The sequence below is a fragment of the Gigantopelta aegis genome, chromosome 6 (genome assembly GCF_016097555.1).
Source record: "Gigantopelta aegis isolate Gae_Host chromosome 6, Gae_host_genome, whole genome shotgun sequence".
NCBI lineage: Eukaryota > Metazoa > Mollusca > Gastropoda > Neomphalida > Peltospiridae > Gigantopelta > Gigantopelta aegis.
The window spans coordinates 78,338,974-78,457,374 of record NC_054704.1 but is presented as its reverse complement, the minus strand read 5'-3'; the positions used below and the strand labels follow the sequence as shown (position 1 = coordinate 78,457,374).

The window sequence follows — 118,401 nt, the reverse complement described above, 5'->3', positions numbered from 1 at the left end:
ATATTAAACCCTGTATAATAAAGACATTAAACTTTAGACACAAGATGGTGACAGTTTATCTTACACTGGTAGCTTAATTATTTTGTTAATTGGTTTTGTGTGAAAATGAAAATAATGAAAAAAAAGAGTATTATTCTATTATCTGTATTATTTATTTTATTTTGTAGAATAATGGAAACTGTTTAGTTTGCCAATGATTTGTTTATTAAATGACTGTACAGTACTGTATATATGTTACATCACTGCTTAAATGTTTCATTTAACTTGTGAGAATAAATAATGAATAATTCACTAGCGGCATGTCTTGTCATACAAAATTTATGAGTCCGGTGGAAGTATTGCTTTATAAATTTTGTATAATACCGATTCATGTAACAATAATCTCAAACCAGCCTCGGTGGCATCATGGTAGGCCATCGGTCTACAGGCTGGTAGGTACTGGGTTCGGATCCCAGTCGAGGCATGGGATTTTTAATCCTGATGCCGACTCCAAACCCTGAGTGAGTATTCCACAAGGCTCAATCAGTAGGTTTAAACCACTTAAACCGACCAGTGATCCATAACTGGTTCAACAAAGGCCATACTTTGTGCTAATCTGCCTGTGGGAAGTGCAAATAAAAGATCCCTTGCTGCTAATCGGAAGAGTAACCCATACAGTGGCGATAGCGGGTTTCCTCTCAAAATCTGTGTGGTCCTTAACCATATGTCTGACGCCATATAACCATAAATAAAATGTGTTGAGTGCATCGTTAAATAAAACATTTCTTTCTTTCTTTCAATAATCTCAATATATATGTAGTACTGTAAAAAAAATTAGACCATGTAAATAATGTATCTTGAATTCTATTTGCATGCATGTCATATTACATCGACAGTCGTAATAAAAACAACATTTCTTAGATCTAACAATTCCAGTTTTAGAATTGTTTCCTGTTTTCCACCACTCATCTCTGTCAACAGCTTCAAAATAAATCTCTGACCATTTATTTCATTTAAAAAAAAATTCCATGCATTGTACTGTGAGAAAATTCTTAATGCTACATTGTGCTTGTCCTGGGAAAATTGTGCATTTTAGCTCTTGTTAATGAATCATTCCTATTTGTAACTGTTACAGTTGAAATAATAATGACTGAAATGTGATATTAATAAACGAAGTATTTTTGTGTTGCTTATATGTAAACTTTGTGTTGTGTCTTTGTTTTATCTTGAATATTATCTTACTAATTCCCTGTCTATTCCTTGCAAGAGATTATTGTATTTACAAAGCATTTCTTGAATCTGGTGGGCGAGTTGGAATGTCCAGGTTGGGAAATGTAACAGCAATAGGCAGAATCTGAACATTACATTTATACTAATAAGATTATGGAGATTAAAAATATTTACAAAGCTTATGTGTCTATTAATACATGGTACCAAAATATACTCTGTCAAAAAAGAAACGCATAGGCGAAATATTCATGGAATTATCTCTTTAATACAAAGTGGCATAATTTTGTTATTTATGATCGTATTGCAGTCAAATTTGACGTGTGTGTGACAATGTTCTTGCTATGGACTGATGGCAGCGGAGGCATTTTTGTCACCAAACAGCGTCGCACGAGGGTGCTGAAATCAGTACCTTGTGTGGCCACCAGCAGCAGCAATCGCTGCCAACATATGGTCTCCTAGCCCGTAAACCAGCTTCTCGAAGTCCGTTCCAAATGGTTTGTGCAGACATCCTTTTCAAACCAGGTATACGTCCAGCCGTGTTCGTTGCTGTGGCAGTTCAGTGACGGAAGTGCAGAACCCGGATATAGCGATCTTATGCTGCAGTTGTTATATGAGGTCTTCCACTTATGGGCTGGTCTTCAGTTGATTGAAACTGCTAGTACCTGTCCCAGAGACGTGAAATGGTGCTCTGATGGACGTTCAGGTGGTGTGTGACTGCTGACTGCGATTCACTTAACTGGAGGTGGCTAATTGCAATGTTTCGATTCGGCAGGCTTAGTCTTGGCATCTTGTAACTCGTCTACATCGAAATGGAAATGAAGCATCATTGCGAGCATTGCAGCTTTAAATACCCATCACTACCCCAATCTTTTTTCCGAGTTTCATGTGCATTTGCCAAAATCTGACCATTTCATGCCAATTTCCTGCAATTATCGCACAACGTGTTAAAGTTGTTTTAGGGTGCATTTGGGCATGCTGTCCCATTCCAGGAACATTAGCATAGTCATTCAGCAACATTGTACAAAAAAAACTATATTTTGTAAAATCAAACACTTCTTCTTTCCCTATCACCTATGCGTTTCTTTTTTGACAGAGTATATGTTGCAGTATTTGAAGTCCATATTTAGGTTACACATGTTGCATGTGCAAATTAGTAAAGATACATGTTCCATTAGATGGAAAAATTACACTGGTGTTTCAAATTTCTCTTTATGGTGCAAATAAGAGTGGGATGAATTTGTATGGCAAAACGGGCAGATTAGGATTTTGAGAAGGGGGTTAACATATATGCATGCTTGCAGATCCACAACTTACAAAGACCAGTTATACCAAGCACACTTGAGAATGTTATATTCTACTGTGTGCAAAGACTGAAACTAATGTGATTGTTTTATATGCTTGTCTTTGAAGGGTCATGGTATACATATAGCATTGTATTTTCTTGTCTTAGGCATACCTTTAACAATTCATATAGTTTCACTATGACATACTTTCCTGCACATTAATTGAAGGAAACTATTGTCTGAGCCATATCTTCCTTAGGATCATCAAACCTTTGAAATACAACTTGAGTTGGCAGTGTCATCATTATTAGGTCACTACTTATTGCAGATGGAAATCCTTGCTTGTGCTGTATCTTTCTTAAGGATTCATATAAGATCATCAAACATGCATGCTAGTACCTTACATCATTTCCATTGTTTTAAATAACTGACCTTCTATCACTGGTAAATCACATAATTGGTTTAAATTCTGGCCGTGGTAGGAAAGTCTTCTTCAGCTTTTGAAGAAGCCAAGGTTTACATTCATTAAATGTGTGTGCTTCACTATCAAACTCCTGGCAGGCATGTCACATTGTTTTTATTGGTCAGCAAATGAAACTAATTTATTTTTAGTGGAAAAAAAAAATCAATATTAGGAGTTGGGGGATAGGGCTTGTATACTCTGGGTTATAAAAGCAATTTACTGGTTTGTGCAATTTTTATCTTCAATTTAGAATAAAGCAACTTCATTCTATTAAAAATGTTAATGAATTGGGAAGAAGAATAATATTTTTACAACAGTCACATGTGCAAGGTCAATAGTATACACCTAAATCGGTCTGTTCTACTTTTACTACACATACTCTTTTTGACAACATCCTCATCCAAAGAATATTGTAATGTATATATTCATATCTACATAAATTGCTTTCCAGTTATTGCCTGCTATCAATCTCCTTCTCACAGAATTGTGTGAACAAATAGGTTGGAACTTCTGAAAGCCTTAAGCATCTGATTTAATTTTTAATGTAGCCAAGAGCTAGGTCTATCATAGTTTCTGACCATTAATATTCCGTCGTCCTTTAGACAAACAGTCTAATCTATTTGACCAATTTTTGGCGGTGCTCCGAAAAAGACTGAGGAATATATTCTAGTCTACCAACCAACCATGGCTACGGTTGAAAGCGAAACAAAACCAGGTGCGTCAAGTGACAACGAGGATGAGGTATTGTAATTATTTTTTTGACTGATCTTTGTTACTAGTAGCAAGTTCAAGTAACGTCTTATAGTAAAATTACAAATTTTAATATATAAATTAAACTGAGTTGACATATTTATCGTAGAACTTTGTCTCGAAGTGTGTGATCAGATAACTGACTGAGTCTGGCAGCGTTGTGTTGAATGAAACGAAAACAGCGACACCGTAACTGCAGTATCGACATTAAAAGTCTGACTTGGTACACACGTCGCGATGTTTGGATGCAAGTTTCCCAAGTTTAGTGTTAGAGACTGATCAACAGTTTACTTTTTTTAACGTCATAACTAGAGCAAATTGATTTATTAATCATTGGCTATTGGATGTCAAACATTTGGTAATTCTGAGAGGAAAACAGCTCTCTTTTTTCCATTAGTAGCAAGATAACTTATATCCAACATACAGGATAACACATGCCATGGCATCATACAACCGTGTATCGGCACATCCGGTGATTCGGCGCACTTGGTATTTTGCTCAAGTATGTTTAGGAAGTTGTTATGTTCTCGGTGTTTTTAACGAATTAAAGTTCAATTCCATTTTCAATGTTTAATCAAGTATCAACATATTTATTGTTAAGGGTACAATTAATGTTTTTTTTATAGAACTATCAATAATTATATATAATTTCAAAATAAATCATTCACCTGCTTTCGTGTATATAAACGTGAAGTAGGTCAGCCTTATTGATATTAAGAATGTTAAAACCAGTCTAAAAACATCTTTCCCGCATTTTAAAAATTACAGTAACAATTTTTTTTTGGTTATTTTTATTTAAACTCAAACGGAAAACCCAGACAAATGCAAACAAAACAAAAGTTTTACACCTTAATTGACAGTCATTCCAGTTCACAATTGTCACATTGTTACCAAAAAACAAATAATAATAAAAGCGAAATAAGATCCACATGTGTGCACTATCTACCCAAGAAAAGAATCCATGTAGGCATCTTAGCCATGCATGGCAATGAACATGTATGCATCTGTAGTACTGTGCCACTCAAGAAAATGATTCCGAAACTGATCACAAGATGGGTCATGTGCGATTGTTCATTTTTATAGTAATATTTTTTAACAAGACAAAAAAGTAGCCTACTAAAATAATCCTGGGACAATAGTGTAGCATTTATGGGCTTCAAAGTGAGGTCATAGGCGGTTTATAAATAGAGAGGTCACCAACCCACATATACTGCGCCGAATCACCGGACATTCAAATCGTTTTGGATACAAAGGGGGTGTCTACATTTATGGAAAATTTTAAAATGTTTATTTACTACAGACATAAAACAATTTATAGTGTATCTCAGATTATGCACTGCTTCATTGGTAAGAGACATATTTTATTAAGTATTTCACAATGTTCACATAGAAAATGGTCTTTGAATGCTTAGGTGCGCTGATACACCGGAAAGCACTGTATACCATCAACATCCCAAACTGCATTCGGCTAACGACAAAAACATGAATACGATACTTACTTCAGTTATGGTACATATTCCAACGAGTTAATGGAAAAAATCTGCAACATGGACATAAAACTAATCCATTCAAGTAAAAAAAAAGGTGTAACACCATCTGGTAAACAGGAAAGTGTGTTAGTTTCTAACTGCGTTAAGACATATGGCAAATAATCTTCCCACACATGCCCGTTTGGTCTTTTTCAGTTTCAGTTTCTGAAACACTAGCTTTGTGATTAAAAATCCCATTTCCAATATGTGAAATTTGAACCTAGTACCTACCAGCCTTATTAAAGCCCATAGCATAACCACCACACCACGGATAAAATTGTTTTTCATTGTGATTGTCTAGTCAGATTCAAAGGACAATGATGAATGGTATTGTTGGTTTGCATAATGTATTTCTATACATGCAGAGATTATGTTGGTAGTCAACACCTCTATTTAATATCCATAAATAAAATTATTTTCCAAAATAAAATGTTCTTCCTACCTATCTACCTACCTATATTTTCCCAGCATGTAATAGGAAACAACTTTTTTCCCCTGGCCTAAACGTTTAAACAGTTGTGTTGTGGTGTTCATGTCAATAGAAACTGGTTAAAGGTTTTTTTGTGTGTTTTTTTTTATCCTACTCTATATAAATAAAGATAAATATCTGGCTTTTGTCCATTCCCCCAACTAAAGATTGTGACCCCCACTTCAGATACTGTTCCTATAGGGCTGATATTTGGACAGTTGGTAGTGTGACATTTGAAACATCTTGATACTTTTCTGCATTTATACATTTTTTATTCTTTGTTTAGCTTATTATTATATATATACATTGTAACTAAAGTAGGGTTTAAGCTGAAGTATATTTTTTTTTTAGATTTAGGAAGTTTGGTAAGAAAATTTGTAACTAGATTCAAATTTTAATTATGGTAGCCAAACTGGCAGGCACCTTTTTTCAAATGACCTAGTAACATGTATCTATAGGAAATAAGGAGCTCAGTGGTAAAGCACTCGCTTGATGCACTTGGTGAGCCCATTGGGAAATTTCTCATTCCAGCCAGTGCATATAAAAGATCTGTTGCTACTAGTGGATAAATGTAGCAGGTTTCTTTCTAAGACTACAGTAAAGCACACTAAGAATGAACACACTTACCAGGGTTAGATCTTAACGGTAGTCCGGTAGTCTGAGACTACCTGAAAATTAACAGGACTACCAGAAGCTGCAAACATGTAGTCCGTTGTACCACCTGGAATTTTAAAATTTATTTAGCACAAATGAAACGTTTTGTGAATCTATTCTGACCTGTTTCAAACAGCAGAAACAGAGGTTTGTTCAGAAAACATTTGTATCGCATTTAACTTGACTGGTCCCCCATCATATCACATTCATTTACAGTATGCGATGCATTTTTAAATTTTTTAACTGTTACCACATCCTGACTAAACTGAGCATTCGCGAGTTACACATTTTGTAGTCGATGCAGTCTTCTGCCAAAATACAATCATCTTGAATTTGGAACATAATGGGATTCCTCGCACATTTTCAACTGTTATTCACTCTTTTGCAATAACGTAATGGTAAGTAATTTACAGGGCCGGTGGGGGTTGGAGGTGGGGGGCTTGTAAAGATTTTATATCAAATATATATACAAGTGCAGATCTAGGTGTGTAAAAAAAAAAGACATCTGATTTGAGGAGAAGAAACGTCCCTAATAATCTAATAATATCAGGGCCACTGAGCAATGTAATAGGCGTACTAATCATTTTAGTTTAATTCCCAATCTGTGCTTGGACTGATATCTGTTATAATTCATCAATCATTCAATCAATGTTATGTCAAAATAACAAACTGTAGCGTTATTTTAACTTAAATTATTACAAAATATGGACCGCCTGAAACTTCAAGGGGCTATCTGAAATGAAAGCCAGGTAGTCCTGTTAACACCCTGAAAAAATGGTGAAGATCTAACCCTGCTTACAACAAACTACTGCATGCAACAAACTGATAGAAAAGTCCTGTTTTTGCATGCTATATATTATTAATGAATTTTAATGTACAGAATGAACTATACTCAAAGGCAAAAGTTATTGTGACATGGATTATTTGGAATAATAAATTTGTGAATGGATTTATGGATGTAAACCAGAGAAAATGTGCATGAAACAGCTCAAAGAAATGCAACCAAGCAGTTGTTGCAGTGATTGCATGCTTTGTGAAAGAAACATGGAATATTCAGGAGAAATGCTGTCAAGTGTTTACCATAAAAAGCCAGACATTCAATCGTAAATCACTGCCACTCTGTGCAGCCTTCAGAAGTCCAGAAGTCAGAAAAACACCATTAGTGAACTGTTTGATGCAATTTCATCATGCCACACCTCTGTGAAAATGACAGATAGGGAGTCATAGGGATGCTTGAATCAGGGACCTCGCAAGCGTGACGTCACACGTCAATTCAGCGTCCACAGAAACACCATATGGCACTTACGGCAACAATATCAACAAAACATCCAGGTCAGGGACCGTCCCCGTAGCAGCCGACCACCTGTGACAACCCCTCGGCAAGACACATGGATCTGAAACAGATTCCATCCAGCAATCCTCACAGCCCGTACCATCCCTTTCTCTAGGGTTTATTGGCCTCAATGAGACGACGGTGCCAGGCCTGTATCAATGCTCAAGGTGACACGCTTGCTACTGACTGTGTGAACTTCACTCTGGACCCCCTCTAATGATGTGGCTCATTTGCATATGGCAGGTGCGCCCTTTTCATGGACTATTGCTCATTTCCAACCTTCTGACATTTCTCTTTCCATGTTATAACATTTCATACATGGCAGTAAAAACTTATCATCAATTATCTAAAGTTGTCTTTTGTGTGTCACAATAACTTTTGCCTTTTAGTATATGTATAACAAATTAACTTTTAAAACAAACCAAATATTTTGTCCCAAATTGTGAATTTCATTTTAAATTAGTGTGTATACAACAAACCGAACATAAATAACATGTTACTAAAAGCAAAAATGCAGTGCAGCAAATACGACGACACAAAACAGATTGAAGAATGCTTGTTTTTACTCAGTAGAGTGGTGTCAAGGGATAAAGTTATGGAACAATTGACAGAATGTTTTCACTGCACAATACAGGCCGAGATGACAAGTGACATTATTAAAGCATGCAACAAAAAAGAATAATACCAATTTCCAACTTAACGGCAATTAGCATGGCTTATCGTGACCTCATCATATATTGTCAAATGTTTTGCAAAGGTTACAAAGGTTTAGAAGTACCATTTCTTGTGACAATCAACAAAGTCCAAATGACGTTGATGACAACATGAGCACTATTATTAGCTACACTTTAAAAAATATAGAATAAACTGCCAACCCCAGTTTCATATGTTATCATCTGAACAATTAAGGGATTATATTTGCTAAGGAGCCGACAAAGTATTGTCAAGTGAAATTACCATAATGAAAGACATTGCGGCAGTTTTGCAAGTCACGAGGCCACTGCTAAATAAGCAGATAAAAACAAATTACAATAAAAAAAAAAAAAATATGATTAAATGAACTTTTGATTTGAAGTTCTATTATGTATTCTTTATGTTTATTGTTGACAATAAATTGTGTTACAATTTGTGTATGCTATATGTAAGGTGTTTTAAATCAGAAAAATCCAATATGGCCGACTTTGGAAATAAAAACTACCAACTTCTTCAAATGTGTACAACGAACTACCACTATAACGAACTAATTATCATAGTCCCTTGCAGTTCGTTATAAGAATATTTTTCCCGTATATGTAAAAATTACCAAATGTTTGACATCCAAGAGCAGATGATTAATAAATTAATGTGCTCTAGTGGTGTCGTTAAACAAAAACAAACTAACTTTAAATGATAGGAAATAAAGAAATTGTTGTACAAATACATTATTATTTTGATACTTTTGAATGTCAGTTTGTTTAAATATTTTACATACTTCTAGAGCTGGGTGGTATTGAAATTTCAGGATTGGTATCAGTATATTTTGTGTGATTTACTTCGTATTCAGTATGGTATTTGGTATTGACACAATACCGATATCGAGCGGTATTGTTGGTATACTTGGCTTTAAATACATACCCAAGTTAAGTCTCGCCTGCTAATTTCATCTAAATAAAATTAAATTCCATAAATTTTTCTGTTCTTTTCAGCTATTTTGCGTTCTTCGGATATCTTGTTAGTGCTTTACTAAATGGCGGGAAACATTTTTCAACACTGAAATTGTCAGTATTTTGATATTTGCTAGGTACGGTAAATTGGTATTGACAGAATACCGATACCGAACAGTATATATGATATACCACCCAGCTCGACATACTTCTTAATTGTTGATTTATTCTTAATGTACGGTATGTAAATTTTCAGCTACTTCTGTGTATGTGTGGATAAATGCAGTGCATGTATTTGTTTTGTAGGATTTTAAAGATGCCATGGAATTTGTCTTGTGGTAAGTTGATTATTGTTTTGCATAATCTTTAAAATAAAAATTACTTGACTGACCTTGGTGATGTGAAAATCTTAATAATCTTGACTTGACATAACAAAAAAAAAAAAGAAATGTTTTATTTAATGACGCACTCAACACATTTTATTTATGGCTATATGGCGTCAGACATATGGTTAAGAACCACACAGATTTTGAGAGGAAACCCGCTGTCGCCACTACATGTGCTACTCTTTCCGATTAGCAGTAAGGGATCTTTTATTTGCGCTTCCCACAGGCAGGATAGCACAAACCATGGCCTTTGTTGAACCAGTTATGGATCACTGGTCGGTGCAAGTGGTTTACACCTACCCATTGAGCCTTGCGGAGCACTCACTCAGGGTTTGGAGTCAGTATCTGGATTAAAAATCCCATGCCTCAGCTGGGATCCGAACCCAGTACCTAACAGCCTGTAGACTGATGGCCTTGACATAACAATGTCCCGTCCTAAACATCATACACATATAATTAATTGTATTACTATTAGACATCACACACATATATAATTGATAGTATTAATTACACATCATACACACATAATTACTTGTATTAGATATCACACACAAATATATAATTGAATGTACAGTAAAGTACATTTATAACAAACTGCTTCATAGAATGAACTGATTGTAAAGTGACGTTTTTATCTCCCTATATATTAATAACCAACTTATGCAACAAACTACTGCTATAATGAACTAACTATCATGGTTGGTCCCTTGCAGTTTGTTATAAGAGTACTTTACAGTATTAGAAATCATACGCATTGTTAATTGTCTTAGACGTCACATTGATAATTGTATTACATATCACACACACATTATTAATTATATTGGACATCACACATACATAATTATTTGTATAACTTGCACATAATAATCTGCATTGAAACATTGCTGATTATTTATAATGACTTAAATAGTGTAGTCATTGCTTAATAAAGTCGCATCATGACTGGCATATGAAAGGCCGTGGTTTGTTTGACATCCAATAGCCGATCATTAAAAAATCGATGTTCTCTAGAGGTGTCGTAAAACAAAACAAACTGCAATGTTTAAGATGTTACCGACTAAAAGAGAAAAAAATATTTTTCTGCATAAAATATTAGTGGCTGTATATTAAACATGCTTCTGATCGTTCTGCTATTTGTACTAGGTGAAACATCATTTTATTTCCTAAAATATATTTTTTCGTACGTATGAAATTATTTGAAGACAAAATCCAAGATGGGCTTCTTACAAATATTAAAACGACCAGAAACACATTAAATATACAGACACTGATACTAGTATTCTAAACAAGAAAATATATTTAATATGTAAGTTTAATCATAGAAATATTTTATTTTTCGGAAAAATCTTACAATGCAGCAAACACAGGAATGTCCCTTTCAATCTCATTTTCAATACAGGGTAAAAGATAATGCAGTAGAAACAGACTAAATGTAGAACTGCCGGTGCTTTAGTAAACTAGTCAGAGTGGCAGTCCTCTTTGTAGCGATGCAAGATGGATGGAATAAACTTTGTGGTGATACAAGAGGAGTGAAATTCCCAGCAAATGATTTCTTCGGGAGTGGCTGTTCTAGACAGAGATCCATGGAAGCATCCACTGTTTTGCCAAATGCCTATTACACTCTGCTTTATGCAGAAATACGGCCCTGATCATGTATTATGGTTGTGTCATTCAGATTGCCTTGGATGTTCGATCAATTGCCGTAAAACTTGAATCACAAAAAAAAGAGTTAACCCATGCAGTTTGATGGTAATTTATAAAGAATTTTTGTTTAAATTTACACTGTACTTTTACCCCCAATAAAATGTTATTTGAGACGGTATGTGTTTAAAACTTAATAAATTAATATGTTTTAATATGAATTTTATCTTTATTCTTTGTGTTGGCGCTGTCAAAATATAGAATATGTTCTAGGTCTTCTGCTGCCAGATCTATAGTTTGCACCAACATAGATGTGGCGTATTTTGTCACATTCGATTCAGTTTCAGTTGTTTCTTTTTTAACTAGTACCATACTCGCCAGACACTAAAATCGATGGTCACCCAATGGACTACCTTTGTAAAATTCTTAGTCGCCCTTAGCCAATAACGGTCGCAACCGTGCGAGTGCTAATTTTCAACCCTGCCTTGGTACTAATGGAAAAATGTAGCAGGTTTCCTGTCTTAAGACTACATGTCAAAATTACAACATTGTTTGAGATTCAGTAGCTGATTATTAATAAATCAATGTGCTCTAGTGGTGTCGGGAAATAAAACAAAACAAAACTTTCAACTAAAATGGTGGTGTTGTTTTTTGGTGTTTTTTGTTTAGTGCTAACCAACATAAAATAGTTTTTCACACTTAATTTGTTTTTCTCTTTTTATTATTTAAAAAAAAAATTATGGGTAAAATTACAGACAACTAACACACACTAACATACGACTAAGTGCTATTTTTTTTGTCGGATAATGCTAACTATACCAGTATTGTATTTAGTTCTGTGTTAAGTTTTTGCATGTAGCACCACATCTTACAAACTGTAAATCCTAGATCAGTGAAACGTGGGTCAGACATGTAGTTCATCTGTGGATGTTCTTATCAGTGCATGCTAAAAAAAAAACCCCATAAAAAAATAATTAATTAAAAAAAAAAATCAACAACTACATGTAAATTACTTGTAATCATGAATTTGACATAACAAAACAACGTGTGTGTGTCACTCTGTGTGTGTGTGTCGGTGTGTGTGTGTCACTGTGTGTGTGTGTCGGTGTGTGTGTGTCACTGTGTGTGTGTGTGTCACTGTGTGTGTGTGTGTCACTGTGTGTGTGTGTGTGTGTTTGTATGTGTCACTGTGTGTGTTCACAGGTGAATATCCTAGGGTCGACTAGGGTGCTACATCCCAGAATTTCAAAGTTCCATAAAATATCTAGAATGTAGTAGAGAATACAATGAAGTTATTTAGTGTTTGTGTATAGGTAGTATTACCTATAATATAATGTACTTAATATATTATCGAAAAGTATAGGTGCCCTTTTAAAATATTGCACCCCATCCTGAGTACAGTAGGTGTTCTTTTTAAACATTACACCCTATCCACCCCTGTGTTTGTATGTTTACACTAAACCAGTTTAAACATTTAATTCCCATAGGTTTCAAAAGTGGGGGGAAAGGGTGAGACACACAAATCCTCTAACTTTCAAAATAAAGCATTCCCAGTTGAAAATCAAATTAATGTATAACTGCCCGTCCCCAAGTTGCTGTCATCTTCCGATGCCTGTATAAAACAACCCTAAAAATAGTATGAATGATTGACTGAGGAAATCATTTAATATGTACAAGATAAAGAAACATTCCTTGTAAATAATTAAAGATCCAAGATTGAGAATCTGGAAACATGCAGCAATAACTTATTTATTTAACTGATAATAGCAGTTTCAAAAATTTAATAGAGTGCTTGCTAGAGATGCACGATATAACTGATATACTGCGATATAAAATTTTAACAATATGTACAGCAATATTTTCCTAGTGTACCAGTATTTTGCGCTTATTTATTTTGTATGTGTGTTAGTCAGATGTTTTATATTTTCAGACAAAAACTACCAGTTTAAGCAAAGAAACGATAGCTTCACTTGTTTGGAACGATTCTTGACAGACCACTTATCATTTTATAAAGATATACAAAATGTACATGAAATTAAACTACTTTATAAATTACAATAATTGAGAATTGGTCTTTGCAATATATCGTGGTATGTAATGCAGTTCAGGTTCCTGTATAGCAGTAGGTCACAATATGAAAATTTTGGCAATACCCATCACTAGTACTTGCTCTGTGTAATTTGTGGCAATACCCATCACTAGTACTTGCTCTGTGTAATTTGTGGGACAGGACGTAGCCCAGTAATGAAGTGTTTGCCTGATTTGCAGTTAGTCTAAAACTGATTGCCGTCTGTGGGTTCATTAGGCTATATCTTGTTCCAGCCAGTGATATATCAAAGGCCATCGTATGTATTATCCTGTCTAATCCTGCTAATCAGAAGGAGTAACCCATTGTGCGGTGGCAACAGGTTTCTTCTCACATTATCCATGCATCATTATCTCAGTATTTCAAAGGGCGGGATGTAACCCAGTGGTAAAGTGCTCGCTTGATGCATGGTTGGTTTAGGATAGATCCCGTTGGTGGGCCCATTGGATTATTTCTTCTAGCCAGTGCTCCACGACTGGTATATCAAAGTCCATGACATGTGCTATCCTGTCTGTGGGATGGTGCATATAAAAGATCCATTGTTACTAATTTAAAAAATGCTGCAGATGTCAAAATTACCAAATGTTTGACATCCAATAGCTGATGATTAATAAATCAAAGTTGTCAAGTTGTATCGTTATCCCTCCAACCCCCCCCCCCCCCCCCCCCCCAAAACCCCCCCCAAAACAAAAAAAAAACAACAACAAAAGAACAAATCCAGTATTAAATTTTTTGTGGGAAACACTTTTTTGGTTGCCATTTTTTCATTGTAACCCATCACAAACTGTTTTTAAGTAATAATGGTATTTGTGGAAGATTTCTAAATACGGGTTGATGGGCAGATGATATCATAACTCATGTTTTATGATGACTGACGTCATAACTTACGGGTTTTTTAATTTGTTGAATTACTTATTTCTCAAGATGTAGTATTTTTAGGTGAAGGGTTTATGAATGGTTCTAGAATAAACAAACCTTAGTTTACAAATGTTTTAATACTCTAATTAAATGACCAAGAAAAACAAGTAAACATGATTGTATGGTTTAAATAAGGCAATTCCAACCCGTGAAGCAAAATGATTTTGAAAAGGCCTCAGTAAACCTTGGACCACACAAATATATATGTTTCCCCTTGAGTTGGAATTGCCTTATCTATACCTCACAATGGTGATAGAGTCTATTAGTATTCACCAGATGGAACAGCACTTTATGATAACAAATCCTGTTTCATGCAGATATCTAACCAACCGTGGGCATATAGGCTGCTCTACTGAAAGTTGAGGGCACTTAAGCTTTGACCTTTCTGGTCCTGGATGGAAGAGCTGGCATGAGTCAGAACTTGCAGCCATGACGCCCATGACGTGTGCGCTATAATAGCTTGCTATGAACGTGCACATTAAAGCTTTGACCGTGTAAGATTAAAGCTGTGACCTTGTAAGATGTGGGCGGAATTTAGCTCAGTTTTGAGTGCTCGCTTGAGGTGCTTGCATCGCAGGATCAAAACACCTCGGTGGATCCATTCAGCTGATTGTTTTTTTTCTCATTCCAACCAGTGCACCACAACTGCACAAAGGCTGTGGTATGTGTTTTCCAGTCTATGGGAAAGTGCATATAAAAGATCCCTTGCTGCATTAGAAAAAATGTAGCGGGTTGCCTCTGTTGACTACGAGTCAGAATTACCAAATGTTTGACATCCAATAGCCGCTGATTAATTAATCAGTGTGCTCTATAGTGGTGTTGTTAAAGAAAACAAACTAACTTTAACTTGTAAGATGCTGTAAGTAATCCCATACTTGTGTTTCATCAGTATATTTCTTTATAAATACTAGATTTATCCATTTAGGGACTATAGACCCCTCAACTGATTGGGTTTTTTTCTCGTTCCAACCAGTGCACCACAACTGGTCAAAGTAAAGTTTGGTTTGTTTAACGACAACACTAGAGCACATTGATTCATTAATCATCAGCTATTGGATGTCAAACATTTGGTAATTTTGACATATAGTCATCAGAGGAAACCCGCTACATTTTTTCTAAGGCAGCAAGGGATCTTTTATATGCACTTTCCCCCAGACAGGATAGCACATACCACTGCCTTTGATATACCAGTCATGGTGCATTGGCTGGAACGAGAAATAGCCCAATGGGCCCACCGACGGGGATCGATCCCAAACACAACTGGACAAAGGCTGTGGTATGTGCTTTCCTGTCTGTGGGAAAATGCATATAAAAGATTGATTAGTAAAAATGTAGTGGGTTTCCTCAGATGAATCCTACATGTCAGACTTACCAAATGTTTGATATCCAGTAGCATATGATTAATTAATCAATGTGCTCTGGTGGTGTTGTTAAACTAAATAAACTTTAACTTACTTTTAGTGACTATGGAATGGATATTTTTACTATAAAACCCCTACATAGACACACTGATACATGATAGACCAGTATCAGTGTTTCTTTTATTAGTATTGTTCAGTCATGTTAATGTTCTCATGGTGTATGGCTATCTTATTCACTTGGAAGATTTATGTTTTAAATCCTAGACTATTGCACAGTGCATGATGTTACATAAATATGTCTTAAAACATTGACAGTAGCGAATGTTTATAACTTTAAAGTGAAATGTAGAACAGGGGATAATATTTTAAAATCTTAGGTAACCGGAAGTCAGTTCACGCGAGTTATACTTGGGTAACCAATTGTTCGGGTACGTGAATATAGTTCTCATAACCGATGAGTTCGATTACCTAATCCTAAGACACTTGAACTACGGTTCTGTGCTACAATGGTAGTTCAAATTTATTTAAAAACATAAACTGACTTTCACTTTCATTACTGATATAAGGTACTTTTAATTTTATAATGTAATTGTTTACAACGTCAATGATTGACAGTTCTCGTGATTTTAAAGTTGCATAACCAACACGGGAACAGAACAACGGTTCTCATGAAATGTTATGCCCTGTAGAACTAAGTATAATATTAATAATGAAACAAGGATTTTTAAAATGAAATACAGTCCATTCAAAAAGGTTCTTGATGATAAAGTACCATTCATGACAGACTTTATTGACATGTAATCTCGGAGCTAGCTTTGGGTGAGCAGAACATTTTACCAAATGATCTATTAAACTTCAAAAATGGCAGAAATCCAGAATTTTTTGCAACAAAATATCAATCATGGACATGTAGTAATTTTGCCCTGTTAAAATCAAAATCACCAGTTTAAAATTCACAATTGGCAAATGGCAGAGCTAGTCCTGAATCTGATTGGTCGTTCTCGACTTGTTTCAGTGCCTTTTTGTTAGATGCTGTTCTCCATTTCCTTAATTTACTTGCAGCTCTGTTTTACACAAAAGGTGTTACCTGAACCATTAAACGTGATTCTATGTCTCACGGGATATTTATTTGCTGCTGGAATTGGACCCAAAACACCCACTTCATAGATTTCCTAAGCAGTAACTAATAACAAATTGCAGTTGATTTGTTTGAGCATTAACATCTTGCAGAGGAAAAGAGAAGCCTATTAACTGTGAAACTATATTGTAATAGAATATTAGAATAGGAGATAACATTCATCATTTTCGCACCATTACTGGTATATCAAAGGCCGTGATATGTACTACCCTGTCTGTGGGATGGTGCATATAAAAGATCCCTTGCTGTTAATCGAAAAGAGTAGCCCTTGAAGTGGCGACAGCGGGTTTCCTCTGTCAATATCTGTGTGGTTTTTAACCATATATCTGATGCCATATAACCGTAAATAAAATGTGTTGAGTGCGTCATTAAATAAAACATTTCATTCTTCTTTTTCATGTTTATGAGATAATACTTCATGCATTATTGATGTTGACTATATCTTTTATACACTAACCAAGATGTATCCATTTAGAACTACTGAAGGTTTAAGTATGTTCATTATGAATACACATTCTGGCGTGGATCAGGATTTTTTAACGGGGGGGGGGGGGGGGGGGAGCACAAACCCTGTTGTTTTTAAAAAATAATAATTTAAATGTCCATGACAGGTGGATTGGATAATGTATATTTTGTATATTATTTGACCAAACCTAGGGGGCCTCACTTGAATCCACACCTGACATTCTTGGTAAACAGCTCATCAGTACAGAGTTCTCAAAGACACTCTGACTAATGAAATGAACACTATCAAACTAAGTACTCTGTGACATACATTTTGTTAAGTTAATGTAACTTTCAAGTGTAAATGCACTGTAAATACTTTGTGATTGCAACTTGGAAAATTTGTTCAACTTCATTTAAATCAGGTGTTTGAGGACATGTATGAAATAGAATACTATACTCATGTCTGTTATAATATTGTATCATTCATGTGCATTCATTGTATTATCCACTTACCATTTATTCTGCATCCATCCCAGTGTAAATTTGTCATGAGCCAATCTGATAACCATAACTCTGATTTCTTTTCGTGTTCAGTGTATCTTGGTTCATACTTACATGGAACAAACACAAATGTTAAAGCTTTGTTTTGTTTTAACGACACAACTAGGGCACATTAATTTATTAATCAGTGGCTATTGGGTGTCATTTTGGTAATTTGGTAATTTTGACATGGTCTTGGAGAGGAAACCCGCTACATTTTTCCATTAGTAGCAAAGGATCTTTTATATGCACCATCCACAGACAGGATAGCACATACCATGCCCTTTGGTATACCAGTCATATTTCAATGGAGGGAACAGAAAAATAGCCCAATGAGCTCACCAATGGGGATCGATCTTATACCGACTGTGCATCAAGCGAGCACTTTCCCACTGGGCTACATCCCACCCCTTGCATGAACAAGAAAATGTAAGTGGTCAAGATTTACTTGAACCATTAATGAGAAATCAGGCCTGGGTTCTGAATGAATGTTTAACAACCTAATTCTTTGGTCCCTCCATTAAGATTTAATAGAGTATGCACCTCCAAAACTCGATGTGTGTGGAATGATCAAACTGTCGTTGCCGATAGAATTTTGTATTGTCAATCATGTCAATCAAGCGAAGCATGCCTGTCTCAGGTGGCCGTCGAGGATTAAGGTGATAATTACAGAATAATAGATCGCCGACTAAGCGGAACGAAATGATCCCGTGTTTGGTAGTCAGTGTACATCCGTGGTGGAGAACCTTGCTACGTAATAAATAATTACAGATACAGTCTGGTTAACTTCAAAGAGCATTTGTAATAATTGTTAGCACTGTTTGTTTTTACTCTCGAAGGCATGAATCGTGTCAAACTTGAGCTTTTCTATTTATGTATCAGTTATGTCAATCAAATACCAGTCATTTAGTTATGTTAAAAATTGATACATCATAGATGAGCAATCTGGGAAAGGACCCGATAACGTGGGGTTTGCCAGATTGGTTTTAAGAAGTTCTGCTTTTTGTCATCCAAGCAATCTTGTGTAGGACCCAGAAATGGGGGTGGGGGCTAGATTGGAGAAAGAAAGTAGAGGTGCGAAGCGTAAATAATTTTGTGTAAAACAAATGTACTTATAGTGTTATTCAGCATTCAGTGTTTTATTTGTTAGTTACGTTCCGCCATGTTTTGACACCTGTAAAATACGCCAACGTTACTTTCTGTTATTTATATATGTATGTAAATGCCTTCTTTTTTTTCTGTCAATAAATACATGTATCCTATATCCCCAAGCATATGTTTCAAATTCATATGGGTTATCGTTTTTGTTTTATTTACTTTTACAATATACGCAAAATGAATGTACCACAGGTGTCGAAGATGCCAACAGCTGGGATGGGGTGGGGTGAGATGGGGTGGTGTGGTGTGAGGTGACTGATATATTAATTCGCCTTTCAACTTGGGATGCAGAGTTCAGAAGTAGGCAGCGAAGTGCACGCTTCTTGCAATATTAAGCGAAATCAACCAGCTGCAATGCAGTTTCTAATTTGAACTCTTATATATTAATTTCGAAAACTTGAACTCCTTGAAACTCGAACTATTTCCTTGTCCCCTTCAAGATCGAGTTATCGAAGTTTTACTGTATATATAGATATATAGATATAGATATAGGGGCGATTCGAATATGAACTGTTTTGTCGATATTTTCTCTGGACATTTTTGTGAATAGCCTGATATTGCATTGTTCATTCGAACCACCACCCTCCCTCCCCATTATGGGAAAGAAAGGAATGGATGATTAGGGAGAAATAAAAAGATGGACAGATGGACGGAGGAACGAACTGACAGACAGACAGACAGGCAGATAGGATAGATAGATGGATGGACGGATGGACGGGTTGATGGGTTGATGAATTGATAGATAGATCCTACCGGTACTGTACAACAATGAATATTGTAAATTAATTTTCGCTTTCATATGCCAATCGTAAAGCACTGGTTGACCAAAGAAAGGGAGAGGGGGAAGGGAGAAAGACAAAGAGAGAAAGAAGAAGAAAAAACCTCTTCGTCACCGCACATAAAACATTACTGAAGTGTCATATGAGTCTTTACGTCAATCCACAAACAGTCCGGGGTGAATATTAAACAATACCACCAGAATGCCAGGTATCCGACGAACCTGGAACAAAATACGACCATACGGACTAAGAACACATGAAGTCTTTATTTTCTTAATATATATATATATATATCAGCTATTGGGTACCGCACAAATAAATTTTTCAAATGTGTTAATTTCTGTATTTATTCATATATACATGAATAATTTATAGAGATTGGTCCACTATGTATCTGGAATTTGCAGACAGTAATTAATATGTCGCATTCTGTTCATGCAGTCCTGACCGAAGTCTATGAAGCAGACTAGCAATAGAGCTATCGATCTGTGTTTTATGTTGCTAGCATGTTTCCACATTAGTAGTGTTCTGTGCATCTTATCACTAACCGTCACTGGTGGATCTCAGCAAGATCTATGTCTTAAAAATGTCTGCAATTAATACAGGTAATTATTCCTTGATCAGAAAGGCGGAAGTAGTTTGTGCTGAAGTAGATGGAAGAATTTTGCTGTGCCATTTCTCAATTTACAATTAATGTTCCCGATATTTGGAATCGTGCATAGATCAATACTGTCTTAAACTATATGTTGGGAAATGAGCAGTCACGGTTGAGGCTTACCACAACGAAGCTAATTTAATCATCCAACTGGTGCATTCATTGCAGGCACCCAGGGATGGTGTTCCATACTGTCATAATATTTTCTGGTAGTAGGTCTGGATGTAAGCTTATCCAGACTCTTGTAGTTTCAATATTTCGGTTTTACACATAAGTATGATATATTTAATTTACTAAGCTACAAAAGAGAAATATCACATGGTGCATTGCAGTTAAAGTTTTATATATTAGTGCAGGCATTGAAACCTAACAGTTATACAGTGAAACTCCTCTAAACTGGACACCCTCGGGACCAAATAAAAAGTCTGGTTTTAAGAGGTATCGAGTTTAGAGAGGTTCTCTTATGTACATATATTTAAAAAGGCTCCTCAAAAAATGTTTGGTTTTGAGGGAATTCCGGTTTACAGAAGGTCCGGTTTTGAGAGGTTTCACTGTATCAGAATTGCGCAGTATTGATCATTTTGTAATTCATAGATGATTGATTACCATCTAGATAAAAACAATGGACTTGAATACTACAAGCTATGCTCATGACTGGTGCTACCCTTAGTATCAATGGAAGGAAGGAAGGAAATGGTTTATTTAACAGCGCACTCAACACATTTTATTTATGGTTATATGGCGTTGGACATATGGTTAAGGACCACACAGATATTGAGGGAGGAAACCCGCTGTCGCCACTTCATGGGCTACTCTTTTCGATTAGCAGCAAGGGATCTTTTATGTGCACCATCCCATAGATAGGATAGCACATACCACAGCCTTTGATGTACCAGTCGTGGTGCACTGGCTGGAGCGAGAAATAGCCCAATTGAGCCCACTGACGGGGATCGATCTCAAACCGACCATGCATCAAGCGAGTGCTTTACTACTGGTCTACATCTTGTCCCTAGTATCAGTAAGTCCCATCTCTAAACATTCAATTCAATTTTGTTCACATCAGCATGATTGGTGGCCTACATGTATTTGACAATGGATATAAATACAAAGCTATAACATACCTGTTTATCATAACTTACTGTTGATCATCTCTAAACATTGTGTTACAGTACTTAGAAACTTAATGAATTTTTGAAATGTTGACAACTGTTTTTGCTTATAAAAACTTAGTCTTATTGTTAATTATCAGAATTGCAGGACATTCAAACAAACATCTGATATTGATAACTGTTTTGACTGATTGATGAGTGCATTCCATGATAGTTATTGAAATAATTATTAGACATGGTCTTATGCAAATACATAGAACTGTACAATATAAACATGAAATCAGATAGAGATGAGGCTTAAGACTGTTAGTTTTAGTTCTTTACTAGTAAAAAGTAAAGTTTGTCTTATTTAACGATGCCTCTAGACCACATTGATTTTTATCTTATCATCAGCTATTGGACGTCAAATTATGGTCATTCTGACATATTTCTTTAGAGGAAACACATTGCCGCCACATATTATTCTGATAAGGGGTCTTTTATATGCACTTTTCCACAGACAGGACGGCACATACCATGGCCTTTGATGAACCAGTTCTTTACTAGTAAGTCCAACAGGAGGGGACTATATGGGTTTTTTGTTTTATCTGTCTACAGACTATAGTTGTTTTTTGTTTTTTTTTCAATTCCTCAAGATGAGCTGAAATTTTGTGTTCAGCTTTATTATTATGTATAGTTACAGATCACGTTTGACTTTTGTGGGGATTTGTCCAGTTATGGCTCTTGAACTTAGGAAATATCAGTGTTCGAGATTAAAAATTTGGGGCAGTATCCCAGTTAGATACTAACATTTCAAAATCTGGTATCTCACCTGAGAATTTAGTATCCCAATTAAATGAAATTCATAAATAACATCGTAACAAACTTGGTTGACACTGTTCTCATTCCCAGTCTATTGCAACGCCGCAATCGCGGAATTTGTGAAATTGCCAATCAAATGGAATCTATTTTTGAATAATGCTAACATAAATTAATATTTAGCAGTAATTTATAAGTGATTCTGACATTATTAATGATAATCCTACCTGTATCAATTTTCTGCAGATGTGGAATCAATATCTCAAATAAAATTTAAAGTAGGAAACATCCAACAAAAACAATAGCATTAGCATTAGACTAGGTATGAGTTGGGGGAGATATTGTTATGGCATAGCATTAGACTGGGTACGAGCTTGAAAATATTATTACTTAACTTCACCAGTAAATGACGACTTTCATTGTTTAGCGAAAAATAAAAATGCAGGATTAAAAAAAACCCAACATATTATGGTATCCTGGTGGGATACTGGGTTCTTGAAGTCTGGTATCCAAAATTAAATTCTGGTATCCCCGGGATATCGGGATACCGTTAATCTCGAACACTTAATATAAAAATTTACTGATTTAACAGTACTCACAGAATGCTTGTTAAATCTAGGTGTATTAATTAAATTTTGTTTGGAGTCTGCTAAAATTTTAAAAGGGCCTATTAAAAACCCTCATTATGTTTTACAGCTTCCTATTAAATAATGTAATTAATCTGTAATATAGTCAGAACATTTTACTATGGTAAAACCACTTGTTCAAGGGGCAATATTTCAAAATCTACGGTTTACTACCTAAAGTCGAGTCACATGATTACAAAGGTAACCAATTGTTCAATATTTGTATAACCTAATCAGTTATAGCTGGCAGTTGACATGAATTTAAAATTGTGAAACTGACATGCAAACAGAAGAGTAGTTTGTGTGAAGTTAAATAGCGGATTAAATTTATTAGTTGCTGGCTTATTTTAACAAGTCTGGACTCCCAAACCATTATTCTACTATAGTGAAACTTCACTATTGTGGTCATTTGTGGAACTTAATAAATTTCGGTCTTATTGGTGGGGTGGTCTTAATAACGAATTATCAGTATTCAAGATAATGACAGGTAAATATTGACTCAGTTGTCGTCAACAATATTGCAACAGATAAATTTAATAGACCTATGATGACAGTGCATTGGTGTTTAACCTGAACTGCCAGAATAATCGAGTGTCAAGCCTATTTCAGTTATTTGTGAGCTTGGGTCCATTATTTTTCTGAATTATTACACAATTGAGATAACAACTGTCTGGACAAATAACACCTTCTCAACGTTTTATGGCATCCACGGCCCCAAAGGTAATGGAAACGTGTGACTTCTGGCTCACATGACTGATTGCGAGTAACCACCGCATCTGTGAAAAATAAAGGACCGGTACTAGAATGGTATGCCATTTGCTTTTATAAAAAACGTGTTACTCTTTGTAGCTGCTACTTTTAAAAATAGTATTGTGTGCAATTTATACAATAAAAAGACTTTACCGTACATTCCTAGAAATTAACTGTGACAATCTTAATTATTTGTAGACCAATTATTTGCTAGTATGGAAGTCATGCTATCGTCTTTTTAGCTGACTATTTAATTACTTGTTTAAGCAACACATGTAATTAAATTTAACTCCAGAAAAATTGCATACACATCTCAGGGTTTAATTTGTATAGTGTTTTATTTGTTTATAAAAAGTAGTGACCCCCCTCCCCAGGCGTTTGATCAGGGTACGGCCCAGAGCTTGTAATGAGGGATAGCTCGAGGCTGTTAATGGATATGATGTATGGAGAGGTCTTAATATAGGCATTCCCTGTTGACCGATCCATAACCAACATACTGTTGTATTTTGGTAATAAATACTGTTTAAACTAATCTGTCTAACAGTGTATTTTTATGTAAACTAAATTGTACAATGCTGTCAGCTTAAATTGAAGGAAGAAACTTAGTCTTGAATGTCTATTCTAAATACTTATGTCTTAAAATACTGTTGAGACCACAGCATTAAATAAAGGATAATAAACAAGTTACCAGTTATTAAATTTATGTCCTAAGTGAAAATTATTTCACGAGGGACATAAATTTGATAATATCTGGTACCAAATTTGTTATTCTATTTATTACCTCAGCTATTTTGTCTCTCTAAAAGCCTTTATTTCCACACATATGCACGTACGTGTATAGAATTGATGTAAACCACTTTTCGCACTGTTCTGAGTATTGCTATAACTTTGTAATTTAATCACATTCATGGTAGCCCAGTGGTACAGCACTTGCTTGATGCATGGTCGGTGTAGGATCGATCCCCGTCGGTGGGCCCATTGAGCTATTTCTCGTTCCACGACTGGTATATCAAAGGCTGTGGTATGTACTACCCTGTCTGTGGGATGGTGCATATAAAAGATCCCTTTCTTTCTTTTCTAATTACGTTCATAGATAATTTTCGAAAACAGAAGTTCTCTTTATTCTGCTAAAAAAAACTAACAAATTGCATTAAAATTACATTTTGTTATAAATTTAACACCCAAAACAGAGAGCTGTAAACGCAAACTCTTTAAACTACATGACATCATTTTGTGTCTTTGCCAAATCGTGATGACATCATATTTAGTACCGATAAGGTCATTGGTTTGTAAGCATTAAATCATCCATTGTTTGTTAGACCAATGCAGAATATTTCTCACTGAGAAAATATGGAAAATATTTTCCCTGTTATGAGTGACCGCTGGGGTAATAATTATATATATTTCATGGTGGAATGTGTATACCATTTAATTATATTTTGGTAATAAATACTGTTTAAAGCAGTTGGTCTAACTGTATTTTTATGTAAACTACATGGATATTATAGAATGCAGTCATTTTAAATTGAAGGTCGGGATATAGCCCAGTGGTAAAGCGCTCACCTGATGCACAGTTGGTCTGGGATCGATTCCTATTGCTAGGCTCTTTGGGCTACTTCTCGTTTCAGCCAGTATACCACAACTGCCATGGTATGTGTTGTCCTGACTGGGATGGTGCATATATAAAAGATCCCTAGCAGCTAATGGAAAAATTTAGCAGGTTTCCTCTTTAAGACTAGTCACTACATGTCAAAATTACCAAATGTTTGACACCCAATAGCTGATGGTTAATAAATGAATCTGCTCTAGTGGTGTTGTTAAACAAAACAAACTTCATCTTAAATTGAAGGAAGAAAATTAATCTCATACTTAAGTCTTAAAATACTCCTGTGACTGCAGCATTAATTATATATTTCATGGTTGATTGTGTTTTTCTTACAGGATTTGTTTGTCCTATCATTGTATATATACCTAGAAATCTATTATTGTGACAGTGCGTGGTAAATCTGCCATTGTGAAGTCATGTGGAAATTACCCAAGCTCATGCTATCTTGCTTGCAACTTATTATTGATTTAGTTGTCCTCAATTTTTATAATTAGATAAATAGTATGTGGAAACTGAAGAATACTGGTCAGTTTACAATGACTCTTGTGTACCAATTACATCAGTTATGAGTGACTACAGGCTTACGGGCTCCTTTTGTTATTTGGTTGATTAATATTGCTGGATTTGTTCATGACTGACTTGTTCTGTAATGTCAATAAACCAGGAATATTCATTTTGTGTCATTGTTTAGAGGGTTGTAAAATATTTCAATATTTTTATAGTTACCATATCTGGTTTATTGGTCATGTGGGATTTGTTGTTTTGGCAGATGCTGAGATAACGGTAGAGATGGAAATGTTTGTAACTATACAATGAAAGAAATATACTGATGGAAAGAAATAAAGGATCACACAGATAACAACAAGAAATAATGACTGCATCAAAAATCAATTCATATTGTCAGACGTTGACTGGGAACATATAGGCAGCATATTCAACACTACAGACATTCAATCCCACATTACAACTTGGTATGAAATACAGACATTACTACACTAGTAGTGAATTAAATTTGGTCTACAATTCGATGTGTTCCCTTATTTCTTTCCATCAGGATATTTGTTCAGTGACACTTCAGCACATTTTAATCTACAGGGGTGGATCTAGGATTTTAACAAGGGAGGGGTAACATCTATGCATGCTTGCAGATCCACTGAGTGGCGTGTGTTTGTGAAAATTAAAAACAATAAAATTTAAAGTGCATTTTTGTTTTACTTGGCTGCTAAATGGGGGTTTAAACTATCTATGATTTTAATTAAAAGTAAAGTTTGTTTTATTTAACGACGCCGCTAGAGCACATTGATTTTTTATCTTATCAATGATTTTAATTAAGGCTATTTAGTATCTGACATTAGATTATTTTGACACTTGGTCAAAAGAAAGAGTAAACCTGCAGCTACCACACAAGCTACAGGCCTTCAGATTTCACGGTAACAATAGTTTCTGGTACTGTGTCAGTAAAATCATGGAACCGAAATTTTGTTTCCCATGATTATTATATTGAGTACAACTATTCAACAAAAATAATATAAACAGTTTCCGATGGTTTTCCATGATCACAAGGCACGGAACCGAAAAAGTTTTTTCCATGAAATTTGAAATACTATGGCCTACTCCTTTTAAAAACAGCAAGGGAATCCTGAGTCTATTGTGATTTATTACACTTCAAGCAATTGCTCTACCACGGACGTTCTTTGTGCTGGTGTGAAGTTATACATTCATTCATTCATTCATTCATTCATTCATTCATTCATACTTTCATACATTCATTCATTCCCAAAATGATTACAAGTTCTGTTCTAGAATAAGATTGTGAAAAGGTGTATCTTAAGGATATTTCTAAAACAGTATGTTTTATATCCCTTAAAAAGTGAATAATTATGGACCGTCCCTTAGAGGATAAGCAGACATCCAAGGAGTGAGTGCTAGGGGTGTCCCTCCCCCTCCGAACTTTGAAGTGTTTAAGGGATGAATTTATTTCATTACAAATTTTTTATACTGGAGATGTACGTCTTGTTTGACTTGGTGTTTGTGAGGTCCATGATTGCCATAAATTTGACACTCCATGGGACCAAGTAATAAGTTCTGTTTTAATGGGTATCCAGTATAAAGAGGTTATATGTGTTCTGTACTGATATTTAAAAATGGACCATAAAAAATTCCAGTTTACAGAGTGTCCAGTTTTGAGGGTTTTACTGTAATATGTGCATTATATATATATGTTAGTGTATATTTTAAACAATCTCTAATTGACCTCAGTGTCATTTGTATTATGTAGGTGAATAAGTCTCTTGACAAATGAAAAGTAATCTAAATCCTAACATGTATTAATATTGTATATTGTTTACTAGTAGTAGTATGTAAGCTCTTGATTGCGGTATTCTGTGCAATGACTGACAGAATAAGTTCATTAATTTATCATCTGTATACATATAACATTTAAATTGGATTTTACATCCTGTTCTTGGTGTCCTGAAGCCAATATTAATAGCAAAGCAGAGCTGTTTTCCCTGCACACTGGATTGCTGATTGCTGGAAGTTGTATCTAAAGTGTCATAACTGTTAGATAGAATTCTGTATCCTGTTACAATATATTGATGTCAATAAGTCAGCAACAAACCAGATCAGTTGCTACTGACATAACACTTTTAGCATACATAGTGTTATTTTTTTCTATACACTGTGATTTGCTGAAAGTTATTTAGTCTGTGACGATAGATTTTCTTCTTTTTATGACGATAGAATTTTACATGTCTTATAACTTGTCATTAACGAGGATGTTTTGGTGGCTTCAGTTAGTTGAGATGCGAGTTGGTGCCTGTGGCTGGTAGGAGGCTACTGAATCAATACTTGCCTTACTTCACTTGTATATCTTATCATGGAGGCAGGTCAGCCTTCACCACGCCATGTGAAGTTTGAGGATGTTGGCACAGGAGACGAGAAAACATGGTACGCTATATATTTACCTGATTTAGATAGACCTTTATCACTAATATCTTGTTCTCGTTTGTTGTTTTCACGGAAATCAGGTTATGTAAATGCATGGTGGTTTTTGTTTTGTTTCTTTGAAAGTTTTCATGTTATGTTATATAAACTGGTTTCCAAGTATAAGTATTTATACCTATAGTATAGTCCTTCCCATAGGGAATGGCTTTTTTATTACTATAGAATTTACTATAAGTTATTTATTTCTGAGCGCATGGTTTTCTAAATTGCACACAAAACTGTACTTTTTTGTTATTTCTAAAACACTTTTACTTTACTTTTTACGTCAAACCAAACTGAAATTATTTACCAAAAAATATTTTTTATAGAGGATGGGATGGACTATAGTTTTTTTCACAGCCATACTTTCAATACCTTGTTTAGGATTCATGTTATAACAAGGCCTTTGAAAATTGCAAGAATGATAATTTTGTTTGCATATCACTTGTGCAAGTGGTGTTTTGGATGACTCAGTTTTCACTTATGCTTTAAATTTAGGACATTATTTACATGATGGGTTATGCAAAAATGAAATGGGTTGTATCTAAGTTTGTTTTGTGTAATCCATAAATTGCCTATGTAAATTTGAAATTCTCAAAGGCCTATAATATGTTTTATAATGCAGTCTTAAGTAGCTTGGTCTTTAGTGGCCAGTATGGAGATGACATACATGTATTTTAATTAAAAAAAATTTGTATTGATGTTAATATTGGACAATACAAAAAGAAAGAAATGTTTTATTTAACAATGCACTCAACACATTTTATTTATGGTTATATGACGTCAGACATATGGTTAAGGACCACACAGATATTGGAAGAGGAAACTCGCTGTCGCCACTTCATGGGCTACTCTTTTTATATGCACCATCCCACAGACAGAATAGTACATACCACAGCCTTTGATATACCAGTCGTGGTGCACTGGCTGGGATGAGAAATAGCCCAATGGGCCCACCAACGGGGATCGATCCCAGACCAACCGTGCATTGAGAGAGCGCTTTACCACTGGGCTATGTCCCACCCCTATTGGACAATACAGTGATCTTCATAGAGTTCATTTACATGTGTGTTATTGAAGGCTACAACTGAAATGAAATTAACTGCTGACCAGTCATGGGTTCCTTCTGTGAGAAGCAAATTAATTTAACCATCTGGCCATTTCTTAACGTAAGAAAATCACTTTCTAGATGGGCAACGTGAGTAACTTGAGGAATTATAACATGAAGGTGCCTTCATTTATTATTTAGCCATGTATTCAAAATCATTCCATATTTAGCGATATCTGCATGGTTAGCTAACATGGTCATAGTTGAACTGTACATGCCTTGTTATAATCTAATATACAACAAAAGAAATGCGAGGTGCAAAGTAATAAAATACAAGAACATTTAAAATATTGCAATTTTGTGATTTTAGGCTAACAAACATTTGATAAAAGGTTTCTGTTTTAATTTGTATCATATATGACAAGTTACACTGGAGATTATGTGCAGGGTCTTTGTATTTACAAACAGAAAAACCAGTATTAATGTTGGTCAAATTGTATTGTAGCAAAATTGAGTGGGAGGGTGGGAATTGACAAAAAAGTGACATAATTTTATCTCGGGGGGGGGGGGGGGGGGGGAGTGGTATATGAAGAAGGTGGGGGAGGTAGGGAATTAAAAAATGATAGATTTTATATTAAGTTGTCCTATTACAGATTATTATTATTTTTAAAAATCTAGTACATGTATTTATTATCAAAGGAACAAACGCCCCCTCCCCCTGAAAACCCAATATTAACCTTTTCATGTCTGTGCTAGAATGACGTCATAGACTAAGCCTTTACATGATGTTAAATTAATAGCGAAATACAGAGTGTCACAATGTCCAAGACATAATTAAATTGATGGCACATCACGCTATGGAAGGGTTAATGGTGGTCAAATTACATCGCAGCAGCAGTAAACGTGAAATAATTTCATAGAAGCTACAAAATGGGTGAGGGATCGGAATATATAAGTGACAGATTTTGCATTATGTTATTGTTGAACAGCTTCCAAACAGTTCATAAAGCTGACAGGACGAAATGGTTGAACTTTCAGTGGATATAATCATAAATATAAATTAAACTGAAATGATGAAATGCAGATCACATTTCAGGATCACTGGAACTAATTAGGATTAAAGATGAGCTGAGAGCCAGTCTAAAATACAACTGGAAATCTTGATATAATACAACTAGTAGCGCTGGATCTCCATGGAGACATGGTAACAGGAGACCCAGTAATAGTCTGCATAGGATATGACAGAATATCATCAGCCAACACAGAAGAACGCTGGCTGGAGTTAAGTTTAGAAATGCATAAGTTGAGAGGACTTAGGTGAAAGCGAAAACGTGTGTGAATTGTAATACTATAATACTTGCTGTTAGTTATTGAGAACACAAGGTATATATAGCAGATTCAAAGTTTGTTATGTTTAACGACACCACTAGAGCACACTGATTAATTAATCACCAGCTATTGGATGTCAAACATTTGGTCATTGTGAGATGTATTCAGAGGAAACCTGCTACATTTTTCCAATAGCAAGGGATTTTTATATGCATTTTCCCCACCAACAGGACATCACATACCACAGCCTTTGATATACTGGGCATGGTACACTGATTGGGATGGGAAAAAATAGTTGATTAAGTTATTGTCCATCAATGTTGCCAATTGTATTAATTATGAAGTTAACCTTTAACACATGGGGGGTGGGGGTGGGTGGGGGTGGGACGTAGCTCAGTGGTACAGGGCTCACCTGATGCGCAATCGATCTAGGATCGATTCCCGTCGATGGGCCCATTGGGCTATTTCTCGTTCCACAACTGGTGTAACAAAGGCCATGGTATGTGCTGTCCTATCTGGGATGGTGCATGTAAAGGAACCCTTGCTGCTAATCAAAAAGAGTAGCCCATGAAGTGGTGATAGCAGGTGTCCTCTTTCAATATCTGTGCCAGATAACCATAAATAAAATGTTTTGAGAGCATTGTCAAATAAAATATTTCCTTTCTTGATCACATTGGGTGTAGAGAAAGGTAGTGTAATTCGGGTGTGTTAATTAGTAGGCAGCAGACAGAGAGTTTTAGTGGTAACTGCACTTTTCACGATTACAGTTCTACACCTCACTGCCTTTATGTTCCTATAGGTAGCAGTATAATATATCAAATAGCAACTCACAACGGTCAAAGTTTTGAATTGCACCTAATGTTGAATCAGGGTTTTATTTTGAAATTTGACTTGACATCCATGGCTTTGACTTTGGGAATTTTAGCGTTGTTTTTTAAAAAAAGAGGGAATTTTCAGTTTCATTTAAAAAACATCTTAGTAAGCCTTGTTAGAATCGAAAAGACTAATACTATACATATGCTTGTATTTATTCAAATTAATATCTAGTCTTATGTATTGTTTTCAAACTATGCCTTTATATAATAATAAAAAAAATAGAATTATTTACATTGATTGGGAATTTTTTACTCCAAAATTGGGAATAAAAAACAACATAGCTGTTAAGGAATGGTCGGGAATGGTGCTAATTATCAGAGTGTAGAAACATAGGTAATAAAACCTTGTGAATGTTGCATTAAATAAGACCACCCTTTCCATTGATGAGATATGTAACAGAACTTGTTGTCATAAAATCTTTCATCTGGCCAATAAATTCCAGTAATTTAATAGCCAGCATCAGTGAATGTTTCAGCTGCTGTTGTGCTTAAAACGTATGTAGGATCCTACTAAAATTAGGATGACACTTAAATGTGTGTGGGATCCTACTAAAATTAGGATTGACACTTAAATGTGTGGGATCCTACTAAAATTAGGATGACACTTAAATGTGTGGGATCCTACTAAAATTAGGATGACACTTAAGTGTGTGGGATCCTACTAAAATTAGGATTGACACTTAAATGTGTGGGATCCTACTAAAATTAGGATGACACTTAAATGTGTGGGATCCTACTAAAATTAGGATGACACTTAAATGTGTGGGATCCTACTAAAATTAGGATTGACATTTAAACGTGTGGGATCCTACTAAAATTAGGATTGACACTTAAATGTGTGGGATCCTACTAAAATTAGGATGACACTTAAATGTGTGGGATCCTACTAAAATTAGGATGACACTTAAATGTGTGGGATCCTACTAAAATTAGGATGACACTTAAATGTGTGTTGGATCCTACTAAAATTAGGATGACACTTAAATGTGTGGGATCCTACTAAAATTAGGATGACACTTAAATGTGTGGGATCCTACTAAAATTAGGATGACACTTAAATGTGTGGGATCCTACTAAAATTAGGATGACACTTAAATGTGTGGGATCCTACTAAAATTAGGATGACACTTAAATGTGTGGGATCCTACTAAAATTAGGATTGACATTTAAACGTGTGGGATCCTACTAAAATTAGGATGACACTTAAATGTGTGGGATCCTACTAAAATTAGGATGACACTTAAATGTGTGGGATCCTACTAAAATTAGGATGACACTTAAATGTGTGGGATCCTACTAAAATTAGGATTGACATTTAAACGTGTGGGATCCTACTAAAATTAGGATGACACTTAAATGTGTGGGATCCTACTAAAATTAGGATGACACTTAAATGTGTGTTGGATCCTACTAAAATTAGGATGACACTTAAATGTGTGGGATCCTACTAAAATTAGGATGACACTTAAATGTGTGGGATCCTACTAAAATTAGGATTGACACTTAAATGTGTGGGATCCTACTAAAATTAGGATGACACTTAAATGTGTGGGATCCTACTAAAATTAGGATTGACATTTAAACGTGTGGGATCCTACTAAAATTAGGATGACACTTAAATGTGTGGGATCCTACTAAAATTAGGATGACACTTAAATGTGTGTTGGATCCTACTAAAATTAGGATGACACTTAAATGTGTGGGATCCTACTAAAATTAGGATGACACTTAAATGTGTGGGATCCTACTAAAATTAGGATTGACATTTAAACGTGTGGGATCCTACTAAAATTAGGATGACACTTAAATGTGTGGGATCCTACTAAAATTAGGATGACACTTAAATGTGTGTTGGATCCTACTAAAATTAGGATGACACTTAAATGTGTGGGATCCTACTAAAATTAGGATGACACTTAAATGTGTGGGATCCTACTAAAATTAGGATGACACTTAAATGTGTGGGATCCTACTAAAATTAGGATGACACTTAAATGTGTGTGGGATCCTACTAAAATTAGGATGACACTTAAATGTGTGGGATCCTGCTAAAATTAGGATGACACTTTTAGTGTGGAATTAGTACAGTCGAAGACACTTTCCATTATGTTTAAAACTAACAACGTAACCCATTGTTGAAGAGTTGTATATGTTGATTGAAACACTGTGTGTGGCACTTTCACCCACAATTTGTCATCTACAGGATTTTGGTGGTACATGCCTAATAATTTCAGTTGGACTCTTAGATCAAAGTTACAGAAGCAAAAAATACCCTAGGAATCATTTACAAAGATGTTCGAATTAAAGAAAAGAAACAAATAATAATAAACCACGAGAGAAGCAGTAACTATGGACTTGAATTACTGCTGACTCTTTTATCTCCTGCCATGAAAATGAATTTGATATTGAAACACTAACTGCTTATTTACTGGCAAAAACTGCTGAGTTTCTAAATGACCTTCACTGAGTCAACTGACACGAATGTCTATAATCAATTGAACCAGAAGAAAATATTCCTTGGTTAAACTTGCCCGAGGCAGATTCTGTGATAAGTGCTGGGTTTATACATCATATACTGGCTTCAACCTAGAGAGAGTTTTTAACAGCGTATTTGAGGTATATGGCCAATACTCTGGCTTTTCTCTCACCATCCATTAATAAGCCATTTGTGGACAAAGTGCCCAGATAGCTGTCATTTGTACCCTGGACTTTAAGTGGATATAAATATAAAAATAAAAATTACTAAATATTAACAACATAAAATGATTGTGCTTTCCAAGACCAGATCAAATGGAATGAAGTAAAAAGTAAAATGTAAAAGAATATACTCAACTGTTAATAGCTGCCAAGCTATTTTTGTACAGTGTTTAGTTGAAAAGAGGAGAGCAAACATGTCGGCCATTAAAAACCACTTAAGAAAGTGACATTTGGAATCAGCATGGTGCAGTATAACCAGTTCAAATAAATGTCCATTAACGAGTCCCTTTGACAGTGGTACTCTTCAGCAATTACTTCATGAGATATTCTACATGTTTTTACAGGCAGTGAATTTAGCAGGATTCCATATTTAAAAAATCTGAGATTTTAGGTTACAAATGTAAGAATTATGAGATGGAATCTCAAAATACCAAGATTACATCATATTTATAAATTTGATGGTATCCTTAAAAAAAAATTCTTAAATTTATTGCATGTTATATGTCATACTCCTATTAGGTTTTGATGTAATGTTTTTTAGTATTTGGTACAGGTGCATCTTTGCATGGGGCAGAAGGTGTGTGTGCGTGTGCGTGTGCGTGTGTCTTTGTGTTCACCTACTGTTTTGTTTAGAATACTTGTTTACACTAAGGCTTGAGGATCCATCATCTCAAGTACAGTTTACCCACCCCTCCCCTCCCAATATCTGAATAATATATTCCACCAATGGAACTGGTAGTGAACATGTTTTAATTTTTTTTATTTGTTACAAGTGCAGAGTTTTATTTAAAAGGAAGAAATGTTTTATTTAATCATGCACTCCACACATTTCTTTTTACAATAATTACGGTTATACGGCATTGGACATATGGTTCAAGACAACACAGATGAGAAAAGAAACCTGCTGCTGCCATGCAGTGGGTTACTCTTTCTGATTAGCAGTAAGGAATCATGATGGTACATACCATGGCCTTTGTTAACAACAGTTGTGGAGCACTGTCTTGAACGAGAAATAGCCCAGTGGACTCCCCAATGAAAATCGAACCTAGACCAACCTTGCATCAAGCGAGATCTTTACCACTGTCCCATCCCAAGAATGCATCATGTGCTAAGTGGACATTCATTAGAACTGTTATTAGTGTTAAATTTCAAGTGAATCGTGTGATGCTGTGAATATCTGTTTTATAACATTTACTGAATAATGTCATTTGTGGCTAACAAAATATTAACAATTTGATTTGTTTTGTTTGTTAATTCACACTTTTTAATTTGAACTTACTGCTCTAGTGTTAAAAAATACATTTAATACAAAATGTACTGTATATACATTTGGGCAGTCAATAAATTTGACAATATACACAATATACAGCAAGTTTTATATTGCATGATAGCATGTGTGATGTTTGATTTACTGGTACTTGTCTGTGAGTGTACATAGATAGGTGTCTTTTGTTCAGTAGCTATTGTTACTACAGCTGCCACAATTACATACAGTCATGTAATGCTGTGTCATATCATCAGACAATCTGCCAGTTCTCTCTGGGGAGAATGTTATCGTGGTTTGTGAACAGAAGCTCTGTGAATGAAAGACATAAAAGTACAGAATTGATTCAACTACAACAATAACCATTAATGCTAAATCTTGTAATCAGTTTTATCAAAATAGATTATAGTTCAAATTACATGTAGCCAACATATCTTATGTTTTTTGTGTTTTTTTTGTGTTATTTTGTTTTGTGTTTTTTATTATTATTATTTTTTATATTAAAATATTTTACCAGTTATTTACAGCTTTAGACAGTAAAATATATTTGTTTTATCATCATTTACCTCATTAGTAGGGCAGTGCAGTAATTGTTGTCAGTAAAATCACAGGGTAACACAACCAACCTGAAAGGCATCAAGCCACTATTCATGAATAATGGAAAAAAGAAGGAAATGTTTTATTCAACGACGCACTCGACACATTTTATTTATGGTTATATGGCATCAGACATATGGTTAAGGACCACACATATATTGAGAGAGGAAACCCACTGTTGCCACTTCATGGGCTACTCTTTTCAATTAGCAGCAAGGGATCTTTTATATGCACCATCCCACAGGCAGGGTAGTACATACCACGGCCTTTGATATACCAGTCGTGGTGCACTGGCTGGAACGAGAAATGGCCGCCCACCGATGGGAATCGATCCCAGACCGACCGCCCTCATGAATAATGGAAGCAAACTAGATGCAATTTTTTATTGTGTTTTGTAAACCTCCACCACCTAAACCTAAAATGAGCTCCACAGCGAGTGTATTAAAGGGACACTTCTATGCACTGCCATAAGTTGAAATAACATTTTGAAAGCATCATGGCAAATGCGCATCGTGTCTGACAAAGCAATTGTTATGAATGGTGCAAACCTGTTATTGCTTGCATTTTATAAGTGGGCTTTGAAACTAAAATACAAATGATTTATAAAAATATCCACAGAGCATAGTTTTGATGATTAGAAGTGCAGTGAAATTTGTCTATTCCGGACCCTGAAAAAACAGAACCCTGTCAAAAGCAGCATGGTCATGATTCTAAATTCTAAAACGTGACCCTCTAAACACTGGATCCTGTCTAAATGAGGTAAATATTAGATCCCCGATGTGATTCAGTTTAGACAGATATCAAAGGCTGTGGTATGTGCTATCCTGTCTGTGGATTGGTGCATATACAAGATCCCTTACTACTAATGAAAAAAATATAGGTTTCCTCTCTATGACTGTGTTAAAATGACCATATGTTTGACATCCAACAGTTGATGATTAACAAATCAATGTGCTCTAGTGGTGTCGTTAAACAAAACAAACTTCTTCTTCAGTGTAAATGCATTTCACTGTACATGTATTTGTGTATGATGTTTTCAGTTTGAGATTTCTTTACAGTGAACCAGTTCAACTGGATTTGGAATCCTCCTTAAAAGACTGCCAGCGTGCTCTGACGTTGTTCTTTAACAATAAATTTGGAGAAGCCAGGGAATGTCTGAAGCCATAGTAAGTCTTTACATTTCACGGCAGAGATATGGTAATGTTGTGTACATATGGAAGGTGTATTCAAAATGAAATCATATGAAGTGACTTCTCATGATATTTGAACTGGGCAAAACAGATCTTTTTTTCTTTCTAGATTTATATTTTTTTGGTCCCCTTATGCACTTACGAGTACCGTAAAGAAACTACATGAATTATTTACCAACTTCATAAAATGGTCCATTTCTCATAGCAACAGTGTTATTAGTAGTATATTTTGCTTCGTTAACATATCTATTTATTTATTGTGTTTTAACACTGGATAAGAAGAATAACTGATTAATTTTATTATGAGCTCAGTGTTCGATATCACTTTATGCATTTAATGTACATGTGGAGTGATAAATATTACCACAATTCTATATTTTATTTAATAATTGCTGAATTTGGGTTATGATTTGCATGTAGTTATTTATTAGTTTCCCATAGGTTCAACTGGAGGGTACTATAGGTTTCGTCTCTGTCCTTCTGTCAACCGGCCTCGGTGGCGTCGTGGCAGGCCATCGGTCTACAGGCTGGTAGGTACTGGGTTCGGATCCCAGTCGAGGCATGGGATTTTTAATCCAGATACCGACTCCAAACCCTGAGTGAGTGCTCCGAAAGGCTCAATGGGTAGGTGTAAACCACTTGCACCGACCAGTGATCCATAACTGGTTCAACAAAGGCCATGGTTTGTGCTATCCTGCCTGTGGGAAGCGCAAATAAAAGATCCCTTGCTGCCTGTCGTAAAGAAGAGTAGCCTATGTGGCGACAGCGGGTTTCCTCTAAAAAACAGTGTCAGAATGACCATATGTTTGACGTCCAATAGCCGATGATAAGATTAAAAATCAATGTGCTCTAGTGGCGTCGTTAAATAAAACAAACTTTACTGTCCTTCTGTCTGTCCGTCCGTCTGTCTGTCTCACATATATATGTGCTTTTGTGAGCTTTTTTTTCACAGTGGCAAAAGATATTGAGCTGAAATTCTGTATAAAGCTTTATTGTGTACTTATAGATCAAGTTTGACTTTCATATTGATTTGCTAAGTTTTCACAGAGTTACAGCCCTTAAACTTAGGAGATATTAAATTTGTGGTGGGCCTGTAGTACTCTCAGAATGCTTGTTTATTTTTGGTTTTTGGTTTTATTTTTAGGACTCATATTCAGGACTAGCTCTGGCAGTTGCAAAATTTGTCAATTGCGAATTTTAAAAACAATTGGCAAATTTTATTTTAAGTTGGCGAAATAAGTTTGCTATATTTTATTAGAAAATAACTGAGTTTCTGCCATTTTTGAAGTTTAATACATAATTTGGCAAAACTTTATGTTCACCCAGAGCTAGCCCTGCATGATATTGTGTTTATACAGTGATAAGGATGATGTTTATACAGTGATAAGGATGTTGTTTATACAGTGATAAGGATGTTGTTTATACAGTGATAAGGATGATGTTTATACAGTGATAAGGATGATGTTTATACAGTGATAAGGATGTTGTTTATACAGTGATAAGGATGATGTTTATACAGTGATAAGGATGATGTTTATACAGTGATAAGGATGATGTTTATACAGTGATAAGGATGATGTTTATACAGTGATAAGGATGATGTTTATACAGTGATAAGGATGATGTTTATACAGTGATAAGGATGTTGTTTATACAGTGATAAGGATGATGTTTATACAGTGATAAGGATGATGTTTATACAGTGATAAGGATGATGTTTATACAGTGATAAGGATGATGTTTATACAGTGATAAGGATGATGTTTATACAGTGATAAGGATGATGTTTATACAGTGATAAGGATGATGTTTATACAGTGATAAGGATGATGTTTATACAGTGATAAGGATGATGTTTATACAGTGATAAGGATGATGTTTATACAGTGATAAGGATGATGTTTATACAGTGATAAGGATGTTGTTTATACAGTGATAAGGATGATGTTTATACAGTGATAAGGATGATGTTTATACAGTGATAAGGATGATGTTTATACAGTGATAAGGATGATGTTTATACAGTGATAAGGATGATGTTTATACAGTGATAAGGATGATGTTTATACAGTGATAAGGATGATGTTTATACAGTGATAAGGATGTTGTTTATACAGTGATAAGGATGATGTTTATACAGTGATAAGGATGTTGTTTATACAGTGATAAGGATGATGTTTATACAGTGATAAGGATGTTGTTTATACAGTGATAAGGATGATGTTTATACAGTGATAAGGATGATGTTTATACAGTGATAAGGATGATGTTTATACAGTGATAAGGATGATGTTTATACAGTGATAATGATGATGTTTATACAGTGATAATGATGTTGTTTATACAGTGATAAGGATGATGTTTATACAGTGATAAGGATGTTGTTTATACAGTGATAAGGATGATGTTTATACAGTGATAAGGATGATGTTTATACAGTGATAAGGATGATGTTTATACAGTGATAAGGATGATGTTTATACAGTGATAAGGATGTTGTTTATACAGTGATAAGGATGATGTTTATACAGTGATAAGAATGATGTTTATACAGTGATAAGGATGATGTTTGAACACATCGTGAACCATTTTATTTTTAAAGAAACGTGTAATATTCCACATAATAGAGGTGTGTAATATGTTTTTATTTAATTTTTCTTTCTAGTTCAGAATCAAGCATGTATCATGCTCTTGGGTATGGAACTATTCTGTACATACAGGCTGTTATGACTTTCGACATGGTATGTATTTATTATTAGTAATTGTTTTATTTTAGCCTAAAATGTCTCTTAAAAAAATATACATTAATGTCAGGATAGATGACACAAATAGATTAAAAATTTTTTTTTAATTGATTTAACAAATATTTATGCATTAATTAGTTTGTAAAGTGCTATGGTACAATGCAATATCAGTTTTAAAGAACAAATAAAATGAATATATTTTAATGTCATGTCAAACCACCAAAATTTCATTTAAAGGATTCTTTATGTAAAAGTGGGATTAACAGATAATATTTTAATTTATTGAAAAAAGTCAGTAATGTGAAGTTTTTATAACAAATATTAACCTGATATCTCATCTAAATGAATCCCCCCCCCCCCCCTCCCCTTGATAACCCATACTCTATAGCTGTATATAATAAAGGTTATTGTTATTGCCCAAGCTCCAGTATTATTCATAGTTGGACTGTTAGTATGAGTTGAATATTTGGTTTTGTGAGTTTTCCGTTATTATTATCAGCAATGATGATGCTATTTATCATTTCAGAAAGACATAGAAGCTGCCATCCAAGTGATGAAGAAATCTGTGATAGTCTGCAACCGATTCAGAAAGAAGTCTTCTTTATTTAGTGCAGTCACAAAAACAAATTACAATGATTTTTCTGAAGGTGAGAACACAAAAACACACTGTGAAACATTTAACAAACATACACAATATTGTCTGTAAGGCTAAAACAGATATTTTTAGCATTGATGATTATAGAGTAAGATAAGTAGAAACTATACTCTTGTACCATACCATATGAAGGTGCCAAAAAATGGTTGGGGTGACACACACACACACACACACACACACACACACACACACACACACACACACACACACACACACACACACACACACACACACACACACACACATATATATATAAATACATGTAAAAATATATAAAAACCTTCGGTGCTGCTACACCCCCGCTTTTTATATATTACTAAAGCCGCTGCTTATGAAAATATACCATTTCATGTTTTTGTACATCTTTGTAGATCGTATAACGTATATGTAATCTGACTCATGAATGGAAACATTATATGAATGAAAGTGAAGTTCCGGCCATGGCAAGCAAGCAACCAAACATCGTGATTTTGAAGCCAGCCAATCAGTGGCTTGAGAAGCAATCTGCACACTGTGCAGAGATCGAAAAAATATTACCCTGTATATTTGAGCCCATATGGGTAATAAATTAAAATCTCCCCACCCACCCTATGTGATCAGTTTAACTACATATTTCTTACAAATATTTGTCTTGACTACTTTTCAAGATTTTGATTTCTGTAGTATTCAGACTGAGCTTGTTTTCTCTTTTTCAGTTGAACTCCATGCAGAATTGTGCTATGCAGAATGTTTGTTGATCCGAGCCTTGTTGACGTTTATACAGGACGAAAACCTCATTAGTTTTGTTAAAGGAGGATTGAAGATACGGGAGTGTTACAAAATATACAAGTAAATATGTCACTGTTTTCTCCTTTTTGCAAGTATCATGATGGTTTTTGTCCAGATTGTGGATAGACGTGTTGAGTGGCAAGAAATGACAATTGCTTATTAGATAATAATTTAGTTTTGGTAAAAATATGTTGCTTATTAGACTATTATTTTGGAAAGAAAGGTCAGCTGTCTGTCAGACTGTGTTTTTGATCTGTGGGTTGTAGGTTGATAATAGACTTCAGGGTGTACCTCCTTATCTTTCAAAGAACATGTTGAAGGTTGTTTTAAGATAAGTAGCAGACCTCGACATTAACAAAATTGAAGGAGTGATTAATTGTTCCCTAACTTAGATTATGAAAGCCATTTGAAATATTACAATAAGTTCACATGTTAGGGAAGTGATGGGGAGGGAGGGCGATAACTGCCCTGGCTGAGACAGTAATAAATGACAAGATCTGAAAGTAGGAAGCTGTATACACTGAATGCAGTGATGTTTATAATTTTAATCATGAAAAGTGACCAGTGGTGGTTATAAATAGAAATTAATCATGGCAATTTTAGGAGTCAGTTTACATAAAACAATATATTTTCTAATATTTGTCTAGTTGTATCAACTTTATTTATTATTATTTTTATTTATTTTTATTTATTTTTATTACTGTTGGGGTTTTTTAATTAATTTTTTTAAGGTTTGTCTAAATATAATAATTGTTTTGCTTATATGTTTTGGCTGTGGTACATAATATGAGTTTGTTTATGACTGTTTTTCAGGGAATGTGATAAGATGCTCAAAACGCGGAAATGGAGTTGTGGCGATCATAGGATCCATTTTGAAAGTGGGGTCAAGATGGGGGTTGGGGCATTTAACTTGGTTAGTACATCATACATTCTCATATTTATTCTCATATTTATTCTCACATGCTATTGTATTGACAATAACCGAATTTGAAAATATAGCAAGTCCTTCACGAAACACAAAACATTTATCAGTTACTCTAATTATAAGCTGAGGACGGGACGTAGCCCAGTGGTAAAGCGCTGATTGTACAAATTATTTAATATATAGATATTTTGGGATTCCATCTCATAATCTTATACTTCCAACCCAAAATTTGGGTTTTCAAAAGCACAAAATCCTGCTACATTTGCAGCCAAATTATGGCATTAATTCATAGAACCACTGTCAGCTGTGATGAGATTTGTCACATTGATATATTTTAATAAATTTGTTTACAAACTTTTATTATATATTGTTTAATATTATTTATTTTTCTATTACAGATGATTTCTTTGTTGCCAAGTAAAATAATGAAACTTCTAGAATTTGTTGGATTTTCAGGAAATAAAGTAAGTAGAATTGTTTGTTATACATTACCCTTTACACAATGGAAAATTGTTGCCATTGGTTGTCTGAAAGAATGTTTAAACCAATTTGTTTTGTATATGTGTGTATGGGTGTTCAATTAGGTGAAAGGTCAGGTTAAATATTCATAAAATAAAACACAAAATCAATGTTTTCTTCAATGTGCTTTATATCTTAACCCTTTCATATTATAATGGTGCATAGTGACCCATTAATTTAATTATGCTGTGGATTTGATACTGTGCATCGCACTGACATCACGGAAAGGTATTTTGTTGTTTCAGAAATTTGGTTTGTCCGAACTTCATAAAGGGAGTGAAGTACCGACAAGTCTTAGGGGACCTCTGTGTTCTATCATACTGGTTGCATATCACACTGTTGTCACATTTGTGTTAGGTAAGTTCCTGGCTATTATAGTTTTATCTGCATTTTTAGTGAGTTTCTATTGTATTAGATATGGTGAACACTGTCTTAACTGTCCTTATTCAAATACTTGGAAATCAGCCACTTTCTCTCTCCAGATTTTTTTATTTAGTTAGTTCATATTATTGATCAGGTTGATATAGCTTTGTAATTTTGCAAAATAAATAATTTACCGTATATGCAAATATTTTCGCGGCTAAAATAATTCGCGATTGGACATTCATTTTACGTTTTCGTGAGGAATTATTTTCGCGACTGTATCCCCCGATAATAAAATCAAAATTACCCATATTTCATTTACTCTTTTCAATGACGATTTCACGCACACACTTGGACATGTTCCCCATGCTGTCAGCGAGATGTCAATATTGTATACCGGCCTCGGTGGCGTCGTGGCAGGCCATCGGTCTACAGGCTGGTAGGTACTGGGTTCGGATCCCAGTCGAGGCATGGGATTTTTAATCCAGATACCAACTCCAAACCCTAAGTGAGTGCTCCGCAAGGCTCAATGGGTAGGTGTAAACCACTTGCACCCACCAGTGATCCATAAATGGTTCAACAAAGGCCATGGTTTGTGCTATCCTGCCTGTGGGAAGCGCAAATAAAAGATCCCTTGCTGCTGATTGGAAGAGTAGTCCATGTAGTGGCGACAGCGGGTTTCCTCTCAAAATCTGTGTGGTCCTTAACCATATGTCTGATGCCATATAACCGTAAATAAAATGTGTTGAGTGTGTTGTTAAATAAAACATTCTTTCTTTCTTTCAATATTGTATGTACGTCTAATAAGACATGTTATCGATGGAACATACATATGCGATACAGAAAATTGAAAAACTCAAATATCAGAAGAAATAACTTTTAATTATTGGTGGTAGCTTACCCACAAACTTCCATTCAAGGTTACAAAGAAAACAAACAAAACTGAGATTACATAACAACAGACTTACACCCAACTGTGTGTCACTTCGATCAAATCCACGTGACCAGGCAGGTTAAATTTACAGAATCACATGACCTTGCAGACCTCTGACTGCTTGATTCAGATATGGGTTGGGTGTGTAGAGATAAGACTATATATTATAAGGTAAATAATATTATACCAAATCGGAAATAAGTTCGCACGTAATTAAATTCGCGGTGCTATCAACGTGTTCACGGTATAATTTATTTGCGAACATATTTGCTTATACGGTAATTACACAATATTTGCTTACAGTTTTATATATTTTCTGTTGAATTTGAAATTTTTTCTGTTGGATGACACTTAATACCCACTAACAGCTAAATAGTAACTTCTGTCTTGGCAGACTTGATGTATATATAGAATATCAGGTTACTACATTTTGATATTGTGGTTATTTCGCAAGGTTTTAATTAATGGTGTAACAGGGGAGCTTCAACAAGCCTTTACATTACACTGTTATTGAACCAATATTTTTATCATGCAACCCATTTCAAGCTATTTTTCTCTTAGGCAGTGACTAACAACACTTCAAATTACCAGGTAGGTCCCAGGAAGCATGATTGCGTGATACAGTTGGATATGAGCAAGAAAATAAAGTTAAATGGCAACATAGTTTTTAATTGATTTACTGTTTTATCAGGTCTAGCAGATGGGGACATAGAATACGCATCTGAACAATTGCAGCCTTGCTTGAAGCAGTTTCCACAGGTAAAGTTATAAATAATATTTTAAAATATATGTCACATATATATATTTATAAATATATGTCATGTATATGTGCATAAATAATTTAAAGATTAATAATTTTATTAAATTTTTAGATATTTTATTTGGAGGGTTGTTAGGTATATAAACTTGAGACCAAAATACTTATACTTTAAGCATTAACGTTTGACTACTAACTTTCTTCTAACAACTTGGTATTGGTTAGATTTAAAGTAAGAAAGTTAACTTGATTAATTTTATGATCACAAGTGGTTTATTTCATGGTCAGAGTTTTAACAGTTACTATCTTTATGCTAAGTCACAAATTACTTAATTTAATTAATTTAGCTAGTAGTGGAACATACTGTGATTTACATATTATTTTTCTAGTTAAAAACATGCTTTATAGTATTTTCTTATATGTTCATATTTTCCATTATTTTGTCAAAAGATTTTCTTGAAAGGTTTTCATTTTATACATAATTGTCTTATTTATTTTGATTTTAGGGAGCTTTGTTCCTTTTCTTTGCTGGTCGAATAGAAGAAGTGAGAGGGAATTTGGAATCGGTGGGTTATCTTGCAGTTTCTTGTAAAGTCATATTATTTATACACATCTGTTGCCCAGTTATTATTTTTCTAGGTTAACATATATTATGAATCTATAAATATATGCACTTGGTGAAAATGGGTCATATTTTCAAGGCAAGGGACATTTTTGTAATATAGATTATTATTCCAATAATAATAAAAATGAAAGAATATTTTTTTCTTTTCATGTTGTCTTGATTCCTCAGCATAATGCACCTCCCTCTACCCACACCAACAGATTCCCAATAAAACTTAATTTGAACTATTACTTTTATATCTAACTATAAATATCTAGTACATAAAATAACCTCATGACTGGTAGATGTAAGTTGGTCATGTTTCAGTTAACACATAGACTGTAAAGTAAATAACGGAAAGTAATGTTAATGTTCATCTTATCAATACTGTTCTCATATAGTTAAAATTAGGATATAATGTTCAATGCCAAACCAATATCGCGGGCTATATTTAGCTAACACACATCACAGTTGATAGAATTTCAAAAATATGCTTATTATAAGGTACAGAATTCCGTAAAAATGTATGTGTCCTGTAGACTTGTAATGAAATTATATTTGCAGGCCATCTACAAGTTTGAAGAGTCGATTGAATCTCAGTCTGAGTGGAGGCAGTTTCATCACTTGTGTTACTGGGAGCTCATGTGGTGCCACTGGTCAGTGTTCAGTTCATCTCATTTAAAGTGTAATCATATCTCGTTGGGTATGGCTCAGTCACTCTTTAGTTTCTCTAATCCAAAGTGTCATCTGTTTTTAATGTAATTCTTCTTTTCCACATTTTCCCACATTTTTCTTCTGCTACTGCCACAAGTTCTACCCGAAGTTTCTTGAGAGTAGTACCGGTACTTGAATCCATCATTCTAATTTATTTTTAAAACCAGGCCCCCATATTTCAGTCTTACAAATATATAGGTAGGTCTTGCTAAAGTCTTGATTCTAGACTTTAAAGTTTTATACATATGGATGTGTTCTTTCGGACAATAAATATTTTTGAAATTTGTGTCTGTATGACAAAACAACCATTGCAAGTACTTTTTTTCCATCAGAATTCTGAAACAAAGTCACTTAAATTTGTACACTTCAACATGAATTTCACATTATATCACATTGGCATTTGTGTGTATTATTGTTTCCAGTTTCAAGGGCGACTGGTTGATTGCCATGAAGTATGCAGAAAGGCTATGTCGTGAGAGTCGGTGGAGCAAGGCGACATACACCTACCAGAAAGCCACGTTCCTCACAATGTGTGAAGACCAGACAGAGGAGACGAAGGCTCACCTCAACTACCTGTTCAGGTGAGATTAAGTTAGGGCTATTCCGACAGCAAGCATGGAGCATGGACCTGTCAAGTAGTCCCATACAGAAAGGAAATATTGCAACTTCACCATTCATCTCATCATCATCCATGTTTGTCATGAGGGGCGGGACGTAGCCCAGTAGTAAAGCGTTCACTTGATGCGCAGTCGGTCTGGGATTGATCCCTGTCGATGGGCCCATTGGGCTATTTGTCGCTCCAGCCAGTGCACCACAACTGGTATATGAAAGGCTGTGGTATGTGTTATCCTGTCTGTGGGATAGTGCATATAAAAGATCCCTTGCTGCTAATCGTAAAGTTTATAGTTGTTTCATTCCAACAGCTAGCTTAGAGAGACAGTTTTTGTTTTAATTTATTTGCACATTAACCAATAACTGAATCTTAATTTTATTAATTTCATTTTATAAACAAAATGCAAATGAGATGTGAGATTTTTTGGGGGTCAATTTAGCTTGTATTAGTTCAAGTCCATAAGAATTGGGTGCCTGGGGGCCTCTGCCCCCCCCCCCCCCCCCCCCAACACACACTTGAAGACAAACACTCTTTAATTGTACTACATATTCCAATTTTTTTTAAAATGCTTTAATTGAACTACACATTACAAGTTTATGTAATATTCCTTTAAAAAAATTGATTAATTATACATTTAATTTTTTTAATTGCAGTGAAGTCCCACGTTTGAAGCAAAGGATTGCAGGCAAATCCATCCCATTTGAAAAGTTTGCTGTTGCCAAATCTAAAAGATACCTCGAGCAAGATGGACGCATGACTCTTCCTGCACTGGTACTATTTCTACTGATAAAATTAATCTCCATTTTGTGCCTTTGCTTAGATAATACGTAAACCATAGCTTCTGTTAGTTTTGCCAACAGTGAATTTGTTGTATTCGTAAGTAATATGTGATGTATAATTGGAACCTTTTTTAATTGTAGACTCATGTCAACAAAACTCTTTAAGCTCAGTCTTTCTTCTTTCTGTTCATGTTAACCTTAAAGGACAATAATGGCTATCACCCCCATACCTTAATATATTTTGTTTAGTTGTTGAACGTTAATTACTTTCAGACAGTTAACATACCTACGATCTCTTTTTGTTTTCAACAAAAATTACAAAAAAAGCTGAATTAATCTTCATATGACATGTATTTTTGTTTCATAACTACAGAAGTTTATCTATGCATGAAATATATTCTTATTATGTATACAGGAGCTGATCTACGTATGGAATGGATTCAGTATTATTGGTAAGAGGCAGGAACTGTTGGAGCCCCTGCTTGTGATTATCGAGAAGACCCTCAATAAAATACTGGTCAACAAAGGTAATATCCTTATTTCTGGTCATTTCACTAGCTCAGTGGTAAAGTACTTGCTTTAACTCTTTCACCACGACAGGCCGGTATACCGGCTAGCGATGCCAGTGCCTCTCACCACGACAGGCTGGTTTAGCGGCTTGTAACACCTGTTCATATTTGGCGCCGAGTGACACGTCAATATTATAATTAGACAAAATCTCGCGCGACCATAGCTGCCATGTGACACACTGTAATGGCTGCGCCCATGTTCTAGCGAATTTTGAATGAGTTTTTCCAAGTTTATACTGATATTCTGACTGTAATTAAACATGAACCGAGGTGACGAAATTTCGTCTGTTGAAAACAATGGTTGCGATTCAGATGACGGGTTTTCCGATGATGAAATGTGGGATAATATGGACTTTGGTACATTTGATTTAATCGAGATTGGCGATCGTGAACGAAATGTCATTCAACATGGCAATTTAGAAGAAAATGATACCGATGACGAGTTACAAGATGACTTGCCACTGTTTTACCACGCGCCTGAGTTTACCTGGACACATGAGCCATATTCGGTTACCTGCAGATCAACGTTTACTAAAAATCCGGGGCCCGTAAAAGTGTTTGATGTCAACACAAACGACATAGAGTACTTTTCGCTATTTTATTCCAATACAGTGTATGGAAAAATTGTGTAATTTACCAACATGAATGCCAAAAAAAAGCGTGATACAGATCCTGCTAACAACAAAGGTGTGTGGTATGATATTTCTGTTGATGAAATGAAAGCTTAATTTTGCAAAAGCATTGTAAATATATTTTTAAAATTATAACTGGAATGTTAATTAATTAATTATCCAACAAGAAAAACATTTGTACTGTTGGGTTTTTTAAATTACCAGTCCTACCTACTCAAATAGGTGAGTAATATGCATAGTTTACCTGTAATTACCAGATTTATACCTGTTGAATCTAACATTTTTAAAGTATTATTTTTTTATCTAGACAGCCGTCCATTCACCTTTCTGGAAATGTATAGCCTATAACTAAAATTAATGATAAAACAAGTAGTTTTATCCTTTAACAAACATGATCATAAATCTGCTATTTAAACTCAGTGTGCAGGGAAGGTCAAGACTGTAAAACTTAGTGGTGAAAGAGTTAACAGAGCTAATGTCCTTATTTCTGGTGACTTCACTAGCTCAGTGGTAAAGTTCTTGCTTTTCCTGTTCCAAGCTGTAAATTTTAAAATTTTAATCACTTGTATGTAATTTGTATTTTCCAATTCATGCCAGTCCATCTTTATGATTCCTCATTGATTGTGTGTTTTTTGTGGGTTTTGTTTTATTATAGTGACAAAGGGTCAGATTGCATTAATTAAAAAAACTAAAACAATTATACGCAATTGTGTAATTTGTGATTTAGTTTTATGCAAATACTTCTGTCATGATGAATTCTCTTTGGCATTGATACAGATCTTTGAAATATAGTGTAAGTTACAGTACTAATTTTAACCAATCTGTTATTATATTATTTTTTTTTTTCCAGATTCATACCAGTATTTCTATGATGACTACTCACTGGCATTGCTGTTGAAGGGAGTATGTCTGCGACACAGGGGCCAGGCCTTTCAAGCAGAGCAGTGCTTTCAGGAGGTCATATCTTAGTGAGTATATAATAGTGGTCATACAGTTTTCTTCTGATCTTGTTAGTTCATCATTGTATTAATGTGTAGAATAGTGGGATTTTTAATCACAATACATCTTTGGAAGGTAACCACATAATCACTGACTACACATACAGAGCCGAATTTTACAAAGCCTGTTTTTATCTTTGACATGTTTAACAACATACATTTACAATTAAACTTAAACACCTGCATTTAAGAAAAACAGGCTTTGTAAATTTGGCAAACAATTTCTTTCTGATCTATCAAGTGTCTTTAGGAATAAATAATATTAAAAAAACAAATGTCATTTGACAGGATTTGAACCTACTGAGCCAACTCACAGTTCACAAGACCTTAATCGCTCAGCCAGGTGGACATACACATTGCTAAGTTACGTGTATACTCCTTGCTCTTTTAAACCTCACACATTCATGAACAATCTGTGTATATTTTCAGTGAGAAGATGTTGAAGTTTGATACATTCCTAGTTCCATACTCGCTGGTGGAAATTGCCTTGTTATATCTAGATGCAGAAAGAGTTGAGGATCTCAAAAAGATTCTTGACAAAGCAAAGTAAGTATTTTTTTGGGAAATGTTTTTTTAGGTGTTTGTTTTTAATATTTATGATTATTTTTACCTCAATGGACAGACTAATGTATGTTTTACCAGTTTTAAATAATTCTTCCTCGCTGATGAAGGGGCAGGACGTAGTGCAGTGGTAAAGCCTTTCCTTGATGCATGGTCAGTTTGGGGTCGATCCCCGTCAGTGGACCCATTGGGCTTTTCTTTCCACATTACCTGTCCTCAAACAAGGGCACCTCCCCCCCCACGCAAGTGATCTGGTCCGAACATCCCAACAGCCAATGGGATGGCCTAAATTCTTCTACTGCATACTGCTCTCTAGTTCCGGTCACATGACTGTAACTTCTTTCTTTTTCTCTTCGCTAAAGGGTCTGTACGTCCTTTTGCTTGGCTCTGTTTTGGAGTCGAATTTTTATTTTTTATAAGACCTTTGGTTTTGTATTCGTGTTTGGGTGAAATGTTTTTCACCTTCATTTTCATTAGCTTTTGTTAGCTTTCGTATGTCTTTCGAGGAATTTTGCTTGACTTTCCAAGCGTTTAATTACATGAAATGTTGTTTATATCGCTGGTTGTTGTGTCGGACGCCATTTTGCAAATTTACAGGCTTTGTGTTTGTGTTATGGTTGGTTTTTCTTTCTTTTCACAGATTGAAAAATTATTATTATCATGTCTGATAATGTTCAGCGACTAGTTCGAGCGTGTTTACGCTGCAAGAAGTTTACTGCCGGCGGCGACCCTCACGACTTATGTCCGGGTTGTCGTGTTCCGTGTGGCCTCACTTCAAGATGCGACCTTTGTTCGGGGTTGTCTGATGTCGAGTTCGCGGCTTACCAGAAGGTGGTGTCAGCGAGGACCAAGAAGGTGGAATCTTCGCCTTCGATTGCTGACTCCGTGGCAGAAATGTTACGTTCCATTCTACCATGCTGAAAGAAACAATGGCGTCAATGACGACCTTACCCAAACCGGCGGTTTCGGGGTCAGGTCCGGTTCCAGTCCCCTCTTCAGGGGGTGTGGCTTCTTCAGCTCCACCGATACCTAAGACTTCGGAAGACTTCGGATGACAGCCTGCGGTCTCTACGCAGCCCTCTAAGAAGCCGACTCTACTGACCATATGACTATGAGGGATTGCTTGGCGCCGTCTATGACATGTTGCCGTCCTTGCCACATCCACCAACGCCGTCCAAGAAGGGACCAACACCGATGATAGCGACTGATGTCCCTCCGAAAGATGTAGTTATCCGTTCCTTGGCAGCCGGTACACTCATATCCGCCTTCCCGTCTTGGAATCACCGTATGTATCCGGTGTTTGACATGCCATTTAAAGATGGGGCTCCGTCTTTGGATGAAGATGTTCACCGTCTTGGGAAGTCATCAACTGTGGATTTGATGGACAAACAGGTCCAAGCCATGGATACTGCCCAGAGATGTTGCTTGTTTGTGTTGTCTTACTTGGACGTTTTCCTTGCTGCGATGGCCACCCAGGCAAAAGATGCATGGTGCTACGTGCTGTTTCAACAAGCGGCACAGATGCTGGCTTTCCTGACGTCTTCGGTTACATCTATGTCATTGATGTTGATGCAGTACTGTCGCCAGGCTTATCTGAAAAAGTCAACCTTGGATTTCCAGCATAAGAAGGAGTTGTTAGCTCAACTGTGGTCCGCAACAAAGCTGTTTGCAGGCAAGGTTTCTGACGTGGTTACGACCAATGATAAAGATCAGCAGTCGACAGCAACTGTCAAAGCTTTACAACTTATTTCGACGTTGGAATCCACAAAGCAAAAGTCTACGTTCACTGCACAACCACCATCTAAGCGCTGGAGAGGTTCCTTTCGAGGTCAACCTTTTTGACGGTTTCCGGACAGACGACCATCCGGTCCTCCCGCTCGGACCCAGGGGAAGCCTGGCCGACGTTGACGCCAGCCAACCAATCTTGGACTGCTCAGATTGTCTCGACCTACGCCCGCCCCTGATTTTGAACCAGAACAACGACTCGGTTTTGACGCTTCCAGTGTGCAACACACCGGTCGAAATATCCATGGTCGGAAGTCGACTTCGCTGTTATTGGCGAAACTGGGAGACACTTTGCCAAGATCCGTTTGTCACGTCGATCTTGAAGACAGGGTATCGTCTGCAATTGTCTTCCATCCCTCCATTGACCACTTCACCTCGAGAACCGCGGCATTCCGTATCACAAGTCAAGGTCCTACAGGAGTCCGTCAACAAACTGGTGGAGAAGGGAGCAGTTCGCAGCATTTCGGAAGCAAGCCTAACACCCGGCTTTTACTCGGACATCTTCCTCGTGCCGAAGAAAGATTCACTGGAGCTGCGAATGATCCACAACTTGGCGTTTTTCAACGACCACTACCTGCTTCCTCCTCTGTCCTTCAAGATGTTAACGTTGCGAGATGTCCTTGCCGTGATCAAACCGGGGGATTGGCTTGCCTCGCTAGATCTCAAGGACACCTACCTTCACGTTCCGATGCATGCCGATTGTCATCGCTACCTCCGGTTCGTACTACAGGGTCGGCATTACGAATGGACAGTCCTGCCCTTTGGGATATCCATGGCGCCATGGCTGTTCACCAGAATCACGACTCCGATGTCCCGCTTCCTGCATCGCAGAGGTATATCCTTTTACCCGTACCTCGACGATTGCCTGATGAAGTTCGAGAGCAAGACAGGGCTTACTGCACATGTTGCGTTCATCATGGACTTTCTAAAGCATCTGGGTTGGATTATCAACATCGGGAAATCTTGACTGGCTCCCACGCAGTCTCTACAGTTCATAGGCGCTTGGCTTCGACCCGACCTGGGCCTCGTTCAAGTCCCTCTAGACCATTGGGAGAAGATCCAGACCATGATTGCCATAGCCCTCACTGCTCCAATGACCTTCCATGGTTGGCAGAGTCTCCTGGGTCTCCTCACTTCCGCCCAGGATTTGACACTCAGAGATCGTCTCCTGTTGCAGCGCTTGCAGATGTTTCTCAACCCGTTTGTTCGTTTCAACAATCCGGACTTGATCATCTCGCTTCCGGACAATCTACGCTCCAGCCTGCTGTGGTGGCAGCTCCGATCGAACATCTTAGACGGTGTCTCTATGCGGCCCTTCCTAGCCACTCATTACCTGTTTGTCAACGCGTCACTGGAAGGTTGGGGAGCCCATCTCAGCAACCAGACTACTTCAGGGCTGTGGTCTCCCAGCGAACTCGGACTCCACATCAATCTGCTAGAGTTGTTGGCAGTCTACTACGCTATCCTTCATTGGCCACAGATTTTGACAGGGGCTTCTCTCATGGTGGCCACAGACAGTACCACCGCGGCGGCTTATATCAACCATCAGGGCGGAACCCACTCCAGCAGTCTGCTGCAGTTGACTTATCGTCTCTACAAGCTGGTCGACGAGATTCTGCTGCAACTTCGGTCTCGCCATATTCCAGGGGTTTCCAATGTACTAGCCGACACGCTGTCTCGGCCGTCGTCTCCACAGCCGACAGAATGGATGCTCCATCCTGAAGCGTTTCGATGGGTGTGCGACAGACTTTGGACACCAAACATCAATCTCTTCGCCACAAGATTGAACCATCAGCTGAGGTTTTACGTGTCTCCGGTGCCAGATCCCGAAGCTCTGGATCTCGACGCCTTGGCCATCAGCTGGGAACAGATGGACGCATACGCTTTTCCTCCACCAATCCTCCTTCCAAGGGTGCTTCAGAGGTTTCAGCTGTACCATTGTCACCTGTTGCTCATTGCTCCGATGTGGTCATCCAGGATGTGGTATCCAGATCTAATACGTCTTGCTGATCCACATCCTTTACCACTGCCAGACTGGGATCATCTGTTGCTGCATCCCATGTCAAGACTATACCATCCACGTCCACAGTTCCAACTGCACGCGTGGACTTTATCTCCAAGAGTTTGAGGAAGAAAGGCTTTTCTTCGCAGTCCACGGTGGCCATTTTGAAAGTGCACAGATCATCTACTACTGCGGCTTACAACGTCAGATAGCTTTGCTTTCACTGATGGTGTGTCCGGCAAAAACTCAAACCTCAGACGATCCAGATACCTCGTCTCGCTGATTTTTTGCTGTATCTGCGGACTGCTTTACGATTGAAGGGGTCTACCATCGCTGGGTACGTTTCGGTCATCGCTACTGTTCGTGATGTCGCTACTGGAACGAAGTTATCAGGTATTCCTGAGATCCATAAGATGATCAAAGGGTTTTGCCTTGAGGATCAAGTACATCGGTTTCGGCCACCAAGATGGGACCTGAATCTGGTGTTACGAGGGTTATCGACCGCACCTTATGAGCCGATCGAATCCTCTTCCCTGCAAGACTTGACGAAGAAGACGGTGTTTTCACTCGGTTTTGCCACGGCTGCCCGTGTCTCAGAACTCCATGCTCTTGATGTGGACTTAGTATGTTTTCACCGAGATCGTCGTGCGGTTAACTTGGGGTTACTCATGAACTTTGTTGCAAAGAATCAGTTACCAGACCAAGTGCCTCGTTCGTATGTTGTGCAGGCTCTCTCCTATATCGTTGGTCCAGCAGACGTTGAGGACTTGGCGTTGTGCCCTGTCAGAGCCCTGCACCAGTACATCGAGAGGACCAGATCTTTTCGACAACATCGCTTGAGGGATATTACCAAGAACACGGTGCAGGCTCTCTCCTATATCGTTGGTCCAGCAGACGTTGAGGACTTGGCGTTGTGCCCTGTCAGAGCCCTGCACCAGTACATCGAGAGGACCAGATCTTTTCGACAACATCGCTTGAGGGATATTACCAAGAACACTTGTTTGAGGACAGGTAATGTATCTATAAAAGAGAAAACACTCCAAGTTTTCTCCTACTTGGTGATGCCTCGACCAGAAGCGGTCAGGCCCTTTATAAGGGCCCTATGGGCAACCTAGGGAGACACCACAGCATCGTAAAGGTCTAAAATTAACGAGCTACTCTCGATTCACTAATATCAAAACCTATATTAGCTCGGCCATTTACCTTTCGACCGACCGTTCAAAATTGCGCCAAATTCCCTCAATCAAAATTGTGCACCCTTTTCTCTTTGGCATTTAACTGCTCCATTCAAATTCCATAGCACCACCACCACCCCCACCCGCCTGCTACCGATTTGATCGGGCTGCTGGTGCTCCCTTGCACCTGCCAGTGCAGGCGGTCCCTCCTCTCTTCTCCCCCAACCTTTCCTGTCATGGACGGAGGAGCCGGCCTTGGCTGGCTCTTGTGCCCACGACAGGCGTACGCTACAACAGCTTGTTCTGAATGTGCACGTAAAACCCTATGACATGACATGACATAAGTTCTCTCCAATTTCTTGTTACACCACGACTGGTATATCAAAGGCTGTGGTATGTGCTATCCTGTCTATGGGAAAGTGCATATAAAAGAACCTTTGCTGCATTAGAAAAAATGTTGAAGGTTTCCTCTGATGACTATGTGTCAGAATTACTAAATGTTTGAAAAAGTTGATTTTACTTACCGGCATTTGTGGCCAGCTGTCAATAGTTATGTCTATTGTTCCGGATAACAGTAGTTTTCTGATCAGAATTAAAAATTAAAAAAAATCCCAATATTTGGTGATTTTCGTTTCGTTAGTAAAACGATCAAATTTATTATCAATTTGGCTGTCACAATCAGCTATCGATCCCTGAAAATGACCTGCCGCCATTGTTGTCAAGCAAAAATACTTGCCAAAAACCACTTTTTCAAGTCAAAATTAAAAGCTATTTTCAATTGAAAAACAAAGAAAGAGAAAGAGATGTTTTATTTAACGACACACTCAACACATTTTATTTACAGTTATATGGCGTCAGACATATGGTTAAGGACCACACAGATTTTGAGAGGAAACCCGCTGTCACCACTACATGGGCTACTCTTTCCGATTAGCAGCAAGGGATCTGTTATTTGCGCTTCCCACAGGCAGGATAGCACAAACCATGGCCTTTGTTGAACCAGTTATGGATCACTGGTCGGTGCAAGTGGTTTACACTTACCCATTGAGCCTTGCAGAGCACTCACTCAGGGTTTGGAGTTGGTATCTGGATTAAAAATCCCATGCCTCGACTGGGATCTGAACCCATTACCTACCAGCCTGTAGACCAATAGCCTAACCACGACGCCACCGAGGCTGGTTTGAAAAACAAAAACCTAAAGATACAGGAAGCTGAGTTGTTATACAAGTCTTTCCGGTGAGTGTCGTGTGCAAAACGGCAGGGATTATGAATTGGGGAATGCACTGTATACAGTGTACAGTACGTCGACTGGCGTGACGTCGGGTGAGATATCTCGCCTGCAGTAGTCAGAAGGTTATAGAACATCAGGCTTTACCACTGGACTATGTCCCACCCCTACTTTAAAATGTGCTGACATGTTCTTAACCAAACATTTGTTTCATTTTGTTTGTGTGTTTTTTGCAGAAAACATTACAAAGGCTATTACTTGGAGTCACGTCTTCATTTCCGAATCCATGCAATACGACTGCAGTTGAACATTTTGAAAAACAGTGACGGAGACGCAGAGGCTGGTTCTTCTGCCACACAGTCTCCAGACTTGTGTCAAAAATCATTCGACTTTATTGATAGTGTGGACTTGACAGATGGAGAAGAATTTGTTGCAGCGTCATGATTTCTGTGATATTTAGACCAAAAAACAGAAAGACAGACAGACTTAATTTATTATCCAAGATAATCTGCTGTATTCAGGTTTTATTATAGTGTGTGTCTCTGAGTGTTTTTGGTTCTGTGTTTATTTGGTAAACTTTAAAGAAAAAACAATTTTGAATTCATAGTCCACAAAATTGTTATTTTTCTTTACATAACTAAAGACATAAAAGTTTGTTTAATATATTATGAGAATTCAACCAGTCCAAAATATTGTTATTATTCTGTACATAACTGAAATCATATATGTGTGTTTGTGTCAGATTTGTTATTAATAATGTAAAACAGTTTTGAATTCAACTGGACCACATTTTCGCTATTGGTGATTGAAGACATAAAAGGTAGAAATATAGATACCTACATAAATATGTTCTGTGTATCTTTGACATATATATGAAATGAATATTTTGTTGTAGCATTGCCATAGCATGTTATGTGGTGGTATGTTTGCTAAACAGTAAGCTAGAGTAAAAATTGTGAAAACAATTATTGCACATGCTTATAGGGGGCTTGATGGAGTGAAATATACTAAACCAAGTCAAAACTGCTTTCAGTTACATGGTAGTGTTCTATGACAAAAAGAATTGCCTTCTTAAATATGACAAAACCTTGTTTAATAAATGTGTAGAAATATACGTCTTAGCAAATGCTTATCCCTTAATGGCCTAAAATGCTATTTGTATTCTGGATAAAATTCAAATAACAAATTCAGATCTAAAGTAATTGTGCAAGCTTCTTAATAAAATTAAAATTAGGACACCTACCACTCTTAAAAAAATAAGTTCACTAAGAACCTAAACTTATTAATTATTGTCTGATAAGTGTCCATAGTAGAAAGTGTCACTGATGAAACTAATTCACAAGTTTATAATATGCTTTCTTTACTGATTTTAATTTTAAGTTAAGTATACAAATTTTTTTTATAAACAATCATTGGTTTTCCAAACAATTGTTAGCAATATGAAGTAAAGATAAAATGGTACTAAATCTACTTCTGGCAATGGTTTTCTTTGCATTTTTTCTCAACATACAATCTGTTGTGCAATATAAGTTGTAAGTAACATTTTCCAGATTCCCATGTACAAATTCAATGCAATAAATAGCCTTGTCTTGATAAATAGCCTTGTCTTGATAAATAGCCTTGTCTGGATTAATAGCCTTGTCTTGACTGATGTGGGAATTGGCTGTCACTCTGCAGAAGACCTAACTACTGCAATGTTATTGATGATCCACTTGTTTGCATTGTTAAGCCAACATCTATAAAATGTCCTCAGAATCATCTTGCTGATTCAGTAGTTCGTGGGCCTGTTCATTGAATAATTAATTAAAGGGACAAAACCATGAAATATAAGGTTTATGTGATGGAAAGAGCATTATTACATACCAACAGTTAAATAAATAGAATCCACATATTTTTGGAATTACTGAACAATGTCTGGTTTCTTAGTAACAGGTTCTGGTTTAGTTAGGGGTGTATGCACATTTCATCTGTTTTAAAGGAATTGGTTTTGCGATATTAAATAGATCTGTGTTACTTTTTGATAAATGGAGGCTTACGTTTTTTAGCTTGGGAACAACATTTTATTTTATTATTTTCACCATCTCCATTCTTTTTCTTTTAAGTTCTACCTCATTTTTTGTTCTACTTAGGCAAAACTAGTATTTCAACTTTTTTTGTATTGATCTTGTGTGTGCAATCACTACCCATCTGTTGTAGTTATTTGTACCAGACACTTACATATTTACCATCAGGTTTTATTTATCATAATTGGAGGTTTGGTTTTGCCACTTCAATTCTGTAGTGACTTCTGCAAGACAGCAGCACTTTACACTGTGATATAAAACAAACTATTTTTTGTTTTATTTTGTTATGTATTATTTATCAGTACCTAACCTTTGAAACAAATGTGCTTTGCTCAGTGGGTCCAGTTAAGTTTCAAGTCATTTGTTTTCTATGAGTCATGACACTGTTTTATTTTAGCATACCATTATATTATTAAAATATTAGTTTGATAACAAGAGTTTATTTGTTTTACATTTTGTTGATATTTTACTTAGACCTTTCTAAAAAAGATTGTAGAGAAAATTTATTTAATCATTCCTTTCCTTTCCAGAGATAACCGTGTGATAAGATGATTGTGCTCCACAAAAAGTAAAACCAGAAATGTACACTAAAATTAATGACATTGACAAGTAACTAACATTTATTTGTAAGATATACCGCTTTCCCACAATCTATTGCATATCATTTCAAAACTCAAAAGCCTTTGGTCATGGATTTTGAAATCTCTTGACTGGACATGATAGAGGCTCAGGAATTCTAGTAAAATTTTAATTAATCTGTCCTATTTAAGAATGGCATTCACTGTTTTGACAATGTGTTGCAATTTGAAAATCATGATATTTCTATTTTTGTTGGTCATTTCATAAATTCACCCAAGCTAATAGCATACATCACCCACACACATTAAGATTTTTACTTTGTGAGGTAAAGGTGATCAAAGAAAGTAATGTTCTCATGACTTCCCAAGGTGAAATTCTCTCCAGAATTGTCCACACACGAGAGCTATCTGCTCAGCAAAATGTCTCGGCTGATAGCTTTCATGTGTTATAGTCCTTGAAGATATATTTGTCATTTTCTCAATGCTCACAATATCTTAAGTTTTTATTCAGCCATTAATAACATTTTAAATGCAAATAAAATCAAAATATACTAAGAGAAAGAAATAAGGGAACACTTGGTATTGTAGATTTAGATTTAATTCACTTCCAGCTTAGTAATGTCTGTGTATAACACAGAGATGTAATGTGGGAGTGAATGCCAATAATGTGTGATATAGTGTGAGTAACTTCCTGATACCATGGATTAGGGTACTGGTTGCAGTCACTCTCTTCTGTCAATCTTTCTATAATCTCTCTATTTTTTCCCACCAATATATCATTAGCCAAATGCTCAATGCATCTAAATAGTACCGTAATATTTTATATTTCAAACTTGTTGCAAATGACCTACATGTTTTTAATAGCTGTAAAAATATTTGAATTGGTTAAAATTAAAATGTATTTCCTATGTCATCTTACATACCATAAACAAATGTACACATTTAGATTATATACTTTTTTGTTTTCATTAAATACATTTTGTTTTTATTAAATTTATTTTTGTTGTCTACATTTATATTTTCGTTTTTGTTATAAATTTGTGTTGTTGTTAAGATTATTTATTAGATTTGATCAAGGCTGTGTTCAAATATTTATCGCTTTTTATTCATTCGATGGTTGGCTGTATAATATTAATGTTCTGTAATTTATTAATTGTAATATTTAAATGTTCTATAAATACCAGAGTGTTGTATCAAAGTGTATTGCATGTGCAAGATGTGTGTAGTATTTAATTTTAATAAACCATATTGATTATTAAGGGTAGCCATACTTTTCTCATTGCCATAATGAATCCTTATTATCAGTATTCACTGTTATAAGCTATTCTCAGTTTATTGTTCCATATGGGTTAGGACACATCTTTTCATAAATTAAACTGACCTCTCACCAAGTAGATCCCCCCCCTCCCACCACCACCATCCCACCCTCTGGAGGAAAGGTGGGAGAGGTAGTCACGTAACAAGAAGTGGATGCCAAAGACGCAGTGAAAAGTTGTTGTTATTTGATTAGCAGTTGGGATATTCAGACCAGTTCAGTGTTACTGGGGGGTGGGGGTGGGGGTGGGTGGGGGATGGGAATACACTTGGTGATTGGTTAAGTACATGGCATTCATGAAAAGAGAAACTTTTTCTTCATTTATTAAGTTTTCTTCATATTACATTATCAAAAATCTGTTTCAAATGAATTACACTATTAAGAAAGTAATACAGTGAAACACCTCTAAACCGGACGCCCTTGGGACCAAGTAAAAAGTCCAGTTTTAAGAGGTATCCGGTTTAGAGAGCTTCTCTTCTGTACATATATTTAAAAAGGGACCATGAAAAATGTCCTGTTTTGAGGGAATTCCGGTTTACAGAGGGTCCGGTTTTGAGAAGTTTCACTGTACATTGCTTTTTATTTCTAATCTGTACTTTGTCCAATATCAGGAGAGATAATTTTCTATCATTAGACCTCAGTCTCAAAGAAATATATTAATGCGGACAAATTTAATTCACCGATTCATAACCATATCTTGCTTTTGAAATATTTCACACACATTTTATTTCTATATGATAGAGAAAACTTTGTTTTCAAACTTTTAATTAGCATCATTTTCAAATTGTTAGAAAATTGACCAGCAACTTATATTTAACATATTAAAATTGTATAGTGATCACATCACATGCATAGTGACTCGCGATGTGATTCCATACAAAATGTTCCCTGTATAATGTATAATAAATATGATATACACTTTTGTTGCATGCAATATGAAATTCATGGTGATGTGAACTAATATCTTCTGAGGATTGTTAATGTTTTAGTTTTTCTTGTTGTAAATAATACTTGTTAACCTAAATTTGTATTTGTTAGATAGATTTTAATTTTAATTGTTATAAAAATAGTTCCTGTACTGTGTACTTTGTAGGAATAATCAGTATCATATGTTATAGTTGGTCCCAAAATGATAACTTTTGGAAGCAGGAGTAGACAGCAGACGTTATTTTTTAATGCTTCTTGGATTTACCATATATTCTCAAAATAAAACGAATGACTAGAAAGTAGGAACATTAGTCTCAACTAACATTACACTCTGTAATATGTAAAACATTCTATAATCATAATCCTGCATAAATACTAAACAGTATTGTTTATCCCAGCTTAAAAAACTTGTTTCCAACAATATTGTTACATTCTGATTGTTACCAGATTTTTATGTGCACTGGTGTCAAAGATATGGGCCTAGGGGTGTGCAGTTCATTGACTATTGCATAGTGAACATTGGTGCCAATTTGAAAGCGGTCTATAAAAGGATTCATGCATTATGAGCAATTAAAAAAAATATTTTGAAAATGACCTTGATCTTACATTAGGGATCTTTCATGGGATTGGGGCATTTTGGGTTGATAGCAGGATACCCTGATGGAAAATGTCATTCTTTTGACTTGCAAGTCAAAAATAAGTTGTTGTTGCTGTTATAACTTAAGTGCCACTCATTTGCATTTTATGTCATTGGCAATACTCTACATGCAAGTTTTGAATTAGCCACTTCATATGTACAGAATTGTTTTAACAGAAACCTAATAAATTAATGAATCATGTAAATTATTATTATAATTATTATAATTTTTATCACAGTCCCCTTTCCTTTCCATCGGATTTCTTCCCAGTCTGACAGCTCCACATCCCAGTCCTTGTCTCCCCAACTGTAACAGTTGTATGTTTCTCGAGGCCATCTGTGCCACACCGTTACCATTTTCCCATCAACTTTGGTTGTGGGTGTAGTCTGATCACTTCAGAGAGTCCTGTAACCATCTACTATACTTTTCCACTACAAGCAGGGTTTCTGCCAGAGGGTAAAATGGGTATGATGTCATGTTTTTTGTTTTTTGTTTTTTTAAGTTGACCTTTTGACAAAATCCATGACTCTTATCATTACTGTATGATTTTCTTAACCCTAACCATAAACTAACCCATTTTCTCTCTGGGTGAAACCCCTCCATACCCCCTACTCACATTGTAAATATTCAATTTCATGGTGCCATACCCAAAAATTTCTTTCTGGCAAAAACACCGAGAGGTGATCATTATTAGTGACAGGGAGATTGTGTAAATTACTCAAACTTTGTAAATTAGCTGAATCTTTTAAGTTACAGTAACTATGTAAATGACTAAAACTTTCGGGTTATTTAAACTATGTATTGTGTAATTTACCAAGTCATATAAATTGTCAAAACTGTACAAATTATTGAAATCAAATACATACAGCTTGCTGAAACCATATAAAATACCTGATGGAACGTAAATTAGGAACATGAGGTAAATTTTATGACACTTATATCAGGCCAAAAATGAATATATGTTTACAGTTAAGATATTAATCTTTTACTTTCAAACTATTATAATGTTAATTTATGGAGGTTGTTGGACTAGTAGAAATTATAGATAGCTTATTTTCTGACAAATCCTACATTGTCAGATATATTTTACAAATTGTTTTGCACAATCCTAGTCTATCAATGCATTTTTTTCTCAGGCTTAACAACAATAATATATATATATATATATATATATATATATATAGCCATTGTCGGGAAAACACCACATTACTCACTTTTACATTGTTTTAACTTTATTTTTTGGTTGCAATAGTTTTTTGTGTATTTTTTAAATTGTTTTGTTAAAAGCTAATTATTTTATAGTATCTTCTCCAGGTAATGTGTCTGCTCTTGGAAGAAAACTATAAGTTTTGGGTATTAGAGTGAAAGATTAATTTGAATTGTATAGATTTAGCTAATTTTGAGCTATCATTTAAATAAAACTGTTGCATCAACTCACAGAAATGTTTAATAGAATTACATAGTGTAGGTTTTAAAGTATCCTTTTGTTTTAATTTTCTTCAACACCATGGCCTTAGGTCACAATACATGTAAAATTAACCACATTCTCTTGCAATTTTCATATTTATTATCAGTCTAATTTTTTAAAAGTGAAGAGACATTTGTTCATCTCGTCTTAATTTTTAAAAATTATTATCAAGCAATACTTACATGTGTTTTTATTCTTCTTGCCATGTCTTATGCAGCAAAGGGAGATAAATCACTCTGGAGAAGAACCAATAAAAGTATGTGATCCTGTATTAGAGTGTGCTCATCTTACCATTACAGTGGGCTTTTTGCCGTCATAGTATCCAAAAGACACTATATCTTGTATTTATGAGTTGTAAACTTGGAAAAGAAAAATACCTGAACATCCTTTAGTTTACAAGGTGCGACATATTCTGAAAAACTTTGTCCAGCCATTTCAAGGGGAAAATGACATTAACATACAGAGTTGCACAAATAATATAATTTAATTGGATGACAGTGATCTCCATTGTTCACCATTTTAGCTTAACCGGAACCTATTTCCTTACAAAATTTAATGCACCCAATTTCAAAATACAAATTCTCATGCACACTCCAATACAGCATTATTTACTATGTTGATGAGGACCAGTGATTTTACTAGGGTTGTTTGTCCATTTCTGTTATGCATAGTTAACTACTGATTTACTTCTATGTTATAATAATACAAATAATGAGGCTGAATAAATGTTGAGAAGCTTTTATGATGATGTTCTTTCTTTTCTTTTTTAAATGAAATTTTGATTAAAAGTTTTCAAACATTTTGCTTAAGTTTCTAGAGTTGGTGAATATGATAATGCTGTTATTGTTAATTATATATGGATATTTTATGGATTTTACAATACAGCATACCACAATTTGCTCATTTTGAGCTAATTTGATGATCATCACAAAATGAGTAATGATTTGAAATTTGATACGTTGTAGTGCACTGGCTGGAACGAGAAATAGCCCAATGGGTTACCGATGGAGATCCATCCCAGATGGACCGTGCATCAGACAAGTACTTAACAACTGGGCTACATCCCACTCAACCCTTGAATGTAGAAGATAAGAAAATTTGTTGCACCCAGTAGGGGACATGTATTGCTTTAGCAGTACTCTTATAATGCTTGTTAATCATCTGCTATTGGATGTCAAACATTTAGTACTTTGACATTTAGGTAGTCTTCAAGAGGAGACTTGCAACATTTTTCCACTAGTAGCAAGGGATCTTTTAAATATAGAGACAGCATAGAATGACATTTTGCTATACCAGTCATGATGCACTGGCTAGAATGAAAAATAGCCCAATGGGGATCGATCCTAGACTGACCATGTATCATGCAAGCACTTTACCACCCCCTCCCACCAGATGAATGTAATACCAAAATAGTAATAAAACAAAACCACAATTTCCAAATTTGTGTTTAATTATAAATAGTTTTATGTTTTATAAACACCTTGTAAAAACTTCCATGTAACAAATACACACAATAAAACAATATAAAACAGATGCAAAGATTGTATTAAATAAGTACTACCCAACAAATAAGAGACAACAAAATTAGATTAAAATGCTTCCCCAATGTCCATTTTTTAACCCAATATCCATCTAAAAAATAACCCAATTTATATGATACACTGTAAGTTATAATTGTTAGTAAAAATTTCCCTGAATGCCTCAGCAATATTATTATTCTACATGAAATTTCCAGACATGTTAAATAAATACCAAAACAAGTAGGGAGATTTTCGTTAAAAGAAAATTCCAGTACACTAGCTTTTGTTCATGTACATCCATTTGTATGGCACCAATATTACAACACTACCCATGAAATCCACATCCACTCAAAGATGTTATCTATGGCCAATATATAAATGATATAATTCTTTAACATCTGAACGATTTCTTCCCAAAGCTGCAATAAAGCATGGTATTGAAATAGCATATTACTTTTAATACTAGAAACAGTCATTCATAAATTGACATTTTGAATGTGTACCAAAATTTAACATGTCATATTCAGTTCCAAAAACTGATTATGTCATATTTAGTACTCACATTTGATTATATCATATTTATAACCAACAAATTTGCCAATAACATCAATGATTAATATTTTTTCAATACAAAAATATGAAAAATAATGTTCCCAATTTCACCAATTATGCCAACGTTGAAATCACCTCACAAATCAGAGCCTTGTTCATAAGTTTAATCCACAAAAAAGAGATGTTTACAAATTGGTCACAGAGTGGCGGAAGAAAAACCAAAAAGCACTAGTCTCCTGCAGTGGCTTGTAGCAATGTTTACGACACTTCAGCAAGTCTGTCAATACAATACAGTGGACTCTGTCTAAACCTTCTGACTACTGCAGGCGAGATAAACTGTATACGGTATGCAGTGCCTTCACTAATTCATATTTCCTGCCCCTTTGCACATGTAAATGGTCGGAAATAATAAAACAGGAAATAACTTTGATCGAGACAAAATTGGCTGCTTTACGTTTTTGTTTTTCTGTGAGAAATGCCTGGGTTTTGGAGAGTATTTTATGCTTGACAACAATGGTGGAAAGTCGCAGTCATTTTGAGGAATTGATAGCTGATTGAGTTGCAGTTTGGGCTATTTTCCGTTCCAACCAGTGGCCCACAACTGGTTCATCAAAGGCTGTCGTATGTGCTGTCCTGTCTGTGGGAAAGTGCATATAAAAGACCCCTTGCTGTTTATCGGAAAGAGTACTCTATGTGGCGACAGCGGGTTTCCTTTAAAGAAATATGTCAGAATCAATGTGCTCTAGAGGCGTCGTTAAATAAAACAAACTTTACTTTTTTTTGATAGCCGATTGTGACGGCTAATTTGATCATAAATTTGACTGTTATATCAATAACCAAAAATAAAAAATATTGGGATATGAGTTCATTTCCAAACAAAACTGTGGACAATAAAACAAAGTGATGGGAATAATGGCCACAAATGTGTGTTATTGATTTTTTGCGTAATTTTAAACAACATTAACTACTTTAAAAAAAAAAGTTTTAGAAAGCCTTCGAAAATAATACTTGCTCTTTCACGTATAAACATTATTTTATGTACTCATAAAAATTTAAGTGAAAAAATGTGAGTAGAAGTTATACACTTGTACCCACTCAGTGTGATGTTTGTCAAAAATTAATCCAGTAGTTGGAAGGTTTAACTGGATTAAAGGTGGTACTGAAAAAATTAGCTGGTATGTACACAATGTTCAACTGAATATGTCAGCCAAGTTATTGTCATGACAGTTTCCACCAAAAATTCAGATTACATAGAATCTACTGTATATAAATAGAAAAGACCTGAACAAAATGACCTGTCCTGGACAGGCATGCGCTACAACAGCTTGTTCTGAATGTGCACATTAAACACTGACCTGACCTGACCTAACAAAATGAGCCCCCACTGTCATGTCTGTTACTTCAGAAAAAACCCACCCCAAAACAGAGAGTGAGTAAAAAAGTTAAAGTTGTTTTGTTTAATGACAACACTAGAGCACAATGATTTATTAATCATCGGCTATTGCATGTCAGACATTTGTTAATATTGACATAGTCTAGGATAGGAAACCCACTATATTTTTCCATTAGTAGCAAGGAATCTTTTATATGCATCATCCCACAGACAGGATAGCACATACCACAGCCTTTGATATACAAGTTGTGGTGCATTGGCTGGAACAAGAAACAGGCCACATTGGGTCCACGCCACTGATGGGGATCGATCCCAGACCGACCACACATCAGGCGAGCACTTTACCACTCAGAGAAAGAGATGCAAATTCCTCCTTTTTATAATGACCACTACACATCATTCAAACAATATTTTCTGGAGATAGAATCTTGGGCTTGAATCTCGTCCTTGCTAACAAGTTCTTCATTTTGTTGTCCCAGTCAGCCTTGTTTTTGCTGTACAGGTTCAGATATATTCCCAGCACAACGACCAATGCAGACCACAAATATCTGAAAATAAAATGGACACGTCGATACCATGTGGACTGAGATCAAGTCACCGATACAACGCAGTAATTAATAATCAATAATTAAAGTGTGTCAATTTATGCACCATTCTAATTGGTTCAAAATATGTCATATAACTTTTTTTTCACAAAGTGTTTCAATCTAAACATTGTGCAATCCTATTCACATGTGGTAAAGATTATTGTGTTGTAGTAATCAAGGTAAAGATTAGTGTTGTAGTAATCAAGGTAAAGATTACTGTGTTGTAGTAATCAAGGTAAAGATTACCGTGTTGTTGTAATCAAGGTAAAGATTATTGTGTTGTTGTAATCAAGGTAAAGATTATTGTGTTGTTGTAATGTAATCAAGGTAAAGATTATTGTGTTGTAGTAATCAAGGTAAAGATTATTGTGTTGCAGTAATCAAGGTAAAGATTATTGTGTTGTAGTAATCAAGGTAAAGATTATTGTGTTGCAGTAATCAAGGTAAAGATTATTGTGTTGTAGTAATCAAGGTAAAGATTATGGTGTTGTAGTAATCAAGGTAAAGATTATGGTGTTGTAGTAATCAAGGTCCCTAAAATGAGAGAGAAATACATTTCTTTATTAGAACACCTATAGAATAATTGTTTTAAAGGGACATTCCCGAGTTTGCTACATTGTAAGATGTTTCCGACTAATAAAATAGTTCTACGATTAAACTTACATGTTAAATATATTTTCTTGTTTAGAATATCAGTGTATGTATATTTAATTTGTTTCTGGTCATCTTAATATTTGTAAGAAGCCCAAACTGGATTTTGTCTTCAAATAATTTCGTATGTATGAAAAAATATATTTTAGGAAATAAAATGAAATTTAACCTAGTACAGATATTAGAACGATCAGAAACACGTTTAATATACAGCCACTAATATATTATGCAGAAAAATATATTTGATATGTAATTATGATCGTTAAAAGGTCTCTGTTAGTCGATAACATCTTAAAAAGTGTAGCAAACTCAGGAATGTCCCTTTAAGAGAACTGTACTCTAAAGCAATACATGTTCCCTACCAGACTCAAAAACATTTGGTATCTCCTACTTCAAGTAGGGCCTCCACGAGTCCAAAATACTGGACTCGAGTACTTGAGGGTCATACTCGACCCAGTTCTGAGTACCCAACACTTACACTTGATTATAATCGGACTAAGGATTAAAGTGAAATAGCATTATGCATCTTAATTCCAATGCTAAACACGGATGCCAAATGATGCCATTGTATTGCATTTCACACCTTCCACTTGTGTTTTCCTGACATGTCTCATAGCCCTACAATGTAACCAGCGGCAATCATATGGCAAAATAACATAAAAAATTGAATTAAATTAGAGTGCTCTTCCTTGCACGGGTACTCGAGTCCTGTGAATGGACTTGAGAGTCTTGCTAGATTTAGCCCGTTCCCAAGTACTCGAGTGCTTGTGGAGAGCCTAATTTCAAGGGCCATAACTCTGTGAGAAATGGATAAATCACCATGAAAGTCAAACCTAATCTGCACGATAAGGCTATACACAAAATTTCAGCTTAATATCTTGAGGCATAGTGGAAAAAAAGTCTGAAAAACTATATGTGGGACAGATAGACAGACAGAAAGAGTGACTGACTGATAAGACAGACAAAGTAAGCATTAGATTTCTCATTTTGTTTTATATACTCACTGTAATGTAAATGGCTTGGCAAAAAACATGAAAGAAAGAATAATTGTAACAGCTTTTCTGCAAGTAGTTACTGAAATAAATAAAACACTGAATTAATATTTGAAACTAAAGATAATTTATTTTCATATATACATGACAAGTAAAACAAAACATGTTGAATATTCAATCATTGAAAAATATGGAAATAAATTATGCATATATATATATAAGAGCATTATGGTTCTACAATTAATACAAAGCTATTTTGAGTACAAACTGTAATGTTGTTTAATTCCTGTGTATTTAACAACAAATTCAAAACATAGAAGAAACCCACCTCCACCACATATGTAGATGAATTTTACTCAAAAGTGACCCTTTATGTCCAGGTCCCTGCCCCTCGCTCAAGCAAATTTTCTTTTTTTCCCCACCTCTAAACTTTGCTCACCCCCAGCCCTTGCTAAAATTCCTGCACATGCATCTGGTTTCTAGCATCATCCTCATACATACATACATACATACATACATACATACTGACTGACTGACTGACTGACTCACTCCCCAGCACAACCTTCTGTAGAATGACCAGGCACATGTGCAGGGAATGTTTGGTTTTTGAAACCCCCTGCTCCATGCAAATTTTCTTTTTTTCAATATGGTTTCTGACTTGACATCCCTTCCCACCAAATAAAAAGTCACTAACCAAAGTAATGACCATCTCTGCACAATTTTCTGTACATACCTGGTTACCTAACAAGATAAGAGTGAATCTCCTCCCTACCCTACAAAGCCTGAGTGAGAACTGTTCCAACTGATAACATGGGAGAGACAGGAGGCATTGTAATTATTATTTCATGCCTAGTAGGTAATGCTGCAAAATTTATTTTTCTATATATACCTGGTTTAAGTAAAATTGTATTTTTTGGGTGGCTGGTACACGAAACAATTGCCTGTCACCCCTCCCATGTGATCAATCCTCGAACAGCCCTGAGTAAATGTTGAAAGTTTGTATAAAAACCTGTTACAGCCACGAGAGCTCCAAACGTCTTCACCAGAGTGAGGACGATATTCACACCGATGTAACCAGTGATGGAAAATATCACAGCATAGCCATATGTCTCTACAACATGCTGAAAGAAACAAAAAACATATTTCATCAGAAATGATGTGGAGTGATAAATGTTATTTTTTATAATGCTTATAGAACATGTGTTGCATAGTATAGAAACAACAGTTGCAAGGAACTCTATTTAAAAAAAATATATATATAATCAGTAATTTATCCTGGCATTCTGTGGTGCTGAACTTAATCCACATCCCAAAAGCAAGTGGCACTGAAAATTTCCAATGTGATGTTTAAATAATTCGGTAATCGAGTCTGCTCTAATAAACTAATTGAACAATAGTGCATTGCATCATTCAGTGGCCTAAAAATGTCCAAATTATGAATAAATTGCGCTAATTTTTCCAATCCACAAATTTATTTGTGGATAAATCTCTGTATAAATCTCTGTATAAATTACTTAATTCTAGAATGAAAACACTGCAAATACAAACTACAATCAAGAAATGTTTTACATACAAATATGTAATATAAGGTACATAAAACGTTCATTACAACAAATTCATTTATACATGATTGTCTAACAATACTACTACTTTTCACTTTTATCCTAATTTCGTGCTTATATCTAATTAAGATTCAAGCACACTGTCCTGGGAACACACCTCAGCTATCTGGGCTGTCTGTCCAATATTGTGAACTATTATGAAAACAAAATCTGGAAAACAAATTTCAAGGGCCATAACTCTGTCAGAAATGGGTCAACTGCCATCAAAGAAGGAAATGTTTTGTTTAACGACACACTCAACACATTTTATTTATGGTTATATGGCGTCAAACATATGGTTAAGGACCACACAGATATTGAGAGGAAACCTGCTGTCACCACTTCATGGGCTACTCTTTTCAATTAGCAGCAAGGAATGTTTTATATACACTATCCCAGACAGGATGGCACATACCATGGATTTTGATATACCAGTCGTGGTGCACTGGCTGGAACGAGAAATAGCCCAATGGGCCCACCGACGGGAATCAATCCCAGACTGACCGCGCAGCAAGCGAACACTTTACCACTGAGCTATGTCCCGCTCCAATTGCCATCGAAGTCAAACTTGATCTGTAACAGTACATGATAAAGCTATACACAAACTTTCAGCTCACTATCTTGAGGCACTGTGGAAAAAAACATCCGGAAAACTATAAGTGGGACAGACAGACACATAGACAGAAGGACGGAGACAAAACCTATAGTCCGCTCCGGTTGGACTTTAACAAACTAATAAATACATGTATAAGAGTTGTTCCAGGACTGATTACATACAGGTATCATATCCCCTAGCTGTCCAACCAGACAGAACTATAGGTTTTGTTTCCATTCTTCTGTCTGTCCGTCCATTCCACATATAATTTTCCAATGTATGTTTTCACAATGCCTTGAGATATTGTGCTGAAATTGTGTATATAGCTTTATCATGTACTGTTACAGATAAATTTTGACTTTCATGGTTATTTACCCATTTTTGACAAATTTATGACCCTTGAATTTAGGAGATAATATTGGGGGGATAGCGGGGGAAATGTTTATTTCACCTATTACGTCTAAAAATTAACCGCTTTTTGCAGGCCACTATTTCAAGCATTTCTCAAAGAGAAATTCAAACATGAACTTTCAATTTCAATTAATGTTTATGATTAATACATTATTAACCATTGTAGGTTTTTATGACAAAGACAATGAAATGAAACTTACATCCCTACAAAACTGAAATGCTGATACAATGTCACCCATGACGAACATCCCAACTAGAATATAAAGAAAACCTATACCATAAGAATACAGCACCTGAAAGAAAGAAAAAACAAACATACTACAAACATGCATAATTACAGAGTTTATTGTTATTTTAAAATAAATTTGTGAAATCCCAGAACTTTATTTCATAACAGTTCAATTTCTTTATTTTAGCCTCGAGTGCATGGCTCATCGACACAGTTTAATATTTCGGGATGGAAATAACAACAAACAAAATCTGGAAAATGTTCAAGGTCTTCAAAAGTAGTGTGATATAATAAGAAAATTAGATTTTTAAGATAATATAAATCTTATGCTTTAGCCCATGTTTGTCTTCTTCAAAAGATACACTATACCTTTAATTTTGAGACTAACTTCTAGAACCATTTTTCAGTTTGTAGCATTTGCTTCAGTTTTAAAAACCTTTGAATTTTTAATCTAGAACATGAAAAAGTTTTTGGGCAATGCTAAAATTCTGGAAAAATATAAAAAACCCTAGATGATTGTCACTGTTATAAACTTTAATACTGATAAACATGCACTGCTGTGTAATTATTCAGGACGATTACTTCAGACTCCACAAAATATATTTTGAGCTTTGTTACTATGAATTTTTAATCTAGAACATGAAAAAGTTTTAGGCAATGCTAAAATCCTGGAAAAAACTAAAAAAAAACCTAGATGATTGTCACCGCTATAAACTTTAATACTGATAAACATGCATCGCTATGTAAATTATTGAAGACTTCTGCAAATAAGTAAATTTAAATCAAACAAAAGTAACAATGACAGCTTTAAAAAGCACTTTTCTTTTAATACATACTGCTTTAAAGTCATTCAACATAATATTTTCCAAGAAAATTATTTTATTTTTTCTCACCATTTCTGAATTTGTTGCTCCAAACTGCTTTAGTGTTTTTTCCTGAACATTTCCAATAGCTCCATCAGCACAGAGGGCAAGTAGTATGAGAATGACTCCTGAACATACAACAATATAAACAGAAATATATATTTGATATATATTATTCATTATCATACATTAATGTATTGCGAGTGGTCGACAACAACCTAAACTAAGTATAGGACTAAGTTCCACCTGGGGAGCTCTATGTATTTTTTGTTTATGTTAAAATTGTGGATGAAAGTTAAAGTTTTTTTGTTTAACGATGCCATTGGAGCACATTGTTTGTTTGTTTGTTTTTGTTTAACAACACCACTGGAGCACATTGATTAATTAATCATCGGCTATTTGATGGCAAACATATGGTTATTCTGACTCGTAGTCATCAGAGGAAACCCACTACATTCATTTTTTTTTTTTTCATTTCAACTTATTTTCGTGCTTATATCCAATTAAGGTTCAAGCACGCTGTCCTGGGCACACACCTCAGCTATCTGGGCTGTCTGTCCAGGACAGTAGGTTAATTGTTAGTTGGTTAGTAGTTAGTGAGAGAGCAGAGGGTGTAGTGGCCTTACACCTACCCATTGAGCCCTTAAGAACTCGCTCTGGGTTGGAGCCGGTACCGGGCTGCGAACCTGTACCTACCAGCCTGTAGTCCGATGGCTTAACCACTACGCCATCGAGGCCGGTCCCACTACATTTTTCCTAATGCAGCAAGGGATCTTTTATATGCACTTTCCCACAGACAGAAAAGCACATACCATGACCTTTGTCCAGTTGTGATACACTGGTTGGAATGAGAAAAACTCCAATCAGTTGAATGGGTCCACTGAGGTGGTTCGATCCTGCGATGCAAGCATAAGTGCCACAGTAATGGTATTTCCCCCTGTATGTGTAAGAATAGCATATCAGATTCTTTAGTTACTAAGTTTGAGTTATAATTTGTCTCACCGTAAAGGTTGAAGTTAGGCGACACTGTGCTGTCAGCTAAAGTAAACAGTATGAGGCCAAGACTCATACAAACACAAGCAGCAATGTCTATCATGCTGAACTTCTTCCCTGGAGGAAAAAAAACAAAACAAAAAAACCCCACAATTTAGCAATTCTAATGCAATTTCATTAAAACAATTTAATAATAACTGAACTGGAAAAAAGCCCCACATACAAAGCAAAAGCCATATTTTGAGATATCTATCTAAAATCTGTTTAATAATTGAACTTGTTAATTTGTAAAATACATCAAAGAATCAAACAAGGGACCTTTTTCAATCAAAGTTGTAAGCTCTGTACCGGCCTCGGTGGTGCAGTGGTTAAGCCATCAGACTACAGGCTGGTAAGTACAGGGTTCGCAGCTTGGTACAGGTTCCAACCCAGGGGGAGTTCTTAAGTGTTCAGTGGGTAGGTGTAAGGCCACTACACTGTCTTCTCTCTCACTAACCATTAACCAACTAGCAACTAACCCACTGTCCTGGACAGACAGCCCAGATAGCTGAGGTGTGTGCCCAGGACAGCGTGCTTTAACCTTAATTGGATATAAGCACGGAAATAAGATGAAATGAAATGAAATGTAAGCTCTGTGAAAAAGTTGTGCAACACTGAGATTCATGAAGTGTGAAAGTGTCAAACTTATAAATCAGTTCAGCAGCAGATTTACAATTTTCTAGGGAGAACTGCAACTTTAAGGCGCAAACAGCATTTCAAAATAGACTAACATGCAGTTTGTATAACAGTAAAACCCCTCTAAATTTAACACCCACAGGACTACAGGGAACATTTTGTTCAGTATCACGCCGCAATTCACTACACGTTTCATAGATCACTACACAATTTTAAAACATTAAACAATAGTTGCTAATCAATTTTCAGTTGACTAGATATATTGCAAATCAAGATTTGGAAAACAAAATGTTCCCTGGACTAAGTGAAAAGTCTGGTTTTAAGGGGTGTCTGATTTAAAGAGGTTATATTCTGTACTGATATTTAAAAAGGGACTGTTAAAAATGTCCAGTTTTGGACGAAAATCTGGTCCAATTTTGGGTTTTTTACAGGGTATGCTTTTTATAATTATGTATGGCAATTTTCCCTAGAAACATGCAGTCGACCAAGATATTAACCTAAAACAAATCTTCATTATATTCATCCGATTAAAGACTGGATTTTCAGGACACTTTGAAAGTTTAAATGAGTGGAAGCAATCCCCCAGCACCTCTCTGGACCTGCAATTGCAGTTGTATCTGATCTGATGACTTATATACAATTACAGATTTGAAATATTTTACAACGATGACATTATCTTGAATTAATGGATCCACTTTACCTTGTATAAGTATTCCTCCAATAAGAACTGGAATAAGTTTACAGCATTTAAAGATGACCTGTGTTGGATAATTGAGGTATCCTACTGAAGTGTTTGACAAGCCCATCGTCGCAACAGTGAGAAATGCCAACACCCCATATGATTTTAATGGTATTCTGCAAGTAAGACAGAAAATCCTACATGACTGGCTGTTTCGTTAACTTTCGTACCATTCTTGTTTTTAAACACATAGTTCTCAGAGCTCACCCTATCCATTGCCAAATTAACCAATCACTAATTTTTATACAAAGTGGCTACAACATTTAGTCTTTGGCTTATAAAATCTCAAATTAGCCACATTTTAATAATTATCAAACAAATGCTTAACCAAAATCCATTCCTGTATGATATCTAACAAGCAAAACCATAACTTGAATATATTTGTATACGAGTTGTAAGCTAAATGAAACAGACACAAATATAGTATTATAGTTCTTATATATACATGTATATATCTAAGTTTCAAAGAAATTTAATGTCATTTCCAACAATTTGTAATGCTTGACCTTACATAGAAATAACTTATAGGCATACAGAATAGATAAAAATCAGTTTCAAGTGCGTTAATTTCTGTCAATGGTTTAGCTTTAATGTCAAGTCATTCAGCAACCATTCAAAAATCTTTTAATTGATTTCCAACATATGTTGCTGTGTGCTAGAAATTTCAATGTTGTATCAAATGGATGTGTAAGAATATTCAATACTAAGATTTTTAAAGTTTGATACACATCAACTACAACATAAACAATTATAGGATTCTAATAAACTGCATCAATATATTTTATAACTTTAATAATGCACCACACTATTTTCTTTTCAGCACTGGGTTGCATGTTACTCAAGTAATGCACAAATAAGAGAAGCTGACACACTTTACAGTGAAAACTAACTTTCTTGTTCTGTCTTCTTTGAAGTGCAGCTCTGTGACACCAAACACTGTGTAGCAGGCAAACTGAACCAGAGTTAGGTACCAGCCGAATGGACGGAATCCTTCAAGGCGAAATATTAATTCCTGAAGAAAAACAACACTCAGTTAATCTGACACCAATTATATATAAGGTGCCATGTAGCAATATTTTTTTTTAACTTATGCAATTAAAAATGTGCTTTAAAAAAGCAAGAATATTTTTTTCAAAACTGGGATTTATCCAGGTGTTCAGAGTTACGGAACATAGGTCCCTTCCTAAAAGCAATTGGCACCAAAAATTCACCAATTTGATACTCCCATCCCAAGGTTGGTCACTGGCGAAGTCAAAGGCTAAACCTGGGATGGGTGTAAACCTTATGGACAGGGGCACATTAATAGTTCCCGTTCCTGTTCCCGTACCAATTTGATGTGTAAATATTTAAATGTAATTGTGTCTGTTCTGATAAATTAATTTAACAATGGTGCACTGCATCATTCAATGGCCTAAAAACATCCCAAGTATGATTAAATCATGCTAATTTTCCACAGTCCATCGAACATGGGTCGTTGCCGAAATATCCTGCTGGATAGATCCTTGGAACAGAAGTCATTATTTTGATCTCAGATAAACTTCATTTACAATAAAAGTAATAAAACTAATTTGTAATTTTAATATGTAAAATTCTTTACATTATTCCTTGCCTCAGTGGCTTAATGCTCGGCTCACATTTCTGTAGTACTGGCTCCAACCTATTTTGAGTTTTAACGGCTAAACGGGGAGAAGTAAGACCACTATTACACAAACCTCACTTTCACTAACCATTAATCTCCAGTCCCAGACACAATAGCCTGAACAGCTGCTATGTGCCCATGACAGGATTTTTAAACATCAAGTGGGCGTGTGCATGAAAATAAATTTAAAATAAAATGAAAAATTGGAAGTATTTCTCAGCAAAAACTATATAATAACAGGGAAATGTTTGTCAATATTACATTGCAAAAATCACTACACCATATTAAAACATCAAATTGTTGCAATTTAAAACTGAAAATGTTGCCAATCAAAATGTTCGAAACAAAATGCTCCTTGTATTATTATACCTGCATGTATCCATAAATAAGATAAAAGAAGAATGTTGCCACGGTGAGAAGAATGAACTGTGTTGACCGAGACACATTAGAGAGGTTAAAACCGAGCAGGATCATCTCTTCTTTTTTCTGTCTCTCAAGCTGGCTTTCCATTTCTATTGACAGTGTCTTAGATGTAGAACTGTCAAAAAACATAGGTCCTTTCTGTCGCCGTGCAGAGGACTGAACAGTGTTATACATATCCTAGATCTCAGCTGACTTCAGTCGTGGCTCAAGGTCTCGGAAAGATAAATTGTTATTTTCAGCCTTTCACATCATGGTTAGACCATTCCTGAAGTAGTAAAAAGTAGATGTTATTTAAAGGATTACGATCATATAAAATATTGTTCACCTATTATAAAATTTACTAACACCTATTCATACCCCGGCCATCCCAACTCAATTCACCATCCTATAACATATTTTACTAAAGCAAACTCCAAACATAAAGTCTATGGTTCAGTTTAAGTACCATGTGATATTATCAATTCACAAGACATATCACATTCTTAAACATGAAACAGCTTACCATTACATTCTTGCAAACACCTCAAGCGAGCACTCAACCAACTGAGCTAAATCCCGCCCCCTATAGCGCAAACAAATTAAAATATCCGGTTTTATATGTGATAATACAATGGATACTCCTAATTTCATTGTTGTACTTTACTGTTTTATTAATGACAATGCCAACCATTATTATTAATTTTACTTATTCCCAATACTCATTATGACAACTGGTGCTCGATAATGAAGATTCCATTACTCAAGGGTGTAAAAAGTACTCGCCCACTCGCCAAAGGCGAGTAAAAATTCTCACAAACAAGTTGAAAAATGCAATTATCAGTCCGACGAGCAATCTGTCTTGTTCTAACTGACGGTATTTTGTTTTTATTTTATAAATTTTGAATTTTATAAATCTACCGTATATGAAAAAAAACCTGTGAAAAACTGTCTTTATTAGAATATAATTTTTTTTATATATTATTAATATATTATTCTATACACTGGCGTACTAGTATAAATTCTGGCGGGCTAGTAAATTTTAGTTGGTTCTGGTCCGGCAGGCTAGTGAAATATTTTTCATTTCTGTACCCCTGATTACTTGCTTCCGCATTCCTTTCAGCATCATATAGGCGTGATGTCACACCCATTTATAAATAGCATTTATGTCATAAAATTTAAAGGAACATGCATTTTGCTTCCAAAAAGAATCAATCGATGTCAGTGAAATTTTACAAGTATGTAGCCTACGAGCAACTAAACATTGAGAATACTTATCTGCTCTGCTTTAGTTTTTTTGTGAATTTTTTTTTTATGGTGAAACAGTTAAGCACACTTGGGGATTGGGGATTGGATATTTGTCAACTGGAAATTTGTAGGAATGTTGTAATTGAAATGTAGGGAAGATATCAATGAGGCTATTATGCATGTTAAGCAGGAGCAGGGATATAGATTTTGGCTATAGCATGGAAGTTCGATGCTTGTGAGCAAATGGATAACTGAGAGGATATAAATGGTTAGGTGTATAAACTCAAAGATATTCTTGTAATATGTAATTGCTATTGTCTAAAATATGCTTGTATTATATGGATCTGGTTATTTGCACTTTAGCAATTTGGGTGTTGTGTATACACTGTTGTAATATCCACTGGGTATTACTTTAGGCTTCCTGTTATAATTCAAATTAATATTTGGTAAGGATAGATGAGCAATAGCCAAACGGCGTAAAAATGGTTTGTGGGTATATCCAACATTTTTATTCTTAGGTTATTCTATGCCTTTCTGAGGTAAAATTACACATGTACCGTATATGTGGTATAGAATGTAAATTGATCACATGGGTTTGACGTTTTACTAGTAATGCCAGCTTATAATGATTTTAACATTACAGAAAGCATCTTAATATCTGGTATAATGTGCCATCAGTTCATGGTATTAGAAATTTATCCATACACATACTCAAGTGCTTAGGTTTTCTTGGGAGTTTTGAAATTTTTAAATTTAACACAGGTATTGGAACTGGAATTTCCATATATATATATATATATATATATATATATATATATATATATATATATATATATTTGTTTTTATTATTATTATATTTTCTATCTTACAGATATCTTATCACTAAAATGGCAGAAGACTATTTGTTGGACATCACTGTATCAGAGGAGGACCAGCTATCCCTCTTCGAAAATTCCTTGCCGGACAACTGCAGGAAGAATCGACAAAGAGAGGATAGCATGGATCCCAGGCAGAATCATGTGCCCTGTCGAAGCATGCGAAAGAATGGGGAAGATTAAGAAGAGACGAAACTTCCTGCAGCACTGGGTGGAGGTGCATCAGAAGCAGTGCCGGTATTTCCGGTGCACGGAGTGTTCCACGAAGATGAAGTGGGCAAATGACCTGACAAGACATCTTCGGAGAGCACATTCCCAGGAAACTACAAACTTGCCATTCCTGGTTGAGTGGCTCCCGAACTCTGGGTACATAACCCTGGAGCACTCCTGCCTCCGGTCATCCAAGCAACTGAACCCAAGATGCCACCCCCAGTGCCAACAGTGGCTATAGCCCCACCATCAACTGTCATGACTTCACCATCATCGTCAAAGGCTTCACCGTCATCAACCACAACTTTGCCATCCTCATCTATAATCCCACCATCGACTATCACAACATCCTTGTCTACAGCACCAGCTGACTCTTCTGTCGTACCAAACCTTTTCAACTCCCTGTTGACAGAGTTTGAGGCACTGCAGCCAGACCTGACGCCTGAAACATCAACAACTGAAACAACAATAACTCCAGTGGGGATCGATCTGCCCGAGTTAATCCTGCCGGAGACGCCTTCCGCGTCCAAATTGAAGTTACACCAATATATTGAATGGACACAAACCTACATTACCAGGCTGCAAGAACTCAGGTGCACTGCCACGGTCCACTTACAAGAGCTGCAGGAGGGGGAAGAGTGGCAGTGCCTTGAGTCGCGGTTGGACGAGGAAAGGAAGCAGCGCCGGATAACCGATCAAGAGAACCGGTCTTTAACAGGCCAGTTGGCGGAGATGCGACCTCTCAACATCCCCGGCAGCATCGACCCAAATTTTACCAATAGGGACGACAGAAGAGACAGGTGCCCAGCCAAGAAAAGGAAGTTAGAAGAAGAGTGACTTGTATTATATATATATATATATATATATATATGTGTTTCATAGCGTTAAAAACCCATATTATATTTTTAAGCCCATTGTTTTGTAAACAATGGATCATTTGGAAAGGGGGTGGATATATATATATATATATATATATATATATATATATAGATAGATAGAAATATTGATATACGCAGTTATTCTTTGGTTCATAATGCCTTTCGCGTGTGATTGAAAGATTTCTTTGGCTTGGAATGCCATTTGTATGTGGCTGGAAGATTTCTTTGGCTTGGAATGCCATACACGCATGTGTTTGAATATCTATGAAATGTTTATCCAAATATATTGACTTTATCGTTCACCACATTACCACTGTGATTAACATATGTGCTTGAGAACTCTTAAGGTTAATATTTTAACATTTTATTAACTGCTGTGCTGAAAGCACGTATACATGGACATATGGACATAGTGGTGGTGGACTGCATTTCTTGTAGTAGTACATATGTAGATGTTTATGAGAATGTTGATGCATTTACTATATTTGTTGTATTAAATAATGTATATATAGTACATTGAAATACTTGCATTAAGGCTACACATGTATCAATGTGTGGTGTACGATTTGGCTGTTCTTGGTGGAATATTCTTTAACATTATAATATTGCCACGATGAAGCCTGAATGAACTTTAACTATCTACAAATTTTCTGGGGGGTTTTGCTGTAAACTAAACACATTGATGTGGAAATTTATAATTTATAATTCATAATAATATTAAACTTTCTGCATCATTTTTTTTTTTTTTTACCAATGTTAGTCACACTGGGTCTTAAGAAGGGGGGTGTGTGATGGGAATTATATTTGTTTGTGGTTATTACAATTGTTATTGTGTTTGGCAATGCTGGCCAACACGTGTATAACATTTAGTCTGCGAAATAGTATGATTGTTGATGACGTCGTCTTCACGTGCAAGGGGAACCGATGATCGGGCACCCCGAAGCCGTATTTCAGTGTTCGGATCTGTTAAAAATGGGACTGGACTGGACTGTTGGACAGAGTGGACGTACCCAAAGCGGGGTTGTAACACGAACTGACCTGTCAAACCCGAGGGTGACGTTGACAGCAGACGATAACATTCTGACTCGGTAGGTAATGGTGGCTTTGGGGGTGGACTTTATATTTAGCTAATTTAATGACTGTATAGTATAATTATTGACAGAAAAATATCCGCCCGGTCCCCCCTTCCCCTAACCTTAACTCCAACCCTAGCACTAACCCCAGCCATAACCCCAACCCTAACCCTAACCCTTAACCCTAACTAAAAATAATAATGGAGGGGACCGGGCGGATATTATACCATAGTTTATTATTAATATTATTACTACAATACACGACTGGGGTAAATCCTACAGAAAATCAGAATCCTATTGCCTGGATGAAAAAGTATCCATGCCCCCAATTGAGAAACGGGTCTAGATAAGCAGGGGTTCAGTACAATATATGTAAATAGGCTCCTGGGAAAAACTCAAATTTCCGACACGTTACTACTGCAAATGGATTTGATTAGCCAATCAAATTTTGCAAATAAATGTTGAGTGAATTAGAATTAGTTTTACAGATCATTTATTACAAAGGAATTCAGCTGCCACTTAAATGTGCACTATGAGAAACAGGATACTACAAAACATATATTTCTGAAAAAAATATTTGTAAGAAATTAAAGAACAATGCAATATTGGGAAAAACAAGATGATAATCTAATCTGCATCTTTAATGTAAAAAAAATATTCCTGAGATTGCTACTTTAACGCTACGTGGGTCTTAACGTGTCACTGACACTGGACCTTTTTAATCGTTATGACACAGTAACTTCATCATTAACTTTAGCTGGTTACCAACAATAATAGCTGTATCTCTAATCGCTCAGTTATGACCCCAAGTGGATATAGACTAATTAACAAACATAGTACATAATTACAGCAACGACGACGACATCGATAGTTGAAACATCACTCGGTATTTTTCGCCGTTTGTGTCGGAAGTTCTCGGAATAACTCGGGTTTTTTCCCCTCTCTCTCCCCAACACCCTTCTTGTTTTATATATTAATAAAAGAATCAATCAAAATTAAAAATAAACATTACAAAGGTAATGCAACTTTTAAATTTACTTATTTATTCTTAGTTTGGAGAATCTTTGAACGAAAGCTGGATTCAACACTAAAACAAACTGTGGCATAAGACCTCGTTTAAAACGTCAGAGATTTATGTTTAGTTTGTGAAAGATGGCTGCGCCCAGCGACTTCGATTTTTATGAGGGTAGAGAAATATTCAAGGTATTGTCACGTACTAAATGAAAGCAAAAGTATCAGATCGCAAACTGACTATGAGGATTCCTTTTCTTTTACATAATTGTTTTGAAACAATCGATATTTAGCATTTCATATTTAACCTTCCCTCCCTGGTTAATTTCAAGAATCAACGAAGATAAAATAAAATATTGATATATCAGGCCTCCGACCACAATTAATTTCGCTATATGTTTCTATATAGCCTTAGTGGCTATAACATTTTTATTAATATCAGCAGGCCCGTGAATTTTTATATGTACCTTCGCCTGCATGGGGGACACATACCCTGAAAAGGACAACCCCTGTTGTCCAGCTCTTTCTCCCAGCATATTGGTTTAAACAGACACACTGTCTAAACCAGGCCGGAGTACACCCATTTTACACAAAAAGCACTACTTTTGCATGGGCCGGAATTACCACAAACAAGTCTTCAATGTCAGCAAGTTACACATGTTTACAAACTACATGCTGTCCCCTGTCACTTCAGTCAAACAGTTGCCACTTCATAGCTGTCTGCCATGAAATAATCGCAGTCAAACAGCAGACTACTTGCGCGGTCAAATTTCCGGATTTTGGACAACCAAATGGGAAGATAACTGTAATCTGAGGCCAATTGTGATGCTCTTTTCAACGATTACAGAATAAATAATTGGAAAGACTTCTGAACGTTCCATATGCATACTAATTCTATCGTTAACCTTAACCCTAAACCTAAGCGGCAGGGTAGTAAACCTGAATGCTGGAATGTTCGGAAGTCTTGCCAAATAATTAAATAATCCATAAAGTTTGATAAACATGATCAGAATACATTATTCAATGATCTATACTAACTACGGCAAGAATTCTGAATGTTCCAGCGTTCATTTCATTCAGGCTTATGTTTAGGCTTAGGGTTACTAATAGTATGCTGGAACGTTCGGAAATCTTTCCCTAACTACTAAGCTATAGGGTGTATACTACCAAATCAAATCCCATAGACGACAATAGTAACATATGCGGCTAAAACTCCTACCTGCAACGTATCAACCGACATAAACGCCACGGATATAAATACTACCACCCCTTACACTTAAAGTGAATCAGAAAAAAATGGGGGGTCAAGCTGCTCGTTTCTGAGATGACGGGTAGCGTCTATGACTACCCTAGTTTCGCACAAAATTTGAGTACTTTTTTTTACAGGTACCCCATACATGTTTCAAGCACAAGGCTACTTGACACATTGGTACTAGATGAAATAAAATTGCACATTTATTTTACCCAGATGAAACTATTATTTTTTACAACCAACACACTCACATTTATAACCAATCACAGGACTTGTGGTGTTCACTTCTCTATCAAAAGTTCGGTGCACCTCGAACTTTGACCCAGCCGGAAGTTATTTGGTATAGTACTACCTATACTGATAACATACATTTTTCAAAAAGTGTCCAGCTATGTGTCTTTATGACAACCAGGATCTGGTGTATTCTGACATAAACTGACAACCTCACTGAAAGTGTTGTTTCTACAGTGCAACCTAATATAATGTACACCTCAAAAAGCATATATATTGCATATAGTTTTGTACAAATGCAATATGTCATATTAAACAACAAAATGTTTAAAAAATAAAACTCCTGAAGATATTTACTTTCAGTTGTGTGTGTGTACTCAGGTATATATGTAGAGACAACAAAGATAGTCAGAGTACCTCTACCCCTTTAAAGAATGCCATTAAAACACATGCACTTGATTGACCCCTAGATTATGAAGACCTTAACAGGCACATCAAAGAAATATCAGTATTAAAAAAATACACTGTCTGAGGAAGGAAACACAAACATGACTGTACCTGTATGAAGTAATGACTTAATGTCCTGAACATTAGTGTTGGGAGGAAATCCTGTATGCTGGGTGTGGGTGTCTTCAAGTTACCAGGTGTGGGAATTTCAAATCCATCGGCCATGCTGATTTTCATAATGAACCATCAAAACCATTGGCAGCCACCAATATTCCTGACTATATTTTATTTATAGCCTACTGTAGTTGGAGGTTTTAATAGTTGTGATATCTGGAATTATCATGCAGCTTTCACACATTTATTTTTGATTAATTACTGAAAAAAAACTATTTTTAAATGACAAAATTACCCGAACATCTATTTTCTTGCATTATTTTCTAATCCGGATGAATACAATATGTACATTAGATGTATTCCTACAATCTGTAATCCAGCATTTTATTTAGCTAGTAACATTAGGTAATACAGCTTTAACAATAAAATAAATTATCAACTTAATCCAAGGCAGATAATCAAATCTGAAAAAATTGGTTCTGAATCTAGTATAAACTCAAAATGCTTTTCATGAGAGCTAACTAAGTGATTATTAAGAAACAAAAATGATCTGGAGATCTAAGTATATGTTTAAAAACCTTATTGTTATGTACAAATAAGAACAGAAGGCACAATAGTGACAACAAATTTAATTATGTTTTTGGTAAAGTTTTTCTTCAAATTTACTTTAAATTTTGCATAAAACTACAAATTTGTCTAAAATATAACTTAGCACCCTATAAATATGTCAAAATGACAATAAAAATCAACTTCTTTACAAATTTGAGTTTTCAGAATTTCATACATAAAAAATTAACAATGTTAATGGAAACTAAAGACATTAACCCACTATTGGCACATGCTATTTTTAATATAAAAATAAATTGCTATTAAAATCTTAGTTCAGGTTGCCTATATATAATACCATATTTAAGAGCAGTTGTATATGGCAAGTCAAATACCATGTAAAAAGAAATTATTGAAATCTTTACAGTATGAATTATAGGCCAAAACCAACTTTTCTTCAGTGCTAACTTTGATTCAAACTCCATTCAGAGCCATGTACAGAGATTATTGTCAAGGTCAAGGTCATTGTGAACTTGCATGATCGAGTGATGGCTAATTAATCAACCAGTATAGTTTAATTAAATAAAATGACAAAATCATAATATTTTTTATTATGCACTGAATATGTGCTATATAGGGTGTATACTACCAAATCAAATCCCATAGACGACAATAGTAACATATGCGGCTAAAACTCCTACCTGCAACGTATCAACCGACATAAACGCCACGGATATAAATACTACCACCCCTTACACTTAAAGTGAATCAGAAAAAAATGGGGGGTCAAGCTGCTCGTTTCTGAGATAACGGGTAGCGTCTATGACTACCCTAGTTTCGCACAAAATTTGAGTACTTTTTTTTACAGGTACCCCATACATGTTTCAAGCACAAGGCTACTTGACACATTGGTACTAGATGAAATAAAATTGCACATTTATTTTACCCAGATGAAACTATTATTTTTTACAACCAACACACTCACATTTATAACCAATCACAGGACTTGTGGTGTTCACTTCTCTATCAAAAGTTCGGTGCACCTCGAACTTTGACCCAGCCGGAAGTTATTTGGTATAGTACTACCTATACTGATAACATACATTTTTCAAAAAGTGTCCAGCTATGTGTCTTTATGACAACCAGGATCTGGTGTATTCTGACATAAACTGACAACCTCACTGAAAGTGTTGTTTCTACAGTGCAACCTAATATAATGTACACCTCAAAAAGCATATATATTGCATATAGTTTTGTACAAATGCAATATGTCATATTAAACAACAAAATGTTTTAAAATAAAACTCCTGAAGATATTTACTTTCAGTTGGGTGTGTGTACTCAGGTATATATGTAGAGACAACAAAGATAGTCAGAGTACCTCTACCCCTTTAAAGAATGCCATTAAAACACATGCACTTGATTGACCCCTAGATTATGAAGACCTTAACAGGCACATCAAAGAAATATCAGTATTAAAAAAATACACTGTCTGAGGAAGGAAACACAAACATGACTGTACCTGTATGAAGTAATGACTTAATGTCCTGAACATTAGTGTTGGGAGGAAATCCTGTATGCTGGGTGTGGGTGTCTTCAAGTTACCAGGTGTGGGAATTTCAAATCCATCGGCCATGCTGATTTTCATAATGAACCATCAAAACCATTGGCAGCCACCAATATTCCTGACTATATTTTATTTATAGCCTACTGTAGTTGGAGGTTTTAATAGTTGTGATATCTGGAATTAATCATGCAGCTTTCACACATTTATTTTTGATTAATTACTGAAAAAAACTATTTTTAAATGACAAAATTACCCGAACATCTATTTTCTTGCATTATTTTCTAATCCGGATGAATACAATATGTACATTAGATGTATTCCTACAATCTGTAATCCAGCATTTTATTTAGCTAGTAACATTAGGTAATACAGCTTTAACAATAAAATAAATTATCAACTTAATCCAAGGCAGATAATCAAATCTGAAAAAATTGGTTCTGAATCTAGTATAAACTCAAAATGCTTTTCATGAGAGCTAACTAAGTGATTATTAAGAAACAAAAATGATCTGGAGATCTAAGTATATGTTTAACAACCTTATTGTTATGTACAAATAAGAACAGAAGGCACAATAGTGACAACAAATTTAATTATGTTTTTGGTAAAGTTTTTTCTTCAAATTTACTTTAAATTTTGCATAAAACTACAAATTTGTCTAAAATATAACTTAGCACCCTATAAATATGTCAAAATGACAATAAAAATCAACTTCTTTACAAATTTGAGTTTTCAGAATTTCATACATAAAAAATTAACAATGTTAATGGAAACTAAAGACATTAACCCACTATTGGCACATGCTATTTTTAATATAAAAATAAATTGCTATTAAAATCTTAGTTCAGGTTGCCTATATATAATACCATATTTAAGAGCAGTTGTATATGGCAAGTCAAATACCATGTAAAAAGAAATTATTGAAATCTTTACAGTATGAATTATAGGCCAAAACCAACTTTTCTTCAGTGCTAACTTTGATTCAAACTCCATTCAGAGCCATGTACAGAGATTATTGTCAAGGTCAAGGTCATTGTGAACTTGCATGATCGAGTGATGGCTAATTAATCAACCAGTATAGTTTAATTAAATAAAATGACAAAATCATAATATTTTTTATTATGCACTGAATATGTGCTATATAGGGTGTATACTACCAAATCAAATCCCATAGACGACAATAGTAACATATGCGGCTAAAACTCCTACCTGCAACGTATCAACCGACATAAACGCCACGGATATAAATACTACCACCCCTTACACTTAAAGTGAATCAGAAAAAAATGGGGGTCAAGCTGCTCGTTTCTGAGATAACGGGTAGCGTCTATGACTACCCTAGTTTCGCACAAAATTTGAGTACTTTTTTTTTACAGGTACCCCATACATGTTTCAAGCACAAGGCTACTTGACACATTGGTACTAGATGAAATAAAATTGCACATTTATTTTACCCAGATGAAACTATTATTTTTTTACAACCAACACACTCACATTTATAACCAATCACAGGACTTGTGGTGTTCATTTCTCTATCAAAAGTTCGGTGCACCTCGAACTTTGACCCAGCCGGAAGTTATTTGGTATAGTACTACCTAAAGACGAACCCAAACCATTGAAAGGGGGGTACGGGTCAAACTCATGCCCACACGTCATACACCATATCAAGGAATGCTGGTTAACTCGCCTCAAAACCAATTCGACCCCCTACCAACTTGCCCCAGAGGTTGGTCAACTTGATCCAAACTGTTTGGTCAAGTCACCCCCAATGGTAGTTCATCAAGATAAATGTCTCTGGCACTATATTTATTATTGCGATGTTTATTGCTGCTGTGCCATAACAAATGTCAAGATGTAGATGTTTACCTTGGTGAACTACCCCAGTGGTTGGTCCACTTGCCTCCCCCCCCCCCCCCCCATCCCATTTTTCTGTCCATAATTGTTATGAGTCATTAAAAATGGGTGTCCATCTAACTATTTCAGTGTGTCATTTTATTTGTTAATAGAGTTTAAGATTTCTCGCAGATGTGTTACATATACCAGGGGTGCACTTAGGGAAAAAATAAATTGTCAATCGGTCCTACGTGATGTCATCACTACTGGGGTTGCGGGAGGGTGAAGAAGAATTTTTTTTTTTTTTAATAAAAACATTTAAAAGGCAATATTTGCCAAATAGTGTTTTACAAAATCATAGTGGCACTTACAAGTATATTTTTATCTTGAATCATGAACACAAAACGATAAAAATCAAAACACGATGTTTGATCATATCAGCGAAAAAACCTAATTGTGTATCTTTTACATAATGGAATAAATAATATATAAAAAAGGAATGAATGTTATGAATCTTAACTCATATATGTATAAAAAGTATGAGTATTCAGTACTGTGTCCTGAAAATTAATAAAAGATGACACCATTGAAATGTGTGACACCTGAGCTGGCACATGTTTAAACAAAAAGATTAATAACTTTGTTGCTGTTTGGGTGAAATGTGACCTCTACTGACTCTAGAGATAGCCAGTGTAGCTATTCTACTCACTCCCACTTGTAACAAGAAAGGCTGAAACCTTTTTTTAATTTTAAAGTCCTTTATAATTATTGGATACACTACATTGAACAGTCAGTAATAAATACATACATTTTAATTGATTATTTCAGTACATTTTATGCTATTTTAAGCAGTTTGTATTTCACAAAAGCTGTAGTCTTACACCTACCCACTGAGTCCTTAAAATTTGCTCTGGGTGAGGGACGGTACCAGGCTGCAAACCCAGTACCTACCAGCCTTATGTCCGATGGCTTAATTAACCACGACACCACCGAGGCCGATCGTGTGATCATTACCTCTCTCCCCATGTATGAACTTACATAAATTTTCCATGTCATTACTAATGAGGACAATTTTCATGTATAACTTTGTCACAGGCAGCCATTCAGAAGAGTATTGCAGATGACACAACTCAGAATTGCTTGGCCTTCATTGCCAAATATCCAGGAAGGTAAGCTAGTTTGTGCTGATAGCTTGTAGTATTTATCAGTGGAAAGCTTGGATTTTTTGTGTGAGTGTTCAGTTCAGTCTACATTTTATGGTACATTTTGTTTTATGAGTAAAAACAATTTAACCACTTGGTGTGTGTCATGATACATGTATTACTATTCCTATCAATAAAGAAATATTAATAAATAGGTACTATAATTGTGTATTTAATGTAGTGAACATTTAAGACTCATTGATCTACAATTAGTGGGGTTTTTTTTTATGTATTATCTTTTATCATATAATATCTTACATTTTCAGTGCAATCAAAGTATGTGATCTTTTTCAGATCACATACTTTAAGAATTTGATAACGTTGCAAATTAGATGTAAATTAATTGAGGTCACAGCATTAGGTTTATTGACATTTAAGCAAACGTACTAGGGTAACACTCCATAATTGACATACCGGTATGCATTCATAGTCATCAAATAAAAACATTTCAATAGCAATTTTATCCTGAAAACTGTCCAGTGTTCAGAAAATAAAAAAACGTTATGAACTAGTTTATTTCAATGTAAGGACATCCAAAATGACGTCATTCGAGTTTGATGTCATTTCCATTAAAAAAGACACCATGCCACATATTCTTATGTCATTTGAATATCTAGTAATGGTGGACTGGAATTAAAGTTGCGTGTACAGTTTACAAAAACATGTTGTATTAAGCTTGAGATTATATGATAAAGAGATTATTACCCTTGTGTGTTTCGGTATCGTCAGTATCATATATTAGGAATAAAAATAATGTATTATGCTCGCCAGAGGCTGGCATAATACAATTTTTATTCCTAATATATGATATTGACGATACCGAAAAACACTCTGGTAATAACGTTAAACCTCTATAACTTATAATTGTCATAGTACTAATATTGTAAAATATTATTGATCAATAAATTTATATTTTTCTTTAACACTGTAATGTATTTTCAGTGATCCAGAAAAGAAATCGGCCATGGACCAAGCACTAAGAGATCTTCTGAAATGGGCCATAGTGAGAAATAGGAACATTTAATATAGCATTATAACTTTTAATAAGCTTAAAATATCATGTTATATACAATTACTGGCTTGGAATACTAGTTTACACACATTTGATGTGTTTATTGTCATTCATGAGCATTACTGTGTTAATGTCAAAGGGAAAATCTAGATCTAAGAAGGCACATTGCTTAAAGGGACACACCCTAGTTACGTTTATTTGTGAACCGTTACGGCATTGTTTTTCGCTATTAAACCCCATTTTTCACAAATAAAATTGCACTTTACTTACATTTTATTATTTAGAATACACATTTCCATTCACCTGAAGTGCTTTTTGGTAATCCTGATGTTTGTAAAACCACGAAATGCATTTTTTTCTTTTTTTCACAAGACGTGTTGTCGAGAAAAAACCGTTAAGCAAGCGAGGTCCTATCTATTTTTAGAGGGGATATTTCCATTTCAATGTCACAGACGCTGGTATATCACGTGACCGTTATCATTTTGATTCGGTTTGTTTTCTCGTGCACGGTTCGCGCAATCAACATCCGATTTGTTTTTGTTTTGCTTCTTGTTCATTTGTGAGATATTTCTTCACAGTTCGTGAACATTTTCAGTAACAATAAAGTTCAGATAAATAAGTGTCTCAATACAAAACGTTACAAACCCTTAAAACCAATAATTTTGCTAAGTCTTACGATATCTGGAGAGGGGATACAACCAGGACAGAACAGTTGGAACATGTCCAGGAGAGGTGAAACGAACGCACCCCAAGTCAGTGAAATTTGTCGTGACGTAGGCATTGTTGTGCTTTGAGCGACATCTACCGGTGACATCAAAACACTAACTTTCAAAATTATTTCAAGCAATTGGGACATGGGGATTCCCATGGTATTTATCGATATAAAACCTGCTTTTTCACTCCATTTGATAAAAACGTGATCTAAGTGTGTTACAGGTTTGTAGATTAACCAAATTATAATTTATTTTCGCTGGATGGAACTAGGGTGTGCGGCTTTAATCACTAAGAACATCAGCTAATAATAATACAGTCATGAGATATTTTATGTAAATTAGAATATGTGCTTTTAAGCACTTATTTTTGTACTTAGTAGACTTCTTGCTGTGTGGTTGCGTGTAGGATTAATGCTCCTTGGTAGATGGCTCTATGTATGTTTTTGCCATCCCAACCATCAGTTCAAGCAGAAGATGGTTTCCTCTTTTATGCTCTCTACCAGTGGTAAAGCAGTGTTCGAAATAAGTACTTGTCCGTTTGTCCTGACAAGTGAAAATCTGCTCAGACAAGCAAAATGTACCTCAATGGTTGTCCAGTGGACAAGTAAAAATTTTCCATGCAGTTTAATTTTGAGCAGTCAAAAAATACAGTTCTTGTACTTTAATAAAACAGCACATTTATTGGTCAAGTGAAAATATCGCTGGACAAGTAGATTTCTCGATGTACTTTTGCTTATTTCTATCACTGCACAGTAAGTCTGGTATTGATCCCCGTCATTGTTCCATTAGGCGATTTCTCATTCCAGCCAGTGCACAACGACTAATATATCAAAATGCTGTGGTATGTGCTTTCCTAATGGAAAAATGTAAGGGTTTCTTCTCTTAGATTATGCTTACAAATTACGGTACCAAATGTTTGACATCCAATAGCAGATTATTAATAAATCAATGTGCTCTAATCCTCTTAGCCTCTAGTAGTATCATTAACCAAAACAAATTTTAAATTTTAAACTGCCATTAACTGAACTATTTTTTAAATTCCTTAAATATTATAGATATCTATACTATACATGTATATAAATATCACCAATAAATCAAGTTGACATTCTTTCTTAAAATACCTCAATTCTAATTATTTTGGTACTTTTTATTACATTTCTGTATAATAACAATTACAAGTTATTTATTTGGTAAATTAATTAACTACTAGTACAATAATAGGCTTTAAAAAACTTTCATGGAATATACTGGGGTTTTTTTCTATCATTATGAAGTCATTAAGCTGAATACGCAAAATCACAATGTATTGTATGAATAATTTTTTTTTTAAAGACGGAATTGAGGGTGTTGGTATCCATATTGTGGTTTCTCTTTTCAGGTTTCTGATCAAGGAATTGAGGGATTCAAAGTGTTAATAAACTTTGCTATTGAAGCTGGTTTAAAGGGTATGCAAGTTTTTATAAAATATATTTTTGTTTAATGTTCCAAATGGACCTTTATTACACTAATTTAACAAGGATATATTACTATCTGTTGTCTGTGTGTCTGTCTATATCACTAAAACCCAGCATTTTTGTTTCAGGTTAGCCTGAATTCTGGTGACATTCATTATAAAGAGCATTATATGCACTAAAGTGCCAAATGTTAAGCATGTCAGCAAAATATTTACCAGTATTATTATGTTGTTGTAGATGCTGTTTCGCCATCCACACCATTTGTGATGATGTCGGACATCTTTGACATGCTGACACTCAAGGCCTGTGAAGATATTTTCAGTCTGGTTGAAGATCGTGTCACAACGTGGAAAAGTGTAAGTGGGAAGTGTTCACAATCAGAGATACAATATGATGATTCTTTCTTGACACCCAGTATCCGATATATATTTTTTGTGCTGTCATGTTGCAAATTCATTCAAGCATCAGTCCATCAGTCTGTCTGTCCGTCCATTCATCTGTCTGTCCACAGGGCTTCTAGATTATGGTAGCCCCACTCCCATGGCTAGTGATATTCAATGTTGGGCTAGTAAATAACTACTATTGCCATGCCTGACGGCTAGTGGTTTTTTTGTGTCAAATGTTGCAGTTGAGTCTATTTTGTAAATATGAATATCCTACCCCAATCCCCCCCCCCCCCCCCCCCCAATGTTAGTGTTTTTAAGCTCTATCTCCCTCTTTAGGTGACATATCTGATTATTATTTTTATTTAGTAAACTTTTATTAACTTAAAGAAAAGTTGGGCTAGTGAATTTTTAATCATGGCTAGTAAATATTTTAAATCACTGATCCAGTGGCTAGTGGATTTTATAAAAATTCTAGAAGCTCTGGTCCATCCATCATCCATCCATCCAGCCAGCCAGCCAGCCAGCCAGCCATTCATTCAAAATTATTTCTAATAATAAACAATACAGATAACAAAATTAAATGGTTTTAAAAGTTTCTTACACATTTCTCATTGTTTTGGTGCATGTAGTTATGTGTGCATTATGTTAACACTATTTTGTTATGTCTATTTTAGCCTACATTTTACGATGCTGGAAAGAACTACCTGCTTCGAATGTGCAATGGTAAGATACAATGATCATTGTTTTTCTGTTATCTAATCCAACAGTGATATAACATTGTTACTATGGGGCATTTCTGTCTTAAAAGGAATATTGTTTAAAGTGCATTGAAGTTGGGGCAGAATTGAACTTGGTTGGTAGAGCACACACCTGAGATACTTTGGTTGTAGGATCGAATCCCCCTGGCAGACCCTCTTCTTTTTTTTCTGTCCCAACAAGTGCCCCATGACAGGTATATCAACGGCATTGGTATGTGCTGTCATTATGTGCAATAATATAAATGCATATCATTGCTGTTGGTAATATAACGTATATTATTACTGTTAGTAAAATACATATAAATACTGTGAATTGTACTCAACTATTTCATTACTGTTCGTGATATAAACCGAGATTGGTATTTAAATTTTTATTACCTACGAGGTATAGCATAACGAGGGTCATATTTATTGTATGATTTCCCTCGTATGTCATAACTAAATCATATGTCCTCCTGACATTGTCGTTTAACGATTGGCTGTTGTAAGAGTACAGTTCTTTCTGATTGGTTGACACGACATTCCACAGATACTACTTTCTTCACTAATACATTTTTATTTCGAGTGTAAGCTGATCACATGCCGTAATGACAAATACGTGTTTTTAATTAATTTAATAAAACATTAATTGATTATTTATGATAACTTGTATTATATTACGATGTAGTTGTGACACATCAAACACTTAATTATGAATATAACGTTCACAACTGTTAGAAATTTATACTAAGGTCGACGAGTCACTTTTCGCACCCTTGTTTTGGCTTCGTACATAATAAATGTAGCATATCTTACCATAATTTCACTTGAAAGCCATATTTAGTAAAAGGTACAATGTTTTAATCACAAGATTTTCTTCAAACACATTCAGGTGCGTTAATAATTTTCAAAAAATAAATAAATTCAATAGCAATTTTGCACTGGAATTTTTCCAGCATTCTTAAAACGGAAACGTTATGTACCCAATTTATAGTTATTATAAGGAGATGCAAAGTGACGTCATTGGAATACTGACGTCATTCAAATTCAAAACTAATTATTTCAATTACTGTGTATTTGTTTGCTTTTTAGTATACACATGCTTTACAATTTACAGCTGTTGATACATGTGTTTTCTTTACTTATGGGCATATAAATATCACGTAACTTTAGAACAGGTTGTGATTTGGTTTTCAAGACATCAATGAACAAACATTAATCTGCCGTTAAGAAAACGTTAGTCTGTAAACAATGACTGGAATGTTCATTTAGCAAGACAGTTCTACAGTAATAAACAGAATATTACATTCGTGTCCATGACAGACGATGTTTACGACACTCGTGCCTAAATTATCGCATTTCCCTCGCTTTCGCTCGGAAAATATGATAATTTAGGCACTCGTGTTGTAAACATTGTCTGTCATGAACACTCATATAATATCCTCTATATCTTAATGTTCATTACTTATAACTTTTATATTTGACAATTTATTTCTATGTTCCAGATCTGATTCGGAGACTTTCCAAATCCCAAAACACAGTATTCTGTGGAAGAATCCAGTTGTTTCTATCCCGACTATTTCCACTGTCCGAAAAATCAGGTAAACATGATCAGTGAAATTTATTATGTTTCTTAAACATGTAGCGGGTTTCCTCTCTAAGACTGTATGTCAAAGTTACCAAATGTTTGACATCCAATAGCCGTTGACTAATTAATCAATGTGCTCTAGTGGTGTCGTTAAACAAAAGAAACTTTTATATGTTTTAAATAAAAATATATGGTAGGTAGGTTTTGGATTTTCTCTTTCAAATTTGTGAACTTTTTTTGTGAGACAAGTGGACATAAAAATTAAAGCACATATTTTGTTTTGTACACTATCATGATCTCTCACCTATTATACAATTCTCCTGCCCATCCCCCTTCCCATTTCCCAACTCTGAAAACCCACTTACTTAGACTCTTCCAACAGTTAAAAGCAAGAAGTGCGTGTTGGTTTTAATCTTGTGACTTCTGTGAGATGGTGCATATAAAAGATCTCTTGAGCTAACCAAAAGGGGTAGTCCATGGCATGGTGTCAGCAGGTTTTTTCTCTTATTATCTGTATGGTACCCAACCATGTTTCTGATACCAAGTAAATAGAAATGTGTAAAGTGCATTGTTAAATAAATCCTTACTTCCTTCACTAACCTTCCTCATCTCTTAGTGTATACAGTGATGCTTTTGCTGTTAATAGTTTGTAAATGACATGTTGATATGAAATTGTCACCTTATAAAACCTTTGTACATTTTGTTTTTGGACTTGAATGTTTTTAAAATTGTATTTATTTTTATCTTCCAAGCTTTGAATTTGATGAGCCAGTTTAACCTTGAGAATGTGACAGTTTTCGATACGAAATTAGAGGATACCAGACATGTTAAAGTAAGTGTTACAGAATGGTTAACAGAGGTCTTACGTGTCCTGGAAATCCTGGAATGTCCTTGAATTTTGTTATTTTTAAATCCAGACCTAGAATGTTCAGGAAAAAGTATTAAATTTGATTGTGTCCTGGAAATGTCCTGGAAATTTAGGCCAAAAATTTTGTGAATTCTTTTTTTTCGCATCTTTACTTTTGTTCTCCTAATAACCTGTCTAAGTTCAGACAATAATTTGTTATAAAATCATTCATTGATTGAACATTTTATGTCGTGGAAAAAAAAAAAAATGTCCTGGAAAGGTCTTTGAATTTTATGTTATTTCAAGTGTAAAAACCCTGGTTAAAAGAAAATAAAATTACTCAAATGTTTTATGCAAATTTGTTTTCTAGAAGAATTCATCATATAAAATGATTAAAATGTGGATGGTTTGAATGGATGAATGAATGGAGAATGGACGGATGGACAGGTAGACAAACATAGGCTGCATACTTGTATAATAATTGTAAAAAACATTGTATATACATTCAAATGCATGAAGTTATACAAAATACTCTTTTTTTTGTTGTTGTTTGTGTTCACTTCCAATAATCAAATGAAGATGTTTTGTGTTTATTTCATTTTTTTGTTGTTAGATTGAAGACAAAACTATCAAAGAGGAAAACATGGAAGTTGAAGAAGGAGAAATGGATGAATCTTCAAGGTTTGTCCAGTTATTCCTTTTATAACCACTACTTATTACTTTAATGCCACTACTACATGTATTAACACTACATCCCCCTTTATTACCACTACTTCCCCTTTAGGTCTCAGTACACAGATGCCATATGCCATTGAAACCTGTGTTAAATTGCCCAACTTCAATCCAAATTGCTAACAGAACGGGTTCTCGTTGACACTAATAACATATACCATTTTAGAGGATTTTTATACCTTTATTTATTTTTGCACCAGAATTGACAAGATTTCCGTCTCAGTTTTTTGGTACATGGCCCACTGTGACTGTACGGTGTGTTTTAGGCATGGCAGAGGAACTGGATCACTCTGGGCACCTGCTCTCTGCATACTCATGTGTGGAAAAGTAAATGCATAATATTTCAAAACCTAATGGGCAAAATGTAGCCAGAGGACCTGGTATCTAAAATAACTAGTCCCTTTAATTCTTCTGCAAGTACTAACAGTGAACATGTACACCACAATATGTGTTACAATTGGGAACTATAGTACACCATGATGAATGACCTTTCACCCAGAAGTGAACTGTGTAGACAGACCTTATTACCACTACTTCCCCTTTATTACCACTACTCCTATATTACCACTACTTCCCCTTTATTACCACTACTTTCCCTATATTACCACTACTTCCCCTTTATTACCACTACTATATTACCACTACTTCCCCTTTATTACCACTACTTCCCCTTTATTACCACTACTCCCCCTCTATTACCACTACTTCTTCTATATTACCACTATTTCCTCCCTATATTACCACTACTCCCCCTTTATTATCACTACTCCCCCCTATATTAGTCCTTGGTTTTTGAAAATACTTCCCCTTTATTACCAATACTTCCCCTATATTACCACTACTTCCCCTATATTATCAATACTTCCCCTATATTACCACTACTTCCCCTTCATTACCATTACTTCCCCTATATTACCATTACTTCCACTATATTACCACTACTTCCACTATATTACCACTACTTCCCCTTCATTACCATTACTTCCCCTATATTACCACTACTTCCACTATATTATCACTACTTCCCCTTTATTACCAATACTTCCCCTATATTACCACTACTTCCACTATATTACCAATACTTCCCCCTATATTACCATTACTTCCACTATATTAGCACTACTTCCCCTTTATTACCAATACTTCCCCTATATTACCAATACTTCCCCTATATTACCATTACTTCCCCTTCATTACCACTACTCCCCCTCTATTACCACTACTTCCCCTATATTACCATTACTTCCCCTTCATTACCATTACTTCCCCTATATTACCACTACTTCCCCTATATTATCAATACTTCCCCTTTATTACCAATACTTCCCCTATATTACCACTACTTCCCCTATATTACCAATACTTCCCCTTCATTACCACTACTCCCCCTCTATTACCACTACTTCCCCTATATTACCATTACTTCCCCTTCATTACCATTACTTCCCCTTCATTACCATTACTTCCCCTATATTACCATTACTTCCCCTATATTACCATTACTTCCCCTATATTACCAATACTTCCCCTATATTACCACTACTTCCACTATATTACCATTACTTCCCCTATATTACCACTACTTCCACTATATTACTATATTACCAATACTTACTTACCCTACTTCCCCTATATTACCACTACTTCCACTATATTACCAATACTTCCCCCCTATTACCACTACTTCCCCTATATTACTTCCCCATATACTTACTTCCCCTATATTACCATACTTCCCATTACTATATTACCACTACTTCCCCTATATTACCACTACTTCCCCTATATTACCATTATTACTTCCCCTATATTACCACTACTTCCCCTATATTACCTTCCCCTTCATTACCATTACTTCCCCTACTTCCCCTATATTTATACTTCCCCTATATTACCATACTTCCCCTTTATTACCAATACTTCCCCTATATTACCACTACTTCCACTATATTACCAATACTTCCCCTTTATTACCATTACTTCCCCTATATTACCACTACTTCCCCTATATTACCTATATACTTCCCCCTATATTACCACTTACTATATTACCCTACTATATTACCACTACTTCCCCTATATTACCACTACTTCCCCTATATTACCTTACTTCCCCTTTATTACCATTACTTCCCCTTACCCCCTATATTACCATTACTTCCCCCCTTCTATATTACCACTACTCCCCCTCTATTACCACTACTTCCCCCCCTTCCCCTATTACCACTACTTCCCCTATATTACCCACTACTACTTCCCCCCCTCCCCTTCATTACCTATTACCACTACTTCCCCTATATTAGCACTACTTCCCCTTCATTACCATTACTTCCCCTATATTACCACTACTATATTACCTTACTTCCCCTATTCTATTCCCCTATATTACCACTACTTCCCCTATATTACCACTACTTCCCCTATATTACCATTACTTCCCCTACCACTACTTCCCCTATATTATACTTACTATATTACCATTACTTCCCCTATATTACCACTACTTCCCCTATATTACCACTTATTACCACTACTTATATTACCACCAATACTTCCCCTATATTACCACTACTTCCCCTTTATTACTTCCCCTATATTACCATTACTTCCCCTATATTACCACTACTTCCCCCTATATTACCCTACTTCCCCTATATTACCTACTTCCCCTATATTACCACTACTTCCCCCATTACTTACTTCCCCCTATTATTACCACTACTTCCCCTATATTACCACTACTTCCCCTATATTACCAATACTTCCCCTATATTACCTATATTACCACTACTTCCCCTATATTCCCCTATATTACCATTACTTACTATTACCATTACTTCCCCTTCCCCTATATTACCATACTTCCCCTATATTACCATTACCATTACTTCCCCCTACTTCCCCTATATTACCACTACTTCCCCTTCCCCTATATTACCATTACTTCCCCTATATTACCACTACTTCCCCTATATTATCAATACTTCCCCTTTATTACCAATACTTCCCCTATATTACCACTACTTCCACTATATTACCAATACTTCCCCTATATTATCACTACTTCCCCTTTATTACCAATACTTCCCCTATATTACCACTACTTCCCCTATATTATCACTACTTCCCCTTTATTACCAATACTTCCCCTATATTACCACTACTTCCACTATATTATCACTACTTCCCCTTTATTACCAATACTTCCCCTATATTACTACTACTTCCCCTATATTATCACTACTTCCCCTTTGTTATCACTACTTCCCCTATATTATCACTATTACCAATACTTCCCCTATATTACCACTACTTCCACTATATTACCACTACTTCCACTATATTACCAATACTTCCCCCTATATTACCATTATTTTCCTCTTAGTGCCACTACTTCCCCCTTTATTCCCACTACAGCTGCCATATCAACTGCTGCTTGTATCAAAACAGGGATTGGGTTTTGTTTATACATTAACATTGACAAGTGTGATTATATTATGATAATTTACTTCATAAAAGATGTTTGTGTCAGTTAATTTGGTTTTGACTGGGATGTAGCTAACATCCCTTGAAACTGACAAGAATTGATTTTAGACAAGGTAGCATTTTGGGCGTGTAACAAGCAATAGTTACTCCTTCTATATTGGGGGCGGGACGTAGCCCAATGATAAAGCTGTCGCTCGATGCGCGGTCGGTTTAGGATCGATCCCCATCAGTGGGCACATTGGGCTATTTCTCACTCCAGCCAGTGCACCACAAATGGTACATCAATGGGATGGTGCATATAAAAGATCCCTTGCTGCTAATCGAAAAGAGTATCCCATGAAGTGGTGACAGCGGGTTTTCTTCTGCAATATCTGCGTGGTCCTTAACCATATGTCCGATGCCATATAACTATAAATAAAATGTGTTTAGTGCTTCGTTAAATAGACCATTTCTTTCCTTCCATTGTCTTCTTTTAACAGTTACGGCCCTTTAAGCCATAGCATGTTGGGCATGTAACAAGCAATAGTTACTCCTTCTATATTGGTATTAGACCATTAGAAACAACACAAACATGTATTGCTATGAAAAGCATTGTTTAACTGCAAATTCTTCTATCTGTGATTTATATTGAAATATTTACTAACTGTTTCTTTCAGCACTGCTCCAATTGACTATGCCCTCTACAGAAGATTTTGGTCATTACAAGACTACTTTAGACGACCAACACAGTGCTACGAAAAAGTTCCTTGGAAACATTTTGTTTTGGTAAGCTGTTTCACATTATAAACCACCTTCAAATGTCTTGGAAAGTTTATTGATGTAATACATACTAAATGTACCTCAGTTTCTACATGTTCTTGTTGTTGTTGAAAGATTACACATGTATTGTTTTGTTATTGTTATACTGTTGCACAGATTTATATACAAGTTTTAAATTTAGATTTTAAAAATAGCATGTGTGTTGGTATAATTATGTTATATTTTGTCAAATTTGATATATATTGCTAACTTTTTTAATTGGCAGAATATAGATCAACTTAATTATTTGAAGTTTTTTTTTTCTTTCTTATTATTGCCAGAATGCAGATGAAGTGTTGACAGCATTTGACAGTTTAAAACTGGATGATCTCAAGTCACAGAGGAAGAAACTTGACAAACCCAGACAGACAGACACACAGACATTCTTTGCAAAGTATCTCACCAGTAAGAAGGTATGCACATACACATTGTTTTGTTCAAATTAGTGAGTCCCGTGACACCCCTCCACCCCCTGCCTGTTTGAAGTGCCCTTTTTAATGACTTTTTTGTTTCATCATCAACAATATATAGCACCAAAGTGCCCTGAAAACACATCTCTGAGCATCTTTATTTTATCTTGCTTCGGCTCAGTGGCCTTGAACTTACTCAGATTTACCTTTTTATACACCCGTCTTTGATTGGACCGGACATAGCCCAGTGGTAAAGTGCTTGCTTGATATGCGGTCTGTCTAGGATCGATCCCCGTCAGTGGGCCTATTGGGCTATTTCTCGCTCCAGCCTTTGCACCACGACTGGTACATCAAAGGCCGTGGTATATGCTATCCTGTCTGTGGGATGGTGCATATAAAAGATCCCTTGCTGCTAATCAAAAAGAGTAGCCCATGAAGTGGCAACAGCGGGTTTCCTCTCTTTATATCTGTGTGGTCCTTAACCATATGTCTGACGTGTGTTGAGTGCGTCGTTAAATAAAACATTTCCTTCCTTCCTTCCTTCCTTGATGGGTCATATATTAGTATGGTGTTGTCCGTACATATGTATATCTGTCTGTAAACTTTTCATTTCCGTAGCATATCTTCCTTATTAATTCATACAGAATCATCACACCTTGCATTCAAATACAACTTGTTACAAAAGCCTGGATCTGTCCCCGTGAACTAGAGGTATAAATAATAATGTACAGTCAGACTTTGTTATCAAAACCTCTGTAATCAAAAGAAAGTGATCTTTTGTATAACTTTCTTAAGTTTATCTTGAACTCCTGATATTTTGAAATTATTGATTTGGTCCCCTCAACATAAAGATAATGAAATTTGACTGTACGTGTAATTTTCACTAAATTTAGTATGAATATTTTTGTTTCCTGTTGTTTACAATGTCAAAGTTAATGATTTTTGTTTATATTTTCTGTAAAACTTACAATAATGAAGCACCGTAGAATCAGATTTCTGTTGTTCATAGGTTATTGCTTTAATGAGATCTATATATATATATTTTTTAAATACTATTTTGTATTTCTTTACAGTTGCTAGACCTCCAGTTAAGTGACAGTAACTTCAGGAGATATGTGCTTGTCCAGTTCCTTATCCTGTTCCAGTATTTAAATTCTCAAGTCAAATTCAAGACGTAAGCAAAGTTCATGACAAATTATTTATGGTACCTTTTTTTGGGGGGGGGGGGGGGGAGGGAAGAGATGGAATAAAGTTATTAATTTTGCCTAATGGAAGACATTCTTATCAAAAATTTTCAACATTAGCAATAACTAAAGCAAAAAACCTATCAAAACAGGAATATAACTGAAATGTCAGTCAATTAATCCTGAGTTATTCCATACATTCCAAAACCTGACTTGCAATGCATGTTTTTTTAATAATAGTGAAAGCATAAAGATGAACAATGAAAAGTGAAGAATTTATGACTTGTGGTTTATTTTTCTGACAGCATTGTTTCATGGCATAACTGGAGCATGCAGTTAAACCATGAGAGATAAGAATTGTGTCAAATTTCCCATTTGTTTTAGTGCCAGTATGGTTCTAACAGATGAACAAAGTGCGTGGCTGAAGAACGTGGAAGAAAAGGTTTACCAGTTGATAAGAGAAACACCACCTGATGGTACTCAGTTTGCTAAGACCATTGAGGTTTGTTCAGATGAGTTTTTACCTTTTTTACCAGTTCTTAACATCTTTGTACAGAAAACAGTCAGGAGCCTAATTCACTAAACTCTCGCAACTTTGCGATCTCGCAGTGCAGTGCTAGAAGACTTGCAAAGAAGATGCTTTGTTGTCTAGCAGAGCCTAAGAGACCTTTGTGAATTAGGCCCCAGATTTATAACATTTTTTTTTCATACATAACATGACCTATGGCATTTTCTCCCTAGTCCCATAGTTGGACCTAATGTCCCAACAGTCAATGAAATGGATACAATCTTCCATCAAGTCCTGGGCAACCAGTTCCACTCACTACTGTCCAAACTTCTTTTCTTTTGCACCCGCTTATTCAAGTCATCTTATGTTTAGGTATTGTTTTATAACTGTTTTATTTAGTAGCTGTATATAATTGTTATTGTACTTGTTTATACTTGGAAGCACATCCATTCTTTTATGGTCTTGTTAACAAATCATAAGGTTTATAAAAAAAAAATTGTTGATTTTCTTGGTGACTTAGATTTTCTAAAATTGCAGATTGATAACTTGTTGCTGTCTTAAAATTCGATATGAAGACTTCATTTTCAAAATGTGATATATCCATTTATGTCATTTGGGCATAGATCGCAGTGTTATTAAACAGACATTCCTTTCTTCTATTATGCTTATATTTTAGCACATTCTTCAAAGAGAAGAGAACTGGAACAGTTGGAAGAATGATAGCTGTCAGAGTTACGAGAGACAAACCCAGAAGGACGCTGTAAAGCCAAAAGCCAAGTAAGATGTATTTCGTATCATCAAAGTTACGGTCTGATATTAGGATCACTATTTTGGGCTGCTCCAGTCCTGGGGCCTAGTTACTAAACTGTCACAACTTTGCGATCTTGCAGTGCAATACAAAAAGACTTGCAGTGATGCAATGTGATGTGGCTTTAGAGAGTTTTAGTGAGCTTTGTGAATTAAGCCCCTGATTAAGTACCATACTTTTAATGTTTTTCTTACACACTCAGTGAGAACATCGGTCGTTATGTTTGATAACCCACACAGTTAACACACATATTTGTAATAACAATTGTAAGATGTTCGACTGGAGTCTCCAAGATGATGACTAGGTCGTTATTGCCATACCATCCAATGAAAAAAACACAGTCGAAATCGATTACTCTGTGACATATAAGTTAACCTGAGATAAGTAAGAAATAGAATACTACATTCATGTCTGTTAGATACCATTTATCTCACAACTCATTTAAAAAACTCACTTTCACTCATTGTAAAATATATGGTATCTAACCTCCACTCATGTAGTATTCTCTGTTTATTACCCCAGCAGTCACTCATAGCAGGGAAAATATTTTTCATATTTTCTCAGTGGGAAATATTCTGCAATGGTTTAACGTACACTACTACTGGACGATTTATAAACCAATCACCTTGTCGGTCCTGTAATATGACGTCAAAATGATTTGGCAGAACACAGAAAATGATGTCACATAGTTTAAAGCGTTTGTGTTTTTGTCTTTCTGTTTTCAGTGTTAAACTTGTAATAAAATGGTAGTTTAATGCAATTCATTATAAAAATTTTTACAGAATATATAGAACATTGCTTTTTGAAAATTATCTATGAACCGTCATTAAATTACAAAGTTAAAGCAATACCCAGAACAGTGTAAAGTGGTTTACATTGTTTCTATATACATGGATGTGTAGCCGATGTATGTAACAAATAAAGACTTTAAAAAAAACCCCAAAAAGCTGGAGTAATAAATAGAATAACAAACACTGTACCAGTTATTATCAAATTTATGCATTTCCTGAAATAATTTTCACTCGGGACATAAATTTCATAATAACTGGTAACTCATTTACTATCCTCTATTTATCTGGTGGGCCTGCAACAATGGTTACATTTAGGGTGTTATTTACATGGTCACTATGGGTTATGCAAAAACTAAATGAATTACCAGAATTAGTTTTTACATAACCCACAGATGGTTTATGTCAATTCTCAGAGTTCCACACCTACATTTGTCCATTCAGAACACAAAGTAGGACAGCCCTGTAATGAAATCTAATTACTATGGGCTTAGCAAAGTATGTACATTTAAAAAAAAATCAACATATGATGCAGATATTGGTGGCTGGCATTTAGAAGGCCTTTTCATGGAGATTTACACCAAAGGTTACTATCTGAATACAATACAGTATTTGTTATTATTTAAAATCATTAAAAAATATATGTAAAATCAATACTTTGTATTCATGGGTTATGGTACAAATATCTATCCAATATTAAAAACCTGAGACATTTGTGTTTGTTTGTAGTGGTAATGTTTTTCTTCTTTTATTGTGTAGAGCCCGGCGCCGGCGCATTGGTGATGATCTACAGGCGAGTGGCGGGAAGATCATTAAAATGGGAAGTAACGAGCTCACTCGACTCTGGAATCTCAACCCAAATAACACTGACGCCTGCAGGTCAGACAAGAGGTTCGTATTATGTCCAGACGTTTTTTACAGGAATTACCGTATATTGCCGTGTATTAGCTGACTCCTTGGATAAGCCGACCTCGTAGTTTGAGCCTAAATATCCAGTACAAAATCATCGGCCTTGTGTATAAGCCGAAGTCATCTTTTGTCCAGCTGTATGTTGTATCGATTTCAATAATACTGTCAACAAATAGACATGTGCTTTTCTTGTTCATTACATTTATTTTCCCTTTAATTATTACAAACACGGTAATCGCGATCGCAATCAATCATCAATGTGGCAATGCTAACATCTACCATGCAGTGAAAAATAATTTAGAATTGATAAAGCATAACAGGAAAATAAATAATTCAAGCTGTAACAACATATCACTGCACATAAGTAATTAATTTATTCACTGGACAGCAAAAAGTAAAATCATTGAGGCATGTTTAATCCCTCACCACACACAGAAACAAAAGATCATGCGATCCGTGACTGCAGCTGTTCACTGTATATGGTATGGTCATGTGACAATAGTGGGAGTAATTGTCATCCTGAAATTCATGTTGTTTTTTCAGTCGGTAATGTTAATAATGAACTTAATTTATTTATGGCATTACTTTACAGTTTAATGCACCCTCCCAACAAAACAATAATATTAGAAATATAATACTTGTTTGAAGAAAAACACCGTTTTGTATCTTAAACTTGCTATATGAAAGACTGGTCCCAGCACAGGTCAAACAAAGATGGCGGACAGTTGGAAAGAATACGTTTTTACCATTGAAATGACAATAAAACAAGTAATTTTTTATTATTATTCATCAAACTTATAATATATTCAAGAACAAAAAACTGCATAATATTGCATGATGGGGTGTTTTATTTATACTGTGCACAAATTATTGTTACATAATCTGTGAAAGGCAAAGGGTCTGATCAAAATTTGTAAGTCACGGTTGGGAGTATTTTAGATCGAAATTTTATGCTCCAATTTGTTGCCTCCATGTATAAGCCGACTCTCTTCTTTTGGAAAGTGTTTCTAGACTTCAAAAGTCGGCTAATACACGGCAATATATGGTAAAAATATCCAGGGAACCGTTTTATGAAGCGATATTAGCGCTAATATCACCGTAAGTGCATACGGTAACAATGCACTTACGGTGATGTTAGCGCTCAGATTGCTTTGTAAAATGGGCCCTGGGGCCTAATTCACAAAGGTCTCTTGGGCTCTGCCAGACAACAAAACATTCTCTTTGCAAGTCTTTTTGCATTGCACTGCGAGTACGAGTGCGAATAATTTGTACATGCTCATATGCCACTAGAGTTTCGAGCATTCCGTCCCAGGGCCTGTCTCTGGATAGCCAGGGACTTGTCCCGGGACAGAAAAAAATTAAGCGGACAATTTTGAAATTTACATAAAAAAATTAAATAGTGGGCCTTTAAAATTTTGATGCGCATCTCTAATTAATATAATTAATAAAGAAAATTCTACTCATTAAATTTGGTCGCTAGATTAGATCGGGTGGTCAAAAAGAAATTAGATAAGATCGGTGGCCTGACTCGGGATGGAGGGGGGCGGCGTAGAGTTGAAAATGGGCAGAATTTTGAAAATAGCAATTAGTAAAAAAGTTAATAGAATTTAAAAAAAAGAAAAAATGTTACAAACTAAAAATAAAAAGAATTGACTGCTCGGTCGAATATTTATATAATTTGGAGCATTTTAGAAGGACAGTCCAAAAATAAATAAGAGAAAGAAGCGAGGAAAGGACTATTTAATAATATTAAAAAAAGAAAGTAATTTCGACATCAACTTTTGAATGAAGGTCTAAAAGTTTAAAGTCCGATCTATATGTCCACGTGAGTGGCCTCGTTAAGGCAGTTAGGGTGCACAGCTTGTAGGGACGAGATGGGTTGCATCCAGTCAAGAAAACCCCTAGATTGACAGTCAATAGACGTTGAAGGTGTAGTGCTGTGCTGAAATACAGCCCTTGAGAAGCCAGATCCGTCTGAACGAGAGAGAGAATCAGACTAGGGTATAGTCCAGTCGTCATGGGTTGGTATAGTGGTGCGGACGGGCCCGACTTTGGAGGATATGAGATGGTATCACAGTAAAACAAAGTAAAGTCTAGAAAAGAGTAGTAGGGGCCAACCCTGCTTCCTATTTCTTCTTAGAGTGGGGCGGTCAATCTTCCAGTGCTGCTAGGACAGGCTCGGACATGTAGAGACTAAACGCGAACAACCGTGGCGTTCTGCAGAATGGCTGTCATACAAGTCACGAAAAAAACAAGTCAACATAGTCAGACGGAGAAATGATGTGGAAGCAAGGAATCTTGCTAAAAAAACTAATCCAACCTGGTGGTGCAGACTGTCGAAATGAGAAGTACTCCAGCGTTCAATCAGTTCCAATGGCCGCATACATCCCAGTAGAAAACTTCACTTCGCTGACAAAAACAATGAAGTGAAGGATCCCCAAGTCGAGCCGCGAAAGCATGTGTAGTGTGCACAAGCAAAACAAAAACGTCTTACCGCGTCAAGCTCCAGACTGGGAATGTGCATTGCACTGCGATTCCGCAAAGTTGCGAGAGTTTACTGAATTAGGTCGCTGGACTATTAACATATTAATCCAAAAATAATATTTTGTATGTTTTTGCTCATATGAAAGACAATCTTGCATAAAATGAAATGGTAATGTATGAATCATTTTACAAATTAAAACAAAAAATTCTTCAGGATATTAAATTATTTTTATGTTTGTTTTTCCTAGAATATTTCTGCCTGGTATAGAAGAATATTTTGGAGAAGCTATTGAACAGATTGACCCTGAAGCACAGGTTGAAGATGAGTACAAGTGAGTTGAGTCTCTGTAATTTTTAGGGGGCAGGATATAGCCCAGTGGTAAAGTTTTCGCTTGATACATTGTCAGTCTAGGATCGATTCCCGTCGGTGTGCCCATTGGGCTATTTCTTGTTCCAGCCAATGCACCACGACTGTGGTATGTGCAATCCTGTCTGTGGGATGGTGCATATAAAAGATCCCTTGCTACTAATGGAAATATGTAGCGGGTTTCCTCTCTAAGACTATATGTCAGAATTACCAAATGTTTGACATCCAATAAGCAATGATTAAGGAATCTGCATTTCCCTGTCGCTCTGCCCCTCCGCATTAATCAGTGGTGTCGTCTGAACATCTTAATAATCAATCAAGTGGGTATCAACTTCCAGTGGGTCTAGAATATACATTTCCATCACATGACTACTGCTTCCTGCTTTTTCCTTCATTTAGTTATATAGAATATTTTGGTGAACGGCTGAACATTTATTTTTAAATTACAGCTATAAGTCCTAATTTCGAGTTTCACTGTTATTAGCAGTGTGCTGGCTGTTTATTTGTATTAGGGAGAAATATAGAAAAACCATGGTCAAGAGTAGTTAACATTAGAAACTGATCTTCGTCTTTCTTTAGTGTGTCTTGTTGTTTTTCCAGACTAATTAATCAACGAGCATTTCAGTGGAAATCTTTACGACTGTTGGCACGAAAGAGTCCTCATTTTTTCACTCACAGTACTTCACCTAGCCTGCCACTGCCAAAGTATCTTGAAAACATCCTGTCCAAATTGGCCAAAGAATTACCGGTTAGTATATTTATAGTGCATAATTTCCAGCTTTAACACTCACATGTAAATTTGTAAAGTCCGGTAAAGTTACACACAAAAAAATTATTGAATGAAATTAAAAATTACATGAGAAATCATTCACTAAAATTAAATTTAAAAAATAATAATAATAACAACTCTATGTTTGACATATTAAACTATAGACTGTGTAATACATATAATTTTAAGATCATTATTTGTTTTTGTCTCATAACATTTACAAGTTATTTTAATGGAGTCTACCTTAATGTTACTATCAGACGTTATTCTTATTTGCAAGACCATGCCACATATTTTTGAAACTATCTCAGTGCTATGATATTATAATTATAAAACCGATATTATAATTATAAAACCGTCATAGGCTATGATGTCACTATGACACATCATAGCCTCTCCCCTCCCCCACAGTTTTACTACATCATAGTACTAAGATAGATTTAAAAATATGGGCCTATTTTAGAGGGTACAAGCATTAAATTCAGACAAATAGCCTTACGTCATTCACAGTGTTACAAATTTTAACAGCATTTAGTTAATATATTTTAATAGTTAATATATAGAGGATATTTCATGGGTTTTTTTCAAATATTATTTATATCTCATTGAGTGTGATATGATTGCAAACTTCTCGAGATGAGATATAAATCACATTTGACAAAAACATAAAATTTTCTATTTATTATATAACTTTTGGCAATTTACCTTTATTTTTAAAATGCCAGCAGCAAAATAGTTCCGACTTTCTTACAATGAAGATAACACTTTCTACAGTGATGATAACACATTTTAGAGTGAAATAGTGAAATTTTTACTTTAAAATGTGTTGTTGTCACTGAGTGACTGATAACACTTTTATTTCACTGATATTTTAAGATATGTCACTAAATGTTATATAGTAAGGTTTAATAGTTAATTTAGTTAATATATATATATATATATATATATATATATATATAATCTATATCTATCTATCTATCTATCTATATATATATATATATATATATATATATATATATATATATATATATATATAATCTATCTATCTATCTATCTATCTATCTATCTATCTATCTATCTATCTATATATATATATATATATATATATACTGAACAGTGAATTGTTTTAATGTCTAGAATCAGAATTCCTCTGATGACATGAAGACAGAAATGGAGGAAGAGGATTCAATCAAAGAAGCACAGGAAGAAGAAGACCTAAAGAATAACGAAGAACAGAGTACGTCATTTAATTAGTGTAGTAAAAATAATTAATATATATATACAGTAAAACCTCTCAAGACCGGACCCTCTGTAAACCGGAATTCCCTCAAAACCGGACGTTTTACAGAGTCCCTTTTTAAAAACCAGTACAGAACTTAACCTCTCTAAACAGGATCCATCTTTAAACCATACATTTGTCTTGGTCTAAGGGTGTCTGGTTTAGAGGGGTTTCACTGTATATAATAGCTGAAGTCCCAAAATTGTTATCAATTTATCAAATTTAGTCCAAAAATATGTAGTCAATTTCATGTTTTAGTTATATACTAATGGACAATAAGTTTCTTTACATCATTAAAATCTCAGTAATACTTATACTCTTTGTTTGCCATACACGTACAGTGAAACCTCTCAAGACCAGACCCTCTGTAAACCGGAATTCCCTCAAAACCGGACGTTTCACAGAGTCCTTTTCTAAAAACCATGACAGAATGTAACCTCTCTAAACCAGATCCCTGTTAAAACCGGACATTTGTCTTAGTCCCAAGGGTGTCTGGTTTAGAGGGGTTTCACTGTATTATTTATCTGTTAAAAGTATGGTAGACCCGTCTTGTCTTCAGAACTACACCATGCTTGTTGACGTAACAGGACAATGTGTTGCTGAACAGTTTGTAGTTGTTTTTTTAAATCAAGTAACCGGTTGTGTACAGTTCTTCCACTAATTGGCTAATTCAGGGATGTTTCGGGATGTCAGATGCAAATGTAGGCTCCCTAAATTTAGAACATCTCTAGTACTCCTAATTGTCGATAATAACTCCCAACACACTGTATGGTGTTCTGATGAACACCACAACATCTAGCCACAGTATTTTGTGCCATTCCAACTTCGAGCATACCAATCGCTCAAAGATGTCCATTTTGTGAAAGGCATGACATCACATTGTTGACAATCAGATACCAACAAAAGTGTTTTTCTGAGTAATGAGAAACCATACAATCGTTTTGCAGTCCAATGATAAGAATAATGACATCAAACAAAACCATGTGATTCGAAGTGCGCAAAAGGCAAGCTGTGCACATTAAGTGTGAATAGCATATGCAATTGACAGAACACCTCTGGAATATCGAGGGGAATGGTTACACAAAATGTTTTTGAAATTTACATTACCAGATTTCAATTAAATGCAATTCTGTATACATTCATTTGGTGCACAGGAACTTTTTTCTGCTAGTATATAAACAAAATAGAACAAATTAAGAGCCCTTTAACTGAATAGGGAATGCCATGATAGCTATTTATAAACCATTGACATGATGTAACTAATGTGGACAAACAATGCTTGTTTATGTTGATATGGTTTCTTGACAGTGTAAAAAACTGGGAGAAATTGTATTTGGAGTACATTTAACTGACAGTCATTACCCTCGTTAGCTAGAAACGAAGAATCAAGGTTATAACTTGTAAGATGACACCAGATTTTGCAGTCTTAAGTTTGTTCCTATATTACCTGCTAAAACCAAATCATATTACTGTTAAAAAACAAGAGAATAAATAAAATACAATAAATAAGCCACCTTTTACAGAATTGGCTAAATTGCAAATTTCTGATAAATATTAATTGTATTTAATGCAGGGCTGTTGATCTCAGAATTGTGCATTTGACACACTCATCATCTCCAGTGGTAAAGCACTCACTTGATGAGTGGTCAGTTTGGGATCGATCCCCGTCAGTGGGCCCATTGGGCTATTTCTCACTCCAGCCAGTGCTCCACAACTGGTGTAACAAAGGCTGTGGTATGTACTATCCTGTCTGTGGGATGGTGCATATAAAAGATCCCTTGCTGCTAATCGAAAAGAATAGCCCATGAAGTGGTGACAGCGGGTTTCCTGTTGATATATCTGTGTGATCTTTAACCATATGTCTGATGCCATATAACTGTAAATAAAATATGTTGAGTGCGTCGTTAAATAAACCATTTCCTTCACTCATCTTGCACTTACCAAACATTTTGCACCCTCTGTCTTTTATTCTTGTGTCCACCATAAAATTGCAGCCATTACCATCTATGTCATACTTACTTGGAACATATTTTGTTTTTATGGTTGCAACATTAATTTTGCCTTAGATTTGTTTTCTAATTTATTTAAATAAACAGTTGCATAGATTTAATGCTAAATATAAGATAAAGAAACCCAGCTATCTAATAACCTGTCTTGTCTAGATAACAAAGATGAATCGCCGGAGGAAGTCTTGACAGACGACCAGAAGTTGGCGGTCGCAGAAAAACTCGGTGATGACTGGAAGAAACTGGCGACTGAACTAAACTTCCCGGAGGACGAGATTTCCTATCTAGAGAGCTCTGAGGACCAGCCCACCATTCCGGGTGTTAGAATGCTCTCTTTATGGCAGGTGGGTAACTTCATAGGCAAGGGGAGGGGAGTGTGTTAGGTGAGGTAGCACTCGCGTAGCCAGGGTGAGCATGAAGGTCATGCCCCATCCCAATCACAAACCTTTTTCCCCTAAAATGTATATTTTCTTGTTATTCCATAACATGACTCAAAGACTGTGTAATTGTCCCACCTTGCCCCAGTGTGAGTATCGCCCCAATATAAAATCATGGCCATGCCAATGGGGGCAAGTGGGCGGATGGATGGATGGAGGGGCATTGTATATTGTAATTGTCACTGTAATGTCAACTATACAAATTGTGTAAGAGAGATATTTTAATATGTAATAATTAAATTTCTGTTACATTCATAGAGGATTCGTCTCAAGTATTGTTTTTAATATGGAAAATACCAACCGAGTCTATGTTAATCGGTATTTGTCGAGGCTCTGCTGAGACAAATACCGATTAACTAGACGAGATTGATATTTTACATATTAAGAAACATGAGTAGCGAATTCTATTTATCCTATAACACTTCTAAAATAACATTTTAATTGAATTTTTAGTAAATCACAGAATTAAATTCGCCGCCATCTGTGATATGATGTCTTCATGATTAGTACAAATTAGTTTGACGTCATGTATTTTAACTAAAGCTTTGAAAATGTTACACTCAGGTACACAGGTCTTGCTGACTTGTAAGCAAATTACCCATCCACAGCGACACACAAGACCTTGCAAATTTGCATACCATTATTAACCGGGTTAACACACTAAAATAATCACATGGGTTTATGACATGGATATCATGGGTACGTTATAGGATAAATTACAATATAACATCATATCATTGGTCCAGCAGTAGTAATGAGAGTTTGTTCATTTCTTGATGATGATGATAACTAGTTTAACGTGCCCATATACCACTAGGGTTTCGAACACGCCCATCCCGAGTCTGACCTCCGATAACATCGGTGGCCTGACTCGGGATGGAATTTCTTGATGATGATGGTAACTAGTTTAACGTGCCCATATACCACTAGGGTTTCGAACACGCCCATCCCGAGTCCGACCTCCGATAACATCGGTGGCCTGACTCGGGATGGAATTTCTTGATGAAAGTAAAAATTACGTTGTGAGGGAATGTCATATGTGATGATGATGTCACATCATATTGGTATTTTGTCTTATTTAGCATTTTTTAAGAACCAAAAAATAATTTAAGATAAATTATGAACATTTAGCATTATTATTAGTAAGTGTGTTTTAAATTTAATTATAAAGATTGTCTGTTATTTCTTTTACGTTCATCTGGATGTGAAAAAAAAAATCATCCACAAACTTATGTGTGAATGGCTTTGCTGATTAAACACAGGTTGTGGATATAAAAAACAATTTCATACCCCTATAAACATAATTATAAAAAGAAATAACAGACAATCCTTAATTTAAGAATTTACCCCCCTCCCCCTTCTTTTTAATTTGTAGGAGAATGACACAGAACATGCTACCATTGGTGCGCTGATTGTTGCCTTAAAGGAGATTGGACATGAAGATGTTGTTATAGATATATTTGAAGACAAAAGTTAGCCCTCCATATGTTCTGCGTGATCCTGGAGGCATTGATCACAAAGAAAAATGATTTTATGTGAAAAAATAGTTTGCACTACATAAGACAAAAAAGCATGTATATTTTGTACATGTGTTGTAAAATGTTATTTTTTTAATGTGTTGTCATTGAAGTAAATAAATCTTAAACTGTCTTGGGTTTTTTACGGTGTTTTCACATTTTCATAGAAATAACATTTTTTAGGTAACAGCAAGGTGTATTTCATTAAACCTGTAACAGCAGGTAAACTGTTGCTTATCAGACGCATGTGCGTTTTTAAAAATATGAAAAATGCAATTTATGTTATTAGAAACACTAGGATGACCAGAAACACTTCGGTTGTATGGAAATGGATAATCTAAAGAATAAAATATAAGTAATATTTGATTTCAGTGATCGTAAACGGCTCTAATAGTGAAAAATATGCTGTAGTGTTAAAAAAAATAGGGTCTGTCGCTTTAAAAAGTTTTATTCTGATTTGGGTGTAATGTTATTTTTACTTAAAACCCTTGTGTTTAAGATGTAGAAAACCTATTGTAATCACCTTGGCAAAGCATCCATGTGAATAAATCGGATTTTCTCAATACTGAAGTGATTTGAGGTTTGACGATTCCAGAAATAATGCTCAGTACAGTTGATTGTGTACAAACTGCAATACAGGTTAAGTGTAAAAAAAAAAAAACCCCACACATGTAACACCCCTGCAATACAAGTTCAGAGTGAAAAAAACCCCCCCACATGTAACACACAAGGGGCATCCATGTCTCTTTGTTTGGTACCTCCATTATTAAGGTAAAATCAACCGAGAGACACCTGTATTCTGAAATGTCTTTCTAGTCTGTAGGTCCGTTAGGTCTTATTAAGGCTAAAGTTTTTTTAAGAGTACCGCAACTTCAATCTGAATTCGATGTCCTACGATAAAACCAATAAATGCATTATATTTATCTTCTAAACACTTGAATTTTCGGGGAAGTTCGAATTTCGGAGTGGGGTGGGTGCACCGACAACCTCCACTTGGATCCACGCTTGCAGTTCTTTGAGAGCAGTTCTTATGGCTAAACTGATTAAATAGAACTGAACTGACGCAATTAATGAACTGAACCCTAAACTGAATTAACCTTACGTACATTTCCTGTAGTCTTTATTATTATGCACAGGAGCCATGCCCACAATCACACCTCTCCCCCCCCCCCCCCCCACCATCTTATATGTGTGCCTGTGACACCATAACATGACTCATTGACAGTGTGGGTGCCTCCCCCATATATAACACTAGCTACGCCAATGCCTACGCACCCCACCTCCTACTTCATCGGTCCTGATACACAATCCCCCCAACAAAAAAAAACCAACAAAAAAACGAAGAAACACCCCCACCCCTAAAAAACCCAAAAAAACTAAACAAAACGCCACACACAAAAACCCCAAACAAACCCAAACCAAAACAAAACACAAACCGAACGAACGAACAAACAATCAAACACTTACCTGTGTTGATATATTCATTGAACATTTGAAGAGTGCAACAGAATAGCACAGTGGTTGGATGTCATTAGGTAGTATTATATCCACATATATTTTACATTTATATACACTTAAAATAAATATGCTTATAAATGTCAAACAACGATTCTGTTCGCACATTTCTGAAGTTAAACTATATTCAGAGGAACGTACATACTATCGCTTTGACATCAATAAGCATATTAAAATTTCAAAGCATTGTTGACGTTTTCATGATAACGTTCTCGGCCTTTTTCGTAATTAAATTTTTTTCGAAATTTCTTTAGAATGCGCACCTCCAAAAAGGCTCCATACCCTTACCCTGGATCCGCGCCTGACGGGGAATAAAAGTATCGCAGAACTATGTACAGTAATAATCCACTGTCCGTCACTGGCAGGATTGATGATGCAAAGCATATTAAGTACATACAAAATATATTCGTGCACTAAAATATCAGCCAGTTCTTTGTCAAATTCGAAATACCTTAACCCGTCGGTCATCCTTATTGGATGTTTTAATACAATACAAAGAATAATAGTAACTATAAAATATCAGTTTACTACGTTTTGATATCGTGGTTATTTGGAGAGGTATAGATAACGGTGTAACAGGCGAGCTTCAGCTATGGCGGCGAGCGACGTTTTTAAGAGGTTCGTATCATGCTTTCCCTAAAAATACACTAAAAGAGAAGAACATGTGACTGGAGCGTGGAGGAGTAAGTTTTTACCCCTAACCCCCTATCGGCACACGCGACTGTGTAGTTCGCTGAAGTTGATAAACAAGACCTAATACAATATTTATGTATTGTATTGTTGTAATGTCAGCGAACTTCGGATAGTCTCTTTAAAACAGTTAGTAGGTAATAAGATGTTTTACATGACAGCAAATTACTCCGAAATTGTTTTGAGACAAAGCACATATAATATTTATATATACGCATGTGTTGTGGGTGAAATAAAATGGAATACTGTCAGCGGATCGCTCTTGTTACATTAATAATGGAGATTGGCGTGATTCAGCAACATTATTATATGTCATGCAAAAGGTGAATAGATCTATGTGTGGTGGTGGTGTGGGCGTGTCGTCAATCTAGAAACATCTTTTTAAAACAGTTGTGTTTGATTAACCCTTATTTTTTTGCATTGTCAAAGTTGCAACTACATGTACCATATTTCGCAATATTTACAAGCATTTGCGATACATATCTACAAATTAATTAAGCTCACAGATAATCGCTGCGCATTTGGCGGGATTTAGCTCAGTCGGTTGAGTGTTCGCTTGAAGTGCTTATGTTGCAGGATCGAACCACCACGGTGGATCCATTCAACTGAATGGGTTTTTTCCCCGTTCCAACCAGTGCACCACAACTTGTCAAAGGCCGTGGTATGTACTTTCCTGTCTGTGAAAAAATGCATATAAAAGATCCCTTGCTGTATTAGAAAAAAATGTAGATGGATTCCTCTGATGACTACGTGCTAGAATTACCATATGTTTGACATCCAATAACCGATGATTAATTAATCAATGTGCTCTAGAGGTGTCGTTAAACAAAGCAAACTTTAACTTTCCCTTGCGCAGTTAACTTAAAAATATCAACACTCAGCATAAATAGTATTTTCTTTGAGAATCCTTGGCGAAAAATATAAAATCCATAGAAAAAATCCATCGTATATCAATTAAAATAGCAGCCAGTATTTTGGCAATATATCGGATGGCTCCCACAAAACCCCGATAACAGTACTGAAT

General features: G+C 35.5%; 3 protein-coding genes across 8 annotated transcripts; 2 read left to right on the top strand and 1 right to left on the bottom strand.

Annotated features, from left to right (window-relative positions):
• The first annotated feature begins 3,647 nt into the window (after positions 1 to 3,647).
• On the top strand, positions 3,648 to 64,370 carry LOC121374221 (tetratricopeptide repeat protein 39B-like). Of its 2 annotated transcripts, XM_041501217.1 has the most exons (19): positions 3,648 to 3,696; positions 9,640 to 9,671; positions 28,127 to 28,280; positions 37,185 to 37,292; positions 39,982 to 40,057; positions 40,587 to 40,707; positions 41,411 to 41,543; positions 42,297 to 42,396; positions 42,807 to 42,872; positions 43,173 to 43,284; positions 44,916 to 44,983; positions 45,488 to 45,547; positions 46,150 to 46,241; positions 46,722 to 46,880; positions 47,566 to 47,683; positions 48,107 to 48,218; positions 49,743 to 49,860; positions 50,320 to 50,436; positions 56,878 to 64,370. In XM_041501217.1, exons 3-19 carry the CDS (start codon positions 28,210 to 28,212, stop codon positions 57,083 to 57,085), a joined length of 1,839 nt encoding a protein of 612 aa, XP_041357151.1. In that variant the 5' UTR covers positions 3,648 to 3,696; positions 9,640 to 9,671; positions 28,127 to 28,209; the 3' UTR covers positions 57,086 to 64,370. The 2 variants fall into 2 exon arrangements, with proteins under 2 accessions (XP_041357151.1, XP_041357152.1); XM_041501218.1 differs by lacking the exon at positions 28,127 to 28,280 and having other exon boundaries at positions 3,656 to 3,696.
• A 692-nt stretch (positions 64,371 to 65,062) lies between these two features.
• Positions 65,063 to 82,835, bottom strand: LOC121374957 (adenosine 3'-phospho 5'-phosphosulfate transporter 2-like). Of its 5 annotated transcripts, none has more exons than XM_041502104.1 (10): positions 82,602 to 82,835; positions 77,440 to 77,758; positions 76,322 to 76,443; positions 75,393 to 75,547; positions 74,027 to 74,134; positions 73,055 to 73,152; positions 72,133 to 72,225; positions 70,335 to 70,446; positions 69,338 to 69,407; positions 65,063 to 67,643 (listed from the first exon to the last, which is right to left on the bottom strand). In XM_041502104.1, exons 2-10 carry the CDS (start codon positions 77,665 to 77,667, stop codon positions 67,496 to 67,498), a joined length of 1,134 nt encoding a protein of 377 aa, XP_041358038.1. In that variant the 5' UTR covers positions 77,668 to 77,758; positions 82,602 to 82,835; the 3' UTR covers positions 65,063 to 67,495. The 5 variants fall into 5 exon arrangements, with proteins under 5 accessions (XP_041358038.1, XP_041358039.1, XP_041358037.1 ...); XM_041502105.1 differs by having other exon boundaries at positions 82,468 to 82,662; XM_041502103.1 differs by having other exon boundaries at positions 82,519 to 82,662.
• Positions 82,836 to 82,874: 39 nt separating this feature from the next.
• Positions 82,875 to 115,305, top strand: LOC121374955 (THO complex subunit 1-like). The gene is made up of 20 exons (XM_041502102.1): positions 82,875 to 82,956; positions 89,847 to 89,920; positions 90,896 to 90,956; positions 93,057 to 93,123; positions 93,370 to 93,488; positions 94,193 to 94,241; positions 95,761 to 95,856; positions 96,596 to 96,675; positions 97,304 to 97,371; positions 101,565 to 101,673; positions 101,988 to 102,119; positions 103,190 to 103,290; positions 103,685 to 103,802; positions 104,485 to 104,585; positions 106,164 to 106,295; positions 109,046 to 109,129; positions 109,765 to 109,912; positions 111,071 to 111,170; positions 113,375 to 113,562; positions 115,031 to 115,305. Exons 1-20 carry the CDS (start codon positions 82,906 to 82,908, stop codon positions 115,130 to 115,132), a joined length of 1,980 nt encoding a protein of 659 aa, XP_041358036.1. The 5' UTR covers positions 82,875 to 82,905; the 3' UTR covers positions 115,133 to 115,305.
• Positions 115,306 to 118,401: the final 3,096 nt, after the last annotated feature.

What these genes read in the sequence shown, in the direction of transcription:
- LOC121374221 (XM_041501217.1), top strand. Translation starts at nt 28,210, where the DNA reads ATGGAGGCAGGTCAGCCTTCACCACGCCATGTGAAGTTTGAGGATGTT. An exon ending in CTGTTATGACTTTCGACATG is followed by an intron (nt 40,058 to 40,586) that starts GTATGTATTTAT and finishes TTATCATTTCAG; the next exon opens with AAAGACATAGAAGCTGCCAT. An exon ending in TTTCAGGAGGTCATATCTTA is followed by an intron (nt 49,861 to 50,319) that starts GTGAGTATATAA and finishes GTATATTTTCAG; the next exon opens with TGAGAAGATGTTGAAGTTTG.
- LOC121374955 (XM_041502102.1), top strand. Translation starts at nt 82,906, where the DNA reads ATGGCTGCGCCCAGCGACTTCGATTTTTATGAGGGTAGAGAAATATTC. An exon ending in AGGGTAGAGAAATATTCAAG is followed by an intron (nt 82,957 to 89,846) that starts GTATTGTCACGT and finishes ACTTTGTCACAG; the next exon opens with GCAGCCATTCAGAAGAGTAT. An exon ending in TATTGAAGCTGGTTTAAAGG is followed by an intron (nt 93,124 to 93,369) that starts GTATGCAAGTTT and finishes ATGTTGTTGTAG; the next exon opens with ATGCTGTTTCGCCATCCACA.
- LOC121374957 (XM_041502104.1), bottom strand. Translation starts at nt 77,667, where the DNA reads ATGTATAACACTGTTCAGTCCTCTGCACGGCGACAGAAAGGACCTATG. An exon ending in TTATTTATGGATACATGCAG is followed by an intron (nt 76,444 to 77,439) that starts GTATAATAATAC and finishes GTTTTTCTTCAG; the next exon opens with GAATTAATATTTCGCCTTGA. An exon ending in CATTTCAGTTTTGTAGGGAT is followed by an intron (nt 70,447 to 72,132) that starts GTAAGTTTCATT and finishes TGTTTCTTTCAG; the next exon opens with CATGTTGTAGAGACATATGG.